The sequence below is a fragment of the Sminthopsis crassicaudata genome, chromosome 1 (genome assembly GCF_048593235.1).
Source record: "Sminthopsis crassicaudata isolate SCR6 chromosome 1, ASM4859323v1, whole genome shotgun sequence".
Lineage (NCBI taxonomy): Eukaryota > Metazoa > Chordata > Mammalia > Dasyuromorphia > Dasyuridae > Sminthopsis > Sminthopsis crassicaudata.
In genome coordinates this window covers 451,609,273-451,753,451 of record NC_133617.1, presented here as the reverse complement: position 1 = coordinate 451,753,451, position 144,179 = coordinate 451,609,273, and the positions used below count along the sequence as shown (strand labels likewise).

General features: G+C 34.2%; 1 non-coding gene across 1 annotated transcript; it reads left to right on the top strand.

The window, feature by feature from the left end:
* Positions 1–122,943: 122,943 nt before the first annotated feature.
* On the top strand, positions 122,944–123,050 carry LOC141552310 (U6 spliceosomal RNA). Its single transcript, XR_012485115.1, has one exon. It is a non-coding gene; the product is annotated as a U6 spliceosomal RNA (small nuclear RNA).
* The last annotated feature ends 21,129 nt before the right edge of the window (positions 123,051–144,179 follow it).

Below are 144,179 nucleotides of genomic sequence, written 5' to 3'. Positions count from 1 at the left end.
GGTATGATCTCTTCTGTTTCTGCAAAAATACTTTTACCCCACTGTGGATACTCCATCTTGGCAGCAAGCCAGGAGTAGCAGAGAGGATGTAAACACTGGAGGTGAAGAATAAACCCCCTGAAACCTAGCATCTTTGGACCATGCCACCTCCAACCCCCACCTGGAGTGACTCAGCTGGTTCTTAGAGCCTCAGAGCACAGACACAGCGCAGCTATTGCTGTCCTGTTAGTGGTTCACTGCTGCCCTCACCCCTGGTCTGTAGAGGAAGACCATTAACACCATCCAGGCCCATCCCACCCAAAACAGACCTGGTTTGTTTCTCTTGTCAATTTGTTTTCTTCAGTTCCTGCCCTGGCAAAATGAACCAAAAATTCAAAAGGGCTCTAACCATTGATAGCTTCTGTATGGAGAGAGAGCAGACTTCAAATACTGAGGACACTAAAAACAGACTGTCCCCAGAGGAATCCCCTAAGGGGGATATGATTTGCTCCTCAATAAAAAAGAATCTCATAGAGGAAATCAAAAAGGCTCTCAGAAGAGAGCTAGAAGACAAATGGGAAAAGGAAAGGGAAGCTTGGCAAGAGAGCCTGGAGAAGTCATTCCACCCATTTAAAGACAGAGTGGATAAAGAAAACAAATCATTGAGAAACAAAATTAATGAATAGGAAAAGGTAAAGAACTCCAAGGAAAACAGGATTAGTGAGCTGGAAAAAGAAAACAGCACTCTAAAAAATAAAATTTATAAAATGGAAAAAAAATTCCATAGAAGAAAAAAACTCACTTAAAAGCACAACTGGACAATTACAAAAAGATATAAAAAAAGTGAGTGAAGAAAATACATCATTGAAAATTAGACTAAAAGAAGTAGAAATGAATGAATCAAGAAACCAAAAAATAGTCAAGCAAAACCAGAGAAATGAAACAATTGAAAAGAATGCCAAGTATCTTATTAGAAAGACAACAGACCTGGAAAACAGATCCAGGAGAGACAATTTGAGAATAACCGGACTCCCTGAAAAATGTGAGGAAAAAAAGAGCTTGGACACTATTTTTGAGGAAATAATCAAAGAGAACTGCCCAGGCGTTTTGGAAACAGAGGGTAAAATAGACATTGAAAAAATTCATCGATCACCTAAAATCAAAACGCCAAGAAATATTGTGGCCAAGTTCAAGGACTATCAGACAAAGGAAAAAATACTGGAAGCTGCTACAAAAAAGCAATTCAGATATGGAGGACCCACAATAGGGATAACCCAGGATCTAGCAGGGTCCACATTAAAAGAACGAAGGGCCTGGAACATGATATTCCGAAAGGCTAAGCAACATGGTATGCAGACAAGAATAACTTACCCAGCAAAAAGGAGCATCGTTTTCCAGGGAAGAAGATGGACATTTAACGAAATAAATCAATCCCATCTATTCTTGATGAAAAAACCAGACCTACGTAAAATGTTGGATCTTCAAATACAGAATTCAAGAGATTTCTAAAAAGGTAAAAAGAAATCTTGAGAACTATACTTCTGCCATAAAAATATGTAAAGAACATATGTAAAATTTGTCCTAGAAACTAGAGGTGGAAAGGAAATTATATCATAAAAAAGTGTAAAGTGATGGTACTACATCTCATGAAGAGGCAAAGGTAACTTATTATATCTGAGAGAAAGAAAGGAGGGAGATGAACATAGTGTGTATCAATATACATATTTGATTTATGGTGAAACTTCTTCCACTTCATTGAAAAGTGAGAGGTAAAGAGTAAGATAAGGGGAAAGGAATTCAGAAGTTGTGAGGAAAAGGGGTAAAATAGGGGGAGGAACTTTAAGGTGGGGGAGGGATACTAAGAAGGGAGGGCTGTGAAAAGCAAGTGGTGTTCACAAGTTTAATACTAGATAGGGGGGTAAGAGGGAACGAAAGTTAAAAAGCATGAGCAGGGGTTAACAGGATGGCAAGCAATATAGAATCAGTCATTCTAACCATAAATGTGAATGGGGTAAACTCCCTCATAAAGAGGAAACAGTTAGCAGACTGGATTAAAAGTCAGAATCCTACTATATGTTACTTACAGGAAACACACCTGAAACAGGGTGATACATTCAAACTAAAAATAAAAGGGTGGAGCAGAATCTACTATGCTTCAGGCAAAACCAAAAAAGCAGGGGTAGCCATCCTCATCTCAGATCAAGCAAAAACAAAAATTGATCTAATTAAAAGAGATAAAGAAGGGCATTATATCCTGCTAAAGGTAGCATCAATAATGAAGCAGTATCAATATTAAACATGTATGCACCAAGTGATGCAGCATCTAAATTCTTAAAAGAGAAATTCAGAGACCTGCAAGAAGAAATAGACAGCAAAACTATAATAGTGGGAGATCTCAACCTTGCACTCTCAGAATTAGAAAAATCAAACCACAAAACAAGTAAGAAAGAAGTCAAAGAGGTAAAGAGAATACTAGAAAAGTTTGATATGATAGATCTCTTGCAAAAGCTAAATGGAGACAGAAAGGAGTATACTTTCTTCTCAGCAGTTCATGGAACCTATACAAAAATTGATCATATACTAAGGCATAAAACCTCAAAATCAAATGCAGTAAGGCAGAAATAGTAAATGCATCCTTTTCAGACCACAATGCAATCAAAATTACATTTAATAAAAAGCCAGGGGAAAATAGAACAAAAAATAATTGGAAACTAAATAAAAGGGAATGAAAGCTCAAAGTTGAATTCCTATCTAGTATAGCAAATTTATTTCATGTATGTTTGCCTGTGGGGTTATCACACCACTTGCTTCAGATCAGTGTTTTATATCTGAGGGATTCATGTTGGTTGATAATGACTACAAATCAGCATTATGCAATGCCCATTAGGTTATAAATCGATTCACTTGAAACAGCTTCTCTTTAAAAGTGCTGAAAGCCTTAGGACCTAAATTCATGTTTAAATTAACTCTAATTTTCCCTCCCCTCTTGAATTAATAGTTATCCTCTTTTCACAAAATGGTTCAATGATTACATGGCTCCAATCTTGTCCCATAGAGGCAACTGCTTGGGGCAAAAATGCTGGTTTGCTTTCTGTGCCTTTTTAACATTTGCCATTCAGTTTTCTCCAAAGGTCTATCATACCTAGTTTTTCTAATGTTCTATTTAATTTTTTAATTTCTTTCTTGTTTGTTTTGTGGTTTGATTTGTCTAAATCTGAGAGTGCAAGGTTGAGATCTCCCACTATTATAGTTTTACTGTCTATTTCTTCTTGCAGTTCTCTTAACTTTTCCTTTAGAAAGTTAGATGCTATACCACTTGGTGCATATATGTTTAGTATTGATATGGCTTCATTATTTATGCTACCTTTCAGCAGGATATAGTTTCCTTCCTTATCTTTTTTAACGAGATCTACTTCTGCTTTTGCTTGATCTGAGATAAGGATAGCTACCCCTGCTTTTTTGGCTTTACCTGAAGCATAATAGGCTCCGTTCCAACCTTTTATCTTTAGTTTGAATGTATCACCCTGTTTCAGGTGTGTTTCCTGTAAGTAACATATAGTAGGATTCTGACTTTTAATCCAGTCTGCTAACTGTTTCCTCTTTATGAGGGAGTTTACCCCATTCACATTTATGGTTAGAATGACTAATTCTATATTGCTTGCCATCCTGTTAACCCCTGCTCATGCTTTTCAACTTTCGTTCCCTCTTACCCCCCTATCTAGTATTAAACTTGTGAACACCACTTGCTTTTCACAGCCCTCCCTTCTTAGTATCCCTCCCCCACCTTAAAGTTCCTCCCCCTATTTTACCCCTTTTCCTCACAACTTCTGAATTCCTTTCCCCTTATCTTTTTTCCAAAAGATAGGAAAGTAACATTGTTTTATATTATTTTATAAGTTCCTTTAATATCTGATTTAATAGGAAGCAGTTGTCTTCTCATATCTGATTCTGCATCCTATCTTTTGTGATATATTGTATTGGTTAAATCATATAAAGAAAAGCCTATAGTTATGTAATTTAAAAGAGAAGAGTAATTTAAGAGGCAAATAATATCTTAATATTGTTACAAATATAATTTTTAATCTTAAGATTTTACTCTAAGATTTTGTCCTTTTCCAGAGCACAGGTGTCCATATTACAATTACTACTGATTGGCACTCTGCCAACATTTCAGAGAAACAGGACAAATGTTAAAAAGGCACAGAAAGCAAACCAGGAAAAGGAAAAGTGCTGCACTTGTAAAGAAATTTTCTTAAGTGGAGATAGTAAAGAGAAACATCTACTATGTACCAGATACTGTTTCTAAGAGCTTTGCAAATATCACATTTTATCGTCACAATAAACCCCAGAGTTTCTTAAGCCAATTAAATCACAGGTTAAATTCCAATTGCTATGTATTGACTATATATTACTGACAGAAAAAAGTATAAGTAAGCATCCAAATTTGAGGTAACAGCCATTCAGGGGAAAGGTAACAAGCATTTCACCTGTGGGTGAATTTGTAGTGGATTTGCATCCTGAACAAGTTTGTAGCTTTCCAAAGTTGTTGTCAGCTGGGGATGAAGAGATGACCTGGGTGAGGTTTTTGTCCTTTTCCAGAGCACAGTTCATGGATCCTATACAAAAATTGACCATATATTAGGACATAAAGATCTCAAAATTAAATGTAGGAAGGCAGAAATAATAAATGCCTTCTTCTCAGATCACAATGCAATAAAAGCTACATTCAGTAAAAAGTTAGGGGTAAATAGACCAAAAAGTAATTGGAAACTGAATAATCTCAACTTAAAGAATGACTGGGTGAAAGAGCAAATTATAGAAACAATTAACAATTTCACCCAAGATAATGATAATGATGAGACATCATATCAAAATCTTTGGGATGCAGCTAAAGCAGTAATAAGGGGAAATTTTATATCTTTAGAGGCTTATTTGAAGAAAATTGAGAAAGAGAAGATTAACGAATTGGGCTTACAACTTAAAAGGCTAGAAAAAGACCAAATTATAAACCCCCAACCAAAAATTAAACTTGAAATACAAAAATTAAAAGGAGAAATCAATAAAATTGAAAGTAAAAAAACTATTGAATTAATAAATAAAACCAAGAGTTGGTTTTATGAAAAAGCCAATAAAATAGATAAACCTTTGGTAAATTTGATCAAAAAAAAGAAAGAGGAAAATCAAATTGATAGTCTTACAAATGAAAAGGGGGATCTTTCCACCAATGAAGAGGAAATTAGAGAAATAATAAGGAGTAACTTTGCCCAACTTTATGCCAATAAATTTGATAACTTAAGTGAAATGGATGACTTCCTCCAAAAATATAGGCTCCCTAGATTAACAGAGGAGGAGATAAATTGCTTAAATAGTCCCATTTCAGAAAAAGAAATAGAACAAGCTATTAATCAACTCCCCAGGAAAAAATCCCCAGGGCCAGATGGATTCACATGTGAATTGTACCAAACATTTAAAGAACAATTAGCCCCAATGTTATATAAATTATTTGAAAAAATAGGGGATGAAGGAGTCCTACCAAACTCTTTTTATGACACAGACATGGTACTGATACCTAAACCTGGTAGATCGAAAACTGAGAAAGAAAATTATAGACCAATCTCCTTAATGAATATTGATGCTAAAATCTTAAATAAGATATTAGCAAAAAGACTTCAGAAAATCATCTCCAAGATAATACACTATGATCAAGTAGGATTTATTCCAGGAATGCAGGGCTGGTTTAATATTAGGAAAACTATTAATATAATTGACCATATTAATAATCAAATTAATAAGAACCATATGATCATCTCAATAGATGCAGAAAAAGCATTTGACAAAATCCAACATCCATTCCTACTAAAAACACTTGAGAGTATATGAATAAATGGACTATTCCTTTGAATAATCAGGAGCATATATTTACGACCGTCAGTAAGCATAATATGCAATAGAGATAAACTGGAACCTTTCCCAGTAAACTCAGGAGGGAAACAAGGTTGCCCACTATCACCATTAGTATTCAATATAGTACTAGATATGCTAGCCTCAGCAATAAGAGCCGAGAAAGAGATTCAAGGAATTAGAGTAGGAAATGAAGAAATCAAACTATCACTCTTTGCAAATGACATGATGGTATACTTAGAGAACCCCAAAGACTCTGCTAAAAAGCTATTAGAAATAATTCAGAATTTTAGCAAAGTTGCAGGATACAAAATAAATCCACATAAATCCTCAGCATTTTATATATCACCAACAAAATGCAACAGCAAGAGATACAAAGAAAAATTCCATTGCAAACAAATATTGAGAGTATAAAATACTTGGAAATCCATCTACCAAAGGAAAGTCAGGAATTATATGAACAAAATTACAAAACACTTGCCACAAAAATAAAGTCAGATTTAAATAATTGGAAAGACATTCTGTGCTCTTGGATAGGCCGAGCGAATATAATAAAGATGACAATACTCCCTAAACTAATGTATTTATTTAGTGCTATACCAATCAGACTCCCAAAAAACTATTTTAATGATCTAGAAAAAATAATAAAAAAGTTCATATGGAAAAACAAAAAGTCAAAAATTTCAAGGGAATTAATGAAAACAATCAAATGAATGTGGCCAAGCTGTACCAGATCTAAAATTTTATTATAAAGCAGCGGTTACCAAAACCATTTGCTTTTGGCTAAGAAATAGACTAGTTGATTAATGGAATAGGTTAGGTGCAAAAGACAACATAATCAATAATTGTAATAACCTAGTGTTTGACAAACCCACGGACCCCACCTTTGGGATAAGAACTCAATTTGACAAAAATTCCTGGGAAAATCTGAAATTAACATGGCAGAAACTACTCATTGACCCAAATTCAACACCATACACCAAGGTCAGGTCAAAATGGGTTCATGACCTAGGAATGAAAAATGAGATTATAAATAAATTAGAGGAACATGATATAGTTTACCTCTCAGACCTGTGGAAGAAGAATGAATTTATGTCCAGAGAAGAACTAGAGATCATTATTGATCACAAAGTAGAAAACTTTGATTATATCAAATTGAAAATTTCTGTACAAACAAAAGTAATGCAGACAAAATTAGAAGGGAAACAATAAACTGGGAAAACATTTTTACAGTCAAAGGTTCAGATAAAGGCCTCATTTCCAAAATATATAGAGAATTGACTCTAATATATAAGAAATCAAGCCATTCTCTAATTCATAAATGGTCAAAGGATATGAACAGACAATTCTCAGATAAAGAAATTGAAACTATTTCTAGTCACATGAAAAGAAGCCCCAAATCATTATTAATTAGAGAAATACAAATTAAGACAACTCTGAGATACCACTACACACCTGTGTAGAATGATAGGGAAAGGGAATGCAGAATGTTGGAGGGAATGTGGGAAAACAGAAACACTGATACATTGTTGGTGGAACTGTGAATACATCCAGACATTTTGGAGAGTACTTTGGAACTATGCTCAAAAAGTTATCAACCTATGCTTGCCCTTTGACCCAGCAGTGTTGCTACTTAGTTTGTATCCCAAAGAGTTCTTAAAGAAGGGAAAGGGACCTGTATGTGCAAGAATGTTTTTGGCAGCCTTCTTTGTATTGGCCAGAAATTGATACGTGGATGCCCATCAATAGGCTGAATAAATTGTGGTATATGAATAGTATGGAATATTGTTGTTCTGTATAAGAAATAACCAAGAGGATGATTTCAGAAATGCCTGGTTCTGCTGTGAAATGCTTCTGAGTTAAATGGGCAGTACCAGGAGATCATTATATACTTCAACAACAATACTATATGATGATCAATTCTGATGGATGTGGCCATTTTCAACAATGAGATGAACCAAATCAGTTCCAATAGAGCAGTAATGAACTGAACCAGCTATACCCAGAAAAAGAACTATAGGAGATGATTATGAACCAGCAAATAGAATTTCCAGTCCCTCTAATTTTTTCCGCCTGCATTTTGGATTTCTTTCACCAGCTAATTGTATATCAAAGTCCGATTCTTTTTGTACAGCAAAAGAACTGTTTGGTCATGTATATATATATATATATGTATATACATATATATATATATATATATATATATATATATATATATATATATATATATATATATATATATATATATGTATATACATATATAGTATTTAATTTATACTCTAGCATATTTGACATGTATTTGTCAAACTGCCATCTGGGGGGGAGGGGAAAAATTGGAACAAGGTGTTTGGCAATTGTCAATGTTGTAAAATCACCCATGCATATATCTGGTAAATCAAAATTATTAATTTTAAAATAAATAAATAAATTTTATACATGTTTATTATAACTTTTTATTGGCAGAATATATGCATGGGTAATTTTTTACAACATTATCCCTTGCATTCCTTTCTGTTAAGACTATTCTTTACCCTCCCTCCTTTCCCTCCCCAAGATGGCAATCTTATACATGTTAAATGTTATAGTACATCCTGGATACAATATATGTGTGCAGAACTGTTCAGTTCTCTTATTGCACAAGAAGATTTGTATTCAGAAGATAAAAATTACCTAGGAAGAAAAAACAAAAAATACAAGTAGTCCACATTCATTTCCCAGTGTTCCTTCTCTGGGTATAGCTGATTCTGTTTATCATTGATTAATTGGAACTGAATTAGATTTTCTCTTTATCGAAAATCTCCACTTCCATTAGAATACATCCTCATACAGTATTGTAGTTGAAGTGTATAATGATCTCCTGGTTCTGTTCATTTCACTCACTACCAGTTCATGCAAGTTTTTCCAAGACTCTGTATTCATCCTGCTTGTCATTTCTTACAGAGCAATAATATTCCCTAACATTCATATACCACAATTTACTCAACAATTCTCCAAATGATTAGCATCCATTCGTTTTCCAGTTTCTAGCCACTACAAAAAGGGCTGTCACAAACATTTTGGCACATACAGATCTTTTTCCCTTCATTAGTATGTCTTTCAGATATAAGCCCAGTAGTAACACTGCTGGATCAATGGGTATGCACAGTTTGATAACTTTTTGGGCATAGTTTCAAATTGCTCTACTGAATGGTTGGACTCTTCACAACACCACCAACAATGCATCAGTGTTCCAATTTTCCTGCATCACCTCTAGCATTCATCATGTATTTTTCCTGTCATCTTAGCTAATATGACAGGGGTGTAGTGGTATCTCAGAGTTGTCTTAATTTGCATTTCTCTGATCAATAGTGATTTGGAACATTCTTTCATATGAGTGGAAATAATTTCAATTTCATCATCTGAAAATTGTCTGTTCATATCCTTTGACCATTTATCAGTTGGAGAATGGCTTGATTTCTATAAATTAGAGTCAATTCTCTATATATTTTGGATATGAGGCCTTTATCAGAATCTTTAACTGTAAAAATCCTTTCCCAGTTTATTGCTTCCTTTCTAATCTTGTTTGCATTAGTTTTGTTTGTACAAAGGCTTTTTAATTTTATATAATCAAAATTTTCTATTTTCTGATCAATAATGATCTCTAGTTCTTATTTTGTCACAAATACCTTTCTCCTCCACAAGTCTGAGAGGTAAACCATCCTATGTTCCTCTAATTTATTTATAATCTCATTCTTTATGCCTAAAGCATAGACCCGTTTTGATATTATCTTGGTATAAGGTGTCCATGGGCAGATCTCTTTGATAATTTCCCGAAAAAATAGTATCTAGGCTCTTTTTTTTTTTCATCATAATTTTCAGGAAGTCCATTATTTCTCAAATTATCTCTCTTAGATCTATTTTCTAGGTCTGTCTATTGTTTTCCCAAGTAGGTATTTAACATTTTATTCAGTTTTTCTTTTTCTTTTTATTTTTTTTTTTATTTTGCTTGACTGATTCTTGGTGTCTCCTCAAGTCATTCATTTTCATTTTTTCAATTCTGATTTTTTATGAATTATTTTCTTAATTAACTTTTTTTATTTCTTTTTGTAATTGTCCAATTGAGTTTTTAAATTAGTTGTTTTCTTCTATGGAATTTTTTTTCCCATTTCACCAATTTTATTTTTTAGAGAGCTATTTTTTTCTCAATTCACTAATTTTGTTCTTCAGGGAGTTGATTATCCACTGTATCTTTTAATGAGTAGCATGATTTATCCAGAGCCTCTTGCCAATCTTCCTTTCCTTTCCCCATTTTTCTTCTAGCTCTCTTGTAAAAATCTTTTAATCTTCTTCTATGAGAGCCTTGTGTGGTGGGGAGTCTATCATATCCCCTTTTGGGGCTTCATCTAGAGAGAATCTGTTTTTAGTCTCCTCGGGGTTTGAAGTCTGCTCTCTCTCACTACGGAATCTATCTGTAGTTAGAATCTACTCTAACTTTTTACTTATTGTGACAAAAAAGAAAGAAAGAAAAACAAGCAAACAAACAAAACAAAAAAAAAAAAAAATACTGCATTTTGGGCAGTGTGGTATTACCAAGCTTCCTCTAAAGACAACAGGAAGTAGCAGTGAAGCAGCAGTTGGCCAGCAATGGCTGCACTGTGTCTGAGCAGCAGTTGTGCTCTGAGAATGTGCTGAGTCACTCTGTGTGTTGGGTGGGTGTTGCTAGTTCCCAAGAGACTAGCGTTTGGGGGTTGTAGTCTTTATCCCCTGTGTTTAGAGCTTCTCTGCTAATCTACTGGCTTGCTGCCAAAGCAAAGTAGATCACACTGTGTTAAAGTTCTCCCTACAAATTTTCCATGGGCTGATACCACACCCCATCCTACCCCTCTCCAGTCTGTTCTGTGTTAGCTTTCTTCTGTGCTCTCAGTGCCTACCTGAGATCTGCTCCTGTTCCAACTGTCCCCACCCGCAAGCAAAAACAGACCTTTTCTGCAGAATTTTGAGGATATCTTCTGTTGGTAATGTGTTGTACTCCCAATATTCCTGTTTTTTTTTTTCAATCAAGCACTAATTCCAAGGCCGTTTCATGAAAGAAGTAGTCTGAGGGCAAGAAAGAGTTAGATAGATGAGAGTGTTCTCTCCACCATGTTGGCTCTGCCCCTCATACAGGCATCATTTTTAAAATATTTCAGTATCTTAGATGAATAGCCCTTCTTTTAGACCTGTTCTTCGTGTAATCTAAAAAGAATATAGGTTAAACATGACAATGTTTAATAGCATTCATTTATTTGTTGCAAAAGAATACACAGAGAAAGAAGGGCAAAAAAAAGACAGAAAAAAATCAGAGAGTAGTATGTGGATAGAAAATTAGCCCTGAATTAGGAAGACCTTGTCACTCTCTCTCAATCTCAGTTTCTTCTGTAAAATATCATTAATGATAACATTCAACTCATAGGCTTGTTGTGAAAATCAAATGGAATAATGCAAGTAAAGATATTTGAAAATCTTAAATTATTTGAAAAAATTCTTTGAAACATTTTAGAGTATTTATCAGAGTTATGGATAACGAAGAATTTAGATGCAAAAAAGATGTTAAAAAATTAGGAAATGTAATATGAATAAGTCTAATTGTGTTGAATTTAAAAGGCTTCACACAAAACTAATGCAAGCAAAATTAGAAGGAAAGTCAAAAACTTGGGAAGGATAAGAATGAAGTGAAGAGGTTACAAGTATCTTTCAACAAAGGTGTCATTTCAAAAACTATATAAAGTCAGTCTTTTAAGAGTACAAGTCATCCCCTAATTGACAATTGGTCAAAAAATATTTACAGGCAGTTTTTAAACAAACAAATTTAAGCTATCTATAGTCATGTAAAATTGCTCTAAATCATGATTGATTAAAATTAAATTAAAACAATTCTGAGGTACCTCACAGCTATCAGATTGGCTAATATGATAGAAAAAAACTTATAAATGTAAGAGTAAATGTGTGAAAACTGAGACACTAATGCATTGTTGGTGGACTTTTTAACTGATTCAAAAATTTTGAAAAGCAATTTTTAATTGTTCCCAACAGGTTATAAATTTGCATATACTCTTTGATTCAACCAATAGCTTACAAGATCTGTATCCCAGAGAGAATGGCTGAATAAATTGTGTTATATTGTAATTGAATATAATTGTGCTATAAGAAATTATAAATAGGATGATTTCAGTAAAAATTGGAAAAAGTTTTTTTTGTTTTTTTGTGGGGGGTTTTTTTGTGTGTGAAATGAGCAGAACCAGAAGAATATTGTAGACAGCAAGAGAAATGTTGTGTGATGAATGATTTAGCTATTCACAACAATACAATAATCCAAAAACTCATAAAAATGTAATTCATTTTCAGAGAAAGAATTGGTGAATTAATATATACCAAAGCATAGTATTTTTCTCTATATTTCTTTTTTTTCTCTACTTATTTATTCATTTTGCATTCTTTTTTACTTTGCGTTTTCATCCACAAAATGACTAACATGAAAATGTTTTACATGATTGCACAAGTGTAATCTATATCAGATTGCTGTTTTAGGAAAAGATGAGAAGAAAGAAAAAAGGAGAAAATGTGGAACTCAAAACATTTTTCAAAAAGTTTTACACACAATAGAGGAAAATAAAATATTTTAAAAAGAAAAACACCAAGTAATATTAATCAAATCCATATGAGTTAATTTTAAGACTCTTTTTAGAACCAAGAAATACCTTTTGTCAGATAAGAATTTGTTTTTACTGAAAACACAAAGTTTAAAAAAAATCACAAATACTAAAATCAAAGTTGTAAAATAATTATAATTGTGATGTTAAGCTAATTAATTGATAACATTAAAGTTCAATTTGTTCAAAAAAATCTTCTCAAAAAAACAACAGTTACAGAAGAATACACTGACATGTTCAAAAAATTATTAAATGTACTCTGGTTCACCCTTCCTTCATTCAGACTGACTACAATAATGTGAGATATTTAGGGAAAATTTCCATTTCTGCACATTTAGTATTCATCTTGTAAGAAATAATACAAAGATCTGCATGGGCCATTATGTTTTATAACATCACTATTAGAACTGAGGGGTATGATTTTTCCAAGTATGGGAAGTGAATTGATTTGAATTAATTGATTATTTATTCATTAATATTATCATTAAATTAATATAATGATGCAATGTTCTGTTTCTCTAGATTGTGATCGTGCTCTGGGAGCAGGATTTTTTGAGGAGCTTCTGGAGGCAGCCTTGGCTTTAGTTCCAGTTCAATAATCCTAAAATGTAGTCACGAGTTAAAGTTCTTTACTGTCTATTTCCAAATCTTATCTCCAGATTCTTTATTTTTTCCTTCAAGTCTTGTCTCCTTCACTTGGGGCTCAGCTAGCTTTTTTAGAGGCAACCAGAAGTTAAAATCCAGATCCTTTATTGTGTCCTTCAAAGTCTTGAATCTTTTCCTGGGTTCCGGCTAGCTTTAATAGAGGCCTATCTCTCTCCTTAGTTCCCCGATGAGCTTGTGTCAGAATGTCTCCAGCCAGCAGGTAGGTAAACATCAGACTCCACCTCCAAGAGTGGGATTGTGAGCTTCTGTGTGCGTGGCCCTGAGAGTTTCTTGCTCACTTACACAGTGAGTATACAACAATCATTTCATCACTAGAAAACCATTATTTGTTGTAGGATTAAATTAATGCTAAATTAGATTTAATCATTGTCTCCTCAATTCCACTCAGTACCTTGTTTCAAAAGTTCTGGCCCATACCATCTCCTTGTAGGATCAAATCAATTGTCTCTATTCATTCCAGTGACTTAGCATCTTGTAAAAATCCTAACATAATGACTCTCTTCTGAGAAAGTCTAAGTTAAAAACTTGATGGAATAAGATATTTATCATGGATACTGACACTATCTGTGAATAAATTACCCTACCTTTTTGCTTAAACAGAAAAAAAAAGCTAGGTCAAAGCCATTTGCCTAGGAAAAGGACTGGACTCTTTTATGTGCCACTTGATAAATAAAAGTGCCCTTTTTACATGTGGCTAAAATATTTTTATTTGACACTTATTTATAGCTGAGATAAGTTTTGGGGACTGTAAAAAAAAGGAATCAGACAAACTTTGATTTGTATTAATTTATTGGGGAAAAAAAAAGGAAATGTGTAATCAAAATAAAGTAGAAGAAAAATTTCAGATTAACTTTGATTCTTTTATGCAACCTTTAAAAGCATAAAATGTCTTTCACATAGCCATTAAAAACTTAACTATATATCTGAAGAAAGAATGAACTTCAAAACCTTATTCCCTTCTTCATGAGCAAAATAAAATTTGAAAGCAATTACTGTCTAGAAACCATGTGTCCATTTTTATCTATCTTTATTATTAGTATAGCTAAAAGTCTTTATCAGAAGACTGTTATTTGTACAAAAGATTAATTTTATAATTGAGGCTTTTATTGAGAAGAAGTCTATTATAGTAAATAAACTGAAATACATAGTTAGAAAAGACCTGAATTCAAATTCTGCTTCTAGCTATGTGAACCTGGACACATACCTCTCCACCATTTAGATTCCTCATCTATAAAATGAAGAGATTATATCTCTTGTACCAACTTGACTAGGTTTTCCTGAGGTTCACATGAGTTGTCATGCAAAGTATCCTGTAAGTTTTGAAAACCTATATAACTATCACATTATTTTACTGTATGTAGTCATAACTAATCAAGGTGAAATGATGTACCTCTCCTATATATAAATTTGATAACAATATGATAATTATCCATGTTATAATGAAATTTAGCAGGGGAAAAACTATAAACATCAAACTTAGAAAACAAAAAGTATGCTACAGTATTCTAATTTTAAAATTACAGTTTTTGAATTTCTTTAATATTTATATTTATAATATAATAAATAATAATATTTATAATAATAAATAATAAATATAATATAAATAATAATATTTAATATAAGATTATAAATCTTATAAGAGAGATAATAATCGTGTGGAGAGGGAGCTGAAAGGCCTGTTCCAGCTCTAAAATATAATAGCTGTGTGAGTCTGGGCAAATAAACCTCTCAATTCCCCATGCAACTTTTTAAAACTATAAATTGCTGTTAATACGCTGACATATTATTAGAGAAGTTTTTCTCATTCTGTATCCCCCTAAATTAATAAAATCACAAAACCAATACCAAAATCACTGCAAAGGATTAAAGCAAAAGGATGCTTTGTGATCATCGTGTAAAAATACTTACTATCATGACCTGTCTATTGCTGTTCTCTGGAAGTCAGGATAATTTATTACTGTTGCAAAGAGTAACAATTACTCCTGAGAGCAATTTGTGCACTGACATCCTCCTTTCTTTGAACTTGCCAGTAGAGAAATTCAATTGGAGGAATGCTGGATTCCTCAGTAATAACAGAAAGTCTGGAATAAGGGTGATTTTTGAGAAAAAGGAAAGGTCACTTTTGAACATACTGAGTTTAAGATGCTTACAAAATATCCAGTTTCAAATGCCCAGTCTCTCTGAGAGATTAAGGTTTTATACATACTTCTGAGAATCAATTATATAGAGATAATAAATGATCCCAAGTGAGCTGATGACATCACCAAGTGTGAGAAAAGAGAGAGAAGGGAGAGAGGAAGCTCCAGGACAGAGATGTGGGGCATGCCCATAGTTAGAAAGTCCAACTTTTTAAGGAAATCTGTGGGGAAAGAGCCCTATTCTCCTCCATTTTAAGATGAATTACAAAAGTCCATGAAAACAAAGTGATTTGTGAATGGTCAATAGGTAGAAAGCAGAAAAAATATTATTCAAGCCCAGGTCTTCCAACTCCAAACCCAGTCTTCTTGCCATTATACTGCTGTATTAATGGTATATATTCCAGTGAATCTTAGAGATTATTCAAAGGCTTACAGGATCAGAGATTCAGAGCTGAAGTTAACTAGTGAATTCCCTTATTTTAAAAGAAGAGAAATAAGTAATTATTAAGCACCTACTATGAGCTGAGTGCTTTATAGATATTATCTTTTTTTTTCTCACAACAACCCTTGTAGTTATGTGATAATATTATCCCAATTTTATAAATGAGGAAATGGAAGTATTTAGAGGTTAAAGAGGTTATATAGCTAGTAAATAAATATGTGAGTTAAGGTTGAACTCAGGTCTTTCTGACTCTATGCTTAATTCTATATCCATTGTGCCACTTATAATATAATTGAGCAAACTGAGGTCCAGAGAAATTAAATAATTTGGCCAGATCACACAGGTAGTATGGCTGAAATTTGAACCAGGGCTGGGATTAACCCAAATTCTTTTGCTCCAAATTTATGTTTTCCACCATGCCATGTTACTTGCCCTAGAAATATTGTTTGTAGTTAACTTTGGAACCAAGTAAGCAATGAAACAATAAATTTATTTTCCTGGTAATTTTTTTATATTTAGGCTTAATATTTTATATTTGGGCATTGCACACTTCCAAAAATGTATTTCATTACTCAGTGAATCTATGAAACATACCCACTAAGATTAATAACCCATTTCTCCTATGTTATTTTGGTCATAGTTTTATGTGTATGTGTATACATTCTCATAGTTATATTAGTATATGTATATATATGCATATATATACATACATACACAAAGAGATAGTTTAAATATATATAGTATATACATACATGTGTATGTGTATATACCTTTCTCTGAGTCACTGCTTTAGCATGATGAAGGGGCTTCCATAGTTCACTGAAACTCTAAGATACACTGTGCAGAGTTATCAAAAATTTAAGAGCTTGTATCTGGTAGGCAGAATGCCTAAAGAATTATGGAGAAGTTCACAATATTGTATGAGGGGAAGTAACAAAATAATTCCAAAGAAAAAGAACAAGAAAGCAAAATGACTGTCTGATGAAGCTTTACAAATAGCTAGAAAAAAAGGTAAGGAAAGGAGAAGCAAAAGATATGTCAAACTGAATGCAAAAATTTCAAAGAACAGCAAAAAAAAATAAGCAATCTTACTGCTTATATGAATAATGCAAAGAAATATGATAAAACAATAGAATGGTAAAAACAAGAAATCCCTTCAAGAGCTAGTAAAGCATGTTTCATGAAAAAAATGTGGATGGCAAAAGATAAAGTTGGCAGGAACTTAACAGAACCAGAAGAGATTAAGAAGAGGTGGCAAGAATACAAAAAAGAACTATTCAAAAGATAATTTAATATTACTGATAACCAAGATGGTCACTAACAGACTTAGAATCAGATATTCTAGAGAATAAAATCAGATAGACCTCCTCAGAAAGCATTGCAAACAAAGCATTGCAATATGGCTAGTGGAAGGGATGAAATTTCAGCTAAACCATTTAAAACTCTAAAAGATACTGGTGTTAAAGTGTTGCACTCAATATACCAAAAAATTTGGAAAGATTCTGCAAGCTGATCTTCAGCAGTACTTGAAATGAGAATTACTAAAAGCAGGTTGATTTTCAAGGAGGCAGAGAAATTTTTTTTTGGATTTTTTTATTAATAATTTTTTATTATATATATATTTTTATAATATTATCCCTTGTATTCATTTTTCCAAATTGTCTCCCCCTCCCTTTATTCCCTCCCCCCGATGACAGGCAATTCCATACATTTTACATGTGTTACAATATAGTCTAGATACAATACATGTGTGTGAATATCATTTTCTTGTTGCACAATAAACTTTAGATTCTGAAGGTACATGTAACCTGGGCAGACAGATATTAGTGCTAACAATTTACATTCACTTCCCAGTGTTTCTTCTCTGGGTGTAGCTACCTCTGTCCATCATTGATCAACTGGAAGTGAGTTGGTTTATGTTGAAGATTTCCACTTCCATCAGAATACATCCTCATACAGTATTGTTGTTGAAGTGTACAGTGATCTTCTGGTTCTGCTCATTTCACTCAGCATCAGTTGATTTAAGTCTCTCCAGGCCTCTCTGTATTCCTCCTGCTGGTCATTTCTTACAGAGCGATAATATTCCATAACCTTCATATACCATAATTTACCCAACCATTCTCCAACTGATGGACATCCATTCATCTTCCAATTTCTAGCTACTACAAAAAGAGCTGGGAGGCAGAGAAATTAGAGACTAAATTGCTAACATTCTCTGAATAGTGGAGAAAGCAAGGGACTTCCAGAATATTTTATTTCATTGACTATACAAAATTTTATAGATTACAACAAAATGTGGCAAGTCATCAAAGACTTGGGAACTGAAAAAAATCTAAGGACAGCAGGTCATCTTATTTGTTTTCTAAGAAACCAATACGAAGGTTTAGGACAAAACATGGAACAATTTAATGAGAAAATAGATCTCCATATTGGGTAATATTGAAAGCAAAAGGGAAGAGAATGGCAGAGAATGAAATGATCTGATTGTCAGGAAGGAGGGTTTCTCTGGTTCAAAACTTCAGCTATCCCTTTTGTAATTTTATAAAGTGATATTTCCCCATCTCAAAAGGCTTCCTTTGCACTGTTGTAAATATGCAAGGGGAATTTAAGGATTATTTCCTTTCTGAGGCAAAACCCCCTACATTCAACCTTCATCCCATTCCATCTAGTCTTCTCTAGACAATTACCATGTCTATAATCTTCACTTTCACTTATCTTTGATCTCTCCCATTCTACTATCTGTTTTTGTGTTGTTTCCAAAAGGCCCATATCTTCTGCATTCATAAAACCTTTTCTAATACTTACCATCCTCATTAAATGTTAATCCTCTTTGTCTCCTCTTTTTTGCTAACCTTCTTGAGAAAATGGTCTCTACTTGGTATTTTCACCTCCTATCCTCTCATTCAATTCTAAATCATTTGAAATTTGTCATTTGACTTCATCATTCAACTAAAACTACACTTTCCAAAATGAGGAGTTACTATCATTATTGTCAAATCTAATAGTCTTTCCTTATTCATTTTCCTCAGCATTTCTCCGCAAACTTTGACATTATCAATCAACAAGCATGTATTAAGTGCTTACTACAAATCAACATACTAAGCATTAAAGATACTGGGAAAAAAGAAAGTGCAAAAATGAACTTGCTTTCAAGAACCTCAAAATTTAATGGAAAAGATAAAATTTAAAAAGTATGTATAAACAAGATATAAGGGATAATATTATGATAGTCCCAGTAAAAGATCAAAGGTGACCAAGAAAAGCTTATTCCAGAAAATGGGGATTTAACTGAATTAAAAAGAAATTGAAGGAAACTGAATGCTGAAAAATAGAAAAGAGAATATTTCAGATATGGAAAGCAGCTGGTGAAAATAATTGGAAGTAATCAGGAACCACTGGACCTTGTTTAATAAGATAAAGAGCTTGAAATTTAGAAAGATCATTTTGACAGGAAACTGGAAGATAGACTGGAGTAGGAAAAGACAAATCAGAGAGACCAATTAGCAGGCTATTACAATAATTCAGGAGTGACATTATGATGGCATGTGCGAGGGGTGCATGCAAAACACATTATCAGGAAAAAAAAAAATCCTGTGACACCAAGATGTTGGAATGTGTACATGAATTTGTGTCAGCTCTTCCTGGCTTCCCTCAGATCAACACCAGATCAGTCCCACTAAACTTGTTTTAGAGTGACAGGACCCACAAATATTTAGAGTGTAACAAATTTCCAGCAGAAAACATTTTTGGAAGAACTTCAGAAAAATTCTATTTCATTAAGACATGGGGCAAGAGGGAGGTGGCTGCGCATATGTGCAGGGCAGAGACACAGGGCAGAGTGGCCGCTGTGCCCCAGGGGAATCTGCCAGGAGGCTTTTAGCCAAAATACAGAAGTTTGCTTCTATGTACTGGTTCAGAAGCCAATGAATTGATAGAATAGCTAAAAAGCAAATATTGAGCCCCAAGATCCCAGAATAACATAGGATTTGGCAGTGCCCATCCCACACAGGAAGGAACCCCAGCAGCACCAACCCCAGGACACCGTGAAGCTGCTTTCCCCTAGAAAGGATGCTTGGGACAATATCCCAAGATTAGCTTTCAATCTTTAAAAATGAGCAAAAGCAAAAAGAGATAGAAATTTAGAAGAAAAATGAGGAAGGGAGATGAGAACTGTGCAAAAGAGTTTGGAAAAGGAAACAGAAATTATATTAAGAAAACATCTTGAAAATAGATTTAGGGCGGAGCCAAGATGGCGGAGAAGATACACGCAACTGTGTAAGCTCCTTTCTTCCCTCATAACCAACTAGATATAATCAGCTTCAGAAATAGCGCTGGACTGATAGAATCCACAAGGATTGGAAGCACGACTTACCAGCTGAAGAGAATCCGGAGTTTCAACAGGAAAGGTCGATTCCCAGGGGAGGAAGAAGCAAGGCCAGCACAAACGGTTGGGTGCTGGCACACTGCGCTGATCGCGCTGGGGAGGGCTCTCAGATCAGAGAAGCCACTGAGATAGAGGAATCTGGCACAGGCTGTTCGCTCTTCTCTGCCTATAATACAGCAGTTCAGAAGAGAAATCAAAGCCACTTTGGAATATAAGCTAGATACTAGAACCTCCCCGATCCTGGGGGTGACTCAGCAGATCTCTGCACTGTGGGTGTGGCTGACATAGGCAATCCAGGAATTCACCTGGGAGTACTTAAGAGATTGAAAAGTGGGCGGGGCAGTAACTCATAGTGCCTGGCTCCCCTGGAGGCTGTGAAACTCAGCCCCGGGAAGTCTCAGAGAAGCAGAACCTTTGAAATAGGGACCACGGTTTCTGGCAGACACTTCCAGTTTGAGCGCAGGGGCTTTTCACGTCACCTGCTGCAGACATCCACGCCCCACCGGGATGCATAGGCTAGCCTTTGAGTCGCCTTTACTGTTCGGTCTCAAACCTCAAGGAAGCCGCTAAAACACAGCGCCCTCAAAGCATAGCAGTGGTGGTCACCTGTGAGGCACTTCCAGGGAGGGGGGGTGGAACTCTCTCCCAGAGCTCTCTCTTAGCTTAGGCGCAGGGGCCGCTGCATCCATCTGGTCTGGGAGGAAGCTGGTAAAGAAATAAATAAATAATTTCCTACCCCAGGGACAGACCCCAAAAGATTTGTTAAGTATGAGTAAAAAGCCAAGAAAAACTATAGATTCCTTCTACACAGAGAAACAGTGGGTATCTAACCCGGAGGAAGTTAACAGCAGAGAGTCAGCAGATAACAACCCAAAGGGGAACGATTCCTTCCCCCCATCACATAACTCTCTCCTTGAAGAGACTATTAAAAAGTTAAGAGAGTTTGAAGAAAAATGGGGAAAGGAAAGAGAAGCTATGATAGAGAATAACAACGTTCTGAAATTGGAGTTGGAAAAAATAAAGAATTCACAGGAGATGCAGGGAAACAAAATTAGTGAATTAGAAAAGGTAAAAAAAATCATAGGAAAGTAGGATTTCTGAATTGGAGAAGATAAAAAAGTCTCAAGAAAATAGGATTTCTGAATTATAGAAGATAAAAAAGTCTCAAGAAAATAGGATTTCTGAATTGGAAAAAGAAAATAATTTTCAAAAAAAAATTAGGGAAATGGAAAAAAAAATTCAATAGAGCAAAATAACTCATTTAAAAAAGAAATTGGGCATTTACAAAAAGTACTAAAAAATTTGAATGAAGAAAATAACTCCTTAAAATTCAGGATGGAACAAATAGAAATGAATGATTCATTGAGAACCTAAGAATCAGTCAAACAAAAGCAAAAAAAAAAAAAAAATGAAAAGCTGGAGAATAACATCAAATACTTACTGGGAAAATCTATAGACCTGGAAAATAGATCTAGGAGAGATAATCTGCGTATCATTGGACTTCCTGAAAACTGTGACCAAAAAAACAGCCTATTTTACAGAAAATTATCAAAGAGAACTGTCCAGAGATAATAGAAACAGAAGGGAAAGTAGATGTTGAAAGAATTCATCGAACTCCTTCTGAAATAGACCCTAAAAAAAGAACACCACGGAATATAGTGGCTAAGCTGCAGAATTACCACACAAAGGAGAAAATCCTGCAAGCAGCTAGAAAAAAACAATTTAAATACCAAGGTGCCACAATAAGGGTCACTCAAGATCTGGATGCTTCCACATTAAAAGATAGAAGGGCCTGGAACCTGATATTCCGAAAGGCAAAAGATCAAGGATTGCAACCAAAAATAAACTACCCAGCTAAGTTTAGCATCTTTTTCCATGGAAGAAGATGGTCATTCAATGAAATAGAGGAATTCCATATGTTTCTAAGAAAAAAACCAGACTTAAACAAAAAATTTGATCTACATCCACAAGACTGAAGAGAAACAGAAAAAGGTACACAGAACCCTTGAGAACTATATCTCTGTTGTGGGTATATAGAAAGTACTCATGGATAATTTGATTTTACTGATATAAAAGAAAAAAAGGAGGGGGTGTAGTAAAGGCAAGGGGGTAGTATCAGAAAAAGGGGAGGGAGTGATAAAAAGAGGGAAACTACATCCCAGGAAGAGGCATAAAAAATACACCATATCTGAGGGAATTTAGAGAGGGGGAGAATCATTGTGTAAATCTTACTGTCATCAAAAAAGGCTCAAAGAGTAAATAATTGTCATATTTGTTTTTCAGAGAATTCTCTCTCACCTCATTAAAAGGGAGGAGAGGAAAAGGGAAAAGGAAAAGGAGAATAAGGGAAGGAACGTGGAGGGAAGGAGGAGGGATACTAAAAAAAAAAAGAAAGGGACGGCTGCGCATCACAAGGGGGGTCTATAAATTAAATATTGGGGAAGGGGTTCAGGGGGGTCAAGGGAAAAAGCATAATCTGTGGATAATATGATGGCAGGAAATACAGAATTAGTCATTTTAACTGTAAATGTGAATGGGATGAACGCTCCCATCAAACAGAGACGGATAGCAGGTTGGATCAAAAATCAGAACCCTACAATATGTTAGTTACAGGAAACACACTTAAAGCAGGGAGATACATATAGAGTAAAGGTAAAAGGTTGGAGCAGAATTTTTATGCTTCAGGTAAAGCCAAAAAAGCAGGGGTAGCCATCCTTATCTGAGATCAAGCAAAAGCAAAAGTTGATCTAGTTAAAAGAGAGAAGGAAGGAAACTATATCCTGCTGTAAAGTAGCATAAATAATGAAGCCACATCGATACTAAACAAATATGCACCAAGTGGTAGAGCATCTAACTTTCTAAAGGAAAAGTTAAGAGAGTTGCATGAAGAAATAGACAGTAAAATTATAATAGTGGGAGATCTCAACCTTGCACTCTCAGATTTAGACAAATCAAACCACAAAACAAATAAGAAAAATTTAAAAAGTAAAAAGAATATTAGAAAAACTAGGTATGATAGACCTTTGGAGAAAACTGAATGGCAATAGAAAGAAATATACGTTCTTCTCAGCAGTTCATGGATCCTATACAAAAGTAGACCATATATTAGGACATAAAGATCTCAAAATTAAATGTAGGAAGGCAGAAATAATAAATGCCTTCTTCTCAGACCACAATGCAATAAAAGCTATAGTCAGTAAAAAGTTAGGGGTAAATAGACCAAAAAGTAATTGGAAACTGAATAGCCTCATCTTAAAGAATGACTGGGTAAACAGCAAATTATAGAAACAATTAATAATTTCACCCAAGATAATGACAATGACGAGACATCATACCAAAATCTGTGTGATGCAGCTAAAGTGGTAGTAAGGGGAAATTTTATATTTTTAGAGGCTTATTTGAAGAAAATAGAGAAATAGAAGATTAAGGAATTGGGCTTGCAACTTAAAAGGCTAGAAAAAGACCAAATTAAAAACCCCCAACCAAAAATTAAACTTGAAATACAAAAATTAAAAGGAGAAATCAATAATATTGAAAGTAAAAAAAAAAACTATTGAATTAATAAATAAAACCAGGAGTTGGTTTTATGAAAAAGCCAATAAAATAGATAAACCTTTGGTAAATCTGATCAGAAAAAAGAAAGAGGAAAATCAAATTGTTAGTCTTACAAATAAAAAGGGGGATCTTTCCACCAATGAAGAGGAAATTAGAGAAATAATAAGGAGTTACTTTGCCCAACTTTATGCCAATCAATTTGATAACTTAAGTGAAATGGATGACTTCCTCCAAAAATATAGGATTCCCAGATTAACAGAGGAGGAAATAAATTGCTTAAATAGTCCCATTTCAGAAAAAGAAATAGAACAAGCTATTAATCAACTCCCCAGGAAAAAATTCCCTGGACCAGATGGATTTACATGTGAATTCTACCAAACGTTTAAAGAACAATTAGCCCCAATGCTACATAAACTATTTGAAAAAATACGGGATGAAGGAGTCCTACCAAACTCCTTTTATGACACAGACATGGTACTGATACCTAACCCAGGTCGATTGAAAACTGAGAAAGAAAATTATAGACCAATTTCCTTAATGAATATTGATGCTAAAATCTTAAATAAGATATTAGCAAAAAGACTTCAGAAAATCATCCCCAGGATAGTACACTGTGATCAAGTAGGATTCATACCAGGAACGCAGGGCTGGTTTAATATTAGGAAAACTATTAGTATAATTGACCATATTAATAATCAAATTAATAAAAACCATATGATCATCTCAATAGATGCAGAAAAAGCATTTGACAAAATCCAACATCCATTCCTACTAAAAACTCTTGAGAGTATAAGAATAAATGGACTATTCCTTAGAATAATCAGGAGCATATATTTAAGACCGTCAGTAAGCATAATATGCAATAGAAATAAACTGCAACCTTCCAAGTAAGATCAGGAGTGAAACAAGGTTGCCCACTATCACCATTACTATTCAATATAGTACTAGAAACGCTAGGCTTGGCAATAAGAGCCGAGACAGAGATTCAAGAAATTAGAGCAGGAAATGAGGAAGTCAAACTATCACTCTTTGCAGATGATATGATGGTATACTTAGAGAACCCCAAAGACTCTGCTAAAAAGCTATTAGAAATAATTCAGAATTTACCAAAGTGGCAGGATACAAAATAAATCCACATAAATCCTCAGCATTCTTATATATATATATATCACCAACAAAATGCAACAGGAAGAGATACAAAGAGAAATTCCATTCCAAACAAATGTTGAGAGTATAAAGTATTTGGGAATCCATCTACCAAAGAACAGTCAGGAATTATATGAGAAAAATTACAAAACACTTGCCAAAAAAATAAAGTCAGATTTAAATAATTGGAAAGACATTCAGTGCTCTTGGATAAGCTGAGCGAATATAATAAAGATGACAATACTCCCCAAACTAATCTATTTATTTAGTGCTATACCAATCAGACTCCCAAGAAACTATTTTAATGACCTAGAAAGAATAACAACAAAATTCATATGGAAGAATAAAATGTCGAGAATTGCAAGGGAACTAATGAAAAAAAAGTCAGAGGAAGGTGGTCTAAGTGTACCTGATCTAAAGCTATATTATATAGCAGCAGTCACCAAAACCATTTGGTATTGGGTAAGAAATAGGCCGGTAGATCAGTGGAACAGATTAGATACACAAGACAAAAAGGGGTACATCTGTAGCAATCTAATCTTTGACAAATGCAAAGATACCAACATTCGGGACAAAAATTCATTATTCGGAAAAAACTGTTGGGAAAACTGGAAATTAGTATGGTAGAAATTAGGCATGGATGCACACTTAACACCATATACCAAGATAAGATCAAAATGGGTCCATGATTTAGGCATAAAGAATGAGATAATAAATAGATTAGAGGAACAGAGAATAGTCTACCTCTCAGACCTGTGGAGGAGGAAGGAATTTATGACCAGAGGAGAACTAGAGATCATTATTGATCACAAAATAGAAGATTTTGATTACATCAAACTAAAAAGTTTCTGTACAAACAATACTAATGCAAACAAGATTAGAAGGGAAGTAACAAATTGGGAAAATATTTTTAAAAGTAAAGGTTCTGACAAAGGTCTCATTTCCAAAATATATAGAGAACTGCCCCTAATTTATAAGAAATCAAACCGTTCTCCAATTGATAAATGGTCAAGGGATATGAACAGACAATTCTCAAATGATGAAATTGAAACTATTTCCACTCATATGAAAGAGTGTTCCAAATCACTACTGATCAGAGAAATGCAAATTAAGACAACTCTGAGATACCACTATCCACCTGTCAGATTGGCTAAGATGACAGGAACAAATAATGATGAATGTTGGAAGGGATGTGGGAAAACTGGGACACTGATACATTGTTGGTGGAGTTGTGAAAGAAGCCAGCCATTCTGGAGAGCAATTTGGAACTATGCCCAAAAAGTTATCAAACTGTACATACCCTTTGACCCAACATTGCTATTATTAGGATTATATCCCAAAGAAATACTAAAGAGGGGAAAGGGCCCTATTTGTGCCAAAATGTTTGTGGCAGCTCTTTTTGTTGTAGCTAGAAACTGGAAGTTGAATGGATATCCATCAATTGGAGAATGGTTGGGTAAATTATGGTATATGAAGGTTATGGAATATTATTGCTCTGTAAGAAATGACCAGCAGGAGGAATACAGAGAGGCTTGGAGAGACTTGCATCAACTGTTGCTGAGTGAAATGAGCAGAACCAGAAGATCACTATACACTTCAACAACAGTACTGTATGAGGATGTATTCTGATGGAAGTGGAAATCTTCAACATAAAGAAGATCCAACTCACTTCCAGTTGATCAGTGATGGACAGAAACAACTACACCCAGAGAAGGAACGCTGGGAAGTGAATATAAATTGTTAGCACTACTGTCTATCTACTCAGGTTACTTATACCTTCGGAAGCTAATAATTAATGTGAAACAACAAAATTGTATTTATACACACATATTGTATCTAGGTTATTTTGTAACACATGTAAAATGTATGGGATTACCTGTCATCGGGGGGAGGGAGTGGAGGGAGGAAGGGGATAATTTGGAAAAATGAATAAAAAAAAAGAAAGAAAGAAAGAAAGAAAGAAAGAAAGAAAGAAAGAAAGAAAGAAAGAAAGAAAGAAAGAAAGAAAGATAGAAAGAAAGAAAGAAAATAGATTTAGTAAAATGGAAAAGTCATATAATTCATTACAAAATAGATTTGATGAAATGGAAAAAAGAAAACAACTCCTTGAAAAACAGAATTTTATGAAATGGAAAAAAAAAATCATCCAAAAAAAAATCATTCAGAAGTTCAATTGGCCAAATGCAAAAGGAGACTAAAAAAAGCTAACTGAAGAAAACAATTCACTAAAAATTAGAATTAAATAATTGGAAGTGAATGACTCAATGAGACATCAAGAATCACTCAAAGAAAGAAAGAAAGAAAGAAAGAAAAAATAGAAGAAAATGTAAAATACTTGATTGGAAAAACATAGTGCCTGTAAATTAAAACAGATGAGACAATCTATGAATAAAAGAAAGAACCTAAACAACAACTTTCAAGAAATCACCAAGAAAACCTGCTCTGATATTCTAGAATTAGAGCGTCATTGAAAGAATACATTGATCACCTCCTGAAAGAGACCACAAAATGAAAACTCCAAGGAATATCATAGCAAAATTTCAGAATTATCAAATAAAGGAGAAAATATTGCAAGAGCCAGGAAGAAACAATTCAAATATCGAGAAGCCACAATCAGTTTTAGTTAAAATCCAGAAGCTTTCACTTTAAAGGATTGAAAGGCCTGGAACATAATACTCTAGAGAGCAAAAGAAGTTCTATGGCAGTCAATAATCAACAACAAAACAAAATTATGCATTTTCAGGGGGAAAGATGAACATTCAATGAATTTCATTTATTTTTTAAGAAAAGACCAGAGCTGAACAGAAAATTTGATGTTCAAATACAGAACTCAAGAAAAGCATAAAAATGTAAAAAGGGAAAAATGTTTCTTTTAAAGGTTAAAACATTACATCATTTTATGGGAAGATCATATATATATAATTAACTCTAAAAAACTGTCTCTGTTAAGAGTATACTTAAGGATATAAGTACAATTTTACTTTAGTGTCATGATATAAAAGAAAGAAATTAGAGGTGGAAAAGAGATTGTACTAGAAAAAGAGGAAAGAGGAAGTTAAATGAGGTAAATTACATCTCATAAAGAAGGAACAATTGAGATTTTCAATAAAGGAGGGGGATGAGCATTGTGTGAATCTTAATCTCAAGAGATTTGGCTCAAATAGAGAATATCAGAAATATTTAGTTTCAAAGAGAAATTTCTCTCACTATACAGGGGAATATGAGAGGAAAGCAGAGTGAAAAGGAGAGACAAATGGAAAGAAGAACAGAAGTAGAAGGGGAAAGGAATAACAAAGGGGAAGAGGCTGTAAAGGGGGAGAGCTGTTTGAGAAAGTTGGTGGTCAGAAGCAAGACATTGAGGAGGAGGGAAAAGCAGAAAAGAAAAAGAAAAATGTAAGTGGGGGAAAAGGATGGTGGGAAATGTAGAATTAGTCATTTTAACTGTGAATGTGAATGAGATGAACTCTCCCATAAAACTGAAGCAGATAGCAAACTAGATTAAAAGCCAGAATGCTACATTGTTGTTTCCAAAAAATACATTTAAAGCACAGTAATACATACAGGCTAAAGATAAAAAGCTGGAGCAGAATCTAATATACTTCAGCAGAAGTAAAAAAAAAAAAAAAAAAAAAAAAAAGCAGAGGTAGCAATTTTGATCTCAGATCAAGCAAAAGAAAAAATAGATCTAATTAAAAGAGATAAGGAAGAAAACTGCATCTTGCTAAAAGGTATCATAGATAATGATAATATTGACCCTAAATATGTATGCACCATGTACTATCTCATCCAGATTCTGAGAGGAGATGTTAAAACAGATGCAAGAAGAAATAGAAAACAAAACTATACTAGTGATGGATCTTAACCTTTCTCTATCAGAACTAGATAAATTGAACCACAAAATGAATAAGAAAAAAAATTAAGGAGGTAAATATAATTCTAGAAAAGTTGGATATGATCGATCTTTGAAGAAATTTGAATGGAGACAGAAAGGAATATACTTTTTTTGGAAGTACATGGAAGCTACAAAAAAATTGACCATATGTTAGGAAATAAAAACCTGAGAATCAAATGCAGAAAAGCATAAATAACAAGTGCATTTTTTCAGGTCATGATGCAATAAAAATTACATGAAATACAAGGATAATATACCAAAAATTAGCTAGGAACTAAGTAATCAATCTAAAGAAGGAACGCATAAAAAAAAATCTTAGACACAATTGTTATCCAAGAAAATGACAATAATGAGACAACATACCAAAATTTGTGGGATGCACCCATAACAGTTCTTAGGGGAAATTTTATATCTCTAAATGCTTAATTGCATAAAATAAAGAGAAGATCAATGAATTAGGCTAGGAACTAAAAAAGCTAGGAAAACAACAAATTAAAAACCACCAATTAAAAAATAAATGTGAAATTCTGAAAATAAAAGAGATTAATAAAATAAAAGTAAGAACACTATTGAAGTAACAAACAAAACTAAGAGTTGGTTTTATGAAAAAACAATAAAATAAAGTTTTAGGTAATTTTATTAGATAAAGGAAAGAAGAAAATCAAATTGTAAGTATCAAAAAATATAAAGTATAAAAGTTCCAAAACAGAAGAGGAAATTAGATAAATAAATAGGAGCTATTTTGTTCAACTATATGCCAACAAATCTGATCATCTAAGCAAAATTGAAGAACACTTACAAAAATATACATTGCCCAGATTAACACCCATTTTAGAAAAAAAAACGAGGGGGGGGGCAGACCTAAGATGACTAACAGGAAACACTTTTTTTGAGCTCTTCCCATATCCTTCAAACTAACAGCAAACTAACCCTCTGGAATGGTTTCAGAGTGACAGAATCCACAAATATTTGGAATCTCAAAAATTTCCATCAGAAAATAATTTGAAATATCTTCAGAAAAAAAAATCTGTTTCAATCAGGTATAGAGGGAGACAGGTTGAGCACAGGCAGAAAAATGGAAACCTGATGGCAAACAGAGAGGAAACACAGGATAGTGTGGAATCTGCAGGATCCATAGAAAGAATTCCCCCAGGCAGAATCTACAGCAGTATTAATTATTCTATCCTGGTTGTGAGCCAGATAAGCAGATTAACTGTAAGACATCCAACACAAATACAAAAGGCAAAAATTGAGTCCCTAAACCCAAGAAAATCCAGACCTGTCCACACACACCCAGAATCAGAAGTTACAGAAGTTAGTCAGTACTGACCCAATACAGCCACTGTCATCTGTTGTTTTTTTAAATTAATTTTATTATTATAACTTTTTTTTAACAGTACATATGCATAGGTAATTTTTTTTTACAACATTATCCCTTGTACTCCTTTCTGTTCCAAATTTTTCCCCTCCTTCGCTCCACCCCCTCCCCTAGATGGCAGACATTCCCATACATATTAAATATGTTATAGTATATCCTAGGTACAATATATATGTGCAGAACCGAATTTTCTTGTTGTTGTTGCAAAGGAAGAATTATATTCTGAAGGTAAAAATAATCTGGGAAGAAAAACAAAAAAAATGCTCACAGTTTACACTCATTTCCCAGTGTTCCTTTTCTGGATGTAGCTGATTCTGTCCATCACTGATCAACTGGATTTGGAATAGCTCTTCTCTATGCTGAAGATATCCACTTCCATCAGAATACATCCTCATACAGTATCATTGTTGAAGTATATAATGATCTCCTAGTTCTGCTAGTTTCACTCAGGATCTGTTTATGTAAGTCTCTCCAAGCCTCTCTGTATTCATTCTGTTGGTCATTTCATACAGAACAATAATATTCCATAACATTCATATACCATAATTTACCCAACCATTGTCCAATTGATGGACATCCATTCATCTTCCAGCTTCTAGCCACTACGAAAAGGGCTGCCACAAACATTTTGGCACATACAGGGCCCTTTCCCTTCTTTAGTATTTCCTTGGGATATAAGCTCAGTAGTAGCACAGCTGGGTCAAAGGGTATGCACATTTTGATAACTTTTGGGGCATAATTCCAGATTGCTCTCCAGAATAATTGGATTCTTTCACAACTCCAACAACAATGCATCAGTGTCCCAGTTTTTCCACATCCCCTCCAAATTTCATCATTATTTGTTCTTGTCATCTTGGCCAATCTGTCAGGTGTGTACTGGTATCTCAGAGTTGTCTTAATTTGCATTTCTGTGATTAATAGTGATTTGGAACACCCGTTCATATAAGTGGAAATAGTTTTAATTTCATCATCTGAAAACTGTCTGTTCATATCCTTTGACCATTTATCAATTGGAGAATGGTTTGATTTCTTATAAATTAAAATCAATTCTCTGTATATTTTGGAAATGAGGACTTTATCAGAACCTTTAACTGTAAAAATGTTTTCCCAATTTGTTACTTCCATTCTAATATTGTTTGCATTAGTTTTGTTTGTGCAAAAACTTTTTAATTTGATGTAATCAAAATTTTCTATTTTGTAATCAATAATGATCTCTAGTTCTCCTTTGGACACAAATTCCTTCCTCCTCCACAAGTCTGAGAGGTAAACTATCCTTTGTTCCTCTAATTTATTTATGATCTTGTTCTTTATGCCTAAATCTTGGACACATTTTGATCTTGTCTTAGTATGTGGTGTTAAATGTAGGTCCATGCCTAGTTTCTACCATACTAATTTCCAGTTTTCCCAGCAGTTTTTGTCAAATAATGATTTCTTATCCCAAAAGTTGGGATCTTTGAGTTTATCAAACACTAGATTGCTATTTTTATTCACTATCTTATCCTGCGAACCTAACTTATTCCACTGATCAACTAGTCTACTTATCAGCCAATACCAAATGGTTTTGGTGACTGTTGCTTTATAATATAGTTCTAGATCAGGTACATCTAGACCACCTTCATTTAATTTTTTTTTCATTACTTCCCTTGAAATTCTCGACCTTTTGTTCTTCCATATGAATTCTGTTGTTATTTTTTTCTAGGTGATTAAAATAGTTTCTTGGGAGTCTGATTGGTATAGCATTAAATAAATACATTCTTTTAGGGAGTATTGTCATCTTTATTATATTCGCTCGGCCTAACCAACAACACTTAATGTCTTTCCAATTATTTAAATCTGACTTTATTTTTGTGGCAAGGGTTTCATAATTTTACTGATATAATTCCTGACTTTCCTTTGGTAGATATATTCCCAAATATTTTATACTATCAACCATTATTTTGAATGAATTTCTCTTTGTATCTCTTGCTGTTGGATTGTATTGGTAATGTATAAAAATGATGAGGATTTATGTGGATTTATTTTGTATCCTGCAACTTTGCGAAAGTTCTGAATTATTTCTAATAGCTTTTTAGCAGAGTCTTTGGGGTTCTCTAAGTATGCCATCATGTCATCTGCAAAGAGTGATAGTTTGATTTCCTCATTACCTACTCTAATTCCTTGAATCTTTTTCGTGGCTCTTATTGGCGAGGCTAGCATTTCTAGTACTATATTGAATATTAATGGTGATAATGGGCAAACTTGTTTCACTCCTGATCTTACAGGGAAAGGTTCTAGTTTATTGCCATTATATATGATGTTTACTGATGGTTTTAAATATATGCTCCTGATTATTCTAAGGAATAGTCCATTTATTCCTATAATATCAAGTGTTTTTAGTAGGAATGGATATTGGATTTTATCAAATGATTTTTCTGCATCTAATGAGATGATCATATTGTTTTTGTTAATTTGGTTATTGATAGAGTCGATTATGCTAATAGTTTTCCTAATATTGAATGAGCCATGCATTCCTGGTAAAAATCCTACTTGATCACAGTGTATTATCCTGTTTCTGTAGTCTTTTTACTAATATTTTATTTAAGATTTTAGCATCAATATTCATAAGGGAGATTGGTCTATAATTTTCTTTCTCAGTTTTCAGCCTACCTGGTTTAGGTATCAGTACCATGTCTTTGTCTTAAAAGGAATTTGGTAGGACTCCTTCAATCGCTATTTTTTCATATACTTTATATAGCATTGGAGTTAGTTGTTCTATCAATGTTTGGTAGAATTCACATGTAAATCCATCTGGTACTGGGGATTTTTTCTTAGGCAGTTGGTTAATAGCTTGTTCTATTTCTTTTTCTGAGATGGGACTATTTAGAGTACTTACTTCTTCCTCTATTAATCTGGGCAAACTATATTTTAAGGTATTATTCCACTTCATTTAAGTTATCGAATTTATTGGCATAAAGTTGGGCAAAGCAGCTCCTAACTATTCTTCTAGTTTCCTCTTCATTAGTGGTAAGTTCTCCCTTTTCATTTTCAAGACTAACAATTTCTTTTTCTCTTTCCTTTTTTTAATCAGGTTTACTAAGGGTTTCTCTATTTTGTTGGTTTTTTCATAGAAACAACTCTTAGTTTTATTTTTTAAATTTTTTTAATTTTTTATTTATTTTATTTTATTTTATAATTATAACTTTTTTTGACAGTACTTATGCATGGATAATTTTTTACAACATTACCCCTTGCACTTACTTCTGTTCATATTTTTTCCCTTCCTCCCCCAACGCCCTCCCCCAGATGGCAGGCAGTATTATACATGTTAAATATATTATAATATATTCTTGATACAATATATGTGTGTAGAACCGAATTTCATGTTGCCCAGGAAGAATTGGATTCAGAAGGTAAAAATAACAGTTTACACTCATTTCCCAGTGTTCCTTTTCTGGATGTAGCTGATTCTGTCCATCATTGATCAATTGGAATTGGATTAGCTCTTCTCTATGTTGAAGATATCCAATTCCATCAGAATACATCCTCATACAGTATCATTGTTAAAGTGTATAATGATCTTCTGGTTCTGCTCGTTTCACTTAGCATCAGTTGATGTAAGTCTCTCCAAGCCTCTCTGTATTCTTCCTGTTGGTCATTTTTTACAGAACAATAACATTCAATAACATTCATATACCCTAATTTACCCAACCATTCTCCAATTGATGGACATCCATTCATCTTCCAGCTTCTAGCCACTATGAAAAGGGCTGCCACAAACATTTTGGCACATACAGGTCCCTTTCCCTTCTTTAGTATTTCCTTGGGATATAAGCTCAGTAGTAGCACAGCTGGTATACTGGTATACAGCTGAGATACTGGTATCTCAGAGTTGTCTTAATTTGCATTTCTCTGATCAATAGTGATTTGAAACACTCTTTCATATGAGTGGAAATAGTTTTAATTTCATCATCTGAAAATTGTTCATATCCTTTGACCATTTATTAATTGGAGAATGGCTTGATTTCTTATAAATTAAAGTCAATTCTCTGTATATTTTGGAGATGAGGCCTTTATCAGAACCTTTAACTATAAAAATAATAATGAATTCTTATCCCAAAAGTTGGGATCTTTGCGTTTGTCAAACACTAGATAGATATATTTATTCACTCTCTTGCCCTGTGAACCTAACCTATGCCACTGATCAACTAGTCTATTTCTTAGCCAATACCAAATGATTTTGGTGACTGTTGCTTTATAATACAGTTCTCGATCAGGTACAGCTAGACCACCTTCACTTAACTTTTTTTTTTCATTACTTCCCTTGAAATTCTCGACCTTTTGTTGTTCCATATGAATAGTTTCTTGGAAGTCTGATTGGTATAGCACTAAATAAATAGATTCTTTTAGGGAGTAATTTCATCTTAATTATATTCGCTCGGCCTATCCAAGAGCACTGAATGTCTTTCCAATTATTTAAATCTGACTTTATTTTTGTGGCAAGTGTTTTGTAATTTTGCTCATATATTTCCTGACTCTCCTTTGGTAGATATATTCCCAAATATTTTATACTATCAACCGTCATTTTGAGTGGAATTTCTCTTTGTATCTGTTGTTGTTGGATTGTGTTGGTAATGTGTAAAAATGATGAGGATTTATGTGGATTTATTTTGTATCCTGCAACTTTGCGAAAGTTCTGAATTATTTCTAATAGCTTTTTAGCAGAGTCTTTGGGGTTCTCTAAGTATACCATCATGTCATCTGAAAAGAGTGACAATTTGATTTCCTCTTTTCCTACTTTAATTCTTGAATCTCTTTCTCGGCTCTTATTCCCGAGGCTAGAGTTTCTAGTACTATGTTGAATAGTAATGGTGATAGTGGGCAACCTTGTTTCACTCCTGATCTTACTTGTAAAGGTTGCAGTTTATTTCTATTGCATATTATGCTTACTGACGGTCTTAAATATATGCCCCTGATTATTCTAAGGAATAGTCCATTTATTCCTATACACTCAAGAGTTTTTAGTAGGAATGGATGTTGGATTTTGTCAAATGCTTTTTCTGCATCTATTGAGATGATCATATGGTTTTTATTAATTTGATATTAATATGGTCGATTATACTAATAGTTTTCCTAATATTAAACCAGCCCTGCGTTCCTGATATAAATCCCACTTGGTCATAGTGTATTATCCTGGGGATGATTTTCTGAAGTCTATTTGCTAATATCTTATTTAAGATTTTAGCATCAATATTCATTAAGGAAATTGCTCTATAGTTATCTTTCTCAGTTTTTGATCTACCTGGTTTAAGTATCAGTACATGTCTGTGTCATAGAAGGAATTTGGTAGGACTCCTTCAATCCCTATTTTTTCAAATAGTTTACATAGTGTTGGAGTTCTTTAAAGGTTTGGTAGAATTCACATGTAAATCCATCTGGTCCTGGGGACTTTTTCTTAGGAAGTTGGTTAATAGCTTGTTCTATTTCTTTTTCTGAGATAGAACTATTTAGACTACTTACTTCTTCCTCTGTTAATCTGGGCAAGCTATATTTTTGAAGGTATTCTTCCATTTCATTTAAGTTATCGAATTTATTGGCATAAAGTTGAGCAAAGTAGCTCCTAACTATTGTTCTAATTTCCTCTTCATTAGTGGTGAGTTCTCCCTTTACATTTTCAAGACTAACAATTTGCTTTTTCTCTTTCCTTTTTTTAATCAGGTTTACTAAGTGTTTGTCTATTTTGTTGGTTTTTTCATAGAACCAACTCTTAGTTTTATTAATTAATTCAATAGTTTTTTTTTACTTTCAATTCTATTAATCTCCCCTTTTATTTTTTGAATTTCAAGTTTTGTGTTTGTCTGGGGGTTTTTAATTTGTTCCTTTTCTAGCAATTTTAGTTGTAATCCCAATTCGTTGGCTCTCTCTTTCTCTATTTTATGCAAGTAGGCCTGTAGGGATATAAAACTTCCCCTTATTACTGCTTTGGCTGTATCCCACACATTTTGGTATGATGTCTCATTATTGTCATTTTCTTGGGTGAAGTTATTATGTCTATGATTTGCTGTTTTACCCAATCATTCTTTAGTATAAGATTATTTAGTTTCCAATTATTTTTTGGTCTATTTTCCCCAGGCTTTTTATTAAATGTAATTTTAATTGCATTGTGGTCTAAAAAGGATGCATTTACTATTTCTGCCTTACTGCATTTGATTTTGAGGTTTTTATGCCCTAGAATATGGTCAATATTTGTATAGGTTCCACGAACTGCTGAGAAGAAAATATACTCCTTTCTGTCTCAATTTAACTTTAGCGAAAAATCTATCATATCAAACTTTTCTAGTATTCTATTTACCTCCTTGACTTCTTTCTTATTTATTTTGTGGTTTGATTTATCTAATTCTGAGAATGCAAGGTTGAGATCTCCCACTATTATAATTTTGCTATCTATTTCTTCTTGCAACTCTCTTAATTTCTCTTTTAAGAATTTAGATGCTGCACCACTTGGTGGATATATGTTTAATATTGATACTGCTTCATTATTGATGCTACCCTTTAGCAGGATATAATGCCCTTCCTTATCTCTTTTAATTAGATCAATTTTGTTTTTGCTTGATCTGAGATGAGGATGGCTACCCCTGCTTTTTTGGCTTTGCCTGAAGCATAGTAGATTCTGCTCCACCCTTTTACTTTTAGTTTGAATATATCACACTGTTTCAGGTGTGTTTCCTGTAAAAAACCTATAGTAGGATTCTGACTTTTAATCCAGTCTGCTAACTGCTTCCTCTTTATGAGGCAGTTTGCCCCATTCACATTTATGGTTAGAATGACTAATTCTATATTGCTTGCCATCCTATTAACCCCTCCTTATGCTTTTCCCCTTTCCTTCCCTCTTACCCCCCTACCCAGTATTAAACTTGTGAACACCACTTGCTTTTCACAGCCCTCCCTTTTTAGTATTCCTCCCCCACCTTAAACTTCCTTCCTTTATTTTACCCCTTTTCCTCACAATTTCTGTATTCCCTTCCCCTTAGCTTACACCTTCCCTCTCACTTTTCAATGAAGTGGAAGAAGTTTTACCATAAATCGAATATGTCTATTGATACACACTAAGTTCATCTCCCTCCTTTCTTTCTCTCAGATATAATAGGTTACCTTTGCCTCTTTATGAGATGTAGTACCACCACTTTACACTTTTTTATGATAGCATTTCCTTTCCACCTCTAGTTTCTAGGACAAATTATACATATTCTTTACATATTTTTATGGCAGAAGTATAATTCTCAAGATTTCTTTTTACCTTTTTAGAAATCTCTTGAGTTCTGTATTTGAAGATCAAACCTTTTATGTAGGTATGGTTTTTTCATCCAAAATAGATGGAATTCATTTATTTCGTTAAAATCCATCTTCTTCCCTGGAAAACGATGCTCATTTTTGCTGGGTAAGTTATTCTTGGCTGCATACCCTGTTGCTTAGCCTTTCAGAATACCATGTTCCAGGCCCTTTGGTCTTTTAACGTGGACGCTGCTAGATCCTGGGTTATCCTTATTGTGGCTCCTCCATATCTGAATTGCTTTTTTCTAGCAGCTTCCAATATCTTTTCCTTTGTCTGTAGGTTCTTGAACTTGGCCACTATATTTCTTGGCATTTTGATTTTAGGGTCCCTTTCAGTAGGTGATTGGTGAATTTTTTCAATGTCTATTTTACCCTCTGTTTCCAAAACGTCTGGGCAGTTCTCTTTGATAATTTCCTTGAAAATAGTGTCCAAGCTCTTTTTTTCCTCACATTTTTCAGGGAGTCCGATTATTCTCAAATTGTCTCTCCTGGATCTCTTTTCCAGGTCTGTTGTCTTTCTAATAAGGTACCTGACATTCTTTTCAGTTGTTTCATTTCTCTGGTTTTGCTTGACTACCTCTTGGTTTCTCCTTGAGTCATTCATTTCTACTTGTTCGAGTCTAATTTTCAATGATGTATTTTCTTCTCTCACTTTTTATATTTCTTTTTGTAATTGTCCAATTGTGTTTTTATTTTCTATGGAATTTTTTTTCCATTTTATCCATTTCATTTTTTAGAGAGCTGTTTTCTTTAACCAGCTCATCCTGTTTTCCTTGGAGTTGTTTACCTTTTCCAATTCTCTAATCCTGTTTTCCTTGGAGTTGTTTGCCTTTTCTAATTCACTAATTTTGTTTCTCAATGATTTGAGCTCTTTATCCACTCTGGATGACTTCTCCAGGCTCTCTTTTCAAGCTTCCATTTCCTTTTCCCATTTGTCTTCTAGCTTTCTTGATTTTTTCTTCTAGCTCTCTAGCCTTTTTGATTTCCTCTATGAGGTTCTTTTGTATTGAGGAGCAGAACATATCCCTCTTAGGGGATTCCTCTGGGGACAGTCTGTTTTTAGTATCCTCAGTATTTGAAGTCTGCTCTCTCTCCATACAGAAGCTGTCAATGGTTAGAGCCCTTTTGAATTTTTTGTTCATTTTGTCAAGAGCGGAACAGAAGAAAACTATTTGACAAGAGAAACAATTGGTCTGTTTTGGGGGGGATAGGGCTGGACTGTGTTAATGGGCTTCCTCTACAGACTGTGGTTAGGACAGCAGAGAGCCACTAACAGAACATCGATGGCTGCACTGCGTCTGCGCTCTGAGAACTCAGAGTCACTCCAGGTGGGGGTTGGGGGTAGCCGGGTTCCGAGAGACGCTAGCTTTCCGGGGTTTTAATCTTCACCTCCAGTGTTTACACCCTCTCCCTGCTCCTGGCTTGCTGCCAAGACGAAATATCCACACTGGGGTAAAAGTCTTTTTGCAGAAATGGCAGAGATCGTACCCCTCCCCCCTCAGGTATGAGCTGTGTGAGCTTTCTGTCTCACTCTGGCTGCCTACACTCAGTCTGTGCCCAGTCTGTTCGACCCTCCCCCGAGCCAACACAGATCTTTTCTGGTGAATTTCAAGGATGTCTTCTCTTGGTGATTATTTGTGGGTTTCTTTTCTGGTCAAGCATTAACTCTGAGGCTTGTCATGAAGGAAGTTCCGAGAGAAAACGTGGAGCTCAAGCAGCTGTGTGCCTCCATGCCGCCGTCTTGGCCAGAAGTCCCCCAGAATGTTAAATACAAAAAATAATAAGTAACAAGATAGCATTTGACATATTATTTTTATATGAATGTCATTGAAAAAAGAAAAAATGAGAGTAGTGATTTAATAATGGTAGCAATAAAAATAATAGTATTAGTACTTTAAGATCTATAAGACATTCTAAGGCCTATCTCATTTGATGCTCACAAGAAATATATGAAGAAAAGCAACAGTAACCTTTATTGGCTTTGCTTTTAAAGCCCAGATTTTAAGTTTATGTTATTTCAATTTGCATATCTATGGAATGTCCCCAAAAAAGAAACTAAAATAATAATCCAGAAAAATACAAAGATGATCTAAATCTGCCTAAGATAATACTCTAAAACAATGATGAATAGAAAGAGGAGAAGAAGAGGTCTAATTATAATTTTGCTTTCATTTCCATTTTCTGTCAGGCCCATTTTATGAGTCACTAAGAGGAATAATCACCAGTTGTAAGTAATGTCACTCCACTTATGGGTCAGATAGTGACTCCATTTTAGAGCATATGTTCTGGGAAAGTCTAACACTTTCCATAGAACCAAATAAAGAGGAAAATATTTCTCCCCACTAATGGATTAAAATGATACAAAGCAGGTCAAGTTCTTCAAAAAAATTTTCACTGTATGATTCAAAGCCAAAGAAGAGTTTAAATTTAATCTTTGACAATGACTGCTATTAAGACACCTCCTATCTGTAGAGATTGCTGTGAACAAGCTTTCACATGTATTTTTGATGTCAGTTCACTCTCATATTGACAGTGTTTTGACAGTAAAAGGAATCACAGATATTCTGAATATTTGAAGTGGTTCTATTGACACATGTAATCATGCTTAATGTTTTAACAAGAAGGCAAAGTGTGTTGGTATGATTTTCCCATCCCTCTTTACTTATTAAATCTTTCCTCAGAATAGAAGGGTATACTTAAAAAGGAAAAAAAATACATATGGAAACAATGTATCTAGAATAAAGCTAGCCCCTGAAATAATAAACACCTTTATCTGTGAAGGTTATGCCTGAATCATATTTCTCACTGGAAGTAAACTGAAAGTAATCTTTCTCTATTTTGCCACTCCACCACCAACAAACACCTCCAAGCAATAAAGAATTTCTTAACTTAAGTAATCATAAATAGGAATATTGTAAACATATGTTTGGCATTTGAGACCCTTCATAATATAATCCCAATCTACCTTTGTAAATTAATTCCATATTCTTTCCCTAAAACACTTCAGCCTAAATAAATTGGCCTACTTAAGGTTGCTCATTTATGATATTCTATATCCTCACCTATGTGCCTTTTTATAGCATGTCCACAGTGCCTAGACTATTTTCCTTTCCCACCTCTTCCCTTGTAATGTGTGGCTCCCTTCAAGACTCATGTCAACTGCTTCCTTCTATATAGCTGATTTCCCAATCAGTACTTCCATCATTACCAATGAAAATCTCCTGAATTTATTTGACACATATTTTAAATTTACTCAGTGGTAAATGTTTTCCTTTCCACCTGCCAATCTCAATTAAATGTAACCTCTAGAAAGGAAGAAACTATTTTACTTTTGTCTTTTTTATGCCCAACAAAATAGTGAACAGTGAAGGGAGTACAGAGATGAAAGATAAAAAGTTGTATCATGTACAAAGAATAAGGAAGTTGGTTTATATGGAATATAGATTGGCTAAAAATGAATAATAATGACCTTGGGAAAACAGGCTTTAAAAGCCAAGTAAAGAAATTTATATTGCATTCTTAGAATGCAAGAAAGAAAGCCACAGATAATTTTAAAGCAGGGGGAAGACATGTTGAGACCTACAGTTTAGAAATACCACTTTGTAAACTTTCTGGATGCAAAAAGTATCCAGGCAAGCATTGAATGTTTGAACTAAAGTAATGTTGATGTGATTGGAAAGAAAAAGATGGATATGAGAAATATACTAATAGAATAAACAAATTTTGACTACTAATTTGAGCACAAAATGGGAATAAAGAGTCAATGATGACTGCTGTTTTGAAACTGGGAGAAATTCCTTACCCTCAGAAGAAATTGGGACTTAGGAAAAGGGATAAATTGAGGAATGTGGGGGAAAATATGTTCTATTTTGGAAATGTTGAATTTGAGATATTTATAAACTATCAAGGTAGATATTTTCAGTAGGTATTTTGAAGACTCAAGACTGGTTCTCAAAAAAGAAAGAAGAGAATGAGAGAAGGGAAATGTGTTAAAGCTAAGTACCTCAGAGCCCAGAGGAACAACTTCATTTAAGGAGTGGGATATGAGATAATGATCCCACAAAGCATAATTGAAAAATAGTGGCCAAACAGATGAGAGAGGAACTAACACAAAGAAGAATTAGGAAAACTCTATTAGAACAGAGTATCCAGAAGAACAGAATGGTAATGATGTGGTATAACCCCTGTGATAGTAGAACTGGAAGGCATGATGAACATAAAGACTAGATTTGGGGGAGTGAAGTAAAAGGAAATTAGAATGACAAGTATGTTATTGTCAGATTATGGAAACAAATACTTGTTAATAAATGCAGGGATATGCCCATCACTGTATATGGCTGAAGTTGAAATGAAGGTTGAAGATTTTAGGTTCATTTAGACAGGATCATTGTACTATATTCATTTCAATATCCAAGTTAAGTTTAGACTACTTAGGGCCTCTTGCAACACACTCAGCATTACACATGTATCAACATAAACCAACCCAGAAAGAATAGATTTATTAACTAGTATTTTAAACTAAATTTGTACTTTGGTTTAAGCCTTTTTTCTGGCAAGCCAGGATACTTCAGAGCATAGCAACATACATATTTAAGTTTCCTAATATAAGAACAGGAATTAGTAGAGAAGAAAACTGTAATTGAGGTACATAATTCCTTGAGCAAAGAAGAGTATTCCAGGGGTTAAACTAGCAGCAGAAGTATTTTGAAATTACAATGTGGAGCAAACAATATTCTTTCTCTTCCTCTTCTTGATACAGTATGGTAGAGATGATGAGAGAAATTTCATCTATTACTTCAAATAAAGAAAAGGGTTATATTATATTCTGGTAGGAATCAGATTTCCAGACGTTTTTCTTCTAATGCCTCTCAACATATTAAACCAAATGAGAAAACCTAGTTGAAAAGATATGCTTATTCTCATCTTCAGTGGTATGATATTCACTTTTCTCTTTCTATGTGTGTATATATGAGCTAAGGGGGAGAAGGCAAATAAACTTCCTAAAAACATATTTTACATCTATCTGAAGAAAATCCATAGTTCTGGTATTCAGAAAGCATTTTTCTGAAAGCTTTGCAGATGCTTCTTTATTTATAGATATGAAATTTTAAATAGGCAAAAATTGCAAGCCTTACTATTGTGATTCCTCTATGTGTTTGGGAAACTGAAAATGTAATTCTTTCCATGCTGCCATATGATATTGGACCTTTAAAATATCAACAAAGATCCATCAAGACTAGTGACCATTTTCTGAGCAACTTAATTCCCTCATCTCTGAAATTATTTTCCTAAATTCCTAAATTATTGCCCTAAAGTCTCTTATTCTGATCATTGTGTATCAAATGATCTATTTCAAATTTCATCCCAGGCTTCTTCTTGCCACCCACCCTATTTCTACTGTCTTTCTTCTCCATCATTTTTCCAACACTAAAACCATAATGATGTGTTAAATCAACTCTTTTAATGGCTTCACTCCACATTCTCATGATTTTCCAAACCAAAACACTTCTTCCTGATCATTGTTGTTTTACATTATTAAGCTATAAGGATGGGAATTTCTTGAAAACATTCTTATTCTCAGTCTTATTCTCATTCCACTCACTCAAGAATAGCCAAATTTACTCCTTTATTCCACTCCTGAATCTGAACTTCTTTCTTCACTAGGAACCATCAGGCCATCCTGGAATATGACTCTACTACCATTCAACCTTCTCATTCTGAAAGCTCTCCATCCTATTATATCCCTTTCCTCTTTTTGGTCAGTTCATCCCAGAATGTCCATTTTATGGAACTTCTAAGATCAATCATATTCTCTCTTTCTCTTCTGTTATGACTGTATTCCTTATTATCTGGGACTCTGGGACTCTGGACTTCTTTGTCTATCACATGTTTGTATGAGTACCTTCTATGTGCCAGTCACATACTTTTCAGCTTCATTTTATATGTAATCTAACCTTTTATAATGTAAGATCCTTAAGGTCAGGATGTCTCTTTTTATTTATAATTGAATGGCCAGAACTTAGCACAATTCCCAATACACAATGATCGTCTAATAAATGCCTGTCAACCTGAGTCGGGTGCATTCCTATTCCTCTTTATTTACAGTCCTGCTTGATCTCTGACATTTTTTTAGTAAGTCATCTGGGTCAGAAATCATACTTGCTATTTACATATTGGCAGCCAAACCCTTAGTCAGGGATATGCTGGTAAATATTTTAAAATTGTCTCTCTAGAAAAAAGTGTGCATAGCAGTTTTCTCTGATATTTTAAAATTTTAGACAAAAAACAAAGCAATAAATCTATCTTTAGTTTTTATTTTTTCCTGATTTCTGTTGTATAAATGTTTACATTGAAAATTAAACAACTGGCTCTTAAAGCTACACAAACCAGAGAATTTTTTAAATGAAATTCATCTAGTCCTCATTCAGAAAGTTATCTGGTCAAAAGGATAAGTTGGTTTACAAGACAATGAGACAACTATCAAGTCTGAGGGGCTCTGACTTATTTTGGAATTTTTTAGCTGCCTTATGTGACTGGATAATTACATTTTAATAGCTTTTTATTAACAAAATCTATGAATGGGTAATTTTTCAACATTGACCCTTGCAAAAACTTCTGTTCCAACTTTTCCCCTCCTTCCCTCTATCCCTTCCCCTAGACTGCAAGTAATCCCATACATGTTAAATATGTTAAAGTATATTATAAACACAATATATGTATACATATTTATACAGTTGTCTTGCTATACAAGAAAAATTGGATTTAGAAAGAAAAACTAACCTGGGAAGAAAAACAAAAATGCAAGCAAACAATAAGAGAAAGAATGTAATTGCTATGTTGTGGTACACACTCATTTCCCAGTGTTTTTTCACTGTGTGTAGCTGGTTCTGTTCATTACTGATCAATTGGAACTGATTTATATCCTCCCATTTTTAAAGATAACCACTTCTGTCAGAATTGATCCTCATATAGTAATGTTGTTGAACTATATAATGATTCCCTAGTTCTGTTAAAATAACTAATTCTCTATTTCCTGTCATCTTATTAACCTCAGATTATGCTTTTCTCTTTCCTTTTCCCCATACCTCCTTCCCCAGTATTAAACTTATGAGTAGCACTTGTCTCATGCAACACTCCCTCTTAAGCCTTTCCCTTATTATTTCTGTATTCCCTTCTATTTATCCTATCCCTTCACTTTTTGCTTTTCCCCTCCCACTTTTCAATGAGGTGGGAGAAGTTTCTCCGTTAACCAAATATGTCCGACATTTTCTCTTTGAGCCAATTGTGATGAAGGTAAGATTCAAACTATGATCATTCCCCTCCCTTATTTACCTCAGATATAATAGGTTTCTTTGCCTTGCTGTGAGATATAGTACCTCCACTTTTCCCTTTTTCTGTACAATTTTTTTTTCCACCTCTAGATCCTTTTTTATATCATAACAGTAAACCAAATTTTACATGTACTCTTTATGTGTACTCATAAAAGAAATACAGTTCTCAAGAGTTCTTTTTACCTTTTTAAGCTTCTCTTGAGTCCTATATTTGGAGGTCAAACTTTTTGTTTAGCTCTGGTTTTTTCAGCAGGAATAAATGAAATTCACTGATTTCATTGAATGTCCATCTTCTTCCCTGGAAAAAAAATGAGCAGTTTGGCTGGGTAAGTTATTCTTGCCTGCATACAAAGTTTGCCTTTTGGAATGTCAGATTCCAGGCCCTTCATTCCTTTAATGTGGAAGCTGCTAGATCCTGAGTGACTCTTACTGTGGTTCCTTGTTATTTGAATTGCTTTTTTTTTCTGACTGTTTGTAGTATTTTTATCTTGGTGTGATAGTTCTGGAATTTAGCCACAATATTTGATGGAGTTTTAATTTTGGGATCTCTTTCTGTAGGTGATTGATGAATTCTTTCAATGTCTATTTTACTTTTTGATTCTATGCCATCTGGGTTCTTTTTTCATCAAGTATTTCATGGAGTCCAATAATCCTCAGATTTTCTTTTCTATATCAATTTTCCAGGTCAGTTGGTTTCCCTATTAGGTACTTTACATTTTTTCATTTTTTTTTGTTTTGCTTAACTGATTCCTTTTCTGCTTTATTGAGTTATTAGTTTCCATTTGTTCAATACTGAATTTTAGCGTGTTATTGACTTCATTTACTTTTTTTTTTACTTCATTTTGTATTTGTCCAATTTAATTATTGTATGAGTTGTTTTTTTTTGATGGATTTTTTTTTCATTTACAAATTCTGTTTTTTTCTGGGAATTGTTTTCTTTTTCTATTTCACAAATTCTGTTTTTTAATTAGTTATTTTCTTTTTCTGTTTCACAAATTCTGTTTTTCTGGAAGTTGCTTTCTATTTCCAGCTTATCAAATCTATCTTTTAATGAGTTATATGCTTTTTCTATTTCGCTATGTTTATTTTGTGTTGTCTTTTTCAAACTCTCTTTCAAGTCTTTACTTTCCGCTCCCCATTTTTCTTCTAGCTCTCTTTTAAGATTCTTTTAAAGTTCTTCTAGGGGGAAAGGGACCTGTATGTGCCAAAATGTTTGTGGCAGCTCTTTTTGTTGTAGCTAGAAACTGGAAGTTGAATGGATGCCCATTATTTGGAGAATGGTTGGGTAAATTATGGTATATGAAGGTTATGGAATACTATTGTTCTGTAAGAAATGACCAGCAGGAGGAATACAGAGAGGCTTGAAGAGACTTACATCAACTGATGCTGAGTGAAATGAATAGAACCAGAAGATCGCTGTACACTTCAATGCTGTATGAAGATATATTATGATGGAAGTGGATATCTTCAACATAAAGAAGATCCAACTCACTTCCAGTTGATCAATGATGGACAGAAATAACTACACCCAGAGATGGAACACTGGGAAGTGAATGTAAATTGTTAGCACTACTGTCTATCTACCCAGGTTACTTATACCTTCGGAATCTAATACTTAATGTGCAACAAGAAAATGGTATTTACACACATATATTGTATCTAGGTTTTACTGTAACACATGTATGGGATTGCCTGTCATCGGGGGGAGGGAATGGAGGGAGGGAGGAATAATTTGGAAAAATGAATACAAGGGATAATATTATAAAAAAAATTACTCATGCATATATACTGTGAAAAAAAAATTCCAAATAAAAAAAATAAATAAATAAAGTTCTTCTAGGAGAGCCTTATGTGATGGGGACCAGGTTGTTTCATCTTTTGGAGCTTTATCTGGAGACAATCTGCTTTTCCTCTCCTTGGGCTTCGAAATCTGTTCTTCTCTTTTGCCATAAAAGCTGCTAATTGTTAGAGTCCTGTTTACTTTTTTACTCATCTTTTTTTTAAGTTAACTTAAGATCTGCCTTTAGGGTGGGAGAGGTTTTCCAAGCCACCACAGTTGAGATGAGTCACTGTTGATTCACTCCTGTTGGTTCTCCCATAAAGTGGTCAGCAATGCCCTGGGGTTCTGTGCTGTCTGCACTGGCATTTGTATTAGTTACACTGGTTGCTTCCCTCCTGTTTCCAATTGAAAGAGAACTTTTTTCATGATCTTTGAAATTATATTCTGCTGATAATTTGTTGCACTCCCAATATTTGTGGGCTCTGCCTATCCAGAGCTAATTCAGATGCTGGATTTCATTATTGTTGTGAGAGTTGTAAAGAAGATCAGAAAGAAACATAGGTTGTTTCTGCCATCTTGGCTCAACCCCAGATAACTATTTATACAGGTAAAACCATCTATAAAGCTACATTCTCCTGGACTAACCAAATATTGAAAATAGATTTTCTATTATTGTTCTGTAAGAAATGAGAAACAGAATGATTTCAGAAAGGCCTGGAAAGACTTACATGAACTGATGCTGAGTGAAATGAGCAGGACCAGGAGATCATTATATACTTCAACAACAATACTATATGATGATCAATTCTGATGGACATGGCTCTCTTCAACAATGAGATGAACCAAATCAGTTCCAATAGTGCAGTAATGAATAGAACCAGCTACACCCAATGAAAAAACTCTAGGAAATGAGTGTGAAGCACTACATAGAATTCTCAATCCCTCTATTTTTGTCTGCCTATATTTTTGATTTCCTTCACAAGTTAATTGTACATTATTTCAAAGTCTAATTCTTCTTGTACAGCAAAATAACTGTATGGACATGTATACGTATTTAACATGTACTTTAACATATTTAACATGGATTGGTCTACCTGCCATCTGGGGTGGGGGTGGGGGAAAGGAACAGAAAAATTGGAACAAAAGGTTTTGCAATTGTTAATGCAAAAAATTATAATAGCTCATACATCCTATCTGTGTTACCTTAGTAAGTCATTTGACTTCTTTTTTTCTACAACTTCCTCATATGTATAAAGAGTGTAATAACAACATCTATCTTGTAAGGATTATATTAAGGAAAAAAAGAGATAATATTTGTAAAATATTTAGCACACTACCTGGCATATAGTTGTTGTTTATAATTTCTTCTCAAAGAGGACCATGACATACAGGGAATGTATACTCAGGCATGACATAGAAGGGAATTGGATTAAGTAAGGATTAGCATTGAAAAGTCACTAGCCTAACTTTATCCTCAGGAACCACGTGATTGTGGTGGCAAGATATAGATCAGGATGACGAGAGATGGCTCTGGATACAGTGGGAGATCTTGAGCTTTTTAAAATGAGATGTTTAATATGTTTCAGTTTAACTGAAGCAATGCCCATTCAGTGATTAAGGCTAGGGAAGAAATGAGGTAGAAAATGGACCCTTTTACCTTAACCAAAAAAAAAAAAAAATCAATGTGACAAAGGAAGCAGCTTGGAATTTCTGGCCAACAAAGAAATAATGATTATTTATAATCTCTCTGAGACACTTAAGACCCAAAAAAATGATCTAGTTGGACTTATCCTAGGATTTATTGTTGATCAATAAGAGTCAGAATAATTTGAGTTTAAGGTATGGTTCTATTTTTATATAGCTTTTTATTTACAAGATACATGCATGGGTAATTTTTCAACATTGAGAATGGCAAAAACTTTTGTTCCAATTTTCCCCTCCTTCCCTGCACCCCTTCCTCCAGATGGCATGTTGACCAATACATGTTAAATATGTTAAAGTATAAGTTAAATACAATATATGTATACATGTCCATGCAGTTATTATGCTGTACAAAAAGAATCGGACTTTGAAATAGTGTACAATTAACCTGAGAAAGAAATAAAAAATGCAGGCAGACAAAAATAGAGGGTTTGAGAATTCTATGTATTGGTTCACAGTCATCTCCCAGAGTTGTTTTGCTGGGAGTAGCTGGTTCAATTTATTACTGCTCTATTGGAACTGATTTAATTCATCTCATTGTTGAAGAGAGCCACATTCATCAGAATTGTATCATATAGAATTGTTGTTGAAGTATATAATGATCTCCTGGTCCTGCTCATTAAAATAGGTTTTGGGGAGTCTGATTAGTATGGCGCTAAATAAATAAATTAGGTATTATTGTCATTTTTATTATATTTGATTGCCCTATCCAAGAGCATTTAATATTTTCCCCAATTGGTTAGATTTCACTTTATTTGTATAGAGAGTGTTTTGCAGTTTTGCTCATATAGTTCCAGAGTTTCTCTTGGCAGATAGATTTCTAAATATTTTATACTATCAATAGTTATTTTAAATAGAATTTCTCTTTGTAATTGTAACTGTTGGGTTTTGTTAGTGATATATAAGAATGCTGATGACTTATGTGGGTTTATTTTGATTCCTGAAACTTTGCTAAATGTGTGGAATATTTCTAATAGCTTTTTATTAGAATCTCTGGGATTCTCTAAGTTTACCATCATATCAGCAAAGAGTGATAATTTGGTTTCCTCATTACCTACTTTAATTTCGTTAATCTCTTTTTCAAATCTTATTGCCAAAGCTAGCATTTCTAATACCACATTGAATAGTAAAGGTGATAGTGGGAAACCTTGTTTCACTCCTGGTCTTACCGGGAATGCTTTTAGTTTATACCCATTACATATGATGCTTACTGATGGCTTTAAATAGATGCTACTGATTATTTTAAGGAAAAGTCCATTTATTCCTATACTCATAAGTGTTTTTAATAGGAATGGATGTTAGATTTAATCAAATGTTTTTTCTGCATCTATTGAGATGATCATATGATTTTTGTTAATATAATTATTAATATGGTCAATTATACTAATAGTTTTCCTAATATTGACCCAGACCAGCATTTCTGGTGTACATCCTACTGGGTCATAGTGTATTATCCTGGGGATGATTTTCTGTAGTCTGTTTGCTAATATCTTATTGAGGATTTTAGCATTAATATTCATTTATGATTTTCCTTCTTTGTTTTCAACCTTTTTGGTATATGTATCAGTACCATGTCTGTGTCATAAAAGGAATTTGGTAGGTTCATTTCCTATTTTTTGAAATAGTTCATATAGTACTGGGGCTAATTGTCTTTAAATGCTTCGTAGAATTCACATGTAAATCCATCTGGTCCTGGAATTTTGGGGAGAGTTGATTAACAGCTTGTTCTATTTCTTTTTCTGAAATGGGATTATTTAAGCAATTTATTTCCTCCTTTGTTAATCTGGGAAGCCTGTGTTTTTGGAAGTAGTCATCGATTTCAGTTAGGTTATCAAATTTATTGGCATAAACTTGGGCAAAGTAACTCCTTATTTTTGCCCTAATTTCCTCTTCATTGGTGGAAAATTTCCCCTTTTCATTGTTAAAATTAACAACTTGATTTTCCTCTTTCCTTTTTCTGATCAGATTTACCAAAGGTTTTTCTATTTGATTTTTTTGTTTTTTTTTTTCATAAAGCCAATTCTTAGTTTTATTTATTAATTCAATAATTTTCTTTCAATTTTATTAATTTCTCCCTTTAATTTTAGAATTTCAAGGATAGTATTTGATTGGGGGAGAGTTTAATTTGGTCATTTTCTAACTTTTTAATTTGCAAGCCCAATTTGTTGATCTTCTTCAAGTAAACCTCTAGAGATAGAAAATTTCCCATTATTACTGCTTTGGCTGGATCCCATAAATTTTAGTATGATGTCTCATAGTTGTCATTATCATGAGTGAAGTTATTAACTGTGTCTATAATTTGCTGTTTCTCCCAATCATTCTTTAGGGTGAGCTTAGTTTCCAATTATTTTTTGGTCTATTTACCCCTAACTTTTTGTTGATTTTAGTTTTTATTGTGTCATGATCTGAAAAGAAAACATTTACTATTTCTGCCTTCCTGCAGTTAATTTTGAGGCCTTTATGTTCTAATATATGGTCACTTTTTGTATAGGTTTCATGAACTGTTAAGAAGAAAGTATGCTCTTTTCTGTCACCATTCAGTTTTCTCCAAAAATCTATTGTTCCTAATTTTTCTAATATTCTATTTAACTCTTTAACTTCTTTCTTATTTGTTTTGTGGTTTGATTTATCTAATTCTGAGAGTGTGAGGTTGAGATCTCCCACTATTATAGTTTTCCTTTGCTGTCTATTTCTTCTTGCAACTATCTTAACTTCTCCTTTAGGAAATTAGATGCTAAGGGCGGAGCCAAGATGGTGGAGAAGATACATGCAAATTTATAAGCTCCCTTCTTCCCTCATTACCAATTAGTTAAATCAGCCTCAAAAATAATGCTGGACTGACAGAAACCACAAGGATTAGAAGTACAACATACCACCTGAAGAGAATCTGGAGTTTCAAGAGAACAGGTCAGTTCCAAGGGATGGAAGAAAAAAGGCCAGCACAGACAAAGCTAGGTGCTAGCACACTGTGCCAATCAGGCTGGGGAGAACTCTGGGATCAGAAAAGCCACTGAGATAGAGGAATCTGACACAGGCTGTTAGCTCTTCTCTGCTTATAAAACAGCAATTCAGAAGAGAAATCAAGCCACTTTAAAATATAAAGTCAGAACCTAGAACCACCACAATCCGGAAGTGACCTAACACATCTCAGTATGGCTGTGCAGCCGCTTTCTGCTGTCCAGGGCTTCACTTTGAGGTAGTTAAGAGCCTGAACACTGGGACACAACCTGAGGCAACATCTATTCCACCTATTGCAGGGCTTAGCCTAAGCCTGTGGAACTCTAGAAGCCTCGGAATTCCCAGAGAAGCAAAACCTTAGAAGTAGGGACAACAGTTTCCAGGCAGAAACTTCCAGTTTGAGCACAGGGGCTTTTCATGTCAGCTGCTGATATCCATGCCCCACAGGATGCATTGGCTGGGCTTTGTGTCACTTTTATTGTTCGTCTTAAACTTCAGGGCAGTCGCTAGGGCACACAGTGGGGTCCTTCACTAGGCAACGCTCACAGTGCAGCCCTATCACCTCTGAGGCATTTCCAGGGAGAGGGAGGGGAACTCTATCCCAGAGATCTCTCTTAGCTCAGGCACAAGAGCCACTGCATCCATCCAGTCTGGGGGGAAGCTGGTAAATAAATAAATAAATAATCTTCTTAACACAAGGGCAGACCCCAATAGATTTTTAATAATAAGAAAAAAGCTAAAGAGAACTATTGATACCTTCTACAGAGAGAAACAGCGGGTATCCAACCCCTATCTGCAGAGAGTCAGCAGATAACAACCTAAAGGGGAACGATTCCTGCTCCCCATCACTTAACTCTCTCCTAGAAGAGACTATTAAAAAGTTAAGAGAGTTTGAAGAAAAATGGGGAAAGGAAAGAGAAGCTACAATAGAGAATAACAATGTCCTGAAATTTGAGTTGGAAAAAATAAAAAATTCACAAGAGATGAAGGGAAACAAAATTTGTGAATTAGACAAGGTTAAAAAATCACAGGAAAGTAGGATTTCTGAATTGAAAAAGATAAAAAATTCTCAAGAAAGCAGGATTTCTGAATTGGAAAAAGAAAATAACTCTCTAAAAAATTAGGAAAATGGAAAAAAGTCAATAGAGCAAAATAATTCATTTAAAAACTCAATTGGGTATATACAAAAAGAACTAAATGAAGAAAATAACTCATTAAAAATCAGGACTGAACAAATAGAAATGAATGATTCATTGAGAACCCAAGAATCAGTCAAACAAAACACAACAACAACAAAAAAATGAAACGCTAGAGAATAACGTCAAATACTTACTGGGAAAATCTATAGACCTGGAAAATAGATTTAGAAGAGAAAATCTGAGGATCATTGGACTTCCCGAAAACTATGATCAAAAAAAGAGCCTGGATTCTATATTACAGGTAACTATCAAAGAAAACTGTCCAGAGATAATAGAAAAAGAATAGGCATTGAAAGAATTCACCGAACACTTTCTGAAAAAGACCCACAGAACATTGTGGCTAAGCTGCAGAACTATCAAACAAAGGAAAAAATATTGCAAACAACTAGGAAAATATCAAGGTGCCACAGTAAGGGTTACTCAAGATCTGGGTGTCTCCACATTAAAAGATTGAAGGGCATGGAACCTGATATTCCAAAAGGCAAAAGATCAAGGACTGCAACCAAAAATAAACTACCCAGCTAAGTTTAGCATTTTCTTCCATGGAAGAAGATGAACATTTAATGAAAGAGAGGAATTCTATTTATTTCTAAAGAAAAAAACCAGACTTAAACAAAAAAATTGATCTATATCCACAAGACTGAAGAGAAACAGAAAAAGGTAAAAAGAACTCTTGAGAACTGTATCTCTGTTGTGGATATATACAAAGTCCACATGGATAATTTGATTTTACTGATATAAAAAGGGGGGAGTACTAAAGGGAAGGGGGTAGTATCAGAAAAAGGGGAAAGAGTGATAAAAAGAGGAAAACTACATTCCAGGAAGAGACATAGAAAATATACCATATCTGAGAGAATTTAGAGAGGGGCAGAAACATTGTGTGAATGTTACTCTCATCAGAGTAGGCTCAAAGAGTAAATAATTGACATATATGCTTTTCAGAGAATTCTCTCTCACCTCATTAAAAGGGGGAGAGAAAAGGGAAAAGGAAAAGGGAATAAGGGAAGGGTACAAGAAAAGGGAAGGGCCTTGGAAGGAAGGGGGAGGGATACTAAAAAAGAGAGGGCTGCACATCACAAGTGGGGTCTATAAATTAAATATTGGGAAAGGGGTGCAGGGGGGTCAAGAGAAACGGCATAATCTGGGGATAATATGATGGCAGGAAATACAGAATTAGTAATTTTAACTGTAAATGTGAATGGGATGAACGATCCCATCAAACAGAGACAGATAGCAGGTTGGATCAAAAAATCAGAACCCTACAATATGTTGTCTGCAGGAAACACACTTAAAGCAGGGAGATACATACAGAGTAAAGGTAAAAGGTTGGAACAGAGCCTATTATGCTTCAGGTAAAGCCAAAAAAGCAGGGGTAGCTATCCTTATCTCAGATCAAGCAAAAGCAGAAGTAGATCTGGTTAAAATACCTGCTGAAAGGTAACATAAATAATGAAGCCATATCAATACTAAACATATATGCACCAAGTGGTATAGCATCTAACTTTCTAAAGGAAAAGTTAAGAGAATTGCAAGAAGAAATAGACAGTAAAACTATAATAGTGGGAGATCTCAACCTTGCACTCTCAGATTTAGACAAATCAAACCACAAAACAAACAAGAAAGAAATTAAAAAAGTAAATAGAACATTAGAAAAACTAGGTATGATAGACCTTTGGAGAAAACTGAATGGCAATAGAAAGGAATATACTTTCTTCTCAGCAGTTCATGGATCCTATACAAAAGTAGACCATATATTAGGACATAAAGATCTCAAAATTAAATGTAGGAAGGCAGAAATAATAAATGCCTTCTTCTCAGATCACAATGCAATAAAAGCTACATTCAGTAAGAAGTTAGGGGTAAATAGACCAAAAAGTAATTGGAAATTGAATAATCTCATCTTAAAGAATGACTGGGTGAAAGAGCAAATTATAGAAACAATTAATAATTTCACCCAAGATAATGACAATGATGAGACATCATACCAAAATCTGTGGGATGCAGCTAAAGCAATAATAAGAGGAAATTTTATATTTTTAGAGGCTTATTTGAAAAAAATAGAGAAAGAGAAGATTAAGAATTGGGCTTGCAACTTAAAAGGCTAGAAAAAGACCAAATTAAAAACCCCCAACCAAAAATTAAACTTGAAATACAAAATTTAAAAGGAGAAATCAATAATATTGAAAGTAAAAAAACTATTGAATTAATAAATAAAACCAAGAGTTGGTTTTATGAAAAATCCAATAAAATAGATAAACCTTTGGTAAATTTGATCAGAAAAAAGAAAGAGAAAAATCAAATTGTTAGCCTTACAAATGAAAAGGGGGATCTTTCCACCAATGAAGAGGAAATTAGAGAAATAATAAGGAGTTACTTTGCGCAAATTTATGCCAATCAATTTGATAACTTAAGTGAAATAGATGACTTCCTACAAAAATATAGGCTCCCTAGATTAACAGAGGAGGAGATAAATTGCTTAAATAGTCCCATTTCAGAAAAAGAAATAGAACAAGCTATTAATCAACTCCCCAGGAAAAAATCCCCAGGGCCAGATGGATTCACATGTGAATTCTACCAAACATTTAAAGAACAATTAGCCCCAATGTTATATAAATTATTTGAAAAAATAGGGGATGAAGGAGTCCTACCAAACTCCTTTTATGACACAGACATGGTACTGATACCTAAACCAGGTAGATCGAAAACTGAAAAAGAAAATTATAGACCAATCTCCTTAATGAATATTGATGCTAAAATCTTAAATAAGATACTAGCAAAGACTTCAGAAAATCATCCCCAGGATAATACATTATGATCAAGTAGGATTCACAGCAGGAATGCAGGGCTGGTTTAATATTAGGAAAACTATTAATATAATTGACCATATTAATAATCAAATTAATAAGAACCATATGATCATCTCAATAGATGCAGAAAAAGCATTTGACAAAATCCAACATCCATTCCTACTAAAAACTCTTGAGAGTATAGGAATAAATGGACTATTCCTTATAATAATCAGGAGCATATATTTAAGACAGTCAGTAAGCATAATATGCAATAGAAATAAACTACAACCTTTCCCAGTAAGATCAGGAGTGAAACAAGGTTGCCCACTATCTATTTTTTAGTGCTATACCAATCAGACTCCCAAGAAACTATTTCAATGACCTAGAAAAAATAACAACAAAATTCATATGGAAGAATAAAATATCGAGAATTGCAAGGGAACTAATGAAAAAAAAAACTCAGAGGAAGGTGGTCTAAGTGTACCTGATCTAAAGCTATATTATATAGCAGCAGTCACCAAAACCATTTGGTATTGGCTAAGAAATAGACTGGTAGATCAGTGGAGCAGATTAGATACAAAGGACAAAAAAGGGTACATCTATAGCAATCTAATCTTTGACAAACCCAAAGATACCAACATTAGGGACAAAAATTCATTATTTGGAAAAAACTGTTGGGAAAACTGGAAATTAATATGGCAGAAATTAGATATGGATCCACACTTAACATGATATACCAAGATAAGATCAAAATGGGTCCATGATTCAGGCATAAAGAGGGAGATAATAAATAGTTTAGAGGAACAGAGGATAGTCTACCTCTCGACTTGTGGAGGAGGATGGAATTTATGACCAGAGGAGAACTAGAGATCATTATTGATCACAAAATAGAAGATTTTGATTACATCAAACTAAAAAGTTTCTGTACAAATAATACTAATGCAAACAAGATTAGAAGGGAAGTAACAAATTGGGAAAATATTTTTAAAAGTAAAGGTTCTGACAAAGGTCTCATTTCCAAAATATATAGAGAACTGACCCTAATTTATAAGAAACCGAACCATTCTCCAATTGATAAATGGTCAAAGGATATGAACAGACAATTCTCAGATGAAGAAATTGAAACTATATCCACTCACATGAAAGAGTGTTCCAAATCACTACTGATCAAAGAAATGCAAATTAAGACAACTCTGAGATACCACTACACACCAGTCAGATTGGCTAAGATGACAGGAACAAATAATGATGAATGTTGGAGGGGATGTGGGGAAACTGGGACACTAATACATTGCTGGTGGAGTTGCGAAAGAATCCAGCCATTCTGGAGAGCAATCTGGAATTATGCCCAAAAAGCTATCAAACTGTGCATACCCTTTGACCCAGCAGTGCTACTACTGGGCTTATATCCCAAAGAAATACTAAAGAGCGGAAAGAGACATATATGTGCCAAAATGTTTGTGGCAATCCTTTTTGTAGTGGCTAGAAACTGGGAAATGAATGGATGTCCATCGATTGGAGAATGGTTGGATAAATTATGGTATATGAATGTTATGGAATATTATTTTTCTGTAATAAATGACCAACAGGAGGAATACAGAGAGGCTTGGGGAGACTTACATCAACTGATGCTGAGTGAAATGAGCAGAACCAGAAGATCACTATACACTTCAACAACAATGCTGTATGAGGATGTATTCTGATGGAAGTGGATATCTTCAACATAAAGAAAAGTCAACTCATTTCCAGTTGATCAATGATGGACAGAGGTAGCTACACCCGGAGAAGAAACACTGGGAAGTGAATGTAAATTGTTAGCACTAATATCTGTCTGCCCAGGTTACATGTACCTTCGGAATCTAATGCGTATTGTGCAACAAGAAAATGATATTCACACACATGTATTGTATCTAGGCTATATTGTAACACATGTAAAATGTATGGGATTGCCTGTCATTGGGGGGAGGGAATAGAGGGAGGGGGGGATAATTTGGAAAAATGAATACAAGGGATAATATTATAAAATATATATATATGAAAAAAAATTATTAATAAAAAAAAGAAAAGAAATTCTCCGCCTTTTGTTCGTTCATATGAATTTTGTTGTTATTTTTTTCTCATTTTTTATTAATTTTTATAATTGTAACTTTTTTTTGACAGCACATATACATAGGTAATTTTTTTTTTACAACACTATCCCTTATACTCCCTTCTATTCCTAATTTTTCCCCTCCTTAACTCCACCCGCTCCTCTAGATGGCAGGAATTCCCATACATATTAAATATCTGATAGTATATCCTAAGTAAAATAGATATGTGCAGAACCGAATTTTGTTGTTGTTGTTGTTGCAAAGGAAGAATTGTATTCTGAAGGTAAAAATAATCTGGGAAGAAAAACAAACAAACAAACAAAAATGCTCACAGTTTACACTCATCTCCCAGTGTTCCTTTTCTGGGTGTAGCTGATCCTGTCCATCACTGAATAATTAGAATTGGATTAGCTCTTCTCTATGTTGAAGATATCCACTTACATCAGAATACATCCTCATACAGTATATTTGTTGAAGTGTATAATGATCTCCTAGTTCTGCTCATTTCACTCAGCATCAGTTGATGTAAGTCTCCCCAAGCGTCTCTGTATTCCTCCTGTTGGTCATTTATTACAGAAAAATAATATTCCATAACATTCATATACCATAATTTATCCAACCATTCTCTAATCGATGGATATCCATTCATTTCCCAGTTTCTAGCCACTACAAAAAGGATTGCCAAAAACATTTTGGCACATACAGATCCCTTTCCCTTCTTTAGTATTTCCTTGTGATGTAAGCCCAGTAGTATGGTCAAAGGATATGCACATTTTGATAATTTTTTGGGCATAATTTCAGATTGCTCTCCAGAATGGTTGGATTCTTTCACAACTCCACCAACAATGCATCAGTATCCCAGTTTTCCCACAGCCCCTCTCATCGTTATTTGTTCCTGTCATCTTAGCCAATCTGACAGGTGTGTAATGATATCTCAGAGTTGTCTTAATTTGCATTTCTCTGATCAATAGTGATTTGGAACACTCTTTCATATAAGTGGAAATAGTTTTAATTTCATCATCTGAAAATTATCTGTTCATATCCTTTGACCATTTATCAATTGGAGAATGGTTTGATTTCTTATAAATTAAAGTCAATTCTTTGTATATTTTGGAGATGAGGCCTTTATCAGAACCTTTAACTGTAAAAATGCTTTCTAAATTTGTTACTTCCCTTCTACTCTTGTTTGCATTAGTTTTGCTTGTGCAGAAACTTTTTAATTTGGCATAATCAAAATTTTCTATTTTGTGATCAATAATGGTCTCTTGTTCTCCTTTGCACACAGATTCATTCCTCCTCCACAAGTGTGAGAGGTAAACGATCCCTTGTTCCTCTAATTTATTTATGATTTTGTTCTTTATGCCAAAATCTTGGACCCATTTTGATCTTATCTTAGTATGGGGTGTTAAATGTGGGTCCATGCATAGTTTCTGCCGTACTAATTTCCATTTTGCCCAGCAGTTTTTGTCAAATAATGAATTCTTATCCCAAAAGTTGGGATCTTTGGGTTTGTCAAACACTAGATTGCTATTTTTATTCACTGTCTTGTCCTGTGAACCTAACCTATTCCACTGATCAACTAGTCTATTTCTTAGCCAATACCAAATGGTTTTCGTGACATTTGCTTTATAATACAGTTCTAGATCGGTACATCTAGGCCACCTTCATTTAATTTTTTCTTCATTACTTCCCTTGAAATTCTCGACCTTTGGTTGTTCCATATGAATTCTGTTGTTATTTTTTCTAGGTCATTAAAATAGTTTCTTGGGAGTCTGATTGGTATAGCACTAAATAAATAGATTAGTTTAGGGAGTATTGTCATCTTAATTATATTCGCTTGGCCTATCCAAGAGCACTCAATGTCTTTCCAATTATTTAAATCTGCCTTTATTTGTTGTGGCAAGTGTTTAGTAATTTTGCTCATATACTTCCTGACTTTCCTTTGCTAGATATATTCCCAAATATTTTATACTATCCACAGATATTTTGAATGGAATTTCTCTTTGTATCCCTTGCTGTTGGATTCTGTATAAAATGTATAAAAATCCTGAGGATTTATGTGGATTTATTTTGTATCCTGCAACTTTGCTGGAGTTCTGAATTATTTCTAATAGCTTCTTAGAAGAGTCTTTGGGGTTCTCTAAGTATACCATCATGTCATCTGCAAAGAGTGATAGTTTGACTTCCTCATTTCCTACTCTAATTCCTTGAATCTCTTTCTCAACTCTTATTGCCAAGGCTAGCGTTTCTAGTACTATGTTGAATAGTAATGGTGATAGTGGGCAACCATGTTTCACTCCAGATCTTACAGAGAAAGGTTCCAGTTTATCGCCACTACAAATGATGTTTACTGACGGTTTTAAATATATGCTCCTGATTATTCTAAGGAATAGTCCATTTATTCCTATCCTCTCAAGCCTTTTTAGTAGGAATGTATGTTGGATTTTATCAAATGCTTTTTCTGCATCTATTGAGATGAACATATGGTTTTTATTAATTTAATTATTGATATGGTCAATTAAACTAATAGTTTTCCTAATATTAAACCAGCCCTGCATTCCTGGTATAAATCCTACTTGATCATAGTGTATTATCCTGGGGATTATTTTCTGAAGTCTTTTTGCTAATATCTTATTTAGGATTTTAGTGTCAATATTCATTACGGAGATTGGTCTGTAGTTTTCTTTTTCAGTTTTCAATCTACCTAGTTAGGTATCAGTACCATGTCTGTGTGATAAAAGGAATTTGGTAGGACTCCTTCAATCCCTACTTTTTCAAATAATTTATATAGCATTGGAGTTAGTTGTTCTTTAAATGTTTGGTAGAATTCACATGTAAATCCATCTGGTCCTGGGGTTTTTTTTCTTAGGGAGATGGTTAATATCTTGTTCCATTTCTTTTTCTGAGATGGTACTATTTAGACTACTTACTTCTTCCTCTGTTTATCTGGACAAGCAATATTTTTGAAGGTATTCTTCCATTTCATTTAAGTTATTGAATTTATTGGCATAAAGTTGAGCAAAGGAGCTCCTAACTGTTGTTCTAATTTCCTCTTCATTAGTGAATTCTCCCTTTTCATTTTCAATACTAACAATTTGCTTTTTCTCTTTGCTTTTTTTAATCAGGTTTACTAAGGATTTGCCTATTTTGTGGGTTTTTTCATAGAACCAACTCTTAGTTTTATTAATTAATTCAATAGTGTTTTTACTTTCAATTTTATTAATCTCACCTTTTATTTTTAGAATTTCAAGTTTTGTGTTTGTCTGGAGGTTTTTAATTTGTTCCTTTTCTAGCAATTTTAGTTGTAAGCCAAATTCATTGACCCTTTCTTTCTCTATTTTATGCAAGTAGGCCTCTAGAGATATAAAACTTCCCCTTAATACTGTTTTGGCTGTATCCTACACATTTTGGTATGATGTCTCATTATTGTAATTTTCTTGGTTGAAGTTATTAAATATGTCTATGATTTGCTGTTTTACCCAATCATTCTTTAGCATAAGATTATTTAGTTTCCAATTATTTTTTGGTCTATTTTTCCCCTGGCTTTTTATTAAATTTAATTTTAATTGTATTGTGGTCTGAAAAGTAAGCATTTACTATTTCTGCCTTACTGCATTTGATTTTGAGGTTTTTATGCTCTAGTAATATGATCAATTTTTGTATAGGTTCCATGAACTGCTGAGAAGAAAGTATACTCCTGTCTCCATTTAGCTTTCACCAGACATCTATCATATCAAACTTTTCTAATATTCTAGTATTTTAGATAGAATATTTTCTAGTATTTTAGATTAGAATATTTTCTAATATTCTAATACTCTTTGACTTCTTTCTTATTTATCTAATTCTGAGAGTGCAAGATTGAGACGTCCCACTATTATAGTTTTGCTGTCTATTTCTTCTTGCAGTTCACTTAATTTCTATTTTAAGAATTTAGATGCTGCACCACTTGGTGCATATATATTTAATATTGATACTGCTTCATTATTGATGCTACCCTTTAGCAGGATATAATGCCCTTCCTTATCTCTTTTAATTAGATCAATTTTGTTTCTGCTTGATCTGAGATGAGGATGGCTACCCCTGCTTTTTTGGCTTTGCCTGAAGCATAGTAGATTCTGCTCCACCCTTTTACTTTTAGTTTGAATATATCACACTGTTTCAGGTGTATTTCCTGTAAACAACATATGGTAGGATTCAGACTTTTAATCCAATCTGCTAACTGCTTCCTCTTTATGAGGGAGTTTACTTCATTCACATTTATTGTTAGAATGACAAATTCTATATTGCTTGCCATCCTGTTAACCCCTGCTTATGCTTTTCTCCTTTCCTCCCCTCTTACCCCTCTACCCAGTATTAAACTTGTGAACACCACTTGCTTTTCACAGCCCTCCCTTTTTATTATCCCTCCCCCACCTTAAAGTTCCTCCCCTTATTTTGCCCCTTTTCCTCACAATTTCTGTATTCCTTCCCCTTAGCTTACTCCTTCCCTCTCACTTTTCAATGAAGTGGAAGAAGTTTCACCATAAATCGAATATGTATATTGATACACACTATGTTCATCTCCCTCCTTTCTTTCTCTCAGATATAATAGGTTACCTTTGCCTCTTCATAAGATATAGTACCACCACTTTACCCTTTTTTATGATATAATTTCCTCTTCACCTCTAGTTTCAAGGACAAATTATACATGTGTTCTTTACATATCTTTACGGCAGAAATATAGTTCTCAAGATTTCTTTTTACCTTTTTAGAAATCTCTTGAGTTCTGTATTTGAAGATCAAACATTTTATGTAGGTCTGGTTTTTTCAATAAGAATAGATGGAATTCATTTATTGGGTTAAATGTCCATCTTCTTCCCTGGAAAAAGATGCTCATTTTTGCTGGGTAAGTTATTTTTGGCTGCATACCAAGTTCCTTAGCCTTTTGGGATATCATATTCCAGGCCCTTTGATCCTTTAATATGGACACTGCTGGATCCTGGGTAATCCTTATTGTGGCTCCTCTATATCAGAATTAATTTTTTTTCTAGCACCTTGCAATATATTTTCCTTCATCTAATTGTTCTATTTTCCTTCATCTGATTGTTCTTGAACTTGGCCAGTATATTTCTTGGTATTTTGATTTTAGGTCCCTTTCATTAGGTGATCAATGAATTTTTTCTATGTCTATTTTACCCTCTGTTCTCTTTGATAATTTCCTGGAAAATAGTGTCCAGGCTCTTTTTTTCCTCATATTTTTCAGGGAGTCCAATTATTTTCAGATTGTCTCTCCTGTTGTCTTACCAATAAGGTACTTGACATTCTTTTCGATTGTTTCATTTTTCTGGTTTTGCTTGACTGATTCTTGGTGTCTCCTTGAGTCATTCACTTCTATTTGCTCGATTCTGATTTTCAATTATTTATTTTCCTCACTCACTTTTTTTATATTCTTTTGTAATTGTTCAATTGAGTTTTTAAGTGAGTTTTGTTGTTGTTGTTGTTGTTCTATGGAATTTTTTTCCATTTCACCAATTTTATTTTTTAGAGAGCTGTTTTCTTTTTCCAACTCACTAATTCTGTTTTCCTTAGAGTTGTTTACCTTTTCTGGTTCACTAATTTTGTTTTTCAAGTATTTGATTTCTTTATCCATTCTGTCTTTAAGTGTATGGGATGACTTCTCCAGACTCTCTTACCAAGCTTCCCTTTCCTTTTCCAATTTCTCTTCTAGTTCTCTTGTGAGAGCCTTTTTGATTTCTTTTATGACTGTTTTGTATATAGAGGAGCAGATAATATCCCCCTGTGTGAATTCCTCTGGAAATTGTCTGTTTTTAGTCTCCTCAGGGTTTGAAGTCTGCTCTCTCTCCATATAGAAGCTATCAATGGTTAAAGCCCTTTTAAATTCTTTGTTCATTTTATCAGAGAAGAATTAAAGAAAACAAATTAACAAGAAAAATAAATGCTCTGCATTGGTGGAGGCTGAGGGGTGGGGGGAATGGGGCTGGATGGTATTATCAGGCTTCCTCTACATACTACGGGAGAGAGCATCAAGGCACTAGCAGGACAGCAATCCTAGGCTGTGTCTTTGTTCTGAAGCTCTGAGGCTCTAAGAACGTGCTGAGTCACTGGGGTGGGGGTGGGGCTGGGCAGGTCCTGAGAGACCTAGCTTTTCCGGGTTTTAGTCTTTACCTCCTGTGTTTAGAGCTTCTCTGCTGATCCTGGCTTGCTGCCAAGACAGAACATCCACACTGGTAAAGGTCGTTCCTCAGAAATGGCAGAGATCACACCCCTCCCCCCTCTGGTCTTCGAAGTGTGATCTGTCTGCCTTGCTCTCGCTGCTTGCCCCCAGCCTGCGCCTGATCTGTTAGTCCCTGTCCCCTTTTCTGGGGAATTTCAAGGATGTCTTCTGTTGGTAATTATTTGTCTTTTTTTTTTTTTTTTCCTTTCAAGCATTTCAAGGCTTGTCATGAAATAAATTCTGAGAGAAAACGTGGAGCTTAAGCAGATGTATGCGTCCTCTCCACCATCTTGGCCAGGAGTCCAGAATTAATTGATCTTTAAATGTTTGGTTGAGTTTACATATAAATCAATCTTGTTCTAAAGATTTTTTCTTAAAGAGTTGATTTTCTATTTCTTTTTCTAAATTGGGACTATTTAACTGGTATATTTCCTCTTTTATTAATATAGGCAATCTTTTTTTTTTTTTTTTTTGTAGGTATTCCTCCATTTTATATAGGTTATCAAATTTATTGACATATAGTGGGGCAAAATTGTAGTGTTCTTAGTTTGGTTTTCAGGAGGTCTTTGGGCAGTCTTCATTTCAGTAGAGTAATTACCACAAGAGTAGCCAGTGGTTAAAGCCCAAATCCTTTATTATCTCTTTCAAACTCTTGTCTCCTTTCCTGGGGCCAGTTAGCTTTCTTAAAGGCCTTCAGGAGTCTTGGTTTCAGTGAAGAAAAATGCAGGAGAACAGGCCTGTCACCATAGGGTATGAGATGGGATGAATGAATCTGTGTCCAAAGGCTTGTGCCTCCAATCTGCTTGTCTTCCCAGCTCTCTAAATCTGGCTGAGGCTTCCATCTTATATGCTCTACACTGAGTATCATTATGTCATTAGGAAAACATTATTTGTTGAAAGATTCAATCATTCATACTGAACTTAGAGAACTATTAAGCATCATACTAAACTAGATAATCATTGTCTCATCAATTCCATTGACTTAACATCTTGTAAGAATCCTTGTTTCAGAGTTCTGGCCCATAATACAAAATAGTTCCTAATTATTTCTCTAATTTCCTCTTCATTGGTGGAAAGTTCTCCCTTTTCATTTTTGAGACTAATAATTTGTTTTTCTTCTTTCCTTTTTCTATTCATATTAATTAAAGTTTTATTTATTTATTTATTCTTTTTTTTTTTTTACTTTCAATTTTATTAATCTGCCCTTTTATTTTCAGAATTTCAAATTTGGTTTTTAAATAAGGGGTTTTTTTTTGTTTGTTTGTTTTTCTAGCTTTTTTAATTGTATGCCCAATTCATTGATCTTCTTTTATTTTATGCAACTAAGAATCTAGAGATATAAAATTTTCCTAAGACCTACTTTGGCTGCCTCCCTTAAGTCCTTAAATTTTTCTATGTTCTTCATTATTGTCATTCTCTTGGATGAAGTTATCTATTGTGTCTTTGCTTTGCTATTTCATTAATTGATTATATCCTTTGTTGGGTTTTTTTTTTTTTTGGTTGCATGTTATTTTTATTGCATTATTATCTGAAAAAAAATATGCATTTAGTATTTCTACCTTTCTGCATTTGATTTTGAGGTTTTTATGATCTAATATATCTTCAATTTTTATATAGGTTTCATAAACCACTGAGAAAAAAATCATATTCCTTTCTGCCACCATTCACTTTTCTCCAAATATCTATTATCCCTAACTTTTCTCAAGTTCTATTTACCTCCTTAACTTCTTTCTTGTTTATTTTCTGGTCTAATTTATCTAGTTCTGAGAGAGCAAGGCTGACAATCTCCACTATTATAGTTTTGCTGTCTATTTCTTCTTTCAGCTCTCTTAACTTCTCCTCTAGGAATCTGGAGGCTATACCACTTTGTGCATATATGTTTTGTATTGATATTACTTCATTATCTGTGACACCTTTAAGTAGGATGTAGTTTCCTTCCTTATCTCTTTTAATTAGATCCATTTTTGCTTTTGCTTGATCTGAGATCAGGATTTCTACCTCAGCATAACAGATTCTGCTCCAATCTTTTATCTTTACTTTAAGTATATCATTTCATTTCATTTCATTTCATTTCATTTTATTCTATTTCATTCTATTTTAAGTGCATTTCTTGTAAACAGTAAATTATAGGATTCTAGCTATTAATTCAGTCTGCTATCTACTTCCATTTTATGGGAGAGTTCATCCCATTCACATTCACAGATAAAATTATTAAATCAGTATTTCCTGCCATCTTGCTTACCCCCCCGTTATACTTTTCTCTACTTTTTGTCCCTTTCCCTCCTCCCCAGTATTTTTCATTGATCTACCCTTTCTCAACTACCGTCTCCCTTTTTTCTACCTCTCCTCTTCTATTAGGCTCTGCCTTTCCTTTCCCCCTTCCCCTCCTACTTGCCTATAGTCTGAGACAAGTTTTTTTGTGAATCTAAGTGTGTCTGATATTCTCTCACTGAGCCAAAAACTGATGAGTATAAGATTCACACAATGTTCATCTCTCTCCCCTCTTTCCCTCAATTGCAATAGATCTCTTTTCCTCCTTGTGAGATGTAATTTACCCCTTTTTAACTCCATTTTCCTCTTTTTCCAGTAGAATCACCTGCTCTCCTCTGGTTTCTTTTTTATATCATCACAATGAAATCATATTGCACCTGCACCTTCTAAATGCACCCATAATAGAGATACAGATCTCAAGAGTTAAACATATCATCTTTCCATATCGAGATATAAGCTTTTATCTTTTAAAATAAAGTTATTTTTCATTTCTTTTTATCTTTTTATGCTTCTCTTGAATTTTGTATTTGAAGATCAAATTTTCTATTCAGCTCCAGTCTTTTCCTCAGAAATAGATGAAATGCACCTGTTTCATTGAATGATTATCTTTTTCTTTGTAAGATGATGTTCATTTTTGCTGATTTTTGCCTGCATTCCAAGTTCTTTTACCTTTTGGAATATCAGATTCCATTTTCTTCATTCTCTTAAAATGGAAGCTGCAAGGTCCTGGGTATTCCTGATTGTGGTTCCTTGATATAGAAAGTGTTTCCTTCTGGCTGTTTGCAATATTTTCTTCTTACTTTGATTGGTTGCTGTCTAGAGAAGGAGATAGGAGGAAGAGAAGGAGAAAAATTCAGAACACAAGGTTTTACAAGTACAAATGTTGGAAACTCTCTTTGCCTGTATTTTGAAAATGAAAAGCTATTAAAAAATAAGACAGCAATAAAATTATTGGATAGTTTTTCTCCCTAGATGGTCATGATTGTTGTTTATGTTCTTATGGGTAAAGAATATGTCATGAAAATTTTATATAAATGAAAACTTTTGGGAAAAATAAGTGGTTAGCGATATATCCAATGAAATCTAACAAAATATAATATTTTTAAAAATTTCATTGACTGTGGGGACTTAAACTCTGGTCATTTAGCTTACTTATAGCCACAGTACAAAAGGCAGGCCATAAGGAGGCCTTGACTAGTAATTTATATTTATAGTTTATGGTAGACATCAATTACTTTGTTAAATTATTACCATTTAGTACATTAAAGAATAGTGATTGCATCTATGTATATATGCTCTCTGTTTTAGGCCAAATCAAATTCAGAACTTTTTGCTTCTGTCTCCAAATTGGAATGAAATGAAACATTCAGAGCCCATTTAAAAGTTTGTTAAAAAAAAAAAAAGTTTACTTAGGCATAGAATGTGGCTTCTTAGCATAGGTATTTTCTGGGCTGGTATGCCACTCAAAGTTCTTCCTATACTAGTCACACCACAAGTAAATGTCTCAGGTAATATGTAGATGCAGGTCTTCCTGTCAATATCCATTGGATTTTCTCCATTAAAACAAACAAACAAAAAAAAGCAATTTAACTTCTTTTATTCTGAACTTATATACACATAAGCATTCCTATATGCAGAATAGAACACAGGAAAATTATTGTCTTTGAAACTGAACAAAAGTTCATTTCAATATTAATGCCACTAGAAAAGAGGGCTGGAATTCTAAGAAAATTCCACAGAGAAAGAGAAACAAGGTGATACCTTTATACAGCTTTCAATCATAGATTTGCTAATTCTGTGGCTCATAAGTAGGAAGGAGTGGTCTCCAGAATTTGGTTCTCTTGACCAGATTACCAGTCAGCAATTAATTGAGGAGTGGTCTATCCACTATTTTTTCAGGAACTATCCTAAGGCCAGAAACTATCTGACAGTCAGCAATGACTAATTCAAGACTATAATTCAAGAGCATTACACCCTCTTACCAAAAGAACATAGTGGCCAGCCTCTGATCCAAACCATCTTCCTCCCCTCCTGGTAGAAATTAAAGTCTGCCTTGGACTTTGAGGACATAAAAGTTTGTGTGCTGCTTCCCTTCAAGCCACACATCAAGGCACTAAGGCTCACTCTGCAGCCAAAATGATTTTCCCAAACTACAGGTCTGACTATGCCATTGCACTGCTCAGTTAGCTCTAGTGGTTCCACATCACTTCTAGGATCAAATATAAAGTCCTTTATTTGACATTCAAAACTCTTTACAAACTGGCCCCAGTTTATCATTCTAGTTTTGTTATACATTAACTGCTCTTCATTCATTCTATAGTCTGCCCATATTAGATATAAGAACAGTGTTAAGTGGAAATTTTTCATTATACCACTTCCTGAATTTAAATCAAAAATAATTTTATAGGGATCAAGATTGCAAGAGCAATTTTTAACAATGGCATTTTATTTCAGTATACATTCTTCATACTCCAATTTATAACCTTATCCTTCCTATTTAATCAACTGTTAGTTTTCTTAAGGACATTAGGAAAATTCCTCTCAAACAGTCATTAGAACAGAATTATGAGGAAATAAGCAATCCAGCTTACTTTGTCTTCCTCAAACACAACAGTCCTTCCCCATTCGCTGTGACATTGCCCTATGTTCTTCTTCCTAATTTTTGCCTCTCAGAATCTCTAGTTTCCTTCAAGGTTCAACTCAAATTTCACCTTCAGCAGAAAAGTTTTCACACTAATGTATTATCCCCCAAATATTACCTTGGATATATTTAATAGCTATGTTGTATGTGTTTGTCTCAGTAGAAAATAAACTCTTTAAGAAGAGGAATTATTTCATTTTTTATCATTGCACCCTCAACATGTAACAGTGCCTGGCATGCAGTAACTGCTTAATGAGTGGTTAATGATGTTTTGACTGATAGATAAAAGTGCTGGTGAACAGTCACAAGGTTCATAGGACATAGTGGAGGCTGAGACACAGATGTTACATTATGGGGCAAACCTCGAAGTTCCCAAAAGGTCTGAGATAGAACTAAGATGTCAAGTGAAGACTAAATGTTTCAGTTAGAAAGATGAGAGAAGAGTAGAAGATGAAACCAGTCATTACAGTAATTGCTATGCATTCTCAGAAAAACTGGTGTACTGTTAAGATCAAATTAGGAAAAAAGAAACATTGAAAAAGCTCTAAGTATGGTCAGAAAGGACACTGATAGAAAGCTATGTAAGAAACTTCCATTATTTCCTCTTGTATTGGATCCCAGCCAAAGCTGTACTGACAGCAATATAAAATGTGTTTTAATAAACAACTTCTAAATGAATAAGGCCCATGAGTATTAAAATAGAGTTTAAATATATGTATATTTTTAAACTATACGTAAAAATATTTTTAAATTTGTTCAAGCCTCACATGTTTATTTTTTTATTCAGTTTCCAAATTATCCCCTCCCTCCTTTTACTCCCTCCCCCCGATGACAGGTAATCCATACATTTTACATGTGTTACAATATAACCTAGATACAATATATGTGTGTAAATACGATTTTCTTGTTGCACATTAAGTATTAGCTTCCAAAGGTATAAGTAACCTGGGTAGATAGAAAGTAGTGCTAACAATTTACATTCACTTCCCAGTATTCCTTCTCTGGGTGTAGTTATTTCTGTCCATTATTGATCAACTGGAAGTGAGTTGGATCTTCTTTATGTTGAAGATATACACTTCCATCAGAATTCATACAGCATTCATACAGCATTAAAGTGTACAGTGATCTACTAGTTCTGCTCTTTTCACTCAGCATCAGTTGATGTAAGTCTCTCCAAGCCTCTCTGTATTCCTCCTGCTGGTCATTTCTTACAGAGCAATAATATTCCCTAACCTTCATATACCATAATTTACCCAACCATTCTCCAACTGATGGACATCCATTCATCTTCCAGTTTCTAGCTACAACAAAAAGAGCTGCCACAAACATTTTGGCACATATAGGTCTCTTTCTGCTCTTTAGTATTTCTTTGGGATATAAGCCCAGTAGTAGTACTGCTGGGTCAAAGGGTATGCACAGTTTGATAACTTTTTGGGCATAATTCCAGATTTCTCTCCAGAATGGCTGGATTCTTTCACAACTCCACCAACAATGTATCAGTGTCCCAGTTTTCCCACATCCCCTCCAACATTCATCATTATTTGTTCCTGTCATCTTAGCCAATCTGACAGGTGTGTAGTGGTATCTCAGAGTTGTCTTAATTTGCATTTCTCTGTTCAGTAGTGATTTGGAACATTCTTTCATGTGAGTGGATATAGTTTCAATTTCTTCCTCTGAGAATTGTCTGTTCATATCCTTTGACCATTTATCAATTGGAGAATGGTTTGGTTTCCTATAAATTAGGGTCAGTTCTCTATATATTTTGGAAATGAGGCCTTTATCAGAACCTTTACTTTTAAAAATATTTTCCCAATTTGTTACTTCCCTTCTAATCTTGTTTGCATTAGTATTGTTTGTACAGAAACTTTTTAGTTTGATGTAATCAAAATCTTCTATTTTGTGATCAATAATGATCTCTAGTTCTCCTCTGGTCATAAATTCCTTCTTCCTCCACAGGTCTGAGAGGTAGACTATTCTCTGTTCCTCTAATCTATTTATTATCTCATTCTTTATGCCTAAATCATGGACCCATTTTGATCTTATCTTGGTATATGGTGTTAAGTGTGGATCCATATCTAATTTCTGCCATACTAATTTCCAGTTTTCCCAACAGTTTTTTCCAAATAATGAATTTTTGTCCCTAATGTTGGTATCTTTGGGTTTGTCAAAGATTAAATTGCTATAGATGTACCCTTTTTTGTCGTTTGTATCTAATCTGCTCCACTGATCTACCGGTCTATTTCTTAGCCAGTACCAAATGGTTTTGGTGACTGCTGCTATATAATATACTTTAGATCAGGTACACTTAGACCACCTTCCTCTGACTTTTTTTTCATTAGTTCCCTTGCAATTCTTGACCTTTTATTCTTCCATATGAATTTTGATGTTATTTTTTCTAGGTCATTAAAATAGTTTCTTGGGAGTCTGATTGGTATAGCACTAAATAAATAGATTAGTTTGGGGAGTATTGTCATCTTTATTATATTCGCTCAGCTTATCCAAGAGCACTGAATGTCTTTCCAATTATTTAAATCTGACTTTATTTTTGTGGCAAGTGTTTTGTAATTTTTCTCATATAATTCCTGACTATTCTTTGGTAGATGGATTCCCAAATACTTTATACTCTCAACATTTGTTTGGAATGGAATTTCTCTTTGTATCTCTTGCTGTTGCATTTTTTGGTGATATATAAAAATGCTGAGGATTTATGTGGATTTATTTTGTATCCTGCGACTTTGCTAAAATTCTGAATTATTTCTAATAGCTTTTTAGCAGAGTCTTTGGGGTTCTCTAAGTATACCATCATGTCATCTGCAAAGAGTGATAGTTTGATTTCCTCATTTCCTACTCTAATTCCTTGAATCACTTTCTCGCCAGCGTTTCTAGTACTATATTGAATAGTAATGGTGATAGTGGGCAACCTTGTTTCACTCCTGATCTTACTGGGAAAGGTTGCAGTTTATTTCTATTGCATATTATGCTTAATGACGGTCTTAAATATATGCTCCTGATAATTCTAAGGAATAGTCCATTTATTCCAATACTCTCAAGAGTTTTTAGTAGGAATGGATGTTGGATTTTGTCAAATGCTTTTTCTGCATCTATTGAGATGATCATATGGTTTTAATTAATTTGATTATTAATATGGTCAATTATACTAATAGTTTTCCTAATATTAAACCAGCCCTGCATTCCTATGAATCCTACTTGATCATAATGTATTATCCTGGGGATGATTTTCTGAAGTCTTTTTGCTAATATCTTATTTAAGATTTTAGCATCAATATTCATTAAGGAAATTGGTCTATAATTTTCTTTCTCAGTTTTCGATCTACCTGGTTTAGGTATCAGTACCATGTCTGTGTCATAAAAGGAGTTTGGTAGGACTCCTTCATCCCCTATTTTTTCAAATAGTTTATATAGCATTGGGGCTAATTGTTCTTTAAATGTTTGGTAGAATTGACATATAAATCCATCTGGTCTTGGGGATTCTATTTCTTTTTCTGAAATGGGACTATTTAAGCAATTTATTTCCTCCTCTGTTAATCTGGGAAGCCTATATTTTTGGAGGAAGTCATCCATTTCACTTAAGTTATCAAATTGATTGGCATAAAGTTGGGCAAAGTAACTCATTATTTCTCTAATTTCCTCTTCGTTGGTGGAAAGATCCCCCTTTTCATTTGTAAGACTAACAATTTGATTTTCCTCTTTCTTTTTACTGATCAGATTTACCAAAGGTTTATCTATTTTATTGGCTTTTTCATAAAACCAACTCTTGGTTTTATTTACTAATTCAATAGTGTTTTTTTTACTTTCAATATTATTGATTTCTCCTTTTAATTTTTGTATTTCAAGTTTAATTTTGGTTGGGGGTTTTTAATTTGGTCTTTTTCTAGCCTTTTAAGTTGCAAGCCCAATTCATTAATCTTCTCTTTCTCTATTTTCTTCAAATAAGCCTCTAAAGATATAAAATTTCCCCTTATTACTGCTTCAGCTGCATCCCACAGATTTTGGTATGATGTCTATAATTTGCTGTTTCACTCAGTCATTCAGTTTACATTACTTTTTGGTCTATTTACCCCTAACTTTTTACTGAATGTAGCTTTTATTGTATTGTGGTCTGAGAAGAAAGCATTTATTATTTCTGCCTTCCTACATTTAATTTTGAGATCTTTATGTCCTAATATATGGTCTACTTTTGTATAGGATCCATGAACTGCTGAGAAGAAAGTATATTCCTTTCTATTGCCATTCAGTTTTCTCCAAAGGTCTATCATACCTAGTTTTTCTAATGTTCTATTTACTTTTTTAATTTCTTTCTTATTTGTTTTGTGGTTTGATTTGTCTAAATCTGAGAGTGCGAGGTTGAAATCTCCCACTATTATAGTTTTACTGTCTATTTCTTCTTGCAACTCTTTTAACTTTTCCTTTAGAAAGTTGGATGCTATACCACTTGGTGCATATAGGTTTAGTATCGATATGGCTTCATTATTTTAGCTACCCCTGCTATTTTGGCTTTTCCTGAAGCACAATAGATTCTGCTCCAACCTTTTACCTTTACTCTATATGTATCTCCCTGCTTTAAGTGTGTTTCCTGTAAACAACATATTGTAGGGTTCTGATTTTTGATCCATTCTGCTATCCGTCTCCGTTTGATGGGAGCATTCATCCATTCACATTTACAGTTAAAATGACTAATTCTGTATTTCTGCCATCATATTATCGCCAGATTATGCTTTTTCCCTTGACCCCCCTGAACCCCTTCCCCAATATTTAATTTATAGACCCTCCTTGTGATGCGCAGCCCTCCCTTTCTATTTTTTTTAGTATCCCTACCCCCTCCCTCCACGTCCCTTCCCTTATTCTCCTTTTCCTTTTCCCTTTTCCTCTCCCCCCTTTTAATGAGGTGAGAGAGAATTCTCTGAAAAACAAATATGACAATTATTTACTCTTTGAGCCTCTTCTGATGAGAGTAAGATTTACACAATGATTCTCCCCCTCTCTAAATTCCCTCAGATATGGTGTATTTTCTATGCCTCTTCCTGGGATGTAGTTTCCCTCTTTTTATCACTCCCTCCCCTTTTTCTGATACCACCCCCTTCCCTTTACTACACCCCCTCCTTTTTATTCTTTTATATCAGTAAAATCAAATTATCCATGTGTACTTTCTATATACCCACAACAGAGATACAGTTCTCAAGGGTTCTGTGTACTTTTTTCTGTTTCTCTTCAGTCTTGTGGATGGAGATCAAATTTTTTGTTTAAGTCTGGTTTTTTTCTTAGAAACATATGGAATTCCTTTATTTCATTGAATGACCATCTTCTTCCATGGAAAAAGATGCTAAACTTAGTTGGGTAGTTTATTCTTGGTTGCAATCCTTGATCTTTTGCCTTTCGGAATATCAGGTTCCAGGCCCTTCTATCTTTAATGTGGAGGCAGCCAGATCTTGGGTGACCCTTATTGTGGCACCTTGGTATTTAAATTGTTTTTTTCTAGCTGCTTGCAGGATTTTCTCCTTTGTGTGGTAATTCTGCAGCTTAGCCACAATATTCCTTGGTGTTCTTTTTTTAGGGTCTATTTCAGAAGGAGTTCGATGAAAAAGCCCCTGTGCTCAAACTGGAAGTGTCTGCCAGAAACCGTGGTCCCTAGTTCAAAGGTTCTGCTTCTCTAGGACTTCCCGGGGCTGAGTTCCACAGCCTCCAGCTGAGCCAGGCACTATGAGTTACTACTCTGCCCACTTTTCAATCTCTTAACTACCCACAGGTGAAAGCTTGGATTGCCTATGTCGGCCACACCCACAGTGCAGAGATCTGCTGAGTCACCCCCAGGATCCCGGAAGATCTAATCTGGTTTTAAAATTTTAAAGTGGCTTGATTTCTCTTCTGAACTGCTGTATTATAAGCAGAGAAGAGTTAACAGCCTGTGCCAGATTCCTCTATCTCAGTGGCTTCTCTGATCCCAGAGCCCTCCCCAGTGCAATTGGCGCAGTGTGCCAGCACCCAGCTGTCTGTGCTGGCCTTTCTTCTTCCTCCCCTGGGAGCTGACCTTTCCTGTTGAAACTCCAGATTCTCTTCAGCTTAAGTCGTGCTTCCAGTCCTTGTGCTTTCTATCAGTCCAGGGCTATTTCTGAGGCTGATTTTATCTAATTGGTAGGGAGGGAAGAAAGGAGCTTAAAGAATCGAGCGTATCTTCTCCGCCCCCAAGCTCACATGTTTAAAGAAAAAATGTAGGGATTTCTGAAAGCACACTTCAAAGACTGATGTATCTGAAATCTTCACCCAAAGATTCTTATGAGATTTTCTAACCTAAAGCAATAAAACTATAGGAATTTAAATGTGTAATTGGAAATAGGGATAAGAAAACAAATATATAGGGGCTAAACCATATTGAAATATTTAATATTCTTCTATCATAAATTTATTGCTTGACCACTAGAATATTAAATAATTAATGCATATTTCTTCTGACCCCAAACAGAAATGGCCAAGGGAAATGACTTTTGAAAGTCATTTTCAAAACAGCATGGGAATATGAGTATATATATATATATATATATATATATATATATATATATATATATATATGTGTGTGTGTGTGTGTGTGTGTGTGTGTGTGTGTGTGTGTGTCTGTGTCTGTGTCTGTGTGTGTGTCTGTGTGTGTGTGTATACACATATATATAAATACATATATATATATATATATATATGTATATATATATATATATATATATAACTGATTCTTCACTTATAAAATTTAATGCTATTGGTTTTTTTCTTTTAGTTCCTTTTTCTGCTATTTTTAACATAATGAGAAGGTTGCTTTGGGTTTTTTGTTTGTTTGTTTGTTTGTTTGTTTTTTACCACCAGACTTAAGAATTCATTTATATGAAGAATTCTCAGCAACAAAACTGTTTCAACAAATGCAGATCAACATTCTCTCTGTAATTTGTACTCCTAAGAGAATTTCTTCAAATATATGTATCAAACAGAGAGAGATCTCCACAGAATATTGACTTTAAAAAAACAAAATTAACATCTATGCTGTACTTATTTTTATTTATTTTGTTAAACATTTCCAAATAACATTTTTATATAATGACACTCAGGAGTTAGCTGTTTGCAGCCAGTGGACTACAGGTCTGGAACAGGCGCCTTAGAGCACTGAGAAGTTATATGTTTTAATCAATAAATATTTATTAAATGCCTACTACCTTTCATGCAATGTGCTAAGCACTAATACTTCCTACAGCCCCTAAAAAAGGCAAAAGAAAAATCCTGTACTCAAAGAGTTTACAATCATATAAGGAAAACAAGAGACTCGTACAATGTCACATAGCTAATATATATTCAAATCACCATGTGAGATTTGAACCCAGATTTTCATAATTATGAGAAGATAAACTAGAGATGCTATATCATTCTGCCTTTTGAATACTCCATCAAAGAAAACAGTTCTAAGTTAACAACTAGTTAACTTAGGTAATGTGTGCTTCTTTACCTTATAAAAGGAGAGTTTCTTTAAATGAAGGGTATATTATAAATATTAAGCTCTTCTTACATGTTTTCAATTTAATTCAATTTTAAATACATGCAAAAATTCAGGTACAAAACAATTTTGTTGGAATTTCTTCATTGCATAAAAGGAATTGCACCTGTAACACATACATACTATTTGGTAGAACCACAAGCTTCTTTCATAGAGTTCCATATTTCTCTGTTTTGAGTCTTTTGCCACTTGGGTAAACATTGTACTTTTCATTGGATATACTGTAAGTCATTAAAGTCAGTAAACATCAAGATGAATAAAACAGCAACTTGCATATTTTTAACACCTCGAAGTTAAAAAACATTTTGCAGTGGGGAAGAACAGATGCCTGTGTCTAAATGTAAGAGCCACCAACTGGGAATTTTCTAGTTGTAACTGTTGCCATCTGTTTCCCACTGTTCTTTTTTATCTCCCTTTGTTGGATTTAGTATTTTAATTCAGAATTATCAGAATAAAAAGAATGGTGTGAGGGCTTTAAGTATAAAATTTCTCAGGTGCTACTTTCTGAATTAAAACAAAGGCAACATCTCAAGGAGTTAAAAAATCACAAGAGCAGTTATTTAGCAATGGTATTTTATTCTATGATGTATTCTCATTGTTCCCATTTCTAACCCTATTTCTCCTATTTAATCAACTATTAGTTTTTCTAAGTACATCAGGGAAATTTCTCTCAGAGATGATTAAGCCAAAATTAGTTTGTTCCCTGGCTAAATAAATAATTTGGGCATAATACATATATGTATATATATATATATATATATATATACATATATATATATATATATGTATATATATATATATATATACATATATATTTATATATTTATATTTCCAAACTTCTCAGCATTAAATTAAATTTTAAATTCCTTGAATCAATGGGTTTATGCACTTCAAATCAACAGATCAGAAAGAGAATATTTGATGATGTACTTAGAGAATCCTAGGAAATCATCCAAAAAAACTATTTGAAACAATTAACAGCTTTAGCAAAGTTGCAGTATCTAAAATAAACCCACAAAAATCATCAGCATTTCTATATATCACTGATAAAGCCCAGTAGCAAGAGATAGAAAGATAAATTCCATTTAAAATAACTAAACAAAATAAAATATTTGGGTATCTACCTGGAACAAACACAGGAAAACATTTTTCACACAAGTAAATTCAGATCTAAAAAACTAGAAAAATATCAGTTGCTCATGGGTAAGCTGAGCTAATATAATACAAATGATAATTCTGCATGAATTGATCTACCTGTTCAGTGCCATACCAATCAAACTGCCAAAAAAATTATTTTATAGAGCTAGTAAAAATGATAACTAAATACGTCTGGAAGAACAAAATAGCAAGAATATCAAGGGAATTAATGGGGAAAAAATACAAAGGATGGTGTCCCAGTAGTACCAGAAATAAAATTCTATTATACAGCAGCAATCATCAAAACCATTTGGTAATGGCTAAGAAATAGAGTGATACCTAAGTGGAATAGGTTAGATACACATAACACAATAATTAACGAAATATAGCAATTTAGTATTTGATAAGCCCCCAAACTACAGTTTCTGGAATAAGAATTCACTATTTCAAAAAAATTGCTGGGAAAACTGTAAAACAATATGTCAAAAACTCAGCATAGGCCTACATCTCACACCCCATACCAAAATAAGACCAAAATGGTACATGATTCAGACATAAGGAGTAATATCATAGGCAAATTATGAGAGTAGGGGATAGTTTTGCCTATCAGATCTGTGGAGAAGAGAGGAATTTATGACCAAAGAAGTAGAGAACATTATGAAACACAAAATGGACAACTTTGATTACATTAAACTTTAAAATAAAAAGTTTTTCAACAAACAAAACCAACACAAACAAAATTAAAAGGGAGCACAAATGCAGGAAAAATGTACACAGCCAGTGTTTCTGATAAAGGCCTCATTTTGAAAATATATAAAGAACTGTGTCAAATTTATACAATTTTACAGACTGTATTTGTGAAAATACAAATGTAAAAATAACTTACAAAATTAAACAAAATATACACATTTATATAAATATAAGTCATTCCTCAATTGACAAATAATCAAAAGATATGAATAGACAATTTTCAGATGATGGAATTAAAACCATCTATAGTCTTATTGAAAAATGCTCCAAATCATTATTGATTAGAAAAATGCAAATTAAAACAACTCTAATGTACACTTCTCACCTCTTGGATGACATAAAAAGGTAATGATAATTACAGGAGGACATGTGGGAAAACTGAAACACTAATGCATTGTTTGTGGAAATGTGAAATGACACAACCATTCTGGAGAGTAATTTAGAACTAAGATCAAAGGGTTATAAAACTGTGCATGCTTTTGATTCGGCAGTGTTACTGTATCCTGAAGAAATCTTAAGGAAGGAAAAGGATCTACGTGTACAAAAACATTTGTAGCAGCTCTTTTTGTGGTGGCAAAAATTAGAAAATGCATAAATGCTCATCAATTGGAGAATGGCTGAATAATTTATGGTATATTAAAGTAATAGATTATTGTTCTATAAAAATAATAAACAAGCTGATTTTAGGAGGATCTGGAAAATTTTGAATGAATTGATTCTGAGCAAAATAAGCAGAACCAAGAACACAGTAACAGCAAAATTGTGGAATCATCAACTATGAAAGATTTGGTTCTTCTCAGAGATTCAGTGATCCAAGGCAATCGCAATAAATTTTGGATAGAAACGATCAGGGACATCCATAAATAGAATATGAAGATTGAATGTAAATCAATACATGCTATGTTCACTTTTTTCCCATTTTTTCTCTCATGTTTTTTTTCCTCTTGTTCCTTCCCAACATGATTCATAAAGAAAACTATATTTTTAAAGTTAATATACATTTATTTTTCATTTTCATTAAACCTTTTTATATCCAAAACATATGCATAGATAACTTTCAACATTCACCCTTGCAAAACTTTGTGTTCCAAATTTTTATCCTCCCTCCCCTCACCGGATGACAAGTAATCCAATATATGTTAAACATATGTAATTCTTCTATACATATTTCCACAAATACCAAGTTACACAACCAAAATCAGATCAAAAAGGAAAAAATGAAAAAGAAAACAAAATGCAAGCGAACAAAAACAAAAGAGTGAAAACACTATGTTGTGATCCACATTCAGTTTCCACTGTCCTTTCTCTGACTGCTTTCTTCATCACAAGATCATTGGAACTGTCCTGAATAATCTCATTGTTGAAAAGAGCCATGTCTATCAGAATTGATCATTATCAGTGATCATAATAAAACAACAAACAAATTTTGGCCTAATTATCTCTGACAGAAATTTCCTTAATGCACTTAGAAAAACTAATAGTTGATTAAGTAGGAGAAATAGGGTTAGAAATGAGAACATAGAGAATACATCATAGAATAAAATACCATTGTTAAATAATTGCACTTGTGATTTTTTTTTCCTCCCTAAAATGTTACCTTTGATTTAATTCAGAAAGTAGCATCTGGAAAATTTTCTACTTAAAGCCCTCACATAATTCTTTTTATTCTGATACTCCTGAATTAAAATACTAATTGTGGTTGCCCTGTATAATGATTTCCTGATTCTGTTCATTTCTCTTAGCATCAGTTCATATAAGTCTCTGCAGGCCTCTCTGGAATCATCCTCCTGATTGTTATTTATAGAATAATAATAATCCAAAATATTCATATAACATAACTTATTCAGCCATTCTCCTTATGGGCATCCACACAGTTTCTAGTTTCATGCCACTACAAAAAGAGCTGCCTAAACATAATCTCACATGTGGGTCCCTTTCCTGCTGGATAAAAGGGTATGCACAATTTGATAGCCTTTGAGGCATAGTTCCAAATTGGGCTCCAGAATGGGTGAATCAGTTCACAATTCCACCAACAATGGGGACTTCCAGCCAAGATGGAGGAGAGGAGGAAAACAGCTGCTTGAGCCCTGTGTTTTCTTTTAGAATTTACTTCATAACAAGCCTCAAAATTAATGCTTCACCAGAAAAGAAAGCCACAAATAATCACCAACAGAAGACATCCTTGAAATTTGCCAGAAAAGGTCTGTGTTTGCCCGGGAGAGGGGACGAACAGACTAGACACAGACTAAGGACAAGCAGTGAGAGCGAGGCAGGCAGCTCACACAGCTCAGACTGGAGGGGGGAAGGACGTGATCTCTTTCATTTCTGCAAAACGACTTTTACCCCAGTGTGGATATTCTGTCTTGGCAGCAAGCCAGGAGCAGCAGAGAAGGTGTAAACACCAGAGGTAAAGAAAAAAACCCTAGAAAGCTAGCATCTCTCCAGACCCAGCCACCCCCACCCCCACCCAGAGTGACTCAGCCCATTCTGAGAGCCTCAGAGCACAGACACAGCGCAGCCATCACAGTCTTGCTAGTGCCTCGCTGCTGTCTCCAGCAGTCTGTAGAGGAAGCCCGATAACACCAAACAGCCCCATCCCCCCAAAACAGACCAATTGTTTCTCTTGTCAATTTGTTTTCTTCTATTCCTGCTCTGACAAATTTAACAAAAAATTTAAAAGGGCACTAACCATTGACAGCTTCTATATGGAGAGAAAGCAGACTTCAAACCCTGAAGGCACTAAAAGCAAGAGGAATCCCCTAAGAGGAAATAAAAAGGTTCTCACAAGAGAGCTAGAAGAGAAATGGGAAAAGGAAAGGCAAGCTTGGCAAGAGAGCCTGTAGAAGTCATTGCACGCAATTAAAGACAGAGTGGATAAAGAAAACAAATCATTGAGAAATAAAATTAGTGAATTAGAAAAGGTAAACAACTCCAAGAAAAAAAGGATTAGTGAGCTGGAAAAAGAAAACAGCTTTCTAAAAAATAAAATAGAAGAAATGGAAAAAAATTGCATAGAAGATAAAAACTCAATTGGACAATGACAAAAAGATATAAAAAAAGTGAGTGAAGAAAATACATAATTGAAAATTAGACTCAAATGGTAGAAACTAGGCAGGGACCCACATTTAACACCACATAACTAAGATAAGATCAAAATGGGTCCAAGATTTAGGCATAAAGAATGACATCATAAATAAATTGGAGGAACATGGGATGGTTTACCTCTCAGACTTGTGGAGGAGGAAGGAGTTTGTTTCCAAGGGAGAACTAGAGACCATAATTGATCACAAAATAGAAAATTTTGATGACATCAAACTAAAAAGTTTCTGCACAAACAAAACTAATGCAAAAAAGATTAGAAGGGAAGTAACAAATTGTGAAAACATTTTTACAGTTAAAGGTTCTGATTAAGGCCTCATCTCCAAAATATACAGAGAATTCACTTTAATTTATATGAAATCAAGCCATTCTCCAATTGATAAATGGTCAAAGGATATGAACAGACAATTTTCAGATGATGAAATTAAAACTATTTCCACTCATATGAAAGAGTGTTTCAAATCACTACTGATCACAGAAATGCAAATTAAGACAACTCTGAGGTATCATTACACACCTGTCAGATTGGCTAAGATGACAGGAACAAATAATGATAAATGTTGGAAGGGATGTGGGAAAACTGGGACACTGATGTATTGTTGGTGGAGTTGTGAAAGAATCCAACTATTCTGGAGAGCAATCTGGAATTATGCCCAAAAAGTTATCAAACTGTGCATACACTTTGACCCAGCAGTGCTACTCCTGGGCTTATATCCCAAGGAAATACTAAAAAAGGGAAAGGGACAATGTATGTGCCAAAATGTTTGTGGCAGCCTTTTTCATAGTGGCTAGAAACTGGAAAATGAATAGATGCCCATCAATTGGAGAATGATTGGGTAAATTATGGTATATGAATGTTATGGAATATTATTGTTCTGTAAAAAATGACCAACAAGAGGAATGCAGAGAGGCTTGGAGAGACTTACATCAACTGATGCTGAGTGAAATGAGCAGAACTAAGGAATCGTACACTTCAACAATGATACTGTATGAGGATGTATTCTGATGGAACTGGAAATCTTCAACATAAAAAAGAGCTAATCTAATTCCAATTGATCAATGATGGACAGAATCAGCTACATCCAGAAAAGGAACACTGGGAAATGAGTGTAAACTGTGAGCATTGTTTTTTTTGTTTTGTTTTGTTTTGTTTTGTTTTGTTTTGTTTTGTTTTGTTTTGTTTTTCTTCCCAGATTACTTTTAGCTTCTAAATACAACAACAACAACAACAAAATTCGGTTCTGCACATATATATTGTACCTAGGATATACTATAAGATATTTAATATGTATGGAAAAGCCTGACATCTAGGGGAGGGTGTGGAGGGAAGGAGGGGAAAAATTCAGAACAGAAGGGAGTACAAGGGATAATGTTGTAAAAAAAAAATTACCTATGCATATGTACTGTCAAAGAAAATGTTATAATTATAAAAATTAATAAAAAAAGAAAATTAGACTCAAACAAGTAGAAATGAATAACTCAAGGAGAAAACAAGAAGTAGTCAAGCAAAACCAGAGAAAGGAAACAATAGAAAAGAATGTCAAGTACCTTATTAGAAAGACAAGAGACCTGGAAAACAGATCCAGGAGAAACAATTTGAGAATAATCAGACTCCCTGAAAAATGTGAGGAAAAAAAGAGCCTGGACACTATTTTCCAGGAAATCATCAAAGAGAACTACCCAGACGTTTTAGAAACAGAGGGTAAAATAGACATTGAAAAAATTCATCAATCACCTACGGAAAGGGACCATAAAATCAAAACGCCAAGAAATATAGTTGCCAACTTCAAGAAACATCACATGAAGGAAAAAATATTGGAAGCTGCTAGAAAAAAGCAATTCAGAAATGGAGGAGCCACAATAAGGATAACACAGGATCTAACAGCATCCACATTAAAGGAATGAAAGGCCTGGAATATGATAATCCTAAAGGCTAAGGAACTTGGTATGCAGCCAATAATAACTTGCTCACCAAAAATGAGCATCGTTTTCCAGGGAAGAAGATGGACATTTATTATTATTATTTTATTTTTTTGAGGATCCACTTTCTTTTTTTTATTATTTTTTATGTTATAACATTTTTTGACAGTACATATGCATAGGTAATTTTTTTACAACATTATCCCTTGTACTCCCTTCTGTTCTGAATTTTTCCCCTCCTTCCCTCCACACCCTCCCCTAGATGGCAGGCATTCCCATACATATTAAATATCTTATAGTATATCCTAGGTACAATATATATGTGCAGAACTGAATTTTGTTGTTGTTGTTGTTGCAAAGGAAGGATTGTATTCAGAAGCTAAAAGTAATCTGGGAAGAAAAACAAAACAAAACAAAACAAAACAGTACTCACAGTTTATACATTGATCAATTGGAATTGGATTAGCTCTTCTCTATGTTGAAGATTTCCACTTCCATCAGAATACATCCTCATACAGTATCATTGTTGAAGTGTATAATGATCTCCTGGTTCTGCTCGTTTCACTTAGCATCAGTTGATGTAAGTCTCTCCAAGCCTCTCTGTATTCATCCTGTTGGTCATTTCTTACAGAACAATAATATTCCATAACATTCATATACCATAATTTACCCAACCATTCTCCAATTGATGGACATCCATTCATTTTCCAGTTTCTAGCCACTATGAAAAGGGCTGCCACAAACATTTTGGCACATGCAGGTCCCTTTCCCTTTTTTAGTATTTCCTTGGGATCTAAGCCCAGGAGTAGCACTGCTAGGTCAAAGGGTATGCACAGTTTGATAACTTTTTGGGCATAATTCCAGATTGCTCTCCAGAATGGTTGGATTCTTTCACAACTCCACCAACAATGCATCAGTGCCCCAGTTTTCCCACAGCCCCTTCAACATTCATCATTATTTTTTCCTGTCATCTTAGCCAATCTGACAGGTATGTAGTGGTATCTCAGAGTTGTCTTAATTTGCATTTCTGTGATCAGTAGCGATTTGGAACACTCTTTCATATGAGTGGAAATAGGTAGCTGGTTTTTATTTTAGTTGTCCCTCTCAAAACAGTTAACAGCTGCGTCAGTGCATCTTTGACATTATCTGGCTCCATAGAATAAACTGAAAAAATAAAACAGAATTTCTTATCAATTTGAATTAATTTCATATCTTAGGGAATTTTATCCCTAAGAATAAGTGTATTAAATGCCATAGATTTTGATGATTGATTAAATTAAAATGGTTGAAGGCATGCTAATGGAATTCAAAAGAAACTTGGCAGGGAGCTCCCAATGTAGTATTTGAGAATACTGGATCTTAGCAGATTTTATTAAAAAGTAGTTATTCTCCTACTATATGTTGTTTACAGGAAACACACCTGAAACAGGATGAGACATTCAAACTAAAAGTAAAAGGGTGGAGCAGAATCTATTATGCTTCAGGCAAAACCAAAAAAGCAGGAGTAGCCATCCTCATCTCAGATCAAGCAAAAACAAAAATTGATCTAATTAAAAGAGATAAGGAAGGGCATTATATCCTGCTAAAGGGAAGCATCAATAGTGAAGCAGTATCAATATTAAACATGTATGCACCAAGTGGTGCAGCATCTAAATTCTTAAAAGAGAAATTAAGAGAGCTGCAAGAGGAAATAGATAGCAAAACTATAATAGCGGGAGATCTCAACCTTGCACTCTCAGAATTAGATAAATCAAACCACAAAATAAATAAGAAAGAAGTCAAAGAGGTAAATAGAATACTAGAAAAGTTTGATATGATAGATCTTTGGCGAAAGCTAAATGGAGACAGAAAGGAATATACTTTCTTCTCAGCAGTTCATGGAACCTATACAAAAATTGATCATATACTAGGGCATAAAAACCTCAAAATCAAATGCAGTAAGGCAGAAATAGTAAATGCATCCTTTTCAGACCATAATGCAATCAAAATAACATTTAATAAAAAGCCAGGGGAAAATAGACCAAAAAATAATTGGAAACTAAATAATCTTATATTAAAGAATGATTGGGTAAAACAGCAAATCATAGACATAATTAATAACTTCACCCAAGAAAATGACAATAATGAGACATCATACCAAAATGTGTGGGATACAGCCAAAGCAGTAATTAGGGGAAGTTTTATATCTCTACAGGCCTACTTGCATAAAATAGAGAAAGAGAGGGCCAACGAATTGGGTTTACAATTAAAATTGCTAGAAAAGGAACAAATTAAAAACCCCCAGACAAACACAAAACTTGAAATTCAAAAAATAAAAGGTGAGATTAATAAAATTGAAAGTAAAAAAACTATTGAATTAATTAATAAATCTAAGAGTTGGTTTTATGAAAAAACCAAAAAAATAGACAAACCCTTAGTAAACCTGATTAAAAAAAGGAAAGAGAAAAAGCAAATTGATAGTCTTGAAAATGAAAAGGGTGAACTCACCACTAATGAAGAGGAAATTAGAACAATAGTTAGGAGCTACTTTGCTCAACTTTATGCCGATAAATTTGATAACTTAAATGAAATGGAAGAATACCTTCAAAAATATAGCTTGCCCAGATTAACAGAGGAAGAAGTAAGTAGTCTAAATAGTCCCATCTCAGAAAAAGAAATAGACCAAGCTATTAACCAACTTCCTAAGAAAAAGTCCCCAGGACCAGATGGATTTACAGGTGAATTCTACCAAACATTTAAAGAACAACTAACTCCAATGCTATGTAAACTATTTGAAAAAATAGGGATGGAAGGAGTCCTACCAAATTCCTTCTATGACACAGACATGGTACTGATACTTAAACCAGGTAGATCGAAAACTGAGAAAGAAAACTATAGACCAATTTCCTTAATGAATATTGATGCTAAAATCTTAAATAAGATATTAGCAAATAGACTTCAGAAAATCATCCCCAGAATAATACACTATGACCAAGTGGGATTTATACCAGGAATGCAGGGCTGGTTTAATATTAGGAAAACTATTAGTATAATTGACCATATTAATAATCAAATTAATAAAAACCATATGATCATCTCAATAGATGCAGAAAAGGCATTTGATAAAATCCAACATCCATTCCTACTAAAAACGCTTGAGAGTATAGGAATAAATGGACTATTCCTTAAAATAATAAGGAGCATATATTTAAAACCTTCAGTAAACATCATATGTAATGGTGATAAACTAGAACCTTTCCCTGTTAGATCAGGAGTGAAACAAGGTTGCCCACTATCACCATTACTATTCAATATAGTACTAGAAACTCTAGCCTTGGCAATAAGAGCCGAGAAAGAGATCCAAGGAATTAGAGTAGGAAATGAAGAAATCAAATTGTCACTTTTCGCAGATGACATGATGGTATACTTAGAGAACCCCAAAGACTCTGCTAAAAAGCTATTAGAAATAATTCAGAATTTTAGCAAAGTCGCAGGATACAAAATAAATCCACATAAATCCTCAGGATTTTTATACATTACCAACACAATCCAACAGCAAGAGATACAAAGAGAAATTCCATTCAAAATAACAGTCGATAGTATCAAATATTTGGGAATATATCTACCAAAGGAGAGTCAGGAATTATATGAGCAAAATTACAAAACACTTGCCACAAAAATAAAGTCAGATTTAAATAATTGGAAAGACATTCAATGTTCTTGGATAGGCCGAGCGAATATAATAAAGATGACAATACTCCCCAAACTAATCTATTTATTTAGTGCTATACCAATCAGACTCCCAAGAAACTATTTTAATGACCTAGAAAAAATAACAACAAAATTCATATGGAAGAATAAAAGGTCGAGAATTGCAAGGGAACTAATGAAAAAAAAGTCAGAGGAAGGTGGTCTAAGTGTACCTGATTTAAAGCTATATTATAAAGCAACAGTCACCAAAACCATTTGGTATTGGCTAAGAAATAGACTAGTTGATCAGTGGCATAGGTTAGGTTCACAGGACAAGATAGTGAATAAAAATAGCAATCTAATCTTTGACAAACCCAAAGATCCCAAAGTTTGGGATAAGAATTCATTATTTGACAAAAACTGCTGGGAAAACTGGAAATTAGTATGGCAGAAACTAGGCATGGACCCACATTTAACACCACATACTAAGATTAGATCAAAATGGGTCCAAGATTTAGGCATAAAGAACGAAATCATAAATAAATTGGAGGAACATGGGATGGTTTACCTCTCAGACTTGTGGAGGAGGAAGGAGTTTGTGTCCAAGGGAGAACTAGAGACCATTATTGATCACAAAATAGAACATTTTGATTACACCAAATTAAAAAGTTTCTGCACAAACAAAACTAATGCAAACAAGATTAGAAGGGAAGTAACAAATTGGGAAAAAATTTTTACAGTTAAAGGTTCTGATAAAGGCCTCATCTCCAAAATATACAGAGAATTGACTTTAATCTATAAGAAATCAAGCCATTCTCCAATTGATAAATGGTCAAAGGATATGAACAGACAATTTTCAGATGATGAAATTAAAACTATTTCCACTCATATGAAAGAGTGTTCCAAATCACTATTGATCAGAGAAATGCAAATTAAGACAACTCTGAGGTATCATTACACACCTGTCAGATTGGCTAAGATGACAGGAACAAATAACGATGAATGTTGGAGGGGCTGTGGAAAACTGGGACACTGATGCATTGTTGGTGGAGTTGTGAAAGAATCCAACCATTCTGGAGAGCAATCTGGAATTATGCCCAAAAAGTTATCAAAATGTGCATACCCTTTGACCCAGCCATACTACTACTGGGCTTATACCCCAAGGAACTACTAGAGAAGGGAAAGGGTCCTGTATGTGCCAAAATGTTTGTGGCAGCCCTTTTCATAGTGGCTAGAAGCTGGAAGATGAATGGATGTCCATCAATTGGAGAATGGTTGGGTAAACTATGGTATATGAATGTTATGGAATATTATTGTTCTATAAGAAATGACCAACAGGAGAAATATAGAGAGGCTTGGAGAGACTTACATCAACTGATGCTGAGTGAAACGAGCAGAACCAGAAGATCATTATACACTTCAACAATGATACTGTACAAGGATGTATGCTGATGGAAGTGGATTTCTTCAACATAGAGAAGAGCTAATCCAATTCAATTGATTAATGATGGACAGAACCAGCTACATCCAGAAAAGGAACAATGGGAAATGAATGTAAACTGTTATTTTTACCTTCTGAATCCAATTCTTCCTGTGCAACAAAAAATTCGGTTCTACACACATATATTGTATCTAAATTATACTGTAATATATTTAACATATATAAGACTGCTTGCCATCTGGGGGAGGGGTTTGGGGGAGGAAGGGAAAAAATCTGAATAGAAGTAAGTGCAAGGGATAATGTTGTAAAAAATTACCCATGCATATGTACTGTCAAAAAATGTTATAATTATAAAATAAAATAAAAATAAATTAAAAAAAAAAAAGAAAAAAAAAAAAAAAGTAGTTATTCCCATCTACTTTCTTTCCTCATGTCACCTAATAAGTCATCCCACTCATTTAAAGATAGTGTAGATAAAGAAATCAAATCCTTGAAAAACTGAATTAGTGAGATAGAAAAAGAAAATAACACTCTAAAAATAAAATTGGCTAAATGGAAAAAAATTCCATAGAATAAAACAACTCACTTAAAAACTAAATTGGACAATGAGAAAAAGATATTAAAAGAGTGACAAAAATACTTCATTGAAAATCAGAATCAAACAAATGGAATTGAATGACTCAAGGAGACACCAAGTATCAGTCAAGCCAAACCAAAAAAAAAAAAAAAAAAAAAAATGAAACAATGGAAAAAAATGTCAAATACCTTCTTGGGAAAATAACAGACGTGGAAAATAGATTCAGGAGAGACAATCTGAGAATCATTGGACTCCCTGAAAAATATGATGAAAAAAAAAAGCTTGGACACTATTTTCCAGGAAATTTTCAAAGAAAACTGTCCAGATGTTACAGAAACAGAGTATAAAATAGAAATTGAAAGAATTCATTGATCATCTACTGAAAGAGACCCTAAAATCAAAACTCCAAGAAATATAGGGGCCAAATTCCAGAACCATAAAATGAAAGAAAAAATATTACAAACTGCTAGAAAAAAATCAATTCACATATGGAGGAGCCACAATAAGGATTACCCAGGATCTAGCAACATCCCCATTAAAGGATTGAAGGGCCTGGAATATGATATTCCAAAAAACTAAGGAACTTGGTATGTAGCCAACAATAACTTAACCAGCAAAAATGAACATCTTTTTCCAGGGAAGAAGCTGGACATTTAACGAAATAAGTGAATTTCATCTATTTTTGGTGAAAAAAACTAGAACTAAACAAAACTTTGATCTAAAAATATAGAACTCAAGAGAAACCAAAAAAGGGAAAAAGAAATTTTGGGAAATATATTTTTGCTATAAACATATATAAAAAACACTGTATACATTGTTCTAGAAACTAGAGGTGGAAAAGAAATCGTACTCAGAAAAGGGTAAAGTGGGAAGACTACATCACACGAAGAAGCAAAGGAAACTATTATATCTGAGAGAAAGAATGGAGGGGGATGAACATAGTGGGTATTGTACTGACATCAGAATTGGCTTAAAGAGAAAAATATTAGAAATATTAGATTTATGGTGAAACTTCTACCTCATTGAAAAGTGGGAGGGGAAAGTGAAAAGGGAAAGAGTAAGCTAAATGGAAGGGAATACAGAAATTGTGAGAAAAAAGGATAAGGTGGGGGAGGAAATCTAAGGTGGGAGAGGGATACTAAAAAGGGAAGGCTGTGAGGAGCATGTGGTGCTCACAAGTTTAATACTAGGGTGGGGGATAGAGGGGAAGGAAAGGTGAAAAGCATAAGCATGGGTTAACAAGATGCCAAATAATACAGAATTGGCCATTTTAACCATAAATGTGAATGGAGTAAACTTCCCCATAAAGAGGAAGCAGTTAGCATACTAGATTAAAAGCCAGAATCCTACAATATATTGTTTACAGGAAACACACCTGAAACAGGGTGATACATACAGAATAAAGGTAAAAAGTTAGAGCAGAATCTACTATGCTTCAGGTGAAGAATCAAATTCTTCAATCACAGCATATGCATTTATTTTTAAATCACATATATACTGTCCTTCTTTTTTTGCTTTAACTAATGCCGTCTGTAATCTTGTCATATGCTGCTTCATAGGTGGTGCTGATTATGTCACTGTCCCTTCCCCTCCTCCTTTTCCCTCTATCATGAAGTGTTAATTGAGGGAAATAGGGCAGGGGTTGGGGAATACCCTAATGGCTCCTGCCATGAAGCACCACACTCTTTAATTTCATCAGCTTTGTACTTAACTCCATTATTGTCTAATTTTCACCTGGTTTTCACCTAGTTTGTCTGGATCCTCCTCCTCCTGCACTTTCTTCTTTTTCCTTATTCTATAACTTATATAATTTCCTAAGCCAGTTGTATTGTTATATGTCAAATTGCTCTCCTACTAATTTTCACTTCTCTGGATCTAATTCTTTTTCCTTGAAGAACCAAGGAGGTGTATATTGTAATGTTTCTAAAAGTTTAGTGATCTCTTCCCAAGTTACAATCAAATCTTAGTTTTTTATAAGTTTAACCAAGCTTTTGACACATTTTCCTTGAATTGGGAAAAAAAAGGTTAGTAATAGTGATAACGGACAACCTTGTTTCACCCCTGATTTTAATAGGAATGATTGCAATCTTTCCCCATTACATATGATGCTTATTGATAGTTTTAAATAAATGCTACTGATTATTTTAAGGAAAAGTCCATTTATTCCTATACTCTCAAGTATTTTTAATAGAAATGGATGTTGGATTTTATCAAATGCTTTTTCTGTATCTATTGAGATGATCATATGATTTTTGTTAATTTGGTTATTAATATGGCGAATTATATTGATAGTTTTCCTAATATTGAACCGGCCCTGCATTCCTGGTATAAATCATACTTAATCATGATGTATTATCCTGGGGATGATTTTCTGGAGTCTTTTTGCTAATATCTTATTTAAGATTTTAGCATCAATATGCATTACGGAGATTGGTCTATAGTTTTCTTTCTCCGTTTTCAATCTACCTGGTTTGGGTATCAGTACCATGTCTGTGTCACAAAAGGAATTTGGTAGGACTCCTTAATTCCCTAATTTTTCAAATAGTTCATATAACATTGGAACTAATGGTTCTTTGAATGTTTTGTAGAATTCATGTGTTAATCCATCTGTTCCTGGAGATTTTTTTAGGGAGTTGATTAATAGCTTGTTCTATTTCTTTTTCTGAAATGGGACTATTTAAGCAATTTACTTCCTCCTCTGTTAATCTGGAAAGCCTATATTTTTGGAGGTAGTCCTCCATTTCACTTAGCTTATCAAATTTGTTGACATAAAGTTGGGCAAAGTGACTCCTTATTATTTCTCTAATTTCCTCTTCATTGGTGGACATTTCCCTCTTTTCATTTTTAAGACTATGAATTTGATTTTCTTCTCTCCTTTTTCTAATCAGATTTACAAAAGGTTTAACTATTTTATTGTTTTTTTCATAAAACCAACTCTTAGTTTTATTTATTAGTTCAATAGTATTTTTACTTTCAATATTATTAACTTCTTTTAATTTTGGAATTTCAAGTTTAGTATTTATTGGGGGGGTTAATTTGGTCTTTTTCTAGCTTTTTAAGTTGCAAGCCCAATTCATTGATCTTCTTTTTCTCTGTTTTCTTCAAGTAAGCCTCTAAAGATATAAAATTTCCCCTTATTACTGCTTTTTTTACTTCATTTGAAGCATAATAGATTTTGGTCTAGCCTTTTACCTTTACTCTGTATGTATCTCCCTGCTTTAAATGTGTTTCCTGTAAACAACATATTATAGGGTTCTGAATTTTGATCCAGTCTGCTGTCTCCCCTTAATGGGAGAGTTCGTCCCATTCAAATTTACAGTTAAAATTACTAATTCTGTATTTCCTACCATCATATTATCCCCAGATTATGGTTTTTTCCCTTGCCCCCCTGAACCTGTTCCCCAGTATTAAACTTGTGAGCCCCACTTGCATCTCACAGCCCCCTCCCTCTTTAGTATCCCTCCCTCCTCCCTTTAAACCCCTTTCCCTTTCTTGTTCCCTTGCCTTATTGCTCTTTTCCTCTTCCCTTTTCCTCTCCTCCTTTCTAATGAGGTGAGAGAGAATTCTTTGTAAAACAAATATGTCAATTATTTTCTCTTTGAGCCAATTCTGATGAGAGTAAGATTCACACAATGTTCCTCCCACTCTCTAACTTCATCCAGATATGATAGATTTTCTTTGCCTCTTCATGGGATGTAGTTTGCCTTTTTTTAATCTCCCCTTTTCCCTTTTTCTGACACTATCCCCTTTCCATTTCTACTTCCCCTTTTTTTGTTATATCATTAAAATCAATTTATACATGTTGTCTTAATGTATATCCACAACAGAAATACAGTTCTCAAGAGTTCATTTTACCTTTTTCTGCTTCTCTTGAGTCCTATGATTGGAGATCAATTTTTTTGTTTAGATCTGATTTTTTTTTTCCTTGGAAACATATGGAATTCATCTATTTCATTAAATGTCCATCTTCTTCCATGGAATAAAATGCTAAACTAAGCTGGGTAGTTTATTCTTGGCTGCATTCCAAGTTCATTTGCCTTTTTGGAACATCAGATTCTAGGCCCTTTGATCCTTTAATGTAAAGGCAGCCAGATCTTGAGTGACCTTTATTGTGGCATCTTAATATTTGAATTGTTTTTTTTCCTGGCTGCTTATAATATTTTTTCCTTAGTCTTATAGTTCTGAAATTTGGCCACTGTAAAGTTTCCGTGGTGTTTTTTTTTTTTGTTTGTTTTGTTTTGTTTTATTTTTTGTTTTTGCTTTTTTAGGGTCTTTTTCAGGTGTTCAATAAATTATTTCAATGCCTATTTTACCTTCTGGTTCTATTACCTCTGGGAAGTTCTCTCTGATGATTTCTTGTAAAATAGTATCTAGGATCTTTTTTTCATCATAATTTTTGGGAAATCCAATAATTCAGATTGTCTCTCCTAGATGTATTTTCCAGGTCCATAATTTTGACAAGTAGATAGTTGACATTTTTCTCCAGATTTTCATTTTTTTTGGTTTTGCTTGATTCATTCTTGATGTCTCAATGTATCATTCATTTCTGATTTGTTCAGTTCTGATTTTTAATGAGTTATTTTCTTCATTAGCTTTTTTAACTTCTTTTTGTATGTGTCCAATTAAGCTTTTAAATGAGTTGTTCTGCTCTGCTCTATGGAATTTTTTTTCCATTTCAAAAAATTTGTTTTTTTAGTGAGTTATTTTCTTTTTCTAAATCACAAATCCTACTGTCATGGGAATTCTTTACCTTTTCCAATTCACAGATCCTTCTTTCCTGTGATTTCTTTACCTTTTCCAATTCCCTAATTCTGTTTCCCTGCACTTCCTATGAATTCTTTACCTTTTCCAATTCACATTTCAGGAAGTTGTTTAACTTTTCTAATTCACATTTCAGGATATTGTTATTCTCTTGCATAGCTTCTCTTTCCTTTCCCCATTTTTCTTCTAATTCTCCAGATTTTTAATAGTTTCTTCTAGGAGAGCGTTATTTGGGGTATTGTCTAGAGGCTGTCTGCTATTAGTCTCCACAGGGTTGGAAACCAGCTCTTTTTCTGCATAGAAGCGGTCAATCGTTTTCTTCATTTTTTTACTCATTTTTTAAAAGCCTTCAGGGTCTGCCTTCAGTACAAGGAGGTTACCAGCTTCCTCTGCAGAGCAAGGATGGGTTTATGAACAGTATCTGTTTTCTCAAGGGGCTGCAAGGAACAGCCAAGCTGCAGGAGGGCTCTGGAAAGAGCTCCACATAGAAGTGAGTATGACTGGGTATCACAGACCAGGCTGTGTAAGTGCCCTGCCAGGAGTCCACTGTGAGGATTAGTGACCACCTTGGGGCTAGAGGTTAAGGATCAAAGGTATTACTGCCCCCCCCCACAAATCCCCATTTTGAATATTCACAGTGGTCCTATTCCTCACCACACTGCACTGAAAATGCCCCTGCCTAGGGAGTGCAGTCAAGCTGAGGAAATTCCATTACCCCAGTCCGAAGCCCCTCACTGTGCAGATGAGAGGCTGCCCCAGGCTGTGCCCTTGCTGAGTGTGACTGCCACCCAACAAGAGCCCCTCACTGCAAAATGCCATGAAAAGCTGTGTTATGGTCTGTGCTGAGTCACTTCCTGTCCTGGGTGGGCACAACCAGATCCTCTTGGGCTTTGGCATCCCTCAGTGTACCTACTATCCTAGGCTCCAACTTCTCTACTGGTCCACTACTCCACCACTGAAAGCAAAACAGTCAGGCAGAGAGCTCCATGTAAAGCTTCCAACCTGCAGAGGCCGCCTCGCTCCCATTTTTATCTCTTCTTTGCACTGGTCTACTCCCACCCCCTCAGGTCAAATCTTTTCTGATGATATTCCAGATTCTTTTCCACTGGTAGGTTTTTGTATATCCAATCTTCCTGGGTTTTACCAGTCAAGCGCTGTTTTGGAGGCTGAATTAAATAGTTGGTAGAAAGGAAATTAGAGAGCTTAGAAAGTTCTATCTAGCTTCTCCACCATCTTGGCCCCACCCCCTCCAATATCTTTATTTATAAACATCTCTCTCTTCCTCCCTCCTCTTGCTCTTAAAAAGTTGGTGACTGTTTTCAAAATTTCAAATTTGGGATTTAATTGTGGATTTTTAATTTGTTCTTTTTTTAGATTTTTTAGTTGCAAGGAAATTCATTGTTTTTCTCTTTCTCTATTTTATGCAAGTAGGCATCTAGAAATAAACAATTTTCCCTAAAAACTACTTTGGCTAAATCTCACAAAATTTGGTATGTTATCTCATTGTTGTCATTCCTTTGGATGAAATTATTGATTGTAGCTATGATTTGTTGTTTCACCCATTCATTCTTAAGGATTAGATTATTTAGTTTCCAATTACTTTGTGGTCTTTTTTCCTTGGCTTTTTATTGCATGTAATTTTTATTGTATTATGATCTGAGAAAGATGCATTTACTTTTCTTCCTTTCTGCATTTGATTTTGAGGGGTTTATGCCCTAATGTATGGTCAATTTTTAGTAGGTTCCATGTACTTCTGAGAAAAAGGTATGTCCCTTTCAGTCTCCAATTTTCTCCAAAGGTCTATCTATCATCCCTAACTTTCCTAGATTCTATTTACCTCTTTAAACCTCTTTCTTATTTATTTTGTTGTTTGATTTATCTAGCTCGGAGAGAGCAAGGTTAAGATCCCCAATTAGTATAATTTTGCTATAAAATTCTTGCAGCTCCCTTAACTTCTCCTCTAAGAATTTGGATGCTACACCACTTAGTACACATATGTTTAGTATTGATATTATGGAATTATATAGTATATATAGGATACCTTTAAGTAGAGTAAAATTCCTTTCCTTATCTCTTTTAATTAGATCTGTTTTTGCTTTTGCTTGATCTGCAATCAGGATTGGTACCCCTGCTCTTTTTTTTTTTAATCACAGCTGAAGCATAATAAATTCTGCTCCAGCCTTTTACCTTTACTCTAAATGTATCATTCTGCTCTAAATGAGTTTCTTGTAAACAACAAATTGTAGGATTCCAGCTTTTAATCCACTTTGCTATACACTTCCATTTTATGAGAAAGTTCATCTAATTTACTTTCATAGATAGAATGAGTAACTCTCTATTTCCTACCATTTTGTTTACCCAGTTTTATTATTCTCTTCTCTTTCCCCTTTTCCTTTCTCCCCAGTATTTTGTCACTAATAACTCCTTCCCTCAATAGCCTTTTCCTTTTGCAGTTCCCCCTTTTTAATATCTTTCTCCTTCTACTTTTCTTCTCTTTTCTATTAGCCCTCTACCTTCCTTTCCCCCTTCTCCTCCTACTCCTCCATAGAGTGATACAAGTTTCTCTGTAAAGTTAAATGTGTCTGATATTCTCTATTTGAGCCACATTTGATGACAATAAGAGCTGCACAATGCTCATACCCCTCCCTTCTTTCCCTGAATTGCAATAGGTCTTTTTTGCCACCTCATTGGATGTAATTTATTCCATTTTAACTCTATTTTCCTCTTCTTCCAGTAGAATTGCCATCCCTCCTCTAGTATCTTTTTAAAATCATCACACTAAAATCAAATTATACCTACACCTCTAAGTATATCCATAACAGTGATACAGATCTCAAGAGTTAAATATATCATCTTCCCATATAGGGATATAAGCTTTTTAACTTTAAAAAAAAATTTTTTTCTTTCTTTTTACCTTTTTATGCTTTTCTTGAGTTCTGTATTTGAAGGTCAAGTTTTTTATTCAGTTCTGGTCTTTTCATCAGAAATAGATGAAATTCACCTGTTTCATTGAATGTCCAGCTTTTTCCCTGAAAGATGATGCTCATCTTTTGCTGGATAGTTGATTCTTGCCTGCAGTCCATGTCCCTTTACCTTTCAGAATGTCAGATTCCATGTTCATTAATATTTTAAAGTGGAAGCAGCTAAGTCCTAAGTAATCCTGATTGTGACTCCCCGATATTGGAATTGTTTTCTTCTGGCTGCTTGCAATATTTTCTCCTTGATTTGATAATTCTGAAATTTTAGTTATGATATTACTTGGAATTTTCATTTTTGAGTCTTTTTTCAGAAGGTGATTTCTGAATCCTTCCAATGGTTATTTTACCTAGGGCATCTGGCAGTTTCTCTGATGATTTCCTAAAAGATGATGTTTAGGCTCTTTTTTTCATCATGGTTTTCAGGAAGTCTAATAATTCTTAGATTGTCTCCTACATTTATTTTCCAGATGAGTTATTTTTAAAAATGAGTTATTTTACAAGTTCTTCTGTTTTTTTCTTTTTTGGGGGGATGGGGTTTGTTTGATTCTTGAAGTCATCCATTTGTTCAATTCTAATTTTAAGTGAATTATTTTCTTAATTTAGCTTTTCTTTAGTTCCTTTTGTATTTTGGCCAATCTGGGGATAATATGATGGCAGGAAATATAGAATATGTAATTTTAACTGTAAATGTAAATGTGATGAACTCTCCCATAAAGTGGAGGTGGATAGCAGACTGGAACAAAAGTCAGAACCCTACAATATGTTGTTTACAGGAAACACATTTAAAGCAGGGAGATACAGACAGAATAAAGGTAAAAGGCTGGAACAGAATCTATTATGCTTCAGGTGAAGTCAAAAAAGCAGGAGTAGCCATCCTTATCTCAGATCAAGCAAAAGCAAAATTTGATCTAATTAAAAGAGATAAGGAAGGAAACTATATCCTGCTAAAGGGTACCATAGACAATGAAACAATATCAATACTAAACATATATGCACCAAGTGGTATAGCATCTAAATTCTTTTATTTTTTTTATTTTGACAGTGTTTAATTTAACAGATATGCATAGGTAATTTTGCAACATTGACAATTGCCAAAACTTTTGTTCTAATTTTTCCCCTCCTCCCCCCCCAGATGGCAGGTTGAACAATACATGTTAAATATGTTAGAGTATAAATTAAATACAATGTATGTATACATGACCAAACAGTATTTTTGCTGTACAAAAAGAATTGACTTTGAAATAGTGTACAATTAGCCTGTGAAGGAAATCAAAAATGCAGGTGGACAAAATAAGAGGGATTGGAAATTCTATGTAGTGGTTCATAATCATCGTCTAGAGTTCTTTTGCTGTGTGTAGCTGGTTCAGTTCATTACTGCTCTGTTGGAACTGATTTGGTTCATCTCATTGTTGAAAATGGCCACATCCATCATAATTGATCATCATATAGTATTGTTGTTGAAGTATATAATGATCTCCTGGTCCTGCTATTTCACTCAGCATCACTTCATGTAAGTCTGTCCAGGCCTTTCTGAAATTATCCTGTTGGTCATTTCCTACAGAAAAATAATGTTCCATAATATTCATATGCCACAATTTATTCAGCCAATCTCCAATTGGTGGGCATCCATGTAGTTTCCAGTTTCTGGTCACCACAAAGAGAGCTGCCACAAACATTCTTGCACATATAGGTCCCTTTACCTTCTTTAAGATGTCTTTGGGATACAAACCCAGAAGCAACACTGCTGGGTCAAAGGGTATGCACAGTTTTATATCGTTTTGAGCATAGTTCCAAATTAGCATCTAAATTCTTAAAAGAGAAATTAAGAGAGTTGCAAGAAGAAATAGACAATAAAACTATAATAGTGGGTGATCTCAAACTTGCACTCTCAGAATTAGATAAATGAAAACACAAAACAAATAAGAAAGAAATTAAAGAGATAAATAAAATGGTAAAAAAAAAAATAGGTATGATAGATCTTTGGAGAAAACTGAATGGTAATAGAAAGGAGGATACTTCCTTCTCAGCAGTTCATGTCATGGAACCTATACCAAAATTGACCATATATTAGGACATAAAGACCTCAAAATTAAATTCAGGAAGGCAGAAATAGTAAATGCTTTCTTTCCAGATCATGATACAATAAAAACTACATTTAACAAAAAAATTAGAAGTAAATAGACCAAAAAGTAATTGGAAACTAAATAATCTCATCTTAAAGAATGATTGCGTGAAACAGCAAATTATAGACACAAATAATAATTTCACTCAACATAATGACAATGATGAGACATCATGCCAAAATCTTTGGGATGCAGCCAAAGCGGTAATAAGGGGAAATTTTATATCTTTAGAGGATTACTTGAATAAAATAGAGAAAGAGAAGATCAATGAATTGGGCTTGCAACCTAAAGAGCTAGAAAAAGACCAAATTTAAAACCCCCAAACTAAACTTGAAATTCTAAAATTAAAAAAAGAAATTAATACTATTGAAAGTAAAAAAGGACTTCCGGCCAAGATGGCGGCGTGGAGGCAGACAGCTGCTTGAGCTCCTCGTTTTCTCTCAGAACTTACTTCATGACAAGCCTCTGACTTAATGCTTGACCCAGAAAGAAATCCACAGATGATCACCAAGAGAAGACATCCTTGAAAGTCGCCAGAAAAGGTCTGTGTTTGTTCGGGGGAGGGTCAATCAGACTGGGCGCAGACTGAGGGCAGACAGTCAGAGCAAGACAGGCAGCTCACACAGCTCAGACCAGAGGGGGAGGTGTGTGATCTCTGCCGTTTCTGTGAAAGGGCTTTTGCCCCAGTGTGGATGCTCCGTCTTGGCAGCAAGCCAGGAGCGGTGGAGAGGGTGTAAACACCGGAGGTGAAGATTAAAACCCCAGAAGGCCAGCCTCTCAGAGCCCGGCCACCCCCAACCCCCACCTGGACTGACTCAGTGCATTCTGGGAGCCTCAGAGCGCAGACTCAGTACAGTCATTGCTGTTCTGTTAGTAGCTCTCTGCTGCCCTACCCCCAGTCTGTAGAGGAAGCCCATTAATAACATCCAGCCCTATCCCCCGCAAAACAGACCAATTGTTTCTCTTGTCAGTTTGTTTTCTTTGATTCCTACTCTGACAAAATGAACAAAAAATTCAAAAGGGCTCTAACCATTGACAGCTTCTGTGTGGAGAGGGAGCAGACTTCAAATGCTGAGGAGACTAGGAACAGACTGTCCCCAGATGTATCCCCTGGGACGGATATAAGCTGCTCCTCAATACAAAAGAACCTCATAGAGGAAATCAAAAAGGCTCTCACAAGAGAGCTGGAAGAGAAATGGGAAAAGGAAAGGGAAGCTTGGCAAGAGAGCCTGGAGAAGTCATCCCATGCATTCAAAGACAGAATGGATAAAGAAATCAAATCATTGAGAAACAAGATAAGTGAGCTGGAAAAGGTAAACAACTCCAAGGAAAACAAGATTAGTGAGCTGGAAAAGGTAAACAACTCCAAGGAAAACAGGATTAGAGAGCTGGAAAAAGAAATCAGCTCTCTAAAAAATAAAATGGATAAAATGGAAAAAAATTCCATAGAAGATAAAAACTCAATTGGACAATTACAAAGAGATATAAAAAAAAGTGAGTGAAGAAAATACATCATTGAACATTAGACTGGAACAAGTAGAAATAAATGACTCAAGGAGAAACCAAGAGGGAGTCAAGCAAAACCAGAGAAATGAAACAATTGAAAAGACTGCAAGTACCTTACCAGAAAGACAACAGACCTGGAAAACAGATCCAGGAGAGACAATATGAGAATAATCGGACTCCCTGAAAAATGGGAGGAAAAAAAGAGCTTGGACACCATTTTCGAGGAAATTATCAAAGAGAACTGCCCAGATGTTTTGGAAACAGAGGGTAAAATAGACATTGAGAAAATTCATCGATCACCTACTGAAAGGGACCCTAAAATCAAAACGCCAAGAAATGTAGTGGCCAAGTTCAAGAACCATCAGACAAAGGAAAATATATTGGAAGCTGCTAGAAAAAAACAATTCAGATATGGAGGATCCACAATAAGGATAACACAGGATCTAACAGCGTCCACATTAAAAGAACGCAGGGCCTGGAACATGATATTCCGAAAGGCTAAGGAACTTGGTATGCAGCCAAGAATAACTTACCCAGCAAGAATGAGCATCGTTTTCCAGGGAAGAAGATGGACATTTAACGAAATAAATGAATTCCATCTATTTTTGATGAAAAAACCAGACCTACATAAAAGGTTTGATCTTCAAATACAGAACTCAAGAGATTTCTAAAAAGGTAAAAAGAAATCTTGAGAACTATACTTCTGTCAAAAAAATATGTAAAGAACATATGTACAATTTGTCTTAGAAACTAGAGGTGGAAAGGAGATTATATCATAAAAAAGTATAAAGTGGTGGGACTACATTTCATGAAGAGGCAAAGGTAACCTATTATATCTGAGAGAAAGAAAGGAGGGAGATGAACATAGCGTGTATCAATAGACATATTCGATTTATGGTGAAACTTCTTCCACTTCATTGAAAAGTGAAAGGGAAGGAGTAAGCTAAGGGGAAGGGAATACAGTAATTTCGAGGAAAAGGGGTAAAATAAGGGGAGGATCTTTAAGGTGGGGGAGGGATCCTAAAAAGGGAGGGCTGTGAAAAGCAAGTGGTGTTTACCAGTTTAATACTGGATAGGAGGGTAAAAGGGAAGGAAAGGGGAAAAGCATAAGCAGGGGTTAATAGGATGGCAAGCAATATAGAATTAGTCCTTCTAACCATAAATGTGAATGGGGCAAACTGCCTCATAAAGAGGAAGCAGTTAGCAGACTGGATTAAAAGTCAGAATCCTACTATATGTTGTTTACAGGAAACACACCTGAAACAGGATGAGACATTCAAACTAAAAGTAAAAGGGTGGAGCAGAATCTATTATGCTTCAGGCAAAACCAAAAAAGCAGGAGTAGCCATCCTCATCTCAGATCAAGCAAAAACAAAAATTGATCTAATTAAAAGAGCATTAATTAATCTAATTAAAAGGGCATTATATCCTGCTAAAGGGAAGCATCAATAGTGAAGCAGTATCAATATTAAATATGTATGCACCAAGTGGTGCAGCATCTAAATTCTTAAAAGAGAAATTAAGAGAGCTGCAAGAGGAAATAGATAGCAAAACTATAATAGCGGGAGATCTCAACCTTGCACTATCAGAATTAGATAAATCAAACCACAAAATAAATAAGAAAGAAGTCAAAGAGGTAAATAGAATACTAGAAAAGTTTGATATGATAGATCTTTGGCGAAAGCTAAATGGAGACAGAAAGGAATATACTTTCTTCTCAGCAGTTCATGGAACCTATACAAAAATTGATCATATCCTAGGGCATAAAAACCTCAAAATCAAATGCAGTAAGGCAGAAATAGTAAATGCATCATTTTCAGACCATAATGCAATCAAAATAACATTTAATAAAAAGCCAGGGGAAAATAGACCAAAAAATAATTGGAAACTAAATAATCTTATACTAAAGAATGATTGGGTAAAACAGCAAATCATAGACATAATTAATAACTTCACCCAAGAAAATGACAATAATGAGACATCATACCAAAATGTGTGGGATACAGCCAAAGCAGTAATTAGGGGAAGTTTTATATCTCTACAGGCCTACTTGCATAAAATAGAGAAAGAGAGGGCCAACGAATTGGGTTTACAACTAAAATTGCTAGAAAAGGAACAAATTAAAAACCCCCAGACAAACACAAAACTTGAAATTCAAAAAATAAAAGGTGAGATTAATAAATTTGAAAGTAAAAAAACTATTGAATTAATTAATAAAACTAAGAGTTGGTTTTATGAAAAAACCAACAAAATAGACAAACCCTTAGTAAACCTGATTAAAAAAAGGAAAGAGAAAAAGCAAATTGATAGTCTTGAAAATGAAAAGGGTGAACTCACCACTAATGAAGAGGAAATTAGAACAATAGTTAGGAGCTACTTTGCTCAACTTTATGCTGATAAATTCGATAACTTAAATGAAATGGAAGAATACCTTCAAAAATATACCTTGCCCAGATTAACAGAGGAAGAAGTAAGTAGTCTAAATAGTCCCATCTCAGAAAAAGAAATAGACCAAGCTATTAACCAACTTCCTAAGAAAAAGTCCCCAGGACCAGATGGATTTACAGGTGAATTCTACCAAACATTTAAAGAACAACTAACTCCAATGCTATGTAAACTATTTGAAAAAATAGGGATTGAAGGAGTCCTACCAAATTCCTTCTATGACACAGACATGGTACTGATACCTAAACCAGGTAGATCGAAAACTGAGAAAGAAAACTATAGACCAATTTCCTTAATGAATATTGATGCTAAAATATTAAATAAGATATTAGCAAATAGACTTCAGAAAATCATCCCCAGGATAATACACTATGACCAAGTGGGATTTATACCAGGAATGCAGGGCTGGTTTAATATTAGGAAAACTATTAGTATAATTGACCATATTAATAATCAAATTAATAAAAACCATATGATCATCTCAATAGATGCAGAAAAAGCATTTGATAAAATCCAACATCCATTCCTACTAAAAACGCTTGAGAGTATAGGAATAAATGGACTATTCCTTAAAATAATAAGGAGCATATATTTAAAACCTTCAGTAAACATCATATGTAATGGTGATAAACTAAAACCTTTCCCTGTAAGATCAGGAGTGAAACGAGGTTGCCCACTATCACCATTACTATTCAATATAGTACTAGAAACTCTAGCCTTGGCAATAAGAGCCGAGAAAGAGATCCAAGGAATTAGAGTAGGAAATGAAGAAATCAAATTGTCACTTTTCGCAGATGACATGATGGTATACTTAGAGAACCCCAAAGACTCTGCTAAAAAGCTATTAGAAATAATTCAGAATTTTAGCAAAGTCGCAGGATACAAAATAAATCCACATAAATCCTCAGGATTTTTATACATTACCAACACAATCCAACAGCAAGAGATACAAAGAGAAATTCCATTCAAAATAACAGTCGATAGTATCAAATATTTGGGAATATATCTACCAAAGGAGAGTCAGGAATTATATGAGCAAAATTACAAAACACTTGCCACAAAAATAAAGTCAGATTTAAATAATTGGAAAGACATTCAATGTTCTTGGATAGGCTGAGCGAATATAATAAAGATGACAATACTCCCCAAACTTATCTATTTATTTAGTGCTATACCAATCAGACCCCCAAGAAACTATTTTAATGACCTAGAAAAAATAACAACAAAATTCATATGGAAGAATAAAAGGTCAAGCCATTCTCCAATTGATAAATGGTCAAAGGATATGAACAGACAATTTTCAGATGATGAAATTAAAACTATTTCCACTCATATGAAAGAGTGTTCCAAATCACTATTGATCAGAGAAATGCAAATTAAGACAACTCTGAGGTATCATTACACACCTGTCAGATTGGCTAAGATGACAGGAACAAATAACGATGAATGTTGGAGGGGCTGTGGGAAAACTGGGACACTGATGCATTGTTGGTGGAGTTGTGAAAGAATCCAACCATTCTGGAGAGCAATCTGGAATTATGCCCAAAAAGTTATCAAAATGTGCATACCCTTTGACCCAGCCATACTACTACTGGGCTTATACCCCAAGGAACTACTAGAGAAGGGAAAGGGTCCTGTATGTGCCAAAATGTTTGTGGCAGCCCTTTTCATAGTGGCTAGAAGCTGGAAGATGAATGGATGTCCATCAATTGGAGAATGGTTGGGTAAACTATGGTATATGAATGTTATGGAATATTATTGTTCTATAAGAAATGACCAACAGGAGAAATACAGAGAGGCTTGGAGAGACTTACATCAACTGATGCTGAGTGAAACGAGCAGAACCAGAAGATCATTATACACTTCAACAATGATACTGTACAAGGATGTATGCTGATGGAAGTGGATTTCTTCAACATAGAGAAGAACTAATCCAATTCCAATTGATTAATGATGGACAGAACCAGCTACATCCAGAAAAGGAACACTGGGAAATGAATGTAAACTGTTATTTTTACCTTCTGAATCCAATTCTTCCTGTGCAACAAAAAATTCGGTTCTACACACATATATTGTATCTAAATTATACTGTAATATATTTAACATATATAAGACTGCTTGCCATCTGGGGGAGGGGGTTGGGGGAGGAAGGGAAAAAATCTGAATAGAAGTAAGTGCAAGGGATAATGTTGTAAAAAATTACCCATGCATATGTACTGTCAAAAAATGTTATAATTATAAAATAAAATTAAAAATTAAAAAAAAAAAAAAAGAATAAAAGGTCGAGAATTGCAAGGGAACTAATGAAAAAAAAGTCAGAGGAAGGTGGTCTAAGTGTACCTGATTTAAAGCTATATTATAAAGCAACAGTCACCAAAACCATTTGGTATTGGCTAAGAAATAGATTAGTTGATCAGTGGCATAGGTTGGGTTCACAGGACAAGATAGTGAATAAAAATAGCAATCTAATCTTTGACAAACCCAAAGATCCCAAATTTTGGGATAAGAATTCATTATTTGACAAAAACTGCTGGGAAAACTGGAAATTAGTATGGCAGAAACTAGGCATGGACCCACATTTAACACCACATACTAAGATTAGATCAAAATGGGTCCAAGATTTAGGCATAAAGAACGAAATCATAAATAAATTGGAGGAACATGGGATGGTTTACCTCTCAGACTTGTGGAGGAGGAAAGAGTTTGTGTCCAAGGGATAACTAGAGACCATTATTGATCACAAAATAGAACATTTTGATTACACCAAATTAAAAAGTTTCTGCACAAACAAAACTAATGCAAACAAGATTAGAAGGGAAGTAACAAATTGGGAAAAAATTTTTACAGTTAAAGGTTCTGATAAAGGCCTCATCTCCAAAATATACAGAGAATTGACTTTAATCTATAAGAAATCAAGCCATTCTCCAATTGATAAATGGTCAAAGGATATGAACAGACAATTTTCAGATGATGAAATTAAAACTATTTCCACTCATATGAAAGAGTGTTCCAAATCACTATTGATCAGAGAAATGCAAATTAAGACAACTCTGAGGTATCATTACACACCTGTCAGATTGGCTAAGATGACAGGAACAAATAACGATGAATGTTGGAGGGGCTGTGGGAAAACTGGGACACTGATGCATTGTTGGTGGAGTTGTGAAAGAATCCAACCATTCTGGAGAGCAATCTGGAATTATGCCCAAAAAGTTATCAAAATGTGCATACCCTTTGACCTAGCAGTGCTACTCCTGGGCTTAGATCCCAAGGAACTACTAGAGAAGGGAAAGGGTCCTGTATGTGCCAAAATGTTTGTGGCAGCCCTTTTCATAGTGGCTAGAAGCTGGAAGATGAATGGATGTCCATCAATTGGAGAATGGTTGGGTAAACTATGGTATATGAATGTTATGGAATATTATTGTTCTATAAGAAATGACCAACAGGAGAAATACAGAGAGGCTTGGAGAGACTTACATCAACTGATGCTGAGTGAAACGAGCAGAACCAGAAGATCATTATACACTTCAACAATGATACTGTACGAGGATGTATGCTGATGGAAGTGGATTTCTTCAACATAGAGAAGAGCTAATCCAATTCCAATTGATTAATGATGGACAGAACCAGCTACATGGGAAATGAATGTAAACTGTTATTTTTACCTTCTGAATCCAATTCTTCCTGTGCAACAAAAAATTCGGTTCTACACACATATATTGTATCTAAATTATACTGTAATATATTTAACATATATAAGACTGCTTGCCATCTGGGGGAGGGGTTTGGGGGAGGAAGGGAAAAAATCTGAATAGAAGTAAGTGCAAGGGATAATGTTGTAAAAAATTACCCATGCATATGTACTGTCAAAAAATGTTATAATTATAAAATAAAATTAAAAATTATTTAAAAAAAAGACAAAAAAAAAGAAAGTAAAAAAAACTATTAAATTAATAAATTAAAATAAGAGTTGGTTTTATGAAAAAAGCAACAAAATAGATAAACCTTTGGTAAATCTGATTAGAAAAAGAAAAGAGGAAAATCAAATTGTTAGTTTTAACAATGAAAAGGGGAACTTTCCACCAATGAAGAGGAAATTAGAGCAATAATAAGGAGTTATTTTGCCCAAGTTTATGCCAATAAATTTAATAACCTAACTGAAATCGATTACTACTTCCAAAAATATAAGCTTCCCAGATTAACCGAGGAGGAAGTAAATTGCTTAAATCCATTTCAGAAAAAGAACAAGCTATAAATCAACTCCCTAAAGAAGAAATCCCTAGGACCAGATGAATTTACATGTAAATTCTACCAAATATTTAAAGAACAATTAGCCCCAATGTTATTATAAAGTATTTGAAAAAAATAAGGAATGGAGGAGTCCTACCAAATTCCTTTTATGACACAGACATGTTACTGATACTTAAACCAGGTAGGTTGAAAACTGAGAAAGAAAATTATAGACCAATCTGCCTAATGAATATTGATGCTAAAATCTTAAATAAGATATTAGCAAAAGACCACAGAAAATCATCCCCAGGATAATATACCATAATCAAGAAAATTTTATACTGGTTCAATATTAGGAAAACTATTAACATAATTGACTACATCAATAACCAAATTAACAAAAACCATATGATCATCTCAATAGATGCAGAAAAAGCATTTGATAAAATTCCAATTAGAAACACTTAAGAGTATAGTAATAAATGGACTTTTCCTTAAAATAATCAGTAGCATCTATTTAAAACCATCAATAAGCATCATATGTTATGGGGAAAAAGAGCCACCATTCCCAATAAGATCAGGAGTGAAATAAGGTTGCCCACTATTACCATTACTATTCAATATTGTATTAGAAATGCTAGCTTTGGCAATAAGAATTGAGAAAAAAATTAAAGGAATGAGAGTAGGTAATGAGGAAACAAAATTATCACTCTTTGCTGATGATAGGATGGTATACTTAGAGAAACCCAGAGATTCTACTAAAAAATTATTAGAAATAATTCACACCTTTACCAAAGTTGCAGGGTACAAAATAAATCCACATAAATCATCAGCATTCTTATATGTCACTAACAAAGTCCAACAGTTAGAGTTACAGAGAGAAATTCCACTTAAAGTAACTACTGATAGTATAAAATATTTAGGAATCTATCTGCCAAGGGAAAATCAGAAACTATATGAGCAAAACTACAAAACACTTTACACACAAATTAAGTCCGATCCAATCAATTGGAAAAATATTAAATGCTTTTGTATAGGGCGAGCAAAAAAAATGACAATTCTACCTAAACTAATCTATTTATTTAGTATTATAGCAATCAGACTCCGAAAAAACTATTTTAATGATCTAGAAAAAAATAGCAACAAAGTTCATATGGAAAAACAAAAGGTCAAGAATTTCAAGGGAATAAGTGAAAAAAAAAATCAAATGAAGTTGGTATAGCTGTACCAGATCTAAAATTATATTATAACTTTAGCATATTTAACATGTATTGGTCAAGCTGCCACCCGGGGGGAGAGGAGAAGGAGAGAAAAATTAGAACAAAAGTTCTAGCAATTGTCAATGCTATAAAATTACCCATGCACTTATCTGGTAAATAAAAACTATTTAAAAAAATAAAATTATATTATAAAGCAGCGCTTACCAAAACCATTTGGTATTGGCTGAGAAATAGACTAGTTGATCAGTGGAATAGTTTAGGTTCAAAGGATAAAACTTTAATAATCTCGTGTTTGACAAACCCAAAGACCCCAGGTTTTGGGATAAGAACTCAATATTTGACAGAAATTGCTGGGAAAATTGGAAATTAGTATGGCAGAAAATAGGCATTGACCCACACTTCACACCGTACACTAAAATGGGTTCATGACTTAGGCATAAAGCATGAGAATATAAATAAATTAGAAGAACATAGGATAGTTTACTTCTTAACCTTGTGGAAGAGGAAGGAATTGATGACCAAAGAAGAACTAGAGATCATTATCGATCACAAAATAGAAAATTTTGATTATATCAAATTGAAAAGTTTTTGTATAAACTGGGAAAACATTTTTACAGTCAAAGGTTCTGATAATGACCTCTTTTCCAAAATATATAGAGAATTTACTCTAATTTATAAGAAATCAAGCCATTCTCCAATTGATAAATGGTCAAAGGATGTGAACAGACAATTCTCAGACAAAGAAATTGAAACTATTTCTAGCCATATGAAAAGATGTGCCAAGTCATTATTAATCAGAGAAATGCAAATTAAGACAACTCTTGAGATACCACTACACACCTGTTATATTGGCTAGAATGACAGGAAAAAATAATAATAAATGTTGGAGGGGATGTGGGAAAGAAAGGACACTGATACATTGTTGGTGGAATTGTGAATACATCCAGCCATTCTTCAGAGCAATTTGGAACTATGCTCAAAAAGTTATTAAATTGTGCATACCCTTTGATCTAACAGTGTTACTACTGGGCTTATATCCCAAAGAGATTTTAAAGAAGGGAAAGGGACCTGTATATGCAAGAATGTTTGTGGCAACCCTCTTTGTAGTGGCCAGAAACTGGAACTGAGTGGATGCCCATCAATTGGATAATGGCTGAATAAACTGTGGTATATGAATATTATGGAATATTATTGTTCTGTAAGAAATGGCCAACAGGATGATTTCAGAAAGGCCTGGAGAGACTTACATGAATTGATGCTGAGTGAAATAGCAGGACCAGCAGATTATTATATACTTCAACAACAATACGATATGATGATCAATTATGATGGATGTGGCCCTCTTCAACAATGAGATGAACCAAATCAGTTCCAATAGAGCAGTAATGAACTGAACCAGCTACACCTAGCAAAAGAACTCTGGGAGTTGACTATGAGTCACTACATAGAATTCTCAATCCCTCTTTTTTCTGCCTGCATTTTTGATTTCCTTCACAGGCTAATTGTACACTATTTCAAAGTCAGATTCTTTTTGTACAGCAAAATAACTGTTTGGATATGTATACATATATTGTATTTAACTTATACTTTGACATATTTAAAATTTAATCTGCCATCTGGGGGAAGGGGTGGGGGGAAGGAGGGAAAAATTTGGAACAAAAGGTTTTGCAATAGTCAATGCTGAAAAATTACCTATGCATAAATTTTTTGTAAAAAAAAATAAATTAAAAAAATAAAAAAGAGAAAATCCTGAGAAGTATCTGCTATTATCAATCTTATTTTACAGGTGAAGGGACCTAAGCAGACGAAGTCAAGTGACATCTAGAGTCATGTAGTTACACAGTTTCTGAGACCAAAATTTAACTGAGATCTTACAGGGTCTATGCATTATAATAATAAAAAACAAACATTTATAAGGTAGATGTTAAGAACATACAAAACAAATGAAAATTTCTGCCCCAAAAAACTATATTCTACTGGAAGAAAGTAAAATAAACAAAGAACGGCATACACAAAACATATGCAAAGTAAATATAAAGTAATCTTGGGATGGATAAATCAGAAAAGCCTATTTTTAGAAAGTCATACTTAAAATGGATGGACTTGGAAGGATACTAGGGATTATAAGATGCAGAGATGAGAAGACAATACATTCCAGGAATGAGTGACACATTATATGAAAGCCCAGATGGAAATTATGTGAATAGGGAACAAAAGAAAGGCCTGTTTGGCTAGACCATGAAATGTGTAAAGGGGAATGATATTTAATAAATCTAGAAAGCTGGAGTCAAGTTGTGAAGAGATTTGAATGTCAAACAAAGAAGTTAGTGTTTGATAATAGAAGCAACAGGGAGCCACAGAAATTTTCTAAATAGGAGAAATGCATAGTCAGAATTGTGCTTTAGAAATATCACTTTGGTAAGCTGTGTGGAAGATTTATAAGAGAGCACAAAGACTTGATTGCCCTGAAATGACTTGTTTTGGAATATTTTGGTTATTTTGTCATTGCTGTGTATATTACATAGGGTAGAAATAAATGACCAGTTTCTGGCCTCATTAATCCATCCTTCATTTTGTTCCAAAAATGATAGCATAAAACACAGTTCGGACCATGTCAGAAGGAGCTTTGTCGATATAGACTCTAACAATATTTTATATTATAGAGCTTTTAACTTTTTGTTCAATAATAAAACAGAAACATGTTGAATAAATTAACAACTTTTGACTTCCAGTTTTACAGTGCTGGGGAGAGGGGCTTCTTTTTTAGATACTTAAATGTATATCATATAGAAGAATAGTTTTAGAGAATTTGAAAATATTTATCTTTTGTCACTTTAAGTGGGCTCATTAAATTGGTGTCACTAGAATTTCAAAAAATCTAGTCAGATAACAGATTTTTTACATGGTTTTCAAAACAGCTCCCTAGCTATCAAATATAATTGTGAATTGTTAAGGACAGATTCACACTGCTAATGTCAAATCACATGATTGAAAAATTTTAATGGATTTTGAAGGATTAATTCATTAAAAAGGAAGATCTTGGAGAATAATCACATTAGTAGGAATCAAGCAGAGAGTGGGGGAGAACAGATCCCTAACATCGAAAAATGCCCATATATCTCTTAAAGACTACTATTGGTAGCTTGACCCCCAATAAAAAGATAGCATTATTTACATCTATGAAGCACATATATGAAGTGAGTTTTATACAAGATAGGAGTTTCAGCATTCTTCCAGGCCCATCAAAAACTTAATCAGATTGAACTGATATATGCAAAACTGATCTTTGTTAGGGACAGTTCTTTGAATTGCTTATATTCCATAATTGGGACTAATAATTAATTTTACAATCTTTCTCTTTTTTACTTTCTCAGTTTTTTCAGTCTACCTACAATTCATAATGCATGCTTTCATTTCATCTTTGCATGAACAAGTAAATGCAAAGAGCATAATAAAATAAAGAGATTCCTGGACAAGAAAAAAAAAAGTATTTATTAAGCACCTACTACATTCCAGGCACTAAGTGTTTTACAAATATTTTCTGATTTGATCTTTCCAACAACTCTGTGAGATCGATCTATTATGATCCCCATTTTACAATTGAAAAAAAATGAGGCAGACAGAGGTTAAGTTACTTGCTCAGAGTCATACAAGGTTAAGTCACTTGCTCAGAGTTGTAGAGCTAGTTAAGTGTTTGACGGTGGATTTGAATTCAGGTCTTCTTGATTCTAGACCTAGCTCTCTATCCACTATACTACGTCAATGTTTCTAGGTAGCTAACTTTTTTCAATCACTTGCATCACTTCACTGAATCATTTCACTGAATCACTTCAATCACAAAATATAGATAGATATGTAATAGATTCAAAATAATAAAGTAAAATATTCCCAAATTTTGTCAAGTAGCAAAAAACCATTAATATTGATTTACCATTTGGACACAATTAATCTCACAAGAGAAAAGAGATGGGGGGGTGTAGGTGTGTGTGTGTGTGTGTGTGTGTGTGTGTGTGTGTGTGTTGTGTGTGACTTGCATATTGGTCCCAGAATCCAAATAGCAACCTCATTCAAATAGCCTTAGAACTAGAAAGGTCAGACTCTAAGATAATTCTACCACAGAAACTTCTAGGAATGGAAAAGCAATAACCCAGGGCATACTCTCAGATCTCTTAGGAATGATCTCAATCAATGCCTTCAGTCATGTCTGATAAGGTCATGCAGTTGAATTAACCACTTGTGACAAAAATATTATAATAGCTAATAATGCAAATTAGCAAAGATATTTTGCCACTATATTTATATATGCCAAGCTGAAGTCACCTTGTAGTTGCTTGATTTGATAAGTCATAGTCTCACTAATTACATCCAGTTTTTATTTTGTCTTTCTTCTTCCTTTTCCCCTTCCTTTCCTTTTATTATTTGAATCCTTAGTTCTATTAATTTTAATTGTTGTATATAATGCTTTGCATGTAAAGTATGCCTTCTTTATGCATATTTAATCCCTTAATTAATTCACTTATAATTTATAAGCATAGATTGGTTCTAGTCCCTATGGAAACCAATAATGATTACTATAGAAAAACAGTTTACAATGAGCTCTTGATAAATATTCTTCAATGACACAAATAAAAATACAACTTATCTTATAAATTATTAAAAACACATCCTACTCCATTGAAGGATTGGTCTTCCTTATAGCATTGATAACAATATTATTTAATACTAAATGCTTATAAAGCATCCAGTGTGGTAGACAAAGAATTAGCATTATTACCATCTGTTCAGCCATATTAAAAAAGCAACTTAAAAATTACTAAAAATTCACAATTTAAAGGTAACAAGGGAGACCACTAATTAAAACTAGCATTTTCTAGTCAAGCACCATGATGCAAGTATCAAAATCTCCCACACATGTATAATGATCAGAAGAGTCCAGGAGAAGTAATAAAAGGTACTTTTGGTGTTATGGGCGTATTTTAGTTCAAAGGCATCTCAGTATATCTCATTTTGAAGAATGTCTTCCAGTCCTGGAGGAGAGCATAAGAGTGCCGAATAGGAAAGGCTTTTATAGGAAATTTTTTAAAAGTTGTACAAGAATAGAAATTTGCACATCCATAATTTTTTTAAATCTTTTCTAATACACAGAAATACTACTTGGGGGTATGTGTTATATTTAGAATATTTAAATCAAATATAAAATGGAAAAAATACATAATTTCCATAAATTAATAAGACTAATGAAAAATTTGGAATTAATTAAGTTTTCAGATTGTCAGAATCTCTTCAAAGAGAGCCAACAACCACAGCTTAACTATACCCACAGGGAAAAACAAATGGATAAAAAAATGCCTGTTGTCCTGACTAAGCCATGGAGCTGTAGAGGCAATTCATTGAGTTAATTTGTCAATACATACATTTTGGCCACGCAATGCAGATGGACCATTATCAATCTGGATCCAAAACTGAATAAGATGAAAGAAGATTTGAATGCCTTAGAGAAATCACATAGTGTTTTCAATGAAACCAAACTATCCATAAAATAAAAACCCATTTGGGGATACCAAAATTCCTTCACAGATACTATGTCAATGCAAAACTTTGAACATCAAAAGCTCCAAGAAATTAAAATTATAAAAATCAATGGAGAGACATTGTAAGTAAATAAAATAAAATAATTTATCAATAATGATTTTCATACAAGAAATGATGCGGAAAATGTATCCAGAAAAGATAAGATCAAAAAAAAAAAAAATAGGCCTGTTCTATATCAGTAGTAAGAGATAAAAGGCAAGCACAATTATTAAACAGATAAAATACAAAATTCTAAAGAATTTAGAGGAAGGATTCCAGTGTGTTAGGGAGATATTCCGAATTAATAACAGCTAACATTGACATCATGATGCCACATCTTTTAAGCAATTTTACCTATATTATTTCTTTTGATCATCACAACAACCCATATGTATATTTTTCAGGATAGGTGTGAAGATCAAAAGAAACAATATATAACTAATGTTACTTTATCCCCCTTTTAATGAAGATATTTAATTTAGAGGAGTTTAAGTTATTTGCCCACAGTGACAAAAATAGTCACTTATTTTGCGCTTATTATGTGACTGGCTTATTAAATCCTTGAAATACAAAGGCAAAACTCTCTAAGAAGGGAGGCAACCTGTAAGTGAAACAAGTAGATACAAGATGTAAGAATGAATGGCACTGTGACATAGATTGGAATGAGTCTTGGAGCCAAAAAGACTTAGATCAAGTTTTTTCTTCTGAATTATACTGACTACAAGATACTAAGGAAGTCACTTAACCTCTTAATGCTTTAGACAGCTCTCTTTGACTATAAGTTGAAGAGAAGGTGCCAAACAATGCTGTAGTGGAAGCTTCTATACTCAGGGTTTCTCTATCAATCAATCAATCAATCAATCAATCACACATCTAGTCCCTAGGCCCATTTATATACAAGAATATATAATAATAATAATAGTTAACATTTGCATATTATTTACTATTTGTCAGTCACTGTGTTAGGCTTTATAATTATTAGCTTATTTGATTCCCCACAACAACTCTGGGAGAGAAGGATTTTTACCTACTTTACAGATGAGAAAACTGAGGCAAACAAAGGTTAAATGACTTGCCCCACATTATATAGCCACAATAAGATATAAGGCAGGATTTTAACTTAGATCTTCCTTTTTCTGTGCCACCCAGTGTAAGGATCCTTTAAACAGTGCAGCAGGAGATTTGAGTTCCCCAGAAGTAATCTTTGTGGATATAGGACTGCCCTGTGGTGGGATCCTGGCCATATTGAGATAGCTTCATAATGGGTGACGGCTCTCTCACTGGTTGTCTATGTGTGTGACCTCCTAGGTCCTTTATAAGCCCACTGCAGGCAGCAAGTCGCTCTCTTTAACCTGGCTCCATAGCCTGGGGTAGCCAAACCAAGGTGATGGATACCAGAGAGAGGTAAGGAGTTTGGTAGTGAACACATGGATCTTCAGACCAGGGTTCACTGAGGAGTTAACAAGTCAGGGAATTAAGTCATGGCATTATGTGAGTAGGTATAATAAAGGCTTTTAAGATTATACATGGTTGTTCTTGAGTGCGCTACTGGTTATTAAATTATAGATTCAAGAAATTGTGGCCAGAGACCTTTGAAGGCCTCAGAGGAGGCGAGCCAGGTAGACTTGACACTGCAAAGGTCAGTGGTCAAAGGTATTCTGTTGGGCCTAGGACAGACTAGTAATAGTAACTGCCAGGAGGCCATGTTACAACCCATGCCTAACCTACAGAACAGAAAGAAAATAAGTATCTGAGGTAGGATTTTTTTTCCTATGGCAATTAGAGTTAAGTGACTTACCGAGGGTTACACAGCTAAGAAGTGTTGTGTCCTAGGCCAGATTTGAACTCAGGTCCTCCTGACTTCAGGACTGGTGCTTTATGTACTGCACCACCTAACTGCCTGTGACATAGCATTTTTATGCATTTTTTATGTCTAATGTATGCACCATGCCAAGATACCTTTATTGATGACCTATGGGACAAGATGGCTAAGAATCACATAAGATGAAAAAGTGTTGATGAATTGTGACCTCAAAATTCATTGGAAGAAGTAGTCACATGAGGAGGTGGAGAGCAAGTACATTCCAGTCCAGGAGATAAAGGATGGAGTGTAGCTTGTAAAGAACTTAATAGTATATTAGCTCATTGCAAGAAATAATACAAGGAATTGAGAGAATGAGAAGACTTTGTATAAACTCTTGAGGAGCAAAAAAAAAAATGTAGAACCAAGAGATTAAGATAAATGGTGACTAAAACAGTGTAATTTTTTATTAAAAAGTCAAAAGAAAGTCAAACAAATTAATTGTCATGACTAACTTTGGTCCCAGAAAATAAATGATGAAACACATTTCATCCTTTGTTCAAAGATGTGGGATGTGGTCACACTATGGAAACAACAGATCACTGTATATGATAATTACAACATTGTAAAGACAAAAAGCATTTATAAATAAGATCTCTGATAAACCCAATGACCAGTTATAATTCCAAAGCACTAATGATCAAGCATGTTACAAAATTTCCTGACAGAGAAGTGGTGAATTAAAGATACAGAATGGGACATATGTTATTGATCATGGACAATGTAGATATTTGTTTTGGTTGACCATGAGTACCTGTGCAAATAATTATTTTCATTGTTAAAATAGAAGAGGGAAAGTAAATCAATTCTTATTAGTTGAAAAATAGAATAAAAAGGACAAAATGCAATTGCTTTGTTATCAACTTGATTCATTGTTTTTCTTTGTTATATGGAAGAATTCAGGAGGAGAAGCATAACAGAAAATTGAAGTATAAAACAAATGAAAACCAGCATTATTATTTCAACACTGAAGATGCAAATGAATAGACAGAAGAATTTAAGTAAAGAATATAGACAATTTGTCATGATAAATGAGATAACCAGTTAGCAAGGGTAGGAGTCCCCAAATTTTTCAAAGCAAGAATGTGCATCCTATAAGTAAACAAACAAAAAAATAATTACTTTTTACCAAAATTTAATGAAAGTGGGGAGGAGGATTGAAACTAATAGAAATTACTAAATGAATACAAAAAGACAAAATTACCTGAGTCTTCTAGTATATCCATATTCCTTTTTTCTTACTCCCTCTTGGTTCATAAATAGAAGTATTTTAAATATATGATGCTTTCTGTGCTCATTTTACTGTTTTTTCATGATAGACAAAATATATGGAAGAGATACATTACATTAAAACATTTATTTTTAAGGACTAAAAAGAGAGAAGAATGCCAAGAAATTTCTGAACCTCATAATGCTATTTTGCACGTGAGAGACAACTTTATCAAGTAGCTAGAGTGCTAGACGTGGTGCCAGAAATAGCTATGATCATATCCTACCTCTGACAATCATTAGCTATGTGAACATAGAATTTCAATACAAAATTAGGAATAGATGGAATCGGGAAGGAACTTAGAAGACTTCTACTCCAACTTGCCTTATTTGGCAGAAGAGGAAACTGAGGTTCAGCGAGGTTAAGTAACTTGTCTTAGATCACCAGCTAGTAAGCATCAGAAGTGAGATTTGAAACTAGGATTGTCCTTTTAACCTTTCTAAGGCTTATACATGTCTCTAAGACTTATCTATTCAGTTTTATAAGATTTATTATATGGTGTGCCACACTATCACACAGATCCTTGTCATGTTTACAGATTAGGAAATAAAATGAGAGTAAAAGTGGTTTACCCGAAGGATGTAAACCCAAATACTTTGACTCCAAATTTTGGACTTTCCATTACACTGTTATCTCAGTAATTTTTTTATATTAAGATCTGAAAGGTTTTTCATATCTTTATAATCTTTCCTCATATATCTTGTTAAATGATCCCTAAAAGCCCTATGTGACCTCTAGTATATATCTCCTCTGTTTATACTTGGTCTAATTCAGCTAATTTTTCCCATTGTTAATGTCATTTCTACTTTCTTTATCAAGGAATGGGATAGTAGAGTATAATAGTCACAATTCTAATGTCCTTTATGATGAAAAAAAAAGTTTGTTACAAAAATCTTTAAAGATCTTTTCCATTTTTTCCTATACACTGTCCTCTTTATCTTTAAATGTTCTCAGGAAGATTTCACTTAATTGGGTCTCTAACCAAGTTTCCCATTTATGTTCATTTTTATAAATTTATTTGCATTTCTTACCAAAATACATTACTAACATTTGTTAGTTAAAGAGACAAGTCACAGCATCACTTCAACTAAAAAACAAAAGATTCCAAAGGGGTTTTATTATAATTTTAATGTAAATATTTGCCCATTAATTGCAGAAGTAGCATTCCAAAATAAGAATAAATAAGAGACTAATCACTGACTTATTATGGTTCCCCAATAATAAAAACTATTCAGGATTTTTAGTTTCCACTAAACTCGAAAAATTAAATAGAAAATGCCCATATGTATGTTTTATAAATTGACCTTTTTTGTTATTATTCATTAAAATAGAAATTATTATCATTAAAAAGAGGAGAAAGTCATTTTGCCCTTTTGGTTAAAGTTAGCATTTGTCACTGTGATAACTGCAGAATCTACCTGATATTGGAAAACAAAAAATAAGGAATATTTTGACATTTAAATGGTATTGCAGTCAGGAACTTATTTCTGTTGTTGAGTTAAGAAAGATAGCATCTAGACTTATCTATGACAGTCCAATATTTTATTGAAAAGGAACCAATACTATTTTTAAATTTATTTTGTTAATTTTATAATTATAACATTTTTGACAGTACATATGCATGGGTAATTTTTTACAACATTATCCCTTGTACTTCCTTCTGTTTCTAATTTTCCCCTCCTTCCCTCCATCCCCTCCCCTAGAAGGCAGGCATTCCCATACATATTAAATATGTTATAGTATATCCTAGGTACAATATATATGTGCAGAACTGAATTTTGTTGTTGTTGTTGTTGTTGCAAAGGAAGAATTGGATTCGGAAGGTAAAAATAACCTGAGGAGAAAAACAAAAAATGCTAACAGTTTACACTCATTTCCCAGTGTTCCTTCTCTGGGTGTATCTGATTCTGTCCATCATTAATCAATTGGAATTGGATTAGTTCTTTTATATGTTGAAGATATCCACTTCCATCAGAATAGATCCTCCATATAGTATTGTTGAAGTGTATAATGATCTCCTGGTTCTGCTCATTTCACTCAGCATCAGTTGATCTAAGTCTCTCCAATCTTCTCTGTATTCATCCTGCTGGTCATTTCTTACAAAACAATAATATTCCATAACATTCATATACCATAATTTACCCAACCATTCTCCAATTGATGGGCATCCATTCATTTTCCAGTTTCTAATAACTAAAAAAAGGGTTGCCACAAACATTTTGACATATACAGGTCCCTTTCCCTTCTTTAGTATTTCCTTGAGATATAAGCTCAATAGTAGCACTTCTGGATCAAAGGGTATGCACAGTTTGATAATATTTTGGGCATAATTCCAGATTGCTCTCCAGAATGGTTGGATTCTTTCACAACTCCACCAACAATGCATCAGTTTTCCCACATCCCACCCAACATTCATTGTTATTTGAGCCTGTCATCTTAGCCAATCTGACAGGTGTGTAGTGGTATCTCAGAGTTGTCTTAATTTGCATTTCTCTGATCAATAGTGATTTGGAACACTCTTTCATATGATCAGAAATAGTTTCCATTTCATCATCTGAAAATTGTTTGTTCATATCCTTTGACCATTTATCAATTGGAGAATTGCTTGATTTCTTATAAATTAGAGTCAATTCTCTGTATATTTTGGAGATGAGGCCTTTATCAGAACCTTTAATTGTAAAAATGTTTTCCCAATTTGTTACTTCCCTTCTAATCTTGTTTGCATTAATTTTGTTTGTACAAAAGCTTTTTAATTTGATGTAATCAAAATCTTCTATTTTGTGATCAATAATGATCTCTAGTTCTCCTTTGGTCACAAATTCCTTCCTCCTCCATAAGTCTGAGAGGTAAACTATCCTATGTTCCTCTAATTTATTTATGATCTCGTTCTTTATGCCTAAATCATGGACCCATTTTGATCTTATCTTAGTATGTAGTGTTAAGTGTGGGTCCATGCCTAGTTTCTGCCATACTAATTTCCAGTTTTCCCAGCAGTTTTTGTCAAATAATGAATTCTTATCCCAACTTTTGGGATCTTTGGGTTTGTCAAACACTAGATTGCTATTTTTGTTCACTATCTTGTCCTGTGAACCTAATCTATGCCACTGATCAACTAGTCTATTTCTTAGCCAATACCAAATGGTTTGGGTGACTGCTGCTTTATAATATAGTTCTAGATCAGGTACAGCTAGGCCACCTTCATTTGATTTTTTTTTCATTAATTCCCTTGAAATTCTCAACCTTTTGTTCTTCCATATGAATTTTGTTGTTATTTTTTCTAGGTCATTAAAATAGTTTCTTGGAAGCCTGATTGGTATAGAACTAAATAAATAGATTAGTTTAGGGAGTATTGTATGACAGTCCTATCTTTACTTAAAACTTATATTTAAAAAAGGTTGGAATGCATGAGATACTATCCCTTTTCTAGGCAAGCCAAAACATATGCCAAATATAACTAAAGACTCAGCTCACACATTCATCCCTACAAGCTTCAAAGATTCTGAAAATGGAAATGGCTATGAGTCTTAAAGGGCACAGAAGAGAAATCCCAGTCATGACACACAGAACCACATTATCACAAAATCATAAACTTTTAGATTTTTGAAGAGACTTCAGCAAATATAGAGTCTAACCTAAACCCAGAACATATCCCATTATAACCTGCCTGACAAATGATCTCCCAATCCTGTTTTGAAAACCTCTAAAGTAAGAAAATCTGCTACTTCCCACAATGACCCATTTCATTTTGGGATATTTCTAATTGTTAGAAAAGTTTTCCTGACATCAGCCTAAATCAGCCTCTTTATAACTTTTACCCATTGCTCCCCCATTGGGATGTAGATTTTGTGAAATAAATGAAAGTTTTTTTTTTTCTGTTCAAGGGACATGAAGTTTTCAAATAAAGAAATTAAAGCCATTTCTAGGCATATTAAAAAATGTTCCTAGTCACTATTGATAAAGAAATGCAAATTAAGACATCTTGAGTTACCACTTCACACCTCTCAGATCCTGAGTTACCACTTCACACCTCTCAGATTAGCTAAAATGAAAGAAAAAGATAATGATAAATGTTGGGGGAGATAAGGGAAAACTGGGACACCAATGTATTGTTCGTGGAGTTGTGAAATGATCCAACTATTCTGGAGAGCTATTTGGAACTATGCCCAAAAGGCTATCAAACTGTGCACACCCTTTGTTCCAGAAGTGTCTCTACTATTTCTGTATCCCCAAAAAGATGATAAAAGAGGGAAAAGGACCCACATGTGCAAAACTATTTGTGTCAGCCCTTATTGTAATGGCAAGGAACTAGAAATTAAGTGTATGCTCATCAGTTGGGTAATAGCTGATTAAGTTATATTATGTGAATGTAATGGAATATTGTTCTACTATAAGAAATGATGGGCAGGTTTATTTCAGAAAAACCTAGAAATATTTATATGAACTGATGCTGAGTAAAGTGAGCAGAACTAGGAAAACATTGTACACAATAACAAGAAAATTATGTGATCACCAACTATGATGGACTTGCTTTTTTCAACAATAAGGTGATTCAACACAATTCCAATAGACTTGGGATGGAAAGTGCCATTTACATCCAGAGAGAGAATTAGGAAGACTAAATGTGAATCAAAGCATAGTATTTTCACTTTTTGCTGTTGTTGTTTGTTGCTTGTTTTTTTCCCCCATTTTTCATGTTTTTTTTTCCTTTTTGATTTTTCTTGTGCAGCATGATGAATATGGAAATATGTTTAGAATTGTACATGTTTAACTATAACTGATTGCTTGCTGTTTTGGGAGAGAGGAAGGGAGAGAAGAGGGAGAAAAAAATTGTAACACAAGGATTTTTAAAGGTGAATACTGAAAACTATCTTTGCATGTATTAAAAAAAATACTATTTATTTATTTATTTTTGCTGAGGCAATTGGGATTAAGTGACTTGCCCAGGGTCACACAGCTAAGAAGTATTAAGTGTCTGAAGCCAAATTTAAACTCAGGTTCTCCTGACTTCAGGGCTGATGCAAAAAAAAAAAAAAAAAAAAAAAAATATATATATATATATATATATATATATATATATATATATATATATATATATATATATATATATATATATATATACACATACACACACATACTATTGAAATAAAAAAGAAAGCTTTTTTTTATTTTAAGATGATAACCTTTAGCATAGCCATGTAAGAATGTTAAAATTATCCCTATGGAAAAGCTAGATATCTTATTTTTCCATTTGAAAATAAACCCCACATTTTGTTTTCATTAAAAAGGACTACTGAACCAAAACTAAAAAACAACTGAAACAGAAATACTGAAAGATTATTGAACAGAGATTAGAACATTAGAAAGTAGCATATAAGGTATTACACGGTGGCATTATTGTTCATTTTAAAACATAAAAGGACCATCCTTAAATGTCTAAAAAGTAGTAGCAATGATATTCCAGTATTTAGCATAAAATCTGGCATGTAGAAAATGCTTTTAAAAAATAATGACTTTAATTAGTTATTTAGGAATTTAAAGGAATTTAAAATTTCAAATCTCTCACCATATGGCTCTAGCCAGATTTATATCATATCATTCCTTTCCATACTATCTTTATTCCAGACAACCTAGTTTGTATACTATTTCCCAGACAAAGCATTATATTTCTCACATTTATGGCTTTGCACGAATTGTTATCCATATCTGAAATGCACTCCTTTCTCATCTCTTGTGTTCTAGAATCACATTTATTTCCACCCTTAGTTCTGGTGCCACTTCCTAATGAAAAGTATGTTTTCTTCATCTCCTTAGTTGTCAATTATTTATTTTCTCTCTCTTTTTGTGTGTGTGTGTGTGTGAAGTTACTTATATGTTACATCTCTTTTGGGCTCGTTTTTCCAGCAGTGTGCTTATCATCAACAATAAAACCTATAGATTCTATAGGTGGAAGAGTGGGCACACAATGATAGAGCATGTAACTGAGGCAGCTCACGACTCCAGAACTATATGATATCAATTGCCTTTCTGTTTTCAGACAGTCAACAAGATTACGGTGATATCACCAGTAATGGATGAATGGGCTGCTGCTCAATAGTCCTGGCTCCTTTCAGGTCTCTACTGGACATGTGCTCCTTTGTTAAGCTGAGATCAGCAGGTCTCTCAGTTACTACTCAAGTTCTCAGCTACCAAGCTCAGCTACTATCAGCAAGGTGGGGAGAGGGAGAAAAGGAAGGCCTCAAACATTAGTTCAATCTCCAGCTTAGTCTTTGGTGAGAAACTATTTTCACAACCACATTGATATTTTCTTAAATGTTCTTTCTACAGGAGTTTTATAGTGTTTTTCAACTGTATCACAATACACTTTTCAGCTGGAATTCTATTGTCCTCTTTCATAATTCATAAATTGTTGTTGTTGCTTCAACAGTACATTTACTAAAGTTGGCACAATATAGAGAAGATAAACAAGGCCCTTGCATAAGGATATCACACAAATTCTTGAAAGGTTCCATATTTCACAACTGTAGCCTATGTAGCCTTTCATTTTGACTTCCCTAAGTAAGGCCTCAGCTATGGAATTTTTCTCCTCTGGGCAAGAAACTAGAGACATAGAGCTTTTCTTATTCAACAATTTTTCCTGATTCATAAGTGAGTTCAATCAATATGTCATCCTTACTTATAGTAACTATCCAATTCTATTTCTCAAATGAATACCTGAAGACAACTGTTTTAGGGAAGTCTGCAAGTTTATTCTCTTCTTAGGCTTTTTCATATGCAACTGAACAATTCAAACCTCAGAACAATTATAAAATATGGAATAATTAGTGTATAACTGAAAAAGTCTGACCTTTACATTTCATTGTACTTCTTAAAAGTTTAACTGTTACTGAAGTCTAAATAAAGTAAACCCCCATTTAAATGCTTATGTGTTGTTTCATGGGCTTTTTTTTCCCCTTTATATTTATATTCTAGAATATTTTAAGTTGAAAAGACTCTTTGGGATATTTAATTCAAGCTTTTAATTCTATAGTTGAAGAAACTGAAACCAAGAGAGTTGAAGTAACTTGCCCCAAATCATACAAAATTAGCAAATGGTGGAACGAATATCTAAACCTAGGTCCTTTCGATCAAAATTCAGCACTCTTTCCAATGTAGTAAAATTCCAGAATACTGCACACAGATGCACTTAACAAATGCTTCTTGGATTTGATTAAAATAATATTTTTATGATTCTGTTTAAGAGGAAGCCAACATTGCCAACCAACCAAAAACTTAAAAAAAAATAGAAGTTTTCCAAATAAATGCTAATGCTTCCTGTACATTTTCTATTGGAAGTATTTTATACATCTTGTCCAATGATTTTGTTTTTCATCTTTAAGAGATGTAGAATTCTAAAGTAGCCATGAAGCTAAGCATTATGTCTCTTCTAACTTCTCAAAAGGAAAATGCTACTCTCTTTTTAAGTTTTTAATCTAATAATTATTGACTTTGTTTTTAAAGTGATAGCATAACTCTGAATTCTCAATAAATTACTAATAACACATGAAATCCAGAAAAAGGCAATCATTTTACAATATTTGACTAAATCACAGATTTGGAAGGTATCTTAACTAATTCATCCCCTTGACACTGTCTGATAATTGATAATTACATTTTACTTCTTGCTCTGGCTTTTTTTATGTCATGCCTTAAAAAAAAAAAAAAATGCCACTGCTTTGTTCTTACACCTCTCCAGTATTTTATTTCTATTAAGTCTTTTATTTAGTCAATCCTATTACTTTCTACTTTCTTTCCTAAACAACACATTTTTCTTATGACATCAGGGAAGAAAGCTCTCTGACACACTGCTACTAAAGTAATTTTCCTTAAAGCACATCTGACAGATGTGATTCTCCTACTCAACCAACTCTAGGAGCCTCTCATTATCTTGAAGGTAAATTGTAAATTCCTTAATTTAGCTTTTAAAGACCTATGAAAATTTGCCCCAAACTAATCTCTCAGCCTCATCAAATATTACTACTTTTTCTGCATACTCCAAACCAATTGTTTCTCTGATCTTAATTCCTGCTTCAGCTTTATCTTCTGTTTCAATGCCTTTGTACTATATGTCCCAGGGGCCTGTAATGAATTTCTTCCTTACATTTCTTCATACAGTCCCTTTTTTCCTTTAAGATATAGATCAGGTATTATCAGTACATGGATTCCAGATTCCCCATACTGACATGCTTTTCCAAATTATCTTATGTGTATATGTGCATATGAATTTTTAAACTTTATATTTCAGTTGCATATATTTTGACATTCATTTGTTTTCTCAGACATTAGAATGTAAACCCAGTCTAATAGGATTTCTTTCATTCTTTGATTTTGAATCCTCAGGATTTAAAACAGTCCCTGGCATAATGCAAGTGATTAATAAATATCTGTTGTTTTGTTAATTGACAATTAAGCCACAAAAGAATTTTTTCCTATAAGAGTGGCAATAAACACCTATATTGTTTTAACATAAAATATGTGTTTTTAGTGTTTGCTTTCTTTATTTTACTCATCTTAATATTTCCATCTTTTGAAACCCTAAATTTCTACTGTGTATAATTACATTCTTCAAATTTGCTTCAAAACTCTAAATAGCTTCTGTAGTGATTAAAAAAAAAAAATCTCATCCATGAAAAAAACACATAAAATCAGCCTTTTCTTTTGTTTCTTTCAGCTTAATTCTTGCTATGGACCTAGTCAACTCTTTCTGGTTTAGTGTGTATGTGTGTATGTGTATATATATATATGCATATACACATACACACATACACATATATATATACACATACACACATACACACTGAACCAGAGACACATATATGGATATATGTATATACACAAATTTATACATATATATAAACACATATGTGTGTATACATATAGAGAACACAATATAAATACATATACATATATAATATATAGCTGGAAAATATAATATATTACACATATAAAATGTTTATCTACTAAAAGACCAATATGTACAGATGACTATGGGTTTACCAAGGCTTTGAACTTTCAATATTATTTTCATGATTCTGCCATCTCTTTCCTAGATCAGAACTAATATATCTGAATCTATTGTGGGATGATTATATTTTTCTAAATGTATTTCCTTACCTCTGTGTACATTCAAATTCATTTTCACACTCATGTGATTTTAAACTCTCTTCCTTTCATTTCTCACAATTGCTATGAGTTTTCCCAGAAGGCCTTAGTGAATTATATATCATTAGTGCATCTTTTTTCCCAGAACAAACTATAAATCTTTGGTTTTCTTCATGCCTTCCAGGCTGACCTTATGCAAGATGTTTCAGTTTAAGAGAAACAAAATACACAGAAGCAGAGTACAGAATAGCTTTTAGATTAATGGAAGTGGAATAAGATATGTAGGTTAATGGGAATGGGATAAAGAGGGAGAGAAAAGAGGGAGAAGATAAGGGAGGATCTCTGGGTGGAGGAGGGAAGATTAAGTAAAGAAGTAGAACTAAAATAATAGCAAGGTTTAGGAGTAGAATTTATTAGGGGAAAAATAGTAACCATTGATATATATCGGACTTATTAATATTGTTTCAGATACATATCTATCTATCTATCTATCTATCTATCTATATATCTAAATGCATATGGATATGCATTTGTGTATACATGTGTAGGTATGCATGTAAGAATATGCATGTGGATGCATGGATAATATATGTGGGTGGGTGGGTGTTCAGGTATAAACATACACATATATATGTATACATATATATATTTATGTATATATACATATATATATAATACACACACATATATATTTATGTGTATATACATATATATTTATGTATATATACATATATATATACATATATATATATATATATATATATATATATATATGTATATATATATATATATATATATATATATATATATATATTTATGCTTAACTGTAACCTGGTTGGGGTAGGTGAGGAAAATGAAAGGGGGAAAATGTATTAAGTACAAAGTACATAGCAAAGAATGTTGTGCCACAGTTCTTTTTTTTTTTCACAGTTCTCTTTTAATGTCCTGACCCAATTTCCCTAATTGTCCTATTCAGTTACTCTGCCTCTGTTTGATAGGGTAAAGATCTTATATCTTCCAGTGGTCCTCAAACTTTTTAAATAGGGGACCGGTCCACTGTCCCTCAGACTGTTGGAGGGCCAAACTATAATAAAAACAAAAACTCACACTCTGTCTCCACCCCTCAGCCCATTTGCCATAGCCCAGCGGGCCGCATAAACGTCTTCAGCAGGCCAGATGAGGCCTGCCATAGTTTGAGAACCCCTGTATTTTAGACCTTAGTCTATACTTATTCCCTCTAAATGTTTGATGGGATAAAGGTCTTTATCCATTTTAGACATCATGAGAATATCAGGAGCCTCTCCAGTACCTCCCATTATGTTATCCTAGGTGCCTCCCTCCGTCAGATCATCCCCATCCAGGTACCTCCCCCATTATGTCATTGTTTTTGTTACTCTATAAAAGAATCTTTTATATCTGACATTCCCTGTTGTATTCTTTGGGACAATAGTATCATATAGCCCTGGAACCAAACCATGGATCCATTTGGTCCCAGTAAGTCTCTCCCTTTTAATAAATTATTAAATTGTTCTCTAATCTCTATCTTGCTCAATTTCTCCAGCATTACATTTTGGAGCTCCCCAGCAAGATGTTAGAAAATGAGCAGGATTAGAGATGAGACTTTCTGTTCTCTGCCTTGGGCCTATGGCTGTGGATCTGAATTCTTGACCTGGAGAGGCCGGGGCCCCTTGGATTTTTTTTTCAGAGGCTCCAGGAAAGAGAGCAGTTTCCAGCCACAACAGCCTGATGGTAGACACCCCCATTTCAGCCACAGGACAGTAAGTCTGTCTGGGTAAGTCTTAAGACCTGTTCTGTCTGTATAAGACCTGTTCTATTCTGTTCTGTATTCTAGCATCTGGATTCCCAGAATTATGAAATGCTAATGGGCATAAATTCTGGGAGTAGGGTCTTCTGGATGCAGGGGACCCTACCTGGGTGTCTAAGACACATTGTTCCAGTTGGCACAACTCTGTGCATTCCAGAGTATAAATCTGGGTGTCTTTTTTAAAGACACCATCTGGCTTAAAAAAAAAAAAAAAAAAAAAAAAAAAAAAAAGGCTCCTTTTGGATTGTGGGAAGGAAGACTGAAGCCCACAACTTCCCTCAGGGCTATTCTTTCCAGATAGCCCCTGGTCTGTGTTAAATGTTTTGACTATGCAGTCTATGTGTGTTCTATGTTCTGTGTAATTTGTTTGTTTGTTTTGTTAATTTAAGAGCTCTGTTAAGTTTAAGAACAATGATCAAATTTGGGAATTAGTTATTCTAATATTGCAACTGTACTTAACATATTTACTTCTGAACTCCTGCTGGAGAAAACATTTGATTAGGAATTTTAGGATGATTCTAAATTTGGGAAATAATTTTACTATTGCGTTTGCAGGCCAGATTTGTTCTGAGTATTCTTTTGGGCAGTTTTAAAATTGTGGAAAATAATTTTACTGTTGCCTATGAAGGTCAGATTTAATTATCTTTAAGTATAAGATCTTAAAATAACAATAACTTGTTAAAGAAGTTCTGTTAACTTTCCTGAAAGGGGTCATGTGCCTCTAATTAGGTAGCAAAAAAGATCTGACTTTCTGAAAGCTTCAACTCTGGCCAAGTTGGAGCTTAGAAGTCCAATGGGAATAATGGCCACATGGGCCAGAGGGGGAGAAAGAAACTATGCTATTTCATTATTTGAAATGAGATAGGAAAAGCAGTTTTATATTATTGGGAATTAAAGCTGCATTTTGGGTCAGAGTTTGGTATCTATATTATAACATTGTAAGTTATGCTTTAAATCCAGCTCTGCTGGACACATGGGTTTTATGGAATCTTCCCCCTTCCCCTCCCACCCCACCACTGAATTCTACTACTTTAAAGGTTGGGTGGGGTAGGGATCATTTGTCTTCAAAGGTGAAGATTAAACTCACCCTCCCCCGCTCTCCCCCCCCCTCTCCCGCCACTGCTCTCTGCTACTTCTATGGAGCATCTAGTAAGCCTAGAGTGCAGGTTAGTTCACCGTCCTTCCCCTCTCCCTCTAAACTGATCCAGCTGTTTTCTATCAAGTTGTAGCCACCTGGTTCTTGGCTAAAAGGAGCAAACTGATTCTTATAAATATGAGGTAAATATCAGTTTAGGATTTTACCTGAAACTTTGGGTAATGGGATTTGTTATTGGAGGTAAAATTTCTTAGGTTTGTAGTTAATATGTCACTACATTTTTTCCTGTAACTGATTTCTATAATCAGAGCAACAGTCAATATAAATTGTTAATGCAATTCAATTATTTCATACCTTGATTTTTCCAATCTGGTTATACCTATAATCATTATACCCTAAATACCTGAGCATATAAGTATTTAATCTGGTCATCTATCTGTTACTAGATATTATGTCTGGATATTCAAGTTTTTTTAAGGTTGTTAACTAATGAGAGGCCATATCTTGTAGCAGTCCTTGTGGACTAGTCTTTCTATCTCAGACTGTTCTAACTTTTCTTTGTTAGATTTGTTTTTGTTTCTAGATTTGGTCAAATTACAGATATATTGACTTGCTTCTGGGACCTAGATCAAGCTTTGATTGTCAGGATGCCACACCACACCCATCCCCCTCCCTGGACTGAACATCTCCACCCATCTTCAGCAGAAAGCAGTTTTTTGAGAAAACCATCAGGCCTCTAAAAGTTTAGGGTTTGCCTGCCTTGTTCTAACTGCATAATCTGCTCAGAAATCTGATCCTTTCTGCAGCCCTGTCTGTTCCTCTGGGCAGAGACAGTTGGAGCTACTCCAAGCCTCACCCTTCTCCCCTGGAGTAGGGTGCCCCTCTGAATGGGCAGCACAACTGTCTTGATCCCTGCTGCTCTGTAAGCAGAGGCTGAGTCATAAATGACCACAGACCTAACTCACAGTGAACTGTCCATATGCTCCCCAACTGCAGAGGACCTGACATGATTGCAATAAGGAACTTTGTGTATTGCTGATCAACTCGGGTTATCAGGGAGAGACTTGTCCTTGCCATAGGTCCTTGCATTTTTCTAGCTTTATTTTGGTTTTTATTTGGTCTATTAGGGTTGGTCAAAATTATGGTGCAAAGACCTTCTAGAGAAAGGTAATTCAAAGATTTGAATAGTTAGAATAGAGAGAGTGTGGAATGTTGGGCCACAGTTCTCTTTTAATATCCTGACCCAGTTTCCCTAATTGTCCTATTCAGTTACTCTGCTTCAGGTTATAACCATCCCTTCTTAAGGTATGATAGGATAAAGGTCTTATATCTTAGACCTCAGGCTATACTTAACCCTCTTAATGTTTGATGGGATAAATGTCTTTATTCATTTTAAACATCATTAGAATATCAGGAGCCTCTCCAGCACCTCCCATTATGTCATCCTAGGTGCCTACCCACATTAGGTCATCCCCATCCAGGTACCTCCCCAATTAGGTCATTGTTCTTGTTACCCTATAAAAGAATCTTGTGTATCTGACATTGGATACACATGATTCTATGTATTCTTTGAGATGATAGTCTCATTCAGCCCTGGGACCAAACCATGGATCCATTTGGTTTCAGTAAATCTCTCCCATTTAACAAATTATTAAAATGTTCTCTAATCTCTATCTTGCTCAGTTTCTCCAGCATTACAGGAAGAAAAAAACAGCACACAAGGAAGTAAAGAAAAAATAAACTGTCATGAATATTATGTGTTCCATTATCATATATGCTTTCTTGAAATTGAAATCTATTGTTACATATTTTGAATCTCCCCTGATGTTCTGCTGGGCATGTAACAATGTTTTGTTTTGTTTATCGTTTTTCTATTTTTTCTTTTTCTTTGTGGATTTTTTCTTATTTTGTTTTTAGTTTTAAATTTTAAAATGGGTGGGAAACAAAATAAAATTTGGAGAAATCTGATGATTCAATAATACCTTATATGAATTAACTTAGTATATGTCTTTTATTATGCTTTGCTTTTATTAATTCAGTAAATATTTATTAAATGCCAAGTACTATGCTGGGTAAGAGAAGACACAAAATTTAGATATAGTCCCTTGTCTTCACAGGCTTCTAATTTACTAAGGAAATATATTAGGAAAACTAAATCAGGATTTAGAGAGGTGGAAGTCAAATTCTATGAGTTTCAATAAAAAAGTTATTTTGATGGGGGCTGAACAAGGAAGGCTTTGTGGGGAAAGCCTCATTTGATTTGAGCTTAAAAGGACAAATAGACACAAAGTAGGAAAGGGAAAAAGACAGGAAAAAGCAATCAATTGTTGAAGCTCAAGAGAGACTGGAGCTGGAAATATAGATGTGAGAGTCATCTATAGAGAAATAATTCTGAAAGCTCTGGAGGCTAGTAAGTCCACCAAGAGAGACTGAAGAGAGAGAAAAAAGGGTTTAGGACAGACCCTTGAGGAATAACCAGTTAGAGGATATGATATGCATGATAAAGGAGACAGAACTTCCCAAGCATGGATTTACCTCTTTTTGTATGTACATACACACACACACACACACACACACACAAATACATACACACATTGTGATTTCATCAGCTGGAATGGATTCAGTTACCTAAGCAGATTCATCTCTATGAAAAAGATTCCCAAAACCACACATAAAGCCTTCAGCTTTCCTGATATTTTTACCTGTATATCCTTTAATCTTCTAAAATGAATCTACCCAAAGGAAACTATTATCTTTTGTCTTAAACCAACGTTCTGCTTAACTTTCCTAATATATCCAGGTTCTCAATCTCAGAATCACTCAGAACTTTTCTCACTCAGTCCTATGTCCAATATGTAGCCAAATTATAGGCATTCTTCTGCCCCACTATCTCTTGAATGTTTCTCCTTTATCTTCTAACATGACCATCATCCTAATTTAAACCTTAATTCTCCCCTGAACTATCCTGATTTGTCTCATTGCTTCCAATCTTTTCTCTCTACAATCCATTCTCTGTATATCTGCCAAAATAATGTTCCTACAGACAAATCTAATCATTTCTTTCCAAGAAATTACAGTGGTGCCTATTTACTCTCAGCTAAAATACAAACTTTCATTTGTCACTTAAAATCATTAATTTCTCTTAATTTCTTTTTTTTCCCCCTGAGGCTGGGGTTAAGTGACTTGGCCAGGGTCACACATCTAGGAAGTGTTAAGTGTCTGAGACCTGATTTGAACTCAGGTCCTCCCGAATTCAAGGCTGGTGTCCACTGCACCACTTAGCTGCCCCTAATTTCTATTAATTTCAAGAGTACAAGAGAGCAATAATTTGAATGTAACCTGATGGCTTTTCTGGCAACTATATCCTGTGAACATAAAAGGAAATGCAAAAAAAGCATTTGGTCCAATGTAAACCTTTTTGAAACTGTTTTATCTTAACTCTACTTAACATACACTCCATTCTAGCTAAACTGGCCTACTTGTCTTTACTATACATAATATCCAATTACCCAAACTGATGCCTTTCCAAGGACTTTGCCCCATGTCTGATATGCTTTTCCTCCTTACTTTTTCCTCCTTTATTTTTCTTCAAAACCACCACCAATAGAAGACTGCCTTAGAATCCCACATTTGTTAGTGTTCACCCCTGATTCCCACCAAGTTACCTTAAATTTTCTCCATATAGAAATGATATTCACTTACTTAAATACATATATGCCCTGGATAGAATGCAAGCTCCCTGAAGGCAGGGTGTATTTCAGTCAGTCAATAAGCATTTACTAAACACTTAATGAGAATACAAAGAAAGGCAAAAACCAGCTCCTCTTCTGAAGAAATTCATATTTTAATAGGGGAAACAACATGTACCCAACTATTACAAATAAAATATATGTAGGATTTGAAATAATCAACAAAGGAAAGAAACTATAGTTAAAAAGCATCAGGAAAGGTTTATTATAGAGAAGCAATTTTGTCTGAGTGTGGGGAAGTCAGAGAATTGTAGACATGAGGAACTTGTTCAAACAACAATAAAGAGGCCAGTATCACTAGGTCACAATCACTGAATGTCTTTGTGTACCACACGGTGCCTTGCATATAGTAGTAATTATTAAAGACTTATTCTATAAGGTATTTTGAAAAACCTGATGTTCATGGAGGGTCAAGATATTTATTTTAGTTCTTTTGCACATGGCACTGTTAGGCACTCTACAGTACATGTGTACAATGTATAACATTGCTGTAGTAACATGCTGTGTAACAACAAAACTGCCCTCAAGGAGCTTATAATCTAAAATAAACAAAATCAATGTAAACACACTGAATAAGGCATTTTGTAAAATAAAATTTTTGCTTCTGTTGAAACATCTGACTGAAGGAAGCATGAGGGAGGACAGGATCAAAATTAAGGTGTGGAAAAGTGACTGCATCTTCAGGTTGTGAGGGATAGAAAATCTTATCAGAGACCTCTCGAAATAAAAAGCAGAAAAGTTGTTTATTTAATAAATTCTCATGAGAATGAGCAATTCCACCATGAGAAGGGAAAGAGAGAAAGCTCATGGTAGAAGGGCTAAAGAACTAGGAGAAGATATACAGTTTTTATAGGTTTTAATTACAAAGGATTACATCATGGATTGGGGAACATTAAGGGATAGGTGCCCCCCCCCCCCTTAATTGGATGTTATTTGTGCCAAAAACGGCATATTCCCTGGTTCCGGGAGGAACCATACATCAGGCACCTTGTTGTCTAAACATTGATAAGTTGAACAGCGATAAATGTCATCATTCTGGGTTAAATACATATCTAAAATCTAAGTGAATATTGGCTCATACTCAACATACTTATGCAGGTCACAGAAATCTAGAGAAGATAGAATACAAAAAAAGAATTTAACATTCTTGTAAGTTCTTCACCATATTTTACTCCACACTTGCTCCACCCAGCTCCCCACTCCTAATATGTAAATGATTTTTATCACATGCTCTATGAAGAACTTACACATTGCTCAAAGTCAGTTAACAAGCTTACAAATTGTTTATCAAGTTCATTAAAAGAATTATCCCCTTCAACACCCTCCAGCCTCTTTTCTGGAGAATCACCATTTTAACAGCATCCTCTGGATGCAATAATTTTGATAGGGACCGTTGGACTATTCTGGTTATTAATGTAATCATACAGGGTAAACATAATGGTAACAATATAATACCACTGATTGCAATTAAACCATACCATAAAAGTTGTTTCTACCAGCTAGTACTATCAAACCAGGACCACCAGCTATTAGAAAAAGCGGATTTCCACACCTATACAGGCACATGAACTATTCTGCGAATTTCTGTTGTAATTTCTTCTACCACTTGTCCATTATCATCAATTTACATGCAACAAGTGGACAAGTTTAATTTTCCACAGACCTCTCCTTCCTCTGCTTAACAAATAATCTAAAACTACTTGATATTCCTCGTGTTTGAGCAGTCTGGTTAGTTGTTATCTCCAGAACTGCTTGTAATCTAATTAATCTATTCAATATATATATATATATATATATATATATATATATATATATATATATATATATATTGATGTCCTATACCCTCAGCTCCCATCCCATTATAGTACTAGCAGTATCTGGCTTTGTACTATTTAACCTTAAACATCTCCATAAATCTCAGGGTGTTTGACAAGTTGATTTATTTTTAAATTCCTTCAAGCATTCTTCACTATCCTCTACTGCATGTTGATGAGTGCATTTAATCACTGACCCATCATCACAAACAATAGTTGTTTTATTCCATCTATTTTTATATTTACTACAATCTATAATATCTACCTTCTCTGGCTGGCAGATAAAAGTCCACTTGCAATTACTTTTTCCCATCCATGGCCCTGTGCCTGTTTGATTTAAACAATGTTTTCCTGGGACAGCATTAGTTGGCTTCCACTGATGTTCCTCCTGATCTGACCAAAATCCTGTACTATCATTTACAACTGATCTATTACTCAATATCCAAGCTGGAAATAAAGGGACAGGTACCCAGGGCCATCATGTGAGTTGTTCGGGTCCCCCACATATCCAGCAGTCTTTGAGATAAATGTATCAGCAATAACCTGAATCAAGTTCTGGAAGCTATTGTCTTTCTTCAGTAAAGGATTAGGGATTGTTTCAGCAAGGAGTAGTGTTTGGTCCCCATTCTACCGAATAATAAGTCAAATTTCTGAGTTGAAGTAACACTATCCAACAACAACAAAAAAATAATATCTAACACTGTTAGAAAAAGCCCCAAGAAGGTACCCCAGATCAATACTGCTATTAAGATTTTACATGTACAATTCATCAGTCCCTTTTCAATGTTTGTCTCAGTTTGTTCTCTGCATTCAGTTGGGAAGTCCACACCCTCAGAATGTCCAGTGGTCCTTTAATTCTGGTATGCTGAGTCCACCCTCTTTCCTATTATTACATATATACATTGCTGTATCTGATGTCAAGAGGATCTGGAACAGTCCTTTCCAGCTCAGGGTCAGCTTGTCCTCCTTCCATGTCCAAACCAGGACCCAGTCTCCAAGCTAGAACTTATGCACTGTGAATCCTAAGGGAGGAATCTGAGCCTGTTTAGTTGTCAAGTTTTCAGATGTTGTTGTAAAGACATTACATATTTCTTTAAAAACAAATCCTTGGTTTCAAATATTGGATTCAAGGAAGACTTTTGAATCCCTTTTGGATAAGGGTGACTATACAATAATTCATAAGGTGATAATCCCACATCCCTTTGAGGTTTTGTTCTAAGTCTTAATAAGGCAAGGGGAAAGCACTTGGTCCAGGGAAATTGTGTCTCAGCCAATTTAGTCAGTTGCTGTTTAATTTCTTTATCCATCCTTTCCACTTTACCTGATGAGGGCAGATATATGGGGTGTAAGTCCCATGATATTCTAGAGCTTAGGCCACAGATAGGAGGATCTTAGCCGTGAAATGGATGCCTTGGTCTGAATCTGCCTGCTCCACCAACCGATACCCTGGAATGATATGCTCAAGGAGTACTTTTACGACTGCTGAGGCAGTTGCCCAGGCAAGGGGAAAGGCCTCCTCCACCTATAAGGTCAGATGGTCCACTACGACCAACAGGTATTTGAGACACTCCACTGATGGCAGCTTGGTGAAGTCTACCTGTATGCATTGGAAAGGCCTGATACCCGAGGGCCTTCCTCCTTTTTGGATTTGTCATTGGGCCGCCATATTCATCCTCTGACAAACAGGACACCTTGCTGACAAGTTGCCTGCTATTGTGTATAAGCCAGTGCCACCAACTTAGTCAGCACCATGTCACACAGGTCTTGGACACCCCAGTGATTGCCCTGATGTAAATGTTGGAGTACATGTCTCATACCTGCTGTGGTCAGTACCTCTCTGCCGTCAGGGAGGAACCAGTGCCCCTCTTTATCTTCCTGAGAGCCAAGTCTTTGGATTTCCTGCTTCTCTCCTGGGGTAAGGGAAGGTGGAGACATGTGAAGCAGAAATGCCAGAATTAGCACCATCATTTCCTCTGTACTCAAAGATTCCTCTTCTCCAGCCCATTTCAGCTCCTCATCTGCAAAGCAGTTTCCCCTTGGAAATTAACCTTTGGGGGTAGTTTAATAGTGAGTGTCCCGCACCAAGTTTGATCAATTCTGAATCAAAGGGCCGGAAGGTGGCTAACTGATTCAAGTGATTCAAGGGGAATGAATCTCTTCTTTGGTGTCCCTGCACATGAATCACTGCAATATTTTTAGGCAAAGTAAGATAATGCCCTGTGCGCCAATCCCTTTCCTTTGCTATTTACCATTCCCCTTTCCTCCCATATTTGAATAATTCCCCAAGCATATTTTGAATCCGTATATACGGTTCCATTCTTTCCTTCAAGCAATTTTAGGGCTTGATTTAATGCATATAATTCACAAATTTGAACTGACCACTCTTTTGCAAAGGATCCAGCTTGAACCAGAGTCAAATCTTCTCTATTAACAATAGCATATCCATTTTTCCTTTTCCCATTAACTACTTGTGAAGGAACCATCTATGAACTATTCAGTGCCTTTCAACAAAGGGACCTCCTACAAATCTTCCCTAATCTTAGTCTGGTAATCAATCACATTTGGACATTCATCTTCAAGGGACTTCTGTTCCCCAGGAAAAGCAGATAAGAACATGGCTAGATTAAGGTTATGGTCTGGTGAGAATGCCAAATCATCTCTTTCCAATAAAATTGCTTCATATTTTAAAAATCCTTGAATCAGTTAGCCACCTTCCGGCCCTTTGATTCAGAATTGATCAAACTTGGTGCGGGACACTCACTATTAAACTACCCCCAAAGGTTAATTTTCATCTTTCTTCTATCAAAAGTGCTGTGTCTGCCACTGCTTAAATACAAGTAGGCCATTTCTTTTGCCACTGGGTTCAATATTTTTGATAAAAAGGCCACTGGGTATTGCTGCCCTCCCCTTAATTGTGCCAATACTCCAAAAGCCACCTTGTTTACTATATTTACATATAAATGAAAAGCCTTGTCTAGTGATGGCAAAAGTAATACAGGGGTTGACATTGATGCCCATTTAAGTTGTTCAAAACTTTGTTCCCCTTTTGAATCCCATTGCACTATATTAAGCTTCTCTTCCAACAAATGAGTACATAAAGGCTTAGTTATTAATGCATATCCATCAATCCAGGTTCTACAATACCCCACCAATCCTAGAAATGTCTGGAGGCTCTTTTTTATCCTAGGTTTAGTAATTTGAAGAACCCCCTCCACCCGTACAGGGTCTAATTTCTTTTTCCTTTCACTTATAAAATGGCCTAAATATTTTTCCTCACATTTCACAAATTGCTATTTTACTTGGGAAACTATTAATCCCTGTGCCCCTAGATAATTTAACAGACTGATAGTAATTTGGGCAAGGTCACTCTTTTTCCTCCCTGCCACAAGAGGATCATCTACATATTGTAAGACTTTTAACAGTAAGAAATTTATCTCAGAATGTTTACACAATTCTTATATACCCAAGTAGGTGTTCCATAAATTGAATATTATATCAATCATTTTGCTTTAAAAATATCCAATACATAGAAAAATCCCAAACTACATATTGTCCATAACAAAAACATTTTCTAAAGGACAAAGGCAAAAACTATTATCTTTGGAGACCCTCTAAATAATTGGCATCAATACAGTTAATTAAAACTTCCTATTTTCACATAAAATAATCTGAAAAGTTCTTTAAAACATCAATTAAACTTTTGAAATAACACTTTCAAACTATATATCACATTTCTGATCATATTCTTTAAACAAGAAAACTATTGTTTTGAAAAAACTAATATTCAGTCAATTAACATCTTGTGAGAGCAGCATGTCCCTTTAAAAGATGACTGCTTTCTTCAGCAGTTTGGCTGCAGCTTTCCACTGCTGCTCTCGCCCCCCCCCCCTCACAAAAACACATCCAGTCACAGCCTTCTCTCTGTGACTTTCCAACTTTTCCTTCCAGTTCCTTCTTTTCCTCTCTGATTGCTTCTTGAAATCATTTGCTCTCACTAATCAATCCTTCTTAAATTACCATTTTTTTTTAAACTTTAAACTTCAAGATTCATAATACAGTAAATAGCTAATAACTCTACAAAACAAAACCCACATGTCCAGTAAACATAACCCATAATGTTAACAAATTACCCAATGTTTCAGGAGCAAACCAAATAGGTTTTTTTTTTCTTCCTTCTGCCTGAGTGTTTTAAGGCCACTAAACAGAAACTTCTTTTTCCCAGGTGGCATTAAGCAGATAAGGTTTTATTGCTGTTACTCCACTCTAGCATACTTTGAAAATCTGCTTTTCTGGGAAAACTTCCCCACCAGGTTAAAATAGTCAAGTTTTTGTTTTTGTTTTTGTTTTTTTTCTTTTACTTACAAATTTGGTACAACTGGTTAAAAAGTTTACTTACAAATTTGGTACAACTGGTTAAAAAGTTTAAAATCACAAACAAATTTTATATTAAGTAACATTAAAATACTCAATTCCCAAATTTCTTAATCATTGTTCTTAAAACTTAACAAAGCTTTTAAATCAACAAAACAGACTAGAGGCTTTTCCCAGGACCCCTGCCGCCAGAGAGAAATTTGTTTTACCTTAAACATTCTTCCCTCCCAGAATCCAAACGGAGCTTCTCTAAACTTCAAAGCCCATTTTAGTGCATCTCTCTGCCTTCACAGAGAATGCCTAGATATTCCATGATTTAAGACCAATACATTTTGAACCACTCTGAAATAATTACTACTCTGAAGTAATTCCCACTTGCAGAAATTCAGCCTGATATTTTTCTAAGCCTGCACCACAGAGGCTGAACTCTTATATCTAACAAATTGGCTAACTTTAAACACAGAACAAAACAATACAAAGCAGACAAACATACATACACAGACACACATAGAGCTCTTATTTTTACCTTTTACATTTCTTTTTATACCTACCTACTGTCCTGACAAATTCTTTGGACTGCTTCTGTCCCATTTTTACAACTTGGTCTCAAACCAAATTGAAGGCGGAGGTCCTTCGTTACCCTCATGCCACACAGGCACCCAAGAGAACCTCCTTAGAAAGTCCTTTATCATTGGAGTAAATAGCAGTCCACTAAAACAATTTTTAGGAGGGCTAATCCCTCTGGTCTCCCTTGACCCAGCCAATAGACCCCCAGACCTTTCCAAGCTCACCTCGAGAACACGTGTTTCTTTTCAGACTACCTGCTGGCCCATCAGGATTCTATTTCTCCTTTTTGTCTTCAATTCTGCTTTTCACTGAGTATCTCTGCCTTGGGTCTTTTGTCAGAGAGGGAGGGAGGCTACACACTCAGAGCCAGAGCCCACAGAAAAAAACTAGCTGTGGGCATGCCTATCCCCATTTGGGATGTGCAGCTATCTCCCCCAAAGACTCATCTCAGACCGAGCCCCCAAAACTGTGAGGGATAGAAAATCCTATCCAAAAATGACTACTCAGAGACCTCTCGAAGTAAAAAGCAAAAAAGTTGTTTATTTAATAAATTCTCATGAGAATGAGCAATTCCACCATGAGAAGGGAAAGAGATAAAACTCATGGTAGAAGGGCTAAAGAACTAGGAGAAGATATACAGTTTTTATAGGTTTTAATTACAAAGGATTACATCATGGATTGGGGAACATTAAGGGATAGGTGCCCCCCCCCCCCTTAATTGGATGTTATTTGTGCCAAAAACGGCATATTCCCTGGTTCTGGGAGGAACCATACATCAGGCACCTTGTTGTCTAAACATTGATAAGTTGAACAGCGATAAATGTCATCACTCTGGGTTAAACACATATATCTAAAATCTAAGTGAATATTGGCTCATACTCAACATACTTATGCAGGTCACAGAAATCTAGAGAAAATAGAATACAGAAAAGGAATTTAACATTCTTGTAAGTTCTTCACCATATCTTACTCCACACTTGCTCCACACAAGTAACCATATATTCAATAAGGAGACCTATGGTAGCAGGAGGCATACTTAAAATGAGTGCATTATTAATATTTAAAGTATAGGAAAATACTTTACAGGTCATCTAAGCCAACATTTCATTTTACAGATAATGAAACTGAGGCATAGGAAGCTCAAGTAACTATTCCAAAATGTTGCAGCTAATAATTAGCAGTGCTAAGATTGCAACTCAGCTCCTCTGATTCAAAATTCAATGTTCTTCCTCCTACTATCCCTTGCAACTTCTCAATATAATATAGAATATTACCCTTTATTCTGATTTTAATGAATAATTGACAGGTATAAATATCTCACTTTAATCAATAATTATATTCTTGGAGTGATAACTGTGAAACTTTTCTTGATTCCCCTAGGTATAAAGTGACCTGCCTATGAACTTACTTGTATTTATTTTGAATATGTCTTGTCTATACTCAACTATGTACATACATTGTGTTTAACCTCAGTAAAATGTAAACTCTCCAAGGGCAAAAACTATCTTGTTTTTGTTTTTATATGCCTAGTATCTTTCACAGTACCTATAACTCATACTTAACAAATATTTGCAGAATTGAATTGAAAAATAATCATTTATATGGTGTAGGTACATTCTAAAAGATTATCTTCTGATATGTCACCATAGCATAGAAATTTATCTGAATTCTACAGTGCTATCCCAATGAACCACAAGTTCAGATATATTTTATCAAATCTCAAAAATTTCAAGTACCAGTGACTGACTGTGTCTCCTATCCAAGAATTATCCTAGGTAATAAGGCAAAGTATCTCCTACACAAATGTATCCCATGAAGACAAAAAGTATAAAACATCTCTTGGTCATATGAGAGTTCCTTTTACTCTTATAGGAACAATGACAGAATGGTGATAAGCAGAATGGTGATTAAAAAGAATTTAATTGTTGATTTGGCAATGCACAATTGTCATCTAATGACTTATAAGGTGATAACTAAGCTTCACAGATATTGACATTTTTATTATAAATAAAACTATAAGCCAAACATGGTGGTACATATTTATTATCACTACTATTGGGGAGGCTGAGACTGGTAGATGACTTGAGCTTAGGAATTCAGATGTAGAGAAGGGCTGAAACCTATCTGTAGTATCTGACACCAAATGGTTGAGTATCCAAGAGGAAAGCTGAGGAAAAAAATGTAACAAGCTCCCTAAGGAATGGTGAACCAACCAAGGTCAGATACAGAGAAGATCAAAGTTTCAGTTATTGCTCTTGAGTGGCTTCTAAATAAGACTGGGAAAGACAGGAAAACCTGACAGATGCATTAATAAAACTTAGGAAATAAAGAAATTATAGCTAAGTGAAAGGATGGCTCAAAGGTTCTCCTAGAAAGATGAATAAGGAAGTTGAAAAAATTGAGTTCAATAGACATTCAAGGAGAATAACAATTATAATTTCATGTGGCAGTCAACTCACATTTCATTTTGAAAAATGAAAATAAAGCAAACACACTCTACCATGAAGAAACTTGCAATTTGTCAACCTCAATTATAGAGAATAAAGAAGTAGAGATATTTGCAAACAGTTTGAAATTAAGATGATATAAAAAGAAAGTAACATTAAAATTTTATTTTAAAAAAGAGATAAATTAGGGCAGGATAAATTAGGATGTCTCAGGGGAATGGAGCACCAGCCCTGAAGGCAGGAGGAAGAAGGAGTTCAAATTGGTCTCAGACATTTAACACTTCCTAGCTGTGTGATCCTGGGCAAGTCACTTAACAATTGCCTCAGGAAAAAAAAAAAAAAGATAAATTACATTTATGCCTGGAAAAGGGAGCTTACGATCATATATCAAGAATCATAGAAAGCCTGAATTTTTCCACAAATTATTTGAGAACAAGGGAAAAGTGGCTAGCCTACAATTTATGGAGAAATCCAAATAACAGATAGGATAGATTAATGGGTTGCAATCTAAACCAGTGGAGAAAAATTAAACAATAAAATCAGTGTTCTATTGAAATAGTGAAGTAAAGGAAATATATTAAATGAATTTTGGGTGAATTCATACACATCAAGACCCAGGAGTAACTTATTTGACAAAAGATGCAGCAATCTGATTAAGAGAGAAATTTATGAACTGAAAAGGGAAAAAATGCCCAGATAAAATGTGCAAAACCAAATAAATTTCATTTCTTTCTTAATGGTGTTCTTACTATTCTTTCCATTTTCAAAACTTTTTAATATTATTGGAAAAGAAAGAAATAAAATAATATTTAAGTAATTCTTTTTATTTCTGTCATTTTTTTACATTATATTGTCTTATCTTGGTGCTTTTTTCTATTCTTTTCTTAGTCATCTCCATTTTCCAAATAGATTTATTGATTATAACACTTTTCATCACACTTTACTGGTTCTGAGTTTAACTTTCTTGGTGCTACTCTTGAAGTTTTGACAACTCAAAGATGGGGTCAAAATGACAAAGATAGGGAGCAGGTGCAGAGTTTTCTTCTACAAACTCCTCCACGCAGATGTAGAAAATGCACTAGGCCAGGTTTTGACAGGGAAATCCCAAAAAAATCATGATGAACCATTTGTCCTTCCATGCATGATCTGCAGTGGAAGACAGATCTGTAGAACATAAGATCAGGGACTTGCTAGGAGGATTCTGCATACCCAGGGTGAAGTTATATTGTTATCCTCATTTTTTTGATGCTCAAAATGAGGTCATCCTTGTAGTATGTATTAGAGGTTGGTTTTGAACTCAACCCTCCTGACTTGAAAGTCATGAGTTAACCACTACACAACACTTTCTCAAGTATTTAAATATATAGTTTTTATTAGGTCTGGCAAAAATATAAGTGCAAATATTACATATGGAGATATTGACAGAATCACAAAGATATAGTATGCTCATATTACTTTCTGAAAAGTGATACAATTATTAAATTTTTTCACTTCAAGATTTGGATTGATATTTATCTTGTGCATACCCCAAAAAATAAATAAAAAAAATTTAAATTAACCTATAAGAATCCAAATAGCCTAAAAAATGTCTTATATGTCTATGTTTGAAGGGTAACCTTCAATCCTTCTATCTCCCTCCTAATTAAATTAATTGCTTCTTTCAAAGTAAAACTAAAACATAAGTCATGCTGAAAATATTCATCTCAAATACACAAGTTAAGATTTATCTTCTTGTTCTGTGAATAGAATGTCCTTTTTTCTCTTTTTTCTTTTTTTTTCTTTTTTTTTTTTTACTTTTTTTCCTTTTTCTTGTCCTTTTTTTTTACTTTGCAAAATTACAAACATTCCTGCTTATGAACACTGAAAACCTCACTTCTTAAAATTTGTGTATACATGTGTGTATTTATGTGTATAAATTTTTTCATGGATTTATGAAGCTCAGAAGAGGAAGAAAATGCTAATCCCTAGAAATTAATCATTATAGGGAATATGTGTCTAAGCCAATCTACTTCAGTGGCCAGTTTTCCAATATTGAAGGCTGCCAGTTCCACATACCATATTACTAATTGTTTAGCTCTCCTAAAATCATGTGATTTCTCATTTTTTCTTGTAGTACAAGTACTGAGAAAAATTGTCCAACAAAGTCATTCTAGATTAACAAAGGGTATAGTTTCTCGATTTTGAGAAAAGACTCCATTCACTTCACATCTTCTTTACTCGTTCTTATCCAAAAGGCATGAGGATGGAATTGAATTTACTTTACCAAGGTCAAAGAAAAGATGCCAGGAACACTTAACTTTGAGTGATTCCATTTTTTATAAAGTCATTGCATCAAATTCTTTTTGATTATTTCTACTCCCTGATTCTTAAACATTCTAACTTTAGTGATTGCACTTGCCTTCCATGTGTTCTTAGGAGACTTGCATCACCTTTTGGGGTAGTCTTACTCCCCTGATCCTGAGAGGTGTTGGGAGATAAATGATTCCTTTTACATTTCCTTGTGTCATTTTGCTGAGATCACCAAAATCTAGGACCACAGCATCACAACTTACCCAGTAAGCATGCACACAATTAGGAAACGCACGCTTTTTAGATGGGTCATGTCAAACAGAAAACAGAAATAAGACCAAAAGCCAT